Raw genomic sequence first — 138,461 nt, 5'->3', positions numbered from 1 at the left:
TGGCCCACGCCTGCGTGGTGCCCGGGTTGCAAATGGCAGGAGGAGCCGCAAGGCAGCATTTGGGTGTATTGGCAAAGCTGTGAAGGGAAACCTGGACAGCTTCATTCCTCTGCCAAACTCTTGCCAGTATCAATTTAATGCACGGACACTAAATTTACCCACCTTTTGTATGTACCTATTGGATCTAATTAATGGCCGAACACACTTGAGTCCACCGGTTTAAAAGGCATGACCAATGCATGTGTAACAGATAAACATACTGAGCAATCAAATGTCTGCACATCTTCAATAACGTAACAACGAAACACACGTACCATAGCGAAGTGTGCGTTACGTGCAAAGTCATTGGTTTATATAGTATCGAGCTGCAAGAGATAGTTCTTTCAGGCATTCGGGTACAGTCAGTAACGTAACGACGTGTGTGATTGGGGAAACACCGGGTATTTTCCACAAAGTCCAAGATAGCCAAATGGGCTGCCTGAAAATTTCCTTTTTAAAAAAGGCCTGTGCTCGGCTGAAGAAGAGTCTGGCGTCTATTTCCATGTTCGGCTAAAACATGGCTGTGGCACCCACTCCAGCGGTAAAACCACCAAAGCAATGCAACTTTTCGGAAGTCTTGAAAGAAGGTAACTTTTGCGCCCCTTGTCCTTGCTGATCCCACCGCGGGGGAGTAGGCGTTTGTAACGCGCTTCGTCTGGTCTGTAAAACCAGCTGGCTGACACCTCACCCGCCGGCGGTGTGACCTGGCCGTAAGCGTTGGGGTTCGCTCTCCGCAAAGGTGAACCCTCAAGAAAGTCGCTGGTTAGTATAAAACCGTTACGATTACAGAAACATGTTGCCATCCCGCTTGGTTTGGATGCGGGTCGCAGCAGCGAGTACCCCCGGCAGACCTCTGCAAGGAGTGTCCCTCCCTCCCCTGTGCGCGGAGAGGTCTCCGGCTTCCTAATAAAATGTAAAACACCACTTTGGGAATTAAATCCTTGTCCTGTTGAAGTCAGCGGCCAAACTCCAATGGCTTCAGCTAGTCCAGGGTACAGCCTTGAGCTTTTTTGCCCAAAAGGGTTAGAGCAAATGAGGTTTATTTTCAGTTGCGATTGCAAGAACATGTTAATCAAGAATCCAGACTCTTTTTTTTAACGCAAACTGCTGTTTTTGAGTTTCCAACTTGACAACTTGCGTGGCTTGGGTTTGCGTTCCTGTTCGTCGGAGGTGGCGAGTATTGACCACTTGCTTTGTGCGTAGCGTGACGTTAGTCAAGACTCCGCAGGTAACATAGTGCTGCAAAAGCTGAGTTGCAAATGTTGCGTAATAACTAAACCGAGACTTTCTCTTTTCATAAGACCTTTCTGTTTGGGTTCATAATTCTGCTTTAAGTGATGGCATCCTTTTAACAGTGCAGAAAGAGGGGGGGACCGTTGTCACCTTGTTAAACACGGTGTTGAAATTACAGAAATTTTAGTACCTTAATAAAGACTCATTTAAAGAAAAGCATTTTTCTTAAAGGTACTTTTAAAAAAGGCATTACAACCTTACAGCAAATGAGATGGGGAGGACGGTGCCTGTGGAAATGAAGGCGTCTTGTGTGTGCGCGCGAGGCCATAGGGAAGAGCAGCCCCTCGCTGCTCAACTTGGCTGTACGTGCTGGGTTCTCCATAGGTGACCGCATTTCTTTCCTGCGAGGTTCCGCATGCCCAGAGAGACGAGAGAACTGAATTTCAATCTAAGAGACAAATTTGATGTGATTTAATGATTGCGTGATTGAGTGGTGTCTTTGAAGGCAAACGCAGACCTTTTCCACGTGGATTTTAGCAGGAGCAATTGGAAATGAGAATGCCAGGTATCACGTGCTTCAAATCATATACAATTTGTATGAATTTCTGTATGTTGCCAAGACATGATCTTTTTGTTCTTATTGTATTTTTCTGTAAATATTCCTAGCGCTAAGTTGTAAAGTAAAGGCAAAATGTAAATATGAAGATGTGAACTATGTTCCCTTGTCTCTAGTACTTTATCTCTTATTTGTTTAGGGAAGGCACACAAAGGCTTGTTTGTATTTATGCCAATTCTTTGTCCAGGAGAAACACATCAAATATTGAATGTAACACAATTAGTCCAATAAATTTTAAAGATTCTTATCTAGTAACTTTGCCGTCGTCAATTTTTAATATTTTCCAATGCCTTTGTTTGAAATTATCAGCCACTAGAGATGTTTCCTAGGGAAAGAGCAGACGGATGTAGTAAAACTGCGCACCCTCTGCTACGCAGCAGCTATGGTAACAGTGCGCCAGCTTATATTTAAGGAAATCACATTGCATCTTGACGGTGTGGGGAATGAAAACATGGAAACACAGCTTTTTAAAGGGAGACCCAATCCTCCTGCAATGCAAATGTTCTCCGGTTGCTCAATGCGCTGTTTCCTATCGCAGGCGTGGGCCCCCCCCACTGTGCAGCGGCTCCCCCGATGCCCTGCGAGCGGGACTGGGGAAGCTGCTGCGATAAAGCCGCGCGGTTAAGATGCAACGTGGAGTCCTGCAAGCGTTAGAGACAGCTCTTGTTTCTGCGCAGATCGAGGATAAAGAATTTGACTTCTCAATTGCTTGGATTAGGAGAAGAGCTGGGCAGCAGTGCAGGAGAGTCCTGCATCCTGCGAAGGCGATGCACGGGTGAGCTCTGGGCAATTAGGAAAGCTTCAGGCGACCTGGGGCAGAGGGTTGGGTTTGTCGGTGCCCCTCCAGCATCAGACCAATGAGCCAAACCACCCCCTGACCACCTCCAAGCTCCTTGGGGAGGTGAGAAGCTCTCGCTGACTCTCGCTGTGGGTTCTCGGGGTCAGGGCTGTGGGGTTTGGTCTGGCAGGACCCTGTCTGTGTGTCTCGGTGCTTTACCGCTGAGGCACCAGCTGGTGGGTCCCCGGCAGTTACCCAGTTGGCCGTGGCACTTCACCTTCACAGCAGCTCTTAATATGAGAAGCCGCCTCGGGGACGTTAGCCTTTCGTGAGCCGTCCACGTGTCAACTTACCCGAGGGCTGGAACAAGGACACTGAACTGACCGTTCCCGAAGCCTCACCCGGTGAATGCTGGTTTTCCTGCCCGAGCTCCGCACCCCCTTCTTCCCAGGGGCGCTTAGGGCAGGTCCCACACTGATCTCTGAAGAATCACGGAAATGAGTGATGGATAGTTAATACCTTGCTCCGCAGTCCTAAAGCATAGGGCCGGTAGCAGAGGGCTTTCTGGGGTTGGTTCTGGAGACCTGATCCTTTCTCCTTCCCTACAAAGGATGCAACAGGCACGAGGCAGAGCGGTCCATCCCTCTCCCAGGGGGCTGGGAAACCTTGGCTGTCCTTGCCATCTGTCCTGCCCACTGCTGCGAGCTTCTCATTCACTACGGCCTTCTTCCCATTGCTTTCCCGGTGGCTTTTCCCCAATTTTCATTTTGCAGTTTCTGGCTGTTTCAGCCATGCAGGGAGCCGCTCTTCAGCCGATGTCTGCTCTTCCTTTGCTGCGGTTCTCATAACGCGGGTTTTCAGCCTGAAGTGGACAAGCTCTCTGTCCCTGAATAAATGAACTTGTGCTTGGCCGCGCTGAAGCGCCGGTGATCTGGTGGCAGGTCATCCCGCGGCCCCAATCCCTCCTGCCACGCGCTGCACCTGGGGTGCCACGGACTCATCCCGCCCCAGCGCTTGTCACCCCAAGCTACTGCCAGCTCCTTTTATCTGACAGCCTCGGGCCGGGCGTTAGACACGTCTCCCCACCCTGACCGGTGGGGATACCCGCGGCTTCGGAGCCTGACCCGGAGTTACGGCAGCCTCCCACCCCTCCCGCTGGGAGCTGCCTGCAGGTCTGCCAACGCGCCGACCCCGGCACTGCTGGCGGGAGTGGGCTGGCACCCCCGGCTCCTCAGCCCCATCCTGCACAGCAGCCCCGAGGGACGGCTCGGGGTGCCCAGGGGGAGCTCCCGGCAGGAACAGGGGCTGGTGGGGGGCTGAGGGCACCCTCCCAGCCCAGGGCCCTTGGGAGGAGCGGTGTCGGGGAGGGATCGGCCGCTGCTGAGCTCTTTTGGGAGGCTGGAAAGCTGACTTAAAGGCCTTGGGTTGAAAGTGCCTTTTCATGAGCAGAGCGTTCTGTGTGCGGGGGGGGCTGTGCGGGTGTGCGGTGGTGACCAGACTTCAGCTTCAAGCGAGCACCGGAGCTCAAAGGCAACTCAGGTGGCTCCTCCGCTGCCTGGCCCAGCCGGGAGCAGCACCGAGTAGCTCTTTAGGTGGCCACTTTTTTATTGAAGCTTCTCCCTTGCACGGAAGGTATCCGATGCTGAGGCAGTAAATAGAGTCATGAAACGGCTGTGGTGCACTGGGGCGTCACTTTGGAGGCATTACGCAGGTGATTGCCGTAAAAACAGGAGTAACAAATCCAGGGATGGAGGCAGGAGTGGCCGCAGCACGGAGCAGCCCAGGGACAGTCGGTCTCACGCTCTGCCACGGCCAGAAATTAGAATTAATTTCTAACTCGTCGTTAATTGAGGGGAGCTGCTCCGTGGGGCGTGCAGCGGTCGGCAGCACCCTGCAGCCGTCCCGCACCCCATGCGCTGCCCAGCCCGGGTGAGTGGAGGGGCCCGGGAGGTTTGCCACAGGGGATGCAGAAGAGACATCTTGTCCCAGCGCCCTCCGCCATCCTCTTCATCAGCTCAATTCCTACGAACTTGCCGAGCGGAAGCAGGAGAAGCACTGCGCGCTGACACCCAATACACCCGTTTTTCTCGCCACAGCATGGCTAATTCTGACCACAAATGGAGCCAAATTGCATTACAAATAATTTTCCAGGGTGAAATGTAATTTAGTTACTGCTTTAAGCCGAGAAAATATTATTTGGCTGCTGGCAGTGAACACGTGTCTGTTGGGGGGGTAAGAGGCTGAAGGTGGAGCTGGGCTGAGCCGTGGCTGTGGGTGTCCTCCAGCGCACTTGCTTTGGTGGTGGGTGCCGACAGGGCGTCCCCCAGGCAGCGCAGGTGCCGTGGGTGTCCCCGGGATGTGGGTGCTGATGGGGTGTCCCCAGGCCAGGCAGGTGCTGACGTGGTGTCCCTGGCCTGTGCCAGTGACACCGGGGTGTCACGTTGGCAGGGCACCCCAGGGCTGTGGGTTGGGTCATCGCCATGACAACGGGCCCCATCACAGCATCATGGAGGAGGGCAGCGTGTTGCCGTGGCAACCTGGAGCATCCCAGGGGGGGTCTCAGCGCTGGCTTTCGGCTGGGGCGATGGCGTGGCTTTGCACGCTGCTTTGGGGGAAACCCCTCATTCCCAGCACTGCTCCAGAAGCTGCGGGCAGCACCAGGGGCACGGCAGCGGCCGAGGGGAGCTGGGTGGAGGCTCACCTGGGCACATGCGAGGTTTAAACCTGGTTTCTGCTTCCTGCGAAAGCAGCGATCTTCTCTGCTGTATTATATGTGCTGTGTCAAAACCACCTGCCCCGCAGACGGGGGCCCAGCTCTGCCTTTAACCCAGATGGGGGGTGATGGGACGAGGCGACGCACCACGGCTCTGGGGCTCAAGCCAGGTTGTCTTACAGAGGTTTTACTGGGAAAGGCGGAGATGGGCCAATTCATGCCGGCAGCAGAGGGAAAGGCTCACTGGGCTGCCCCCAGAGCTGGTGCTGGTGGGAGAGGATGCATCGGCACCGCCGCCTTTGCCAGCTCCCGGGGGAACAGGCTGCTTTTGGGTGATAAAACCGCTCCCCCCTGCAGGGCAGAGCTCCAGCAGCAGCAGGGGTGTCCCAGAGGGGCCAGGGGTATGGGGCTGGCACATGGGTCTGACAGGCTTTGGCACAGGGGTCCTGTGCTCCCTCCCCATCTTGTCTTGGCCCTGACCCCATACCGGGCTTTGACCCCCCCAGCACCGGCCACCTGTGCCACCGTGCCCGCGTCCAGCACCCCCAGCAGCATCCCTGCCCGGAGCCGTTATCCATCAGCACACGCTCTTCCTCCCCCCTCGTGCTGGGGTGTCCCACAGCCCCACCGCCCCGGCCCCCCACCTGTGGGCTGGGGCGAGCCCTGGGGGTGCTCCGCCGTCAGCAAGGCAGAGAGGCCCAGGGCAGCCCCCCACGGCCAACCCGGCGGGAGGGTGGGCCACTGCGACACCCTGTCTGGCCACCCTCCCGCCCGGGCCCCGGAGCGCTGCAGGCAGGGGCTGGGGGGTGGCAGCCGGGGGGGCCGGGGGGCCCAGAGCAGCCCCTGGGCGGCACTCCAGCCCGAGCCGGCGCTGGGACACGCGTCCTTTCAGGCAGCGACAAGGGCCGAGTGCCCCCACGCTCCCCCAACAGCCCGTGATGGAGGCAACATTCGATGACATTATTAAATGATTCAGTGCATTTTCTGCCTCTTAAAGTACTTAATATATGTGCCCGTGTGATTCATTATTATTATTATCTAATAAAAGATTATCTGACTCACTTTCATGTTTCTTCCAATTACAAATTGAAATTGTTCCCACTATGACCTTGCAGCTGCTAGATTTTCTAAAATTAGCCATAATGATGTATTTTACTAAGATAATTAATTAGCCAAACTGAGAAAATTGAGTAGTAGAACTGCTTCACATGCTGCTAATTATCTTTTATTATGTCATCTTTACATGCAAATAAAGAAATATTGTGATTATTTTAAATACTGTTTTCATTAGCTAATATACTTGTTAGCATAGCGATGGCTCGATTCTTCCTCGGCAGCAAGAGCCCTTGGGGACTCTGCTGCTTATTGACTGCAGGACTCTTCCTTTCAGATTAAGAAAATACAGTTACGGTCCAAATTAGGTTTATTTTGTTGATCTATTTTAACGGTGGTGACAGCCAGCAGGCAGGAGGGTGTCGGAGACGGCAGGAGAGCCGGGAGCACCGAGGGCTCCTGCTGAAGGTCGGGGGGGTCCCAGGCCGGGGGAGAGGGTGGGGAAGGGGTGCTGCCCCCCAGATGCCTCTCCCCCAGGGACCCTCCTTGCTCAGGATGTGTGCCCCATGATCCCAAGCTCCGATCTGGCCATCCTGGAGCACCTGGAACAGCTCCTGGCACCTCCTGGGAGTCCGAGAGCGGTTGGGCGGGCACCATGCACAGTGCTGTGTGGAAACCCTTCCTATCGGACACCGTCCACATGGCCACGGGCTCTTCGGGGCAACAGCATCGGTGCGGCGGGGACCCTTGTGTCCCCCTGCTTCCATCCGAGGTTTCCTGCTCCAAGAACCAGCTGGTCGGCAGGAGCTGGCGCAAGATGCTGAGACCCTCCCGTCACTCCCCAGCACCCCTGTGCGGCCCCTGTTTTCTGCCCCTGGTTTTATTTTGCCCCATCCCCTCTGTCACCAGCATCCGGCCGGGGTCCCCTCCCCACGGGCCCGGGGCTGGGTCCTCTGGCCGACAGCTGGGAAAACGCCGTTTGCCTTTGAGAAGTGGCTTTCAGCCGAGCCACCGCTCACCCTGGGGCTGGCAGGGTCCCACCGGCGGTGCTGCCGGCTGCCGGCCGAGCCCCGGAGCAGGTCAGGCCACAGCACTGAAGGTCGCGCCACGCTGGGTGTTGGCAGTGGGCAGGAGCCGCTGCATTTGGGGAGCCTGGGACGGGCTCGCACGCCCACCGACGGCTCCTGGAGCTTGTTTCCAGCTCACCGCTGGCTCGCAGGCAGCAGCCCGTGGGGGGTTTGATGATCCCAGCCTCAGCTTTGGCACCCGGGTCTGTTCCCCAGCACGGGCAGCATGGGGCAGGGGATGCACTTTGCTCCCTCCAGCCTTTTGCCCGTAAATAACAGCTATAATTTACACCAGTGGGGAGTTTAGGGTGGGGGAAAGAGCTCTCTGGGTAGGCGGCTTTTCACGGCCCTGTAACAACCCAGAGGGATGGACAGGATTTGAGGACTGGTCATAGGGATGCTTCCGTCTGGCTTACTGGTCTGAATGGGGTCTGTGCTGGAGACGCGGTGAAGGCAGCACCACAGGGTGCCACGAATGTCACCGGGCAAAGGGGGCCGCAGTGCCCCGTCCCTCCGCCGCTGCAGGCACAGCCCACGCCGTTGGCAGCTCTAACGCGGCGCCTCGCCGGTGGGTCGTGCGCCAGCGCCGAGTCACAGCCAGCAGCGGGGCTACGCACGGGGAGAATAAACCCTGGTCACAAACCTGCCGGGGGCTGCAAGGTTTAAACGGCAACGGGACTGTTCGGAAGGAGGAGCTGGCGGCTGTGCCAGCGGCAAGATGGGGACAGGGCGAGCTCGGACGGGGCATTTGGGGCCCTGGGGGTGGCTGGAGGGAGGAGCAGGGCTGGGGCGCAGCGGGGCCAGCTGCCAGGCACGGCTCCAAAACGGTTTAGGTTGGAGCTCCCGGGGAGCGCGGGCGCAGCCCTGGGCTCGCCTGGCAGGGTGGGCTGGCGGGGTACGCCGGGGAGCAGCCCGGCCCCGGCACGGCTGCCCGCGCGGTGCACAGGAACCGTGGTTTTCTGCCTGGAGGTGCAGGCAGGCAGGACCTGCTGCCCGGGGGCCCTCTGCCAAGCCCAGCGAGCCCCGTGCTCCCAGGCAGAGCTACTCCGAACTTCTAGTCCGAACATTTGTCCCCTTGAGGACACTCCCGCAGTGGCACCGGCTCCATCCTGGGAGACGTGCAGCCTGCTCTGACCCCACGGGTGACCTTGCTTTGGGAAGGAGCTGGGACTAAGCATCTCCTGAGGCTCCATCCAGCCCGAAGGACCTCACCACCCCGTACGCCGGAGCCCCTGAGGCCCTCAGAGCCCCACGCCGTCACAGCATGGCACCTACCCAGGAGCTCTGCCATCTGCCTGGAGCCACCGCTGGTGCTGGTGCTGTGGTCGGAGTGACGGTGGGAGGCGCTGGCGGGGTCGGCAGTGCCCCTGGCAGCCGTTCAGCCCCCTGCCCGGGCATTCCTGGGGACGGATGCGCCCAAGCCAGCGGGAGCAGATGTTGGCTGTGCCAGCCACCAGCCCCCCCTGGGAAAGCCCTGCAGTGCGGCCGGCGAGTGCCGAGCCCGCTGGGCACAAGGACACTGCAGCCGCTGCTGCCACCGCCGCAGCCCCCGGCCTCTGCCATCACCCACCACTACCTTCATTTCTATGCACAGCTTGAAAAGTGTCTTGTTTGAAGCTCCCATGTGCTTCAGGAGCATCTTTCTGGGCAGAACCCCATGTGAGCATTATCACCCACCTCCCTCAGCGGGCAGAGCCCTGCTCCTGCTGCCTGTGTCGGGTGGCATTGCCTGGGACAGCCAAAACGATGTGCCTAGGTCCCTGTTCACCGTGGCCATGGTTAATAAACCCCAGATAGCTCCACACCAAGGAAAGCTCCTTATTTTCTGGTGGTAGCAGCTGGGCGGGGGAAGAAGGACGGTGGCTGGGACAGATGCTGGGTACTTCTCCAGCTCCTGGCCCACTCCAGACCCAGAGTTTCCATGCTGGGGCTGAGCACATCCAAGTGGGGTCAGCCCGGCCCCGCAGCCCCACACGCATCCCTCCAGCTTCGCAGGGTCCCCCCGACCGCTAGCTCGTCCACATGGAGATGGACCCTGCCTGGTCCCGCTGCCATGGGACACCTCCATGGGACAGAGAGCAAAAGGAATGTGCTTGGAATAGTGACAAGGGAGGTTTAACAACAAAAACCACAGGGGAAAGCTCAGCACCTTGTTGGGAGGGGGAAATCAGAGACACCGGGCAGAGTTTTCTCACCACGGTTTGAAAGGGGAGACCTCATCGCTCTCTACAATTACCTGAAAGGGGGTTGTGGTGAGGTGGGTGCTGGTCTCTTCTCCCAAGTGACAAGCGACAGGACAAGAGGAAATGGCCTCAGGTTGCGCCAGGGGAGGTTCAGGCTGGATATTAGGAAAAATTTCTTTACTGAGAGAGTGGTGAAGCATTGGAACAGGCTGCCCAGGGAGGTGGTGGAGTCACCATCACTGGAGGTATTCAAGGAACGTGTGGATGCGGCATTGTGGGATGTGGCTTGATGGGCATGGAGCTGTGTGGTGTTGGGTGGGTTGGTTTGGTGTGGGTGGTGGTGTGTTTTGTGGTTTGTGGGTGGTTTTGGTTTTTTTTTTTCTGGGGGGGTGTGTGGTGGTTTGGTTTTTTGTTTTTTTTTTATGGTTGGACTTGATGATCTTACAGGTCTTTTCCAACCTTAGTGATTCTGAGATTCTGTGAAAGTGGCCATCAGGAGCACAGGGCTGCAGGTCCCGGGCAGGATGGGCTGGGTTTCATCCCTTGGCTTCGCTCCCTACAAGGGACAGGGAGGACACAGCCCTCCCCGCACAGCCCCTGCTCCATCCCTACCTACTGAATCAAACCTATAGAATCATGAATGACAGAACGGTTTGGGCTGGAAGGGACCTTTAAAGGCCATCTAGCCCAACCCCCTGCGATGAGCGTGGACATCTTCCACCAGATCAGGTTTCTCAGAGCCCCGTCCAATCTGACCCTGAATGTTTCCAGGGATGGGGCATCTACCACCTCTCTGGGCAACCTGTTCCAGTGTTTCACCGCCCTCAGCGTAAAAAAATGTCTTCCTTATAGCTAGTCTGAATCTCCCCTCCTTTAGTTTAAAACCGTTACCCCTTTCTTACAACCGTCCCCATCTTTCTTATAAGCCCCCTTTAAGTACTGAAAGACCACATGAAGGTTTCCCCGGAGCCTCTTCTCCAGGCTGAACAACCCCAGCTCTCCCAGCCTGTCCTCACAGGAGAGGTTTTCCAGCTCTCTGACCATTTCTGTGGCCTCCTCTGGACTCGCTCCAACAGGTCCACGTCTTTCCTGCGCTGAGGACCCCAGAGCTGGACGCAGGACTCCAGGTGGGGTCTCATCAGAGCAGAATAGAGGGGGAGAATCACCTCCCTCGACCTGCAGGTCACACCGCCAGTGCTGGCACCCGGGATACGGTTGGCTTTCTGGGCTGCGAGCGCACATTGCCCACCAGCAGCCTTTTCCCCTTGGGAATACGAGAGCTTTTCTGCCTTAAATTTCACATCGACCACAGCGATAGCTGGTGCTGCTGTTTCTGAAACACCAATGATAATTACAGCCTGGTTTGCCCTGGGAATGGGAATAGTTATTTGGTCCAGAGCTATGACGCACATCTGCCCCTGCGTGCTCCTGGCAAGGCTGGGGACACTGGGGACACAGGGACACCCTGGCGCGGCCGTTTGCAAACCACAGCCCCGTCTTTATTCTGCAGAAACCTGCTGCAGCAAAACTGTGCTGAACTGCGTCCCGGTGCCGGCATACATCCTGGCGCGGCAGCAGCTCCCTTTCCCAGGGAGAATAATGTCACACTGTTAGGAATTCACGTCAGACCAAACCCACTATCACTCCGAAAATAAATTTCTTCGCAATTTTGTGTAATTAAGTAGTAACTCATTTCCTAAGCAGCTGCTTAGCTGTTCAGACGCTAAGCAATATTTATGGCTGTTGATTGCCGCGAGAGGGGAGGCCGGAGCGGAGCGCTGCCACGCTGCTGCTCTCCCGCGGCGGGGACAGCGGCGGGGGGCCAGAGGGGACGCGGAGGGGGTGGCTGGTGCAAGGCTGCCCCAGGACCCTGTGGATGACAACTGGTGGGTGCTGGGTCTCCCGGGGAGCTGCTCAGTGCTGACACCCTCCTCGCCCCACGGCGGGCAGGGATGCTCCGACCGCCTCTGCAGATGGGGTTTGATGAAGCTGCACGTCCCCAGCCCAGCTCTGCGACGGGCAGCCAGTGCCAAGGCCAAGGCCATGGGCAGCGTCAGCCTGCCCACGGCGGGGACAAGGGGACCCCCAGCCCCGCTGGCAGGCAGGCAGGGGAAGGCCTCGCCGGCTTTTTATTTGACTTTACCCGTGACCTTTCAGCCGGAGCAAAACCTCCCCTAGAAGTGCTGGGGGTCCGGCACGGGCGGGCAGCGGGGCGGGCAGCGGGGCAGGCAGCCCAGGCAGCTCAGCACCAGGAGCTGTGCCACACCGGGCACCGCCGGCAGCATCACGGTCCCGTCCTCCTCCTGCGCCAGCAGAACGCCTGGGGATGGAGGAGTGAAATGGGGAGGCAACACGAGAGGCCATGAGCTGCCTGCGCTGCCTGTGAGCCCACAGCACGGGACGGAGAGGAGCACCCTAATTACTGCCTCTAATTACAAGAGCGAGCAACTCTGCGAGGGCTGTGCAGCCACCTCTGCCCCGCGCCCCCCTCCCCGCCGGGTCAGCGAGGCCACAGGAGCGGGGACACCCCGGCACGGCCCCGTGCTGGGGGACACGCTGCTGCTGTCAGACACAGATTCGCTTTCACTGAAGCATTTTTAGGGTGTTTGGCTTCAAGATTTCCAGTTATGAACCCCAAACTGCGGTTTTAGGAATGCGGGGAGGCAGCATCGACCCGAGCGGTGTTTCACGGCAGTAAGAATGAGGGCACCGCGCTGCTGTCGCAGCAGAGGACATCTCAGAGGCGTTGGTCCAGGCTGAACCTTGGGTAGCCTGAAGGTCTCCCTGGGGCACAGGGTGCAACGAGAGGCGCAGAAAGTCACCCCAGCCTTAGCAAAGATCGACTCGCCACCCGATGCAGAAATCTCTGCTCCTGACTCGCGTCTGTCTCTATGAATATCTCCCCTCCAGGGAGACAGACGGAGATCACGGGTGGCGAGGAGACCATCGTGCTGATGGCCCAGCCCGTCCCTTTGTGTTACAAACCCATGGCTTCCCAGAGCCCGGGAGCAGGGGAGCAGAGGTGCTGCCAGCCCAGCCACGCAGCTCCTCCTGCACGGGGCTCCTTGTAGCAGCTCAGATGGCAATAAAACTGCCACGGCACGTGGCCACCTCTCAGCTGCCATCGGCCACGACCACACAAGGATGGTGCACGCAGGGGATGGTGCTGACAGGGATGGTGTATGCTGGGATGGTGCAAACGGGGATGGGGCTGACAGCGATGGTGCGGTGGCTGCAGACTGCTGAGATGCACCAGCACGACTGCTCTCATGTCAGCACGAGCCCCAACCCGCAGCCAGACGCTGGCTATAAAAGCCGTCAGTGTTTGGAGGAGGGGCGGCAGCTGACGAGCTAATTTTGGCTCACTGGGTGCCACACACCAGCCCTCTCCTGCAGAGCCACAGGAGCCAGGGTCACCCAGCATCGGGGGGACAGGGAACACGGGGTCACCTTTGGCGAGCGGTGGGGCAGGGTGATGGCTGGGGACACTGCGGAGACGCAAGGGAGCACGGGCACCTCCCTGCACGGTGTCTCACGGTGTTCTCCTGCGTGTGCTGCGACCCTGGGCTGAGGTTTGGGTCCTCCTTCAGGGTCCCTCGGCCTGAATGGGCACCAGGGGCTCCCCAAAGCAGACTCGCACCCCCAGAGCCCCCCTCCTGCTCCCCTGGAGTTTGCCCTTGCTGGAAACTTGCTGGAGGTGGCTGTTCCTCATGCCCCTATTCCTTCCCAGCTGCCTGACCGGTCCTGCCGGAAACCCGCACTTTTCCCCAAAAAATATGTGTCTGAAGTGTTTCTTGTTTGCTTTTGCCTTGCCCTGTCCCTGTTTTCCTCCTCCCCGCCCGCAACTTATCTGCTTTGGGCTGGAATAAATCCTGTCCTCCCACCCTCCCTCCTCCGGGACGGTGCTGCCAGTGATGGCACCGCATCACTGTCCCCCCGTGAGAAGTTGCCCCCGAAAGGGACAAAAAGGGGCAAGTGAGGCCCTTCCTTTGTGCGGCACCAGGCTCAGTAATGAAGCAGTGCTAACTGACGCCCTCCTGGCTCTGGGTTTTGTTCTCTTCAGCGGCTGCTGCTTAATGAGCCCTCGGCATGGCCGTGCCCTCAGCGTGACTGTGCCCATGTGCTCCCAGCACAGAGCATCGGGATGGGGATTGGGGGGGGCTCATTTTTCCAAGCTTCCCACTGCAGACCCCTGTCTGGCAGGGGACGGGAGATGCTGCCGCAGCCCCGGCCCCTCGACGGGTGCGTTGGGCAGGAGGTGATGGCCTGGCCACTCCCTGACTCAGTTTCCCCATCAGTAACACACAGCTGATGCCCTGGGGCCATGCCACGCACCTGCCGGGGCTGCACGGTGCTGGGGAGCCGTGGGGTGCCCGATGGGTCTTGGGATGCCGTTCCAGGGCGCTGCCTGCAGCGGGACCTGTGAGGTCCCACACCGGGCTGGGCATCGGTGACGGCAGGCGCCAAACCAGCCCCTCGCCCGGTGGTGGGCACAGGCAGCTGCTTGAAAGGCAGTATTTAGGCCGACGAGGGGCACACGGTGGGGGGTTTACAGCTCAACCCTCTGCCCACGTGGAGAACTGGAAATATTCAGTGCCATTAATTTCTGCTAAATAATTGTTAAATGATTTGGCAGGCTTTGTAACAAAACGATAAGGAATCAAATTGCTTGAATTCCCTAAGAATTGCTATGACGTCTCCAAAAGGAGTAAATTATTTCATTGTGTCAAGGAAAATGAAAATGAGTTTTGCTTTCAGAGAGGAAACTTCCCCATCCCATGGCATTTGGCTCCAGCACACCACTGCTGCCCTACAATATGAGACCTTAAAAAAAATCCTTTATTACTTTCTTCCCTGTTCATCTTCAGCAGAGACCCTGGCTCAGAGGATCGCGGGGTGACTCACGGGACCTCTGGAGGTCTCCAGCCCCAGTCTGAACCTCTCTTGTCCCAGCGTCCACAGGTTGTCCCTTGTCCCCTCTCTGCACAGTGAAGAGCCCAGCTCTGGCTCCTCTCAGAATCACAGAATCACAGAATCACAGAGATTGGAAAAGACCTGTAAGAACATCAAGTCCAACCATCAGCCAACCCCACCATGCCCATTAAACTATGTCCCGCAGGGCCACATCCACACATTCCTTGAACACCTCCAGTGATGGTGACTCCACCACTTCCCTGGGCAGCTTATTCCAGTGTCTCACCACTCTCTCAGGAAAGAAATTTTTCCTAATATCCAGCCTGAACCTCCCCGGCGCAACTTGAGGCTGTTTCCTCTTGTCCTATCACTTGTCCCTTGGGAGAAGAGACCAACACCCACCTCCCCACAACCCCCTTTCAGGCAGTTGTAGAGAGCGATGAGGTCTCCCCTCAGCCTCCTCTTCTCCAGACTGAACAACCCCAGCTCCCTCAGCCGCTCCTCATCAGACTTGTGCTCCAGACCCCTCACCAGCTCCGTCGCCCTTCTCTGGACACGCTCCAGCACCTCAATGTCCTTCTTGGAGTGAGGGGCCCTGCAGCCCTGGATGCTGTTGGTGCCCTGCGGCCAGCCCACCCCACTGGCTCACACCCGGCTCGTGTCTCCCAAGACCACGGGGAAGAAAAACTTGCTGGAAAGTTGTGGAAACAGCCTGGCCTGGGGTGCTGCTCAGGGCACCGGGCTCCTCTCCCAGAGGACCACCTCTGCAAGGTGCTGTGACAAAAGGGAGGTGTTGGCAGTGGGGGGGGTCCCTGCGGTGGGAAGGCGCTGCCCGTGCCAGGGGGGCTGGCAGGGCTGGTTAGCACATCCCACTCCTGCTGCTCAGCCCCGCTGCGCACACAGCTGAGCCCTGTCCTGAGCCCTGGGCTGCTCCAGCCCAGCGGCTCCCAAAAGCTGCTCTGCTCACCTGCCGCCAGCCCGGGGATGTCCAGTGGCCTCATGGGTGCCAGGCACACCGGGGAGCCCAGCAAACATGTCCCCTGCTGCAGCCTGCCCAGCAGCTGGGTTTGTCTCCGGCTGGATCCAGCAAACGATCATATGGGTGCAGTGGGAGGATATGAGTGCTCCTCGCATTTGCGTTGATGGCTGTTTAATGGCTAATTTTCCCTCAGACTGTTGATTTCCCTGGGCTCTGCTGCGAGACGGCTTGTCTCTGGGTAATGAAAGCTTGGCCGTTCTGAGCGGGGCCCTGCCTTAAATCCAGGGAGCATCCCACTGCTTGGGGCTGCTCTGGGCAGGGCTGGGGAGGGCTCGTTGTTTCAAGATGGTGTTGACGATGAAGCATGAAGCTCTGGGAGAGGGCTCATGCCCCGGGGAAGCATGTCCAGAGCTTGTATTCACACCAGATACTTAAAATGCCCAAGTATTGCCTTGCAGCTGGAATAACCCAAACCTGGCTTCTCCCGGCTCCGATGCTGTGCTGGGAGTCTGCTGCAGATGGAGATGGACGCTCCTGTCACGCACACATATACGCGCGCACACACACATGTACACACACGCGCGCACACACACAGCCGTTTCTTGCACCATTACTAACTCCACAGCCAACACACAGGGGCCCAGGGAGTCCCGTCCCTCCCGCCGGCCCCTTGCCGTGACGCCTGAGTGGGGACAGGCAGTCCCCAGGCAGCGTCACCCCTGTGCAACATCTGCCTCCACCAGCGCTGGGGGCTGCGTCACGGCGCCAGGTGATGTTCAGAGCCCAGCTTGGGTGCTCGCCGCTCACCCTCCTTCTGCTTTCCTCCCTGGCCACCCTCACTCCACCTCCTGGCACCAGCGATGGAAGGAGAAGGCGTGCCGGCCTCGCCAGCCCCAGCACTGCCCGTCTCCCCCAGGACCAGCCCGGCACCGGCTCTGGCACACGGACGGGTTTGCAGCCCCACGTCTGCAGCTCGAAGGAGCCGCAGGTGACCCCGGAGGTGGCATTTCCAGCACAGTCCTTGGGCACAGAGGAGGACAGGGGGTCGGCCCACCGCACGCCTGCCCCGTTGGGGTGCTCGGGAGGGATAAACAAAAGGAGCTGGAAGTCTCAATGCATGATCAAGATTATGATTTAATTGGCATAACAAAGGCTTGGTGGGCTCAGCCACATGACTGGAATATTAATATGAAAGGATGCGGCTTGTTCTGGGAAGACAGGCAGGGGATTAAGGAGGAATGTGTTGCTTTCTATATTAAGGCTGGATGCATTTGGTTTGCAATCCAGGGAGAACCTGGCTGCCATCCTGCCGCGGCGGCTGCACTGCACGCCGAGGGCCTTCTGGTGAGCGATTGTCAGGCTCACCCAAAGCCCGGGACATCGCGGGGATGGAGAATGTCCCCACCTGGGCATCCAGTGTGGAACGAGGACAGCAGGGACAGACTGTCCAGCAAACACTCCCAAGGCATTAAAAGTCATTTTTTTCAGGAAAAAGCGAGTAGAAGAGAAAGTCTCTGGCTTTGCTTCTAACCTCCAGGGTGTGGATGCAGAGGGTGTGGGGGGAAATAAGTGGGATGAATGCGGCCAAAACATGAAGGAGCTCTTTGTCTTGTGGAGGGAAAGAGCCAGAGCTTGGGACCGAGAAAAGGGACCTCCGGGGATGCCTGGTTCAACACGCTGCTCCAAGCAGGGCCAGTTAGACCAGAGTGCTCAGGGCAAGGAGGCTGCGGGAGACCATGCCAAAGGCTACGCCAAAGGCCGTGGCAAGATGGCGAGCACCCTGTGCTCCCTCCAAGCTGCGAGCCTTGGACCAGGTGTCTGGGGAGTGACCGGGAAGCAGGCAGGCAGGTTTGAATGTAAATGCATCAGCTTGGAATGCAAAATCAAGAAGGCCAAAGGGAAAAGAAAAAGGATTCAGCGAGCAAGGCAATGAGAGCACATGGGGAGGAAGGAGACAGGCAAAGCCAGGGCTGATGCTGCAGGGTGGGAAGGGGAAGCCCTTGACAGGGATACTGCGGTGCCAGGGTCATTCACTGCCTCAGTGCGTCAGCCTGGATCAGCTGGGGTGCGCCATTAGCACCGGTGAAAGGGCAACGGCTCTCCCGGGAACAAGGCTGGGGAGCTTGGAGAGACCGAGTGGTGCAGGTCTGGCAGCCCTCTCTGCAGATGTAGGCAGAGCTGGCAGCAGGAGAGCCCGAAGCAGGAGGGGTGTAGCCAAAATCGGGGGGCAGCAGAAGGGCAATGCTGCACGGCTCTTCAAAAAGGAGAGAAAACCACGGAGTGCTCAGCACAGCTTCAGTCCGCTGGGAAACACCAGGACAAGCAGCGAAGCAGCCCCAGGACCCCGTAGGACAGCACGTGGAGGAGCAGCCACCGACACCGACTTCTGATGGGCAAACCCAATCTGATTGTCTCCTTTGACAGAAGAATGGGAAACGCAGTGTGTGTATCTTGATGTTTGTAAGGCTTTTGGCACAGGTTCATAAAAGAAGCTCAGAAGCAAGTTGCAGATCATATTCAGTCTAACCCTGCTATAAAATGAGTGCTGGCCCCAGCTCCGATAACCGCCTCCGGGCTGCAGTTGCCAGCAGGTGAGATAACGGGATACAGGACTTGCAGACAGAATAAGAAGATAGGAAGAGTGGGAATTATGTTGGAAGGTGGATTCCTAACCCCAAACTCTCCTTCCACACCACACTCACTGACAAATTCAATAAAGATGCTTGGGGAGCAGGACACCGTGAGCACAGCCCAAAGCCAGCAGCATCCCAGCACAACCAGGCCATCGTACGAACAAGAAATGGGGAGCAAGAAGCAAGTGAGTAATTCTGGGGCGAAGGACCTGACATTCTAATAAATCACAGCAGAGCAGGGGGCTAACAGCAAAACAGGGGCAAACACGATGTCGGGATGGTGAGACACTGGAATAAGCTGCCCAGGGAGGTGGTGGAGTCACCATCACTGGAGGTATTCAAGGAACATGTGGATGAGGCATTGTGGGACATGGTTTAGTGGGCATGGTGGGGTTGGGTTGATGGTTGGACGTGATGATCTTACAGGTCTTTTCCAACCTTAGTGATTCTGTGATTCTGTGATGCGTAGCCAGGAGGGCTTCGGAGATGCAGGAGACGGCTCTGCCTTTCTCCACAGCACTGGGAAGTGGTGGCTGGAGAAGGCAGCTATGTCTGGACGTTGCCCTTTGGGCCAGTTGGAGAGCATCCAGGGAAGGATGTCAGAGACCTGGAAAACATGACCAGCAAGAAAAACTGGCAAGACATGGGACTGCTTAATTGGTAGGAAAGAGCAGAGGAGGCTGCGGCAGCAGGCTGCAGGAATGTAAGTGATTCCTGCAATGAGGAAAGGATTACTCTGCCCATGCCAGGTAACGCAAGGAGAAGCAAGCTTAAATTATCACAGGGAAATTCGAGGTAGGTACTGGGAAAAATATTGCCAGTCACAAGGCGGGAGGGGCTGGAGTCTCCATTGCCGAGGTTTCTGGGAGAGCTGGGTTCCGGGCAGTGTGGCATTAGCTGGCATTAGCATTAGCTGGTCCCAAAGGTTCCCTCGTCTCTAGGAATTTACCATTTCTGGGTAGAGGCATATGGAAAACCCTTAAAGTGTGGGCCTGGCTGGCTTCATGGTCTGTGAAGAAGGAAAGGTAGAACAACTGGACAAGCCCTGAGAATAACCCCTAGAGACCCAAAGGGATGAAAGGGTCTGTAGGGACCACGGGGGCAACACCAGCATCATCCCACAGAGCGACACAGGGAGGTGCCGGGGGTTGGATATCAAACCGGCTTCCCCCAGGAACTGACAGTGAAGCCAGGGCTGGAGAAGTCACAGGAATGAACTTTTGGAGTAAAGCAAAGCAGGTGAAGCTCATGTGGGCAGCAGACCCCATGTCATGCCGGGTGCTCAACAGGAGCCTGGGGAAGGAGGAGCCTAGCGAGGAAACCTGCCTGGAAGCAAAATCAACTGGAGTCAGCAAGAGGAATATGTGCCGGGAGAGAAACAGTGTTTAAAGAGCTGAGGGCTGTGTAATTTGAATTTGTGAAATTATTTCTATTGTTTCCATCCAGGGGCGGTCATGGCTGGTGGCTCTGCTTTAGTTGCACGCGCAGGATGAGCAGAGCTCATGCAGGAGGCGGGTGATGGATGTTCAAGGACCTGGCTAATGATAAGCAGCACGTTAAACACCTTTCAGTCTCTTTAATTGGAGGAGTGATTAGAAGCACCTGTGAGCTGACAGCTCTGAAGCAACAGGAGCCACAAAACTTGAGCAGAAAGTAAGTCCCGGGGACTTCACTGAGAGTACTGGGAAACTGCTGTTGGCAAATCTCTCCTCCCAGCTAAAGCTGCTGCCCACAGGGTGGCCCTGGGGTTAGGTTTGACCAGATGAAGACGACAGCTCCTGCCACCATTGCTTGTCACGGCGGTGCTGTGTGGGGTCCGCACGGCGAGGGTCACGGGTGCTGATGCAGGCGTAGGGCAGAAGGATGCAGCACATCACAGCTGCCTGCTCAGTCTTCTTCTTCCCAGCCCGGGACTTCAGCCGCAGAAGAGCGGCAGTAAAAGAAGATTAAGGCTAAAAGTTCTCAATAGACATGAAGTTTCGTGTGTAATTCGTGCCCCGTACATATCTGTGGGATAAGGTGGGCTGTGATGCTGTGTCCTGGGAACAGCCTCATGCCTCATGGGACAGCCTCCCTCAGGGTGCATGGAGGTCCTGTGGGGAAGGACGCTCCCAGGTCCTCACCGCGCGATCCATCACAAACTTACTCCCGCTCCATGAGCAGGGTGTAGTGTTGGACAGTCCCCAGGTTTACAGCAATGACAAAGCAGAGGGCTCACCACAGGGCCAGGGCGAGCGATGGCCCCGTGCACAGCAGTTCAGCACCAGGGAACTGCACTGGCGTGGGGGACTGGCCATGAAATTCCCAATTCCTGGGAGCACCCTGTCTCCTCTGCCATCAATCACCTGCAGCAGCAAAGCCCAGGAAACCACTTAATAATCCCAAATGAGCCCACAGGAAAATTTACGACAGCAATCATGTAATTTATCTGAATAGAAGCTCCTGAGGGCAGGGGAATTTCGTCAAATAACCACATCCAAGGAAGCCTCCATCCTTGAAGAGGGAGTTTCCAGACAAAGCCTGCCTTACAGACTCCCTAGACCAAGGCTGAGGAAACACCTGTCTATGGGATCCCTGGGGTCCCCTGCGTAGGCTGGAGGTCGACTGCTCCTGCTGCAGCCCGGCAGTGGGGAGGGCAGGCAGGGTAACTCTGCAGGCAACAAGCAAAGCCAGGGCCGAGAGGCATCTGGGCTGGGGTGGCTCCGATCCCACACACGGTTTGGCCACTGCTTCAGCTGCCCACGGAGGAGGCCGCCACCTCCTTGCTGTCGGCTCCAGCGAAGGGCACCTGACTTACGGGAGTTTCAACAAGGGTCAGCCCAGGGTGACTCCTGGAGTCGGGGGTCCTGTGGTGCCCACGGGCCTGAGCAGAGGCATGCAAGCATCTCAGCTGGGTTCAGAGCCGCTCTTCAGACCTTGCACTGGAAAGTCAGCCTCCTTTAACACGACCTGCCACGCTGGTCTTTAAGACACTGAATTCTGCCATGATGCTAACACTGGTTAATTACTCATGCATGCTTACAGGCTGCGCAGGGTCTTTAAAAGTCTGTTCCTTCCCCCTCCGGCTGCCTGCAGGCTCTGTATTTCACAGGGGCATAGGTGTGCTTCAACAGCCGGGAAGGGAAGGATGCATGCTGCTGCATCAGAGTAACTCCCTCTCCTTCTTGCTGCGCGGGATCTGGCTGGGACCTGACCATGGCTGCAGCCGGCGGAAAGGGGGGTCCCTGCCCCGCTTGCCGTGCATGAGCTGTCAGCTTGCTGGGGCAGCTCCAGCCCCTTTCTGGTTTGCTGCCTGTTGAGCTCTGCTTCTCACCCGCTTTGCAGCATGGCCGGGGCTGGGCTGACACTCCCATCCACAGAGGGACCTGGCGGCTGGACCTGCATGTCCTTTGCCCAGGTTGCTTGGGTGTCACTGCCCACCATCAAGTGCTCCCAAGCAAAACCCTCCCAGAAGATCTTTGTAAACGTAACTGATGTTTTTACTGCTGGTGTGCCTCTCCAGCCTCCATCTCCGCTTCCCAGCTCCTGTCTCTGACCTGGCCCCCGCTCCCCAGCTGCTGAAGAGGACCTCTGGCTGCAGCCGATGGACTTGTGCATGGGGAGGGCCACCAGCACAAGCAGTAAGTACGCATCTGCTCTGGGGATGTTACAGCATCGGCAACGAGGGCTGGTAAATATTCCCGTGGCTTGTCTGCAGAGCCTGGGTCAAGCCTTGCTGGGTGGAGGGTCCCAGGCAGTTGTCCCTGCGCCTTGCACTGAACCGTGGTCTCATGGATGTCACCCCCCATCTCTGGTGCCAGGGCACAACTTTGGAGCACCCTTCCCACAGCTCCAGCCTTCGGATGCTCAGCATTAGAGAATATCCCCTTCTAGGGCAGGAGATGGTTGATGCAGGCAGAGACAGATTTAGCCAAAGCGTTTCCCAAAGCAATTGATCTTTGCTTCAGGCAGCGCAAGTCTTTTCAAAATCAAAATCACTTTTGTGACATTCCTGAATCAACCTAAGAGGGTTTGTTCTAGCGGAGAGACAGGCACATTAAGTTTTGCTCTAAAAGATGTGTTTTTATATGACCTCTGGCAATTGCTCCTCAAACCCCGCTCTGAACCCCAGGCCAGAGACCAAGTGGGTCTCCAGCCCCCCGAGATGGTTCTGCACAGTATCTGGTTCACAGACGCAGGGCTTGTACCGGAGCATGTGTACAAACCCCATAGCTCGCATCAAGCCTTCTGTCAACATCTGAAGTATTGGAGGTAGAAGAAGAACAGAGGCTGAGTAGCCCAACAGCCCCGTCATACTCACACTCCGGTCTGAAGTGACAGATTGGCACCCTCCAGCCATGCTTATGGTGAGTATGGGGAGAGGATGCTTGAGGATGCTTGAGCTGTCCTGACTGCCAGGTGCAGCACGCCCGGGCTGGCCGCGACCCCTTGCTATGGCCAGAACACGGACCACTCACGCCGATGACTTCAGTGCAATAATCCCAGTGGTTTTGCCCAGGTTTGTATCAGCATGAGCAATCTATCTTGAAAGTTGCTTCTACAGAAAAAGGATGCAGTAAAACCAGAACTAGCTGCTGATGTGCATCTGACAGGGGTTTACGTATCTCAGAGTCTAAGGTCCAGTCTTGGAAACTGTCATGTGTGTCTACTATAAAACCTGCAGGATAGTTTCCGAACAGCTTCTAGACAAATGTACCCCTCTGCCTTGCTTTATAAATGGATGATCAAAGAGGGACGGGAGAACTGAGGCTCCTGTCCCCAGTTCCTGCTGACCTCCACCCAGAGAGCCTGGATGGAGGTCGGACAGAGCAACTTGGTGGCGATGAGAGCCGAGCTTCCCCTCCAGCCTGGACCTGGCACTGTGTGGCCAAGTCCTTGGCATGGGAGGATGCACGGTAGAAAGGAGCTGAGGGACCTTCACTCACCTTGTGCTGGGACGAACGTCCACAGCAGCCTGGGGAAGACTATCCTGTGTGTAAAAGCCCCAGCAAAGCCACTGGCTTGTAAGGAGGCCACAGATAACCATCAGAGACACACCAACCTCCCCAGAACCAGGCAAGTGAAGGACACCTCTGAGATGTGCAAATGTACAGATGGCCACAACAAGAAAAGGGCTGCTACATCAGCAATTGAGACTAATTTACTGAGATGGATGAAGCCCTGCATCCCTGTACCCAAAAAACCCCCATGGCTAACAGCAGCTAATTGCTTCTTTAATGACCTCTTCAGACTGCTGCCAAAACCTTTGGAGTGGCTGCCCTGTTCCTGCGTGAGGGCTGCCACCACAGAGAAAAGTCTTTATCTCCCTGGGCTTGGGCCGTGGGCTGGCACATCAGCTAGAGAGAAACCGCACACGCTCTGCCTGCCCCTGCCCGCGAGACGGGCAGAAACCCCAGCATCCCGGGCTCAGCAGCACCCAGGCAGGCACACTTCTTGCAGGCAGCACCACAGCATCCCTCTGCAAAAGGACAAGTTTAGCCTGGAAACATTTGGCATTCCTTCAGCCTCAAGGGACTTCTTCCTTCCCGCTGCTGAAGCTGTCCCCGCGGCAGCCAGTGCCTGTCCCTGCAGCGACAGCACGCCCAGCGCACTGCGTGTGACTGCCCAAGGGCTGCACAGACCTGCAGTGCACCGGCCTGGGCACACACACCCGCCCAGCTGAACGCGCTGCAGAACTGAGGTGTGCCTGGGTAATCTGTACTGCCACTGAATATTAAGCAGGTATTGGAAATCTCCAAGGCTCCTGACCAGGAGAAGCAGCGCGGTTGGTACTAGGCTGCAGGCACGGCACGGCACTGCGCTGCCGCTCAGCCCAGATGCTCCTGTGTGGGGAGGCTGCACCTTCTGCTGCAAAAATGTGTCTTGGATAAATCAGTGACATTTGCAAGAGCGGCATGCAACGTTGGAGGTCTCCGTCCCTGGTGGCAAGCTCAGACCTTGCTGCTCTCCGCACACCCAGGCGCAGAGCTGCATGCAGTGAGTGGCCTGAGCTTCCGTTACGAAATACATATAGTCTGTCTTTACCGTGTCCAATTTTGGGGCCCACAAAATTGAGAAGCCAGAGAGGCAACAGTGACGGATGACCAAGATGGGCGCAGGGCCCTTGAATACAGGCGGAGGAGCTGGGCCGGTTTCTTCTGGTGAAGAGGTACCTAGGAGCTGATCCAACAGCAGTCTACAGAGCTGCAGGCGGTCGTGTGGCTGTGGGTGTGCAGCAGCTGCTAGAGCAAAGTCACTGCCCCAGTCGCACAGCGAACGTGATTCAGGTCACAACCATGGGACACAGCCCAGGAGCCTGTGCCCAGCTCCCTGCAGGCCACATGAATCCTCAGGACCTCTCTGTAAGCAGGAGCACATCCTGGGTACCACCAGGCCTAAAATGATGCTTCTTCTCCCGCTTCAGGGACACTGGCCAGGAAAAAGGCACAGGCACCCAAAGAACCGATGTCCCAGCAAGAAAGTCGGCTACAGATCAGCCTCTGCCTTTCCCATTGCTGTTCTGTGAAAGCCAATGAAGCATATTATTGGTACATATTATACTTCTTATTGCTTGCTTTTGGTTTTCGCACTGTTGCGTAGTGGAGATGCTGTGAGTAACCACCTTCATTTGCATTTTGCTTTTCCTGATTCCAGTTAACATTGGTTTCAAGGTAAGTACATAACAGTAACACGTTTCTCCTTCGGGGTGGGGTGTATCTGTAAATCAGGGCCATGGTGGATGTTCATGCACAGTAGCCTCCACCTGGCACATCGCAGGTAACGATGCAGGTAACGATGGCCCCTCCATGCATCCCAGTGCAGAGCTGGGTGTGCTCCCCGGGAGGAGGCAGGTCCCCTGTGGGCAGTGAGGTATGGGGGTGTCCTGAGCCCAGAGGAGTTTGCCCAAGGAGACTTGTCACAACCCCTCTTTGTAGAGGCCAACTATTATTATTGTTGTTGTTGTTGGTATTATTTCAAATCAGATCAGAAGGCGGTGATCCCAAAGATTGTGCACAACGATGGCTGCTGGCAGCAAGGTTGCACTTGGGACTTAATCCTGCTTTCCAGAGAGGCTGAAGGGGGTTCCAGTACTGGCGTCAAAGGGTGCTGGTGCCACCCAACAACAGAGCTCACCCTGACCTTGTGAGGGGACCAGGTGGGAATAGTCCCAGTTTGGGTGTACCACTCAGTTCTGTTTAGGTGTTGCTAGCACAGTAAAATACCAACACTGGGACAGTTCTCTAAATCACCTTGTCCAAAACACAGCAATCCCACTCCATAAATAATAAAACAGACGTGGCCTGAATTAAGACTGGATTGGTAGATGAGCTTCCATTATAAAATCATACATTCTGTCTTTACTGTGTCCAATTTTGGGGCCCACAAAATTGAGAAGCCAGAGAGGCAACAGTGACGGACAACCAAGATGGGCGCAGGGCCCTAGAATACAGGCGGAGGAGCTGGGCCGGTTTCTTCTGGTGAAGAGGTACCTAGGAGCTGATCCAACAGCAGTCTACAAGTACTGGAAGGGCAGTTACAAGGGTGATAGAGTCAAATCCTTCTTGGCAGTACCTGGTGATACATTAAGGAGCAATAACCAGAAAGTGAGTCCTGAAAGGTTTCAGGTGGGATGACAGGAAAACACTTTCTTTGGGAGGGATGGTGCAGCCTTGACACAGGTCACCAGAATGGTGGGGGAATCTCTAGCCATGGAGGGTGTTAAGGCTCAGGTAGGCAGTGCCACGGCTGATCTCATCTTGTGTTGGTCTCCAATGTGATGTTGGGAAGGGACTTCTGGAAATGTCTAACACAACCTCCTGTGGTCCCTTCCCACCAACACTTCTGCAATTCTGTAACAAAGGTGTGAAAATATCTTCCCAAATGATATTTGCCAGATGAATTCTCATCTGGGAGGGGATTTGTCTGTGTCTTGCTTTACCATTTCCTGACAACTGGCCCACCTATTTCACATGTACAGCAATGATTCACCACTCTTAGGCGTTCTTTTGAGACCAACTGACCAAAAAGTGGTTAATCTAAAAATAAGCTGCTTTGGTTTTCTAGTCATAAAGTACCAATTAATTCCACCTTTACAGGCATTCTTCATACAGAGGCCAAGGTGCTGCTCTGGAGACAGAGGGAGGATATAGCAAAGGATGGTGTTGGTTGGCCAAGGCTGACCAGTGCAGGATGAAAATACAAAGATCAGGTACAGGCATGCCTGGTGGCTAGAGAAGGAGTAGGCAGGACTAGGCAATCAGGAAGGCGCTGGACAGGAATACTTCACACGTGATGACCTTCTCTAAGCAGAAAAAGAATCTGAACCTGGGGGACAGGAGAGACAAAACATACATATGAGATCTCAGCAGTGTCCACCAGTGCCATCCATGGGCAAGGCTGAGGGAAGAAAAACGGTGGTGGGTGAAGATGTGGGTTGGAGCAAGTGAGAAAGGATAAAAGGGAATGCTGCAGAGAAGTCAGTCCTGCCTCACTGGGAAGAGCACAATGGTATAATGGCCTGTGCAGGGGACCTGGAAGAGGCATGGAACAGGATGGGTGTAGCTCCGTGGTGGATCTGTGTCCCTTGGCTGTGTCCTCTGTGTTTGGTCTACACATGCAGTGACAGGTACTTCCAGAGCACACCAGCACTGTCCAGTGGTGCTGCCTGCTCTCTGCCCAGGAGCCCTCCAATACCAATGGAAGAGCTGCGTAGCCAAGAGGACAGCATCTGGGGAAAGCCAGGAGGTGTAAAGGGAACGTGCCAGCCAAGAGGACAGCATCTGGGGAAAAGCCAGGAGGTGTAAAGGGAACGTGCCAGCCAGACAGCACAGGACATCAGCGCCAGCTGAACAAGCCAGGACTTCAGAGGGTGCAGTGCAGGGCTGTGCCAGCATTCCCCTGGGGCCAGACAAGAGGGATGGCTGCATGAGGACTGCACTGCACTTGCTTAATCAGCCCTGAGTCTCAGCAGAGCTAATTAGCTCTAGCAGAGTTTCCTTTTGGTGCTGGAGCTAACTTGCTCAGAGCATCTCTGCATCAGCTGAAGGGATCGTGCGACTCCACACCGCCAGCCCCGCTCCTCTTCCCCAGCAGGCAAGCAGCTCACGCCTTTTCAGGCAGAGAAGGCAGGCACCAGTGCTGCCGGCCACCAAGGCAAGGGTGCTGCTGGCCTGGTGGCCGGGGTGCTGAGTCGGAGGAGGGACCGTGGCTGCTGCGCAAAGCCCCCAGGTGCTGTGGACCGGGAACAGGCACCCCGAGGAGGGCTGGTTGTGAGGCATTCCAACAGCAAACCCACCCCGGCAGGCCTGTCACATCCTTAGCTGGGCCGGGCCTCGCCGCCTGCCGAGGTTCTCCCGGGACAGGCGGCTGGCACAGCCCGGGCCCCGAGTCTGCCCCCCGCGGGTCTCCCGGAGCTCCACTCCGGGGAGCGGCACTCCTTCCTCTCAGGCCGGCGGCCTCCCGAAGCTGCCCCGCGCTCTCCCGGCCCTTCCTAAGCGGGGCCGCCCCGGGGCGCCTTCGCACCTCCCGAGGCCTCAGGCGAGCCTCGGCGCCAGCGCCTGAGGGGAGCGCGGCGCAGGGCCGCGGACACGCACAGCCCCTCCGGCAGGCCCCGCTCGGCCCCGCGGCAGGCGGCGGGGCGGGCGGTGTCCGCTACAGGCCCCAGCGGGGCCGCGGCTCGGGGCGGGGGCGGGCCCGGCGGGCCGGTTCACATCCGGGGAACGAGCGGCGGGCGCGGACGTGGAGGGCGCGGGCGGGGCGGGGGGGGCGGCGGCGGCGGCGGGGGGCGGCGCGCGGGGGCGGCGGCGCAGCCAATCCCCGCCGCGCTCTCATCGGTGCAAACAGGAGCACAATGGAGCGAGCGGCGGGCGCGCTGCAGCCAAGCTTGGCGCGGGCGCCGCGCGGCTGACGGGCCGGCCTGCCAATGGGCGGCGGCGCGCGGCGGCGCGCAGCCAATGGGCACGGGGCGGGGGCGTGCCCGGGCGAGGTTAGGGTGTCCTTGCAGGGTGCTGGGCTAAACTTCACCAAATAATAGCTGTTTGTATTTGGGCGGCCGAGGAGCCATTTTAGGTAAGTTCTGCCCCGAACTTTTGGGTTCGCCCGCCCGGCGCGGCCGGGGGCGGCGGCGGGGCGGCGGGCGGCGGCGGGGCCGCGCCGGGGCGGCGCTATGAATGAACTCGGCGGCGGCGGCGCGGGCCGCGGGGCGGGCGGGCGGGCGAGCGGCGGGGCCGGGGCGGCCGCCGGCCCTGTCATGGCTCCGGCCGCGGGGACGGGCCGGCCGCGGGGAGGGGCGGCGGCGCCCCCGCGGGTTCCTCCTCGCGGCCCTCCCCCGCCCCGCGGGGGCCGGCGGCAGCGCGGGGGGCCGCGGCCCCTCTCGCCGGCCCTGCCTGCCGCTCGGCCCCGGCCCGCCGGGCGCGGGCGAGGCCGGGCCTAGCCGGCGCCGGGCCGGCAGCTCGCGGCCCGGCGGCCCCGGGGCGTGCGGGGGGCCGGGGGCGGAGGCGGGGCGGGCTCCCCCCGGCGCTGCGCGGAGGCTCCTCCCGGCCGGGGAGGGGGGAGCGAGGCCCCCGGCCCCGCACCGAGTGGCGCGACCGCAGCGGCGGGTGGGACGCGGGGTGCCGGGAGCCGGCCCGCGGGGCGCAGCCTGCCGCCGTCATTCCGTCCGCAGTGCTCAAGAAAATCGATAATTAAGCCTTTAAACTTCGCGGGCGGGGGAGAAGCGGGTCCCTTCGCGGGCTGGAGGCCCCGGGGCACGGGTTTCCTGCCGAGCAAGGGCACCCGGGGCGAGGAGAAGGGGGGGATTCGGTTAAAGGGCCTTTCCCTCCGCTCCGGGCGACTGGCTCGGCCCTGTCATCGGCGGATCCGTCCCGCTTCGCCCGCTGTGCGCAGAGCGGACGTGGATCTGTTGTGACATTGCAGCCATGTCACAACAGAGAGGCATCACAGTCACGTTGGAGTCGCGTCTCCTTCGCGCTGCAGTCATCTCGCCGTAGTCGCCCCGCGCAGCCTTGCGTCCGTTGTGTTTTGGTGTCTGCGTTGTGGGATTCTCCCTCTCTTACCAGTGGCTTTTACTGGCGATTGAGGTGGATTTTAGTCTTGATCAGTGAGGTTTGTAGGGGAAGCGCTGTGAGAGAAACGCACGCAAACAGAATACGGAAAGATGAAGAGAAATCATCTGCTAGTATTCCTGCCTAGCGTGCACGCCCGTCTTGGAGCAGCTAACGTTTTCGCTGTTTATCGATTTGCCTTCCTGACAACTACACTAAACTCGCAGTAAAGTCGGGGACCGCGGAGGCCAGGCAGACTGCCTCGGCACACAGAGAGCTGGTTCTGCTTGGTCTGCCGCCAGCCTTTGATGTGGTAGAGCTTTTCAGTAATTTTTCAGTAAAAGTGCTTGGTTTGTTTCTTCGTTGGGTTGGGATGCTTTCGGCCGAAAGCTCAGGCTTTTTTGTTGTTTACCTCTTGCTTGGGAAATGCAGCAAATGCTTTTGAGGTTGGAGAATGAGGGGAGGGGGGGGAGGTGGTTCGCTGTGGTTGTGCGACGTGTTCTGTAGGTCTGTGCAGAAGTTTTTGGCACCCCTCGGCAGTCACTGGCCTCCCTGGCAGACAGAGGTGGTTCTGGCTGTTAGATGTTTATCCCTGACCCCTTCACTTGCAGGCCTATAGATATTTGGCAGCTGGTGCTGCCTATATCTTTTTAACTGGTGTGGGGTCAGTTGGATTAGGCTGTTGCCAGAGGAGAGGGACCCTGAGCTCTGCGAGTATTTTCCCCGCCGTGAAGCGTTGCTCTTGCTTTTGAGCCCCGCTCAGGTGATGGCGCAGGAATAGGTGCCGCCGTACCTCTCCTCGCCCTTTGTTTACCTCATTCATGCAGGAGCTCTGCTGTGCTGCTTTGCAGAGAAATTGTTGTTTTGGTCCAGCTGTTGGAGTATGAAGCAATAACAGCATATTTTTGCTCTGGGAGTAAATTCTTCCTGGAGTAAATAGGTTGTTTCTCGCAAGGCTTCTGGCCTCCGACTGGGTTGGTTTTGTTCAGGGCTGTCATTGGGTTCCTTTCCCACTTGTTTAGTGGAATACTGATTCCTCTTCCACTACAAAGCTTAACGTTGTGGTCTGTTTGCTTTTGGAAAGCTAATTCTGCCCATCGTCTCTGAATTGGTACAGCTGCCTAAACTTGCAGGTCCTCCAGGAGCGTTGGACTTACTGCTGAGTTTCCTTCGCTGCAAAGATGGGAAGTGCGCAGGAGTGGTGGGGTGAAGCTGATTGAATGTTGCCCCTCGAGTGCCTGAAGCTGTAAATCATGATAACTAAGAGAGTTGCATCTTATCAAAATGTCTGCGTGTACCTTGTGCAGCAGAACTGAAAGCATGTATTATTCTTCTTCAAATAAAAGCCAAAATCAATGAGAGGACTTGGAGAAAGACTAATCTTCATTCATTTTCACTTTCGTGAAGTTTGAAGCCCATCTCGCAGCTGTGGCTGTTTATTTCTGCCTGTTGTCTCATTCCTCCAAGCAGAAACATTGACTGCCCTGTTGCTGAGAAGGCAGTTGGAGCCCCTTGCTGCGGGCTAGTACAGGTGTGTTAAAAACTAGCCTGTGTGAATCTGTGAAACTAAGACAGCTCTTGTGCTGTTTCTCAATGCTTGCAGCATGAATAACGTGCATCTCTTGCAGAGGGTGCTGTCAGGGTCCCCCACGACTTTGTTCTGAGCGCTGCTGTCTGGTTTGGTAGCGTATGCCTTTCTAAGAGCTTGAGTTTACCCCTCCGTTGTCCTGCGTGTTGGCATTAGGGGAGAGTGGCTCTGAGCTGCTGGTCTTGGAGTGGCTGGCCCTGAATATGCCAGTGTTAGTTCCAGTGGTCAGTGCTGTGGGTGTTTTTGGGGTCTGTTGATTTCTAGTGGCTTGGTGGAGGAGTCTCTCAGAGGAATGTCTCGTTTTCCTGACTGCTTTTTACCATATTTCTTTAACAGGAAGCAAATCTCTGCCTTCCCCCCCTGCCTCTAGAAGTGTAATCTCAACAATTTTTAAGATTTAGTCTTCCTTGAGAGATCTTTAGTATTTTCTCAGGAGCTTCTCCAAAGACGTAAACTTTTACAGGTGGATAATATAAAGTGTTTCAATTTAATGGTTTCTGTTATTTCAAGAGGTGTTTGCACAAGCGAGTGAACTTTTTTTGCGAGGTGGCAAGGCTGAGAGCTTGGCCGCCAGAACAGACCTTTGTTTTTTGCATGAAGCCGTGGTGTCCTGGCCTGTCTCGGGTTTGCAAAGATAAGAGCTAGTATCGTGCACATCGGCGTGCAGGAGAAGCTTGCCCTTGCAAAGGAGGGGAGAGGGTTGATCAGCCTTGTGCTGTGAGTGAGCCCTTGGTGCAGGAATGTGGACTCAGTGTGTTGGGTCTAGAAGGCAGGCATGCGTAGGGAGGCTTCTCTGAAATTGTCTTAAAGAGATGCTGGTAAGCACGGTGGTTGGATGTCTTACTGGCCTTCAGGGGAGCCGAGAGGACTTGTTTTCGTTGCTCCTGTAAGTAGTAGCGAAAGCATTTCTCCTCTCTCATCCCGGTTTTCCTGGTTGGGACAGTGGAGTAAACCTCTGGTGTTGGTCACTTCACCCCGGGTTGTGAAAACAGAGGCAGAGCTGTTGTGGGGGTCCAACAAGCTGTGTAAAGGGGAAGAGGAGATGGTCAGGGTGAATGGTCTATATGTAGTCGAGTAGCAATGTTTGCTGCCGGCAGAGTGTTGCTGACAGCGCGCAGGGTTTGTATGGTGTGTTCTCGGCACCCTAAAAAGCCATAAAAACAGAGTTCCGCTTCACCCTGGGAATGGTGACAATGTCAGTGCCTGCAGTGCCAGCGTGGTGGTGGCGGGACCAAAATCCTCTAGGAAAGTGCAGGGCCCCTGCGTAGCAGCATGCTGCGAACGCTGCGCTGGGCAGTGCCTGTCCCAGCCAGCCTCCGGTGATCCTCAGGCACGAGCCCTGGGGCAGATAACAGAGCTGGGGAGAGCTGACCACCAAACTGTCAGCAAAAGGGGAGAAACGTGGTGCTGCGGGTGTCAGCTTGTGACACGAGGAGACTCTGATTTTGCTTTCTAATATCTCAGGCTGGTGCAATATGTTTTCCGTGTGATAGGACAATGCCTTCAACTTTCCCTTATATGGGAAAATCTGGTATGCAGCCTAGCAATCTGCCAATATGTGGCTATTAATTTTTAGCATTGTTACATTGGATGTGTCCAGTCAGCCTGAGAAGTAGGAAATACCTGGGACTCTGTGGCCGGGCTTTAATGTTTGAGGCAGGTTCCCCGACAGATGTCTGGGGAAAGGTTGTGGCTGTGCTCTGGGGAATGCCTGAGCGCGCTCGGCTCCTCGAGAAGTCAGCTAAAAGCAGGGAGAGTTTGGCAGGGTGTAGGGCTCCTGCCCTACACCGCCCTTGGGCCCAGTGCTCGGAGAGGAGCTAGGGGCCTTGGTCATGTTGGCACCGAGGAGGTCAGTGAAGCACTTGACCCATCCTTTGTGTAAGGGCCTTCCCCTGCGGAGGAAATGCTGCCTTGAGGTTAAGGGGTGCATGCTGTTTCCGTACTGCAGCCTGTTGCCTCTAGGGGATTCCCAGCCTGTAGTGAGTATAAATCCTGCTCTAATAGGAGCAAAACACTCTTTTCAGTCCAGAAAAGAAAGTGAGAAGTGTGGGAACCAAGTCCCAGTCCCTCTTTGTTTTTCATGTGGGCGCTGGAAATCTGCTTGCAGAGGTGCGTTGCATATGGATCAAGGAGTGCGGGTGTTATCGTGACGGTGAGATGTTGGCTTGGCCGTGGAGTGCACATCACATTTTCCAGCCCTGGTTTCCCTGTGAGGGATGTTGCTCAGTAGCAGTCTGACGGTGATATTATTAACATCTGTCCTAGGAGGTACAGCATGTCTTCTGCCGTCCTGCCTTCGCCCTAACTTTATGCAGACCTGATGTTGCACTAGTATAGGTAGTGTTATCTAGTTGATTGGTTTGGGGTATTTTTGTTTGTGTTTTTTTTTTTTTAATTGTGTTTTAACTGGTGAGATTAAGTCTAGATCTCTTCTGGTGAAGCTTTCTGACGCTTGCCGTTTGGCTCGGTTGTTACGGGAAGTCTGGATTGAAATGCAGGTAACTCATCGCTTCCTTTTGGGGTGACTGTGCCGAAAGCAGGGGAAAGTTATGCTTGTCAGTGACAATTTGCAGAGTATTTGTCTCCTACATTTTTCCATAAAAGTGTGGGATCTATGGAGCCCTGCTTTTTTTTTTGCATTAAAGGAGGCAATATCTGGGGTCAGGCTGGTGTTAACCCAGCCCTGTGGACTGCCTGCACGTCCCTACTAACGTGCGTGTTATTGCAAGGCAGTGGAGGGCAAGGTTGTTTTGTTCGGTATCTTATGTGGTCCTAAAACATGTGTTTAAATTGCAGCCTGGGAGCTCTTGCACAGGAGCATAGGTGGGAAGGGCATGAGCAGGCTCTGAGGAACCCCAGGCCAAAAGCCTGTGCCAACGCCGGGTGGGGGAAGCGCAGCCCAGTGTCCCTGTGGCTGGCCTGGTGACGGTGTGCCTGCAGCACTTACTGCCCTGAGGGTTGCTAGAACTCCCTAGGATGGTAGATCCCCACCCCTTCCCCCAGGAGGTGTCTCATTTGCATTTCTTTGAAGGCAGAAGTAGGACTTCAGGTAATTGAAGGACTTCAAGTACCAGGCCCTTCACCTTAGCAGCCGCTGCTGAGAATTTTGGTCTGTCCGTATTGCACTGGAAAGAGACATTCGTTATGTGGGCATAGTTGAGTTTCCTTCAAAAAACTTCCAGTTGTTAAACCTCTCTTCAGAAGTCATGAAGGTAAACTAAGTTGTTTAATGTGCTTTCTGGTCTTCATTTTGCTCTTTAACTTATGCTCAGTGGTTACCTTGGAAGGTGAATTCCAGCATTAGCAATGTGCTAATGTGCTACGGCAGGAACAAGGGTGATGCAAAGTTACGGGGGACTTTCACTTTTTTGTCCTATAGGTAGGTGAAGTATTGGTTCTTTAAGCAACATTAATGCCTTGTTACATATGTGCATCGAGGCAGAATTAAAGTTAGTCCTAGATACAAGAATAAACATTAATGCTTTGCTATAGACGTGCTGTGAAAGCTGCTATTTTTGTGTGAGCTGCTGCTTTGAGTTCCCTAGGTCTTGTGTGCAGAGCACCTTTAACCCTAAATATTTCATCCGCTTTGGTTGAACTTAAAACATACTTAAGATAAAATGAAGCTTAAGTGTTAGGTGTCTGTTAATTGAGGATCAGAGAAGAAGGAGCCATTCTCTCTTGATGACTTCTATATATGTGCATGGTGCATCCTTGCTGTTCCCTGTGCTCGCTTAGCCTGGGAAGGAGAGCAGTGGGGTGTGGGAATGCGCAGTGCATTGCTCTTATTTGTATGCTTCTCTGCTTGTTGCTTGAGGGCAAGCAAAGCCCTGTTTCCCAGTGATCTTTCTCAGTCCCCGTAGGGTGCCCCTCACCAGGGTATCTGAGCTTTTCCCGGCATGCACTTTTGTGCATACATAAAGGCAGGTTTCTCTCCTCCACCGCAGACAGCAGAGACTGTGCTCTGTTTGTTCGCTGTGCGGTGATGTTGTGGGGAGGCTGACTGAAGCAAGGCTTGCGCTTACTGTGAAGGTGCTGAGGTTTGTGGTTACCCTGATTTCTTCAGAGAAGTGGTTACAGATTTGTGGGACAGTCACAGTGACTGCTCCACCTCCTTGCTCCGGAGGGTGAGAATTTCTGTCTGAGAATAACATCGCTGTTTTGGAGTTGGGCCAGTCCCACATTGTGCTCTGAGAGTGAGGACCAGGGTCCTGAATCCGGAAGGCGAAGGAAGGAGTGGGTCACTATGGGCACAGGATCTTCTGAAGCTTTAGTAGTTGGCCATTATTGTTGAAATGCTTCTTCAGGAGCCCTGTAGCGAGGTGTGACTTTGCAGGCTTGCAGGCCATGTGTGTTTGAATAGGTACAGCTGTGCCCACATCTGACAGGGCATAGTGCACTGTGTGTGGAGATACGGTTATCTGCAGATGCTGCTCTCTGGTTTCTAGACAGGCTCTCCGCTGGCTGCTCTGCTGAGCAGAGCATGGCATAGGGCTGAGGAGTTCTGGATAGTGCTCCTAAACTCTTTCCTGGATCCAGCTCTACCTCCTGCTCTTTCTGCCACCCTGAGCTGGGAGAGGGAGATATCTGACATGGAGCAGAAGTGGATTTCTGGACCTTGTTGCATGCTAGTTCCTCCGGGGACATCTGCTGAAGGAAATGTCAGAAAACGAGTGGCTCATCCAGGAAACCATGTTGCCATGGACTTCTGACAGGTACGTGCAATAAGAGTGGGCTAGGACCTGGGTCTGTGGGACATGTGCTCTGCTGTTGTGTCCAGAGTTTGCTTCATGTTGCTACACATCAAAGGAGACTGATGTCTGTAGGCCTGCCAGGCAAGCAGGGACAAGATTCTCTTGGTAGTTTGGTGCAGCTGATCCCATGAAGATGGTGCTGGTTGGCCAGGAGGCTCCCGGACATGGTGGCTGTCTTCTGTGTCTGTGCCCTAAATGAATGCAGCTTGACTCCAGGAGAGACCCATAGCAGCTCTGCCTGTGCGTTGTTTGAAGGGGCTTGGTGTGCTCTGAGGACCCAGCTCTGCTTAGGAAAAGGGACTCTGCAAAGATGGTGTTCTGCAGTCAGCGTTAGTGATTGAAGCTTGGGCGTGCTCTGGCAGGAGGGGTGTGCTCACTGCCTGTGCAAGTGTGGACCTCCAGCCTGGCGAGGCTGGTGCTCTCTCCGCTGCTCCCTGAGCTGGCCTCTGACTTTAGGGCTTTATGAGCTGGGACAAGAAGGGGCTATCTCTGCATATGGGCTTTTGGTAGCATTTTGCTTGCAGCATGTCTGGGCAGGACTTTGGGTGGTTGCTGTTTAAAAAGGCTACCCAAGTGTATTAAAGAATTGCCTGTAGCTGAGGAGGGAACCAAACCTGGTGTTGCTGAATACCAAGCATTTGCACATGAGGGATCGATTAATTTCTTTTTGGTACTTCTCTCTCCCTCCCGCGCTGGAGTGTTTCTTGGGATGGTGTAAAAGATGCAAATGCAAAGAAGCATTGAGATGATTGAGAGGAGTGTCTCCTTACAGATGGCATCTGAACTCTGGAGACTGTGCTTCAAAGTAGCTTCAGCTGAGATTGTGGAGAACTTGTATCCCAGAGAGTTAAATTAAAAATAAACTGGAAGCCCTTGGAGGTAAACGTCAGGGAGTTACAGTCCTGGCAGGGCAGGGCAGTTGAAGTAGAGGTGAGTGTAAGCATGTGGACCTGAGGACTGTGGGGTAGCAGTGCCGCTTGTGAAGGGTGCTCTTGCTCTGTGTTGCATCAGGAGAGTTTGCTATGTTTTGCTTTCTCCCCCTGTTCTTTAGATGCTTGGGAAACAGGTCTAATGCTTCAGTGTGCAAGTTCTCAGGCCTGGAGAATAGCAGATTTCTGTCTGTTGCTATTTTGGGCTGAGGTTTGCTAGTTTCTCTTAGGATATACAGGCAGAACAGATGCCATGAGCCGTGGGACCTCACCACAGCATACAATAAACTCGCAGGCTGTGGTTGTTTGGGATGTTGCCTTCTTGGGTGCTGAGGAACAGCTTGGCTCCCCCAGTGCCTGGCACTGCCACAGGCAGGGCTCTTGCCAGCCAACCTTTCTGCCCTCTCCTGGGGTGGGGCGGCCTGGGTTTGCAGCGCTGCCAGGGCAGGCGCAGCCTTTGCGTGTGCAGGAGCTCCTCGCCAACAGGGCAGCATCAAGTAAGTGACCTCTGTAAGCTGGTGGTAGAGATGCCCTGTACTTGGGGAGTGAGCAGTGTAGTAAAATGTCCTTTTGCTCCTGGAGGTCCCTTCTACTTCCCCTCCAACCTTCGGTGTGTGTGAGAGAACACAGACTGAGCTGAGCTTGCTTTGTCACCTGGGTTTTGAGAGCCCTAGGACCAGGATGGCAGTGCTGCCTAGCCCAAAGGAGAGCTGCTTGCTCGTCACATGCCAAAATGTAGCTTGGGATCAGCCTTCAGTGCCTGTGGTGTGAGATGTGGCCATGCTGGGCAAAGCAAGGCTGGTCCTGAGCTCGCTTCATGCACTGTACGGCCCTCCCTGCTTTGCCACCCATACACAGACAAGGTATTTGGCAAAGCAGTTGTGTCCATCCTGCTTGCAAAGCCCTGGAAATGCTTAAAACGCTGACTGTGCTCTTGTGGCCCAGCTGCTGGTGGCTTGGCCATGTTTCATTCAGCTCCTGGCTTGGATGTGTTTCTTCAGGCACATTCCCATGGGCTATTCACTAGATGAAGCAGAGGCAAGTTGGCAGGAGGGCGCAAAGCCTGGTTCGCCCTTTTACTTTACCGTGGTTATAGCAAGAGGGCAATAGGGAGTAACTTAAAGCCGGCAGGTAACAGCAGCAAATGGGGGTGTGGGGACACCAGCTGGATGGCTGGCAGGGGTAAAGGCAATCCTCTGTGGAGGTCTACAGCAGGGAGTTTCAACTGGAGAGGATCAACAGAAATGCCTGAAGGGATGATTTTCAGCAGGACTGGACTCTGCAGTGGGGTTTCCATCCCCATTTGGAGCTGTGGTGGTGTTGCTGTGCCATCCCAGCAGGAAATCTGCTCTGGGTGTCAGATGTGCTCTTCATATGTGTCTACAGCCAAGTCTTGAGGTGCGTTGCAAGTGCTTGTTCATCCTCTCAGTAGCCCTGCTGTGAAGGCTGATTTTTATCCCCATTCTACAGTTGGAAAATAGAGGCACAAAGGGCTCCGATTGCCTTTGAGGAGCTGTCTGCAGTGTGGCAAAGCTGTTTTCTGACAGCTTAAGTTTGCTGTGCAGGATATTAACAACAGCAAGAGGGGAAGATCTCTGCTTTCAGGAATGCCATCTCATTTTTTGGCCGTCTGCCTTGGGATAGCTTGAGTTCGGTGCTCCTCGGTGTGTAGCGCTCAAGCAGTAACCTTATAAAAGGTTCTTTGAATTGGCCAGCTGTCAAGGTCTACCGGTTGAGCTGGCTTTTGTACACCTTTCATACTAATAAAGGTGCTGTGGGCTAAATTACGCGCCTGGTGGCATCTTTACAGGGCCAGTGACCTTGAGGAGGGACTTGGGCAGCTAAGTCAAGTTCCGAGTGCTTGTGCATGAGAAATAAAGGGCAGCAGGAAAATGTGCAGAGTGTGCAGGGCGCTGGTTTCTGCTGAAACCTCTATATGCCTCCTGATAGCTGGAGAGCAGCTGGGTGGTTTGCCCTGTTGCAAGAAGCCTCTGAAGCAGCTGTCAATAACCCCTGTCCTCCCATGGGCCCAGTAATTCAGAAGAGGCTTTTCTTACGCTACTTGGAAGTCTGGCTTCTCATAACCACTGGTCCAGGAAGCCAGTAGGAGCTGAGCCCATGATCCCATCTCTGCCCAGGGGTAACAGCCAGGCACTTCAGAAAAGAGAGCTTGCTTCTAGCACCGAGAGTGTGTCCTCAGAGCTACTTTGCCCGTTACCATCTAAATGTACCTAGGGTTGTGTTGTCCCTCTGACCCGAGGCTTTGCACGGTCTCCTTGTCAGCCTTAGTGCATACTCCCTTTGGCACGCGAGGCTCCCTGCCTTGTGGAGGAGCAGATCGGATGTACAGTCCCAGGCCAAGGAAACGGAGTTGCCCACCAGGCATCTTTTTGGTTGCCGGCAAGCTGCTCCTGCAGCTGTGTTGAACTGCCATTATGAGGAGTGTGCTTCTGGCTCCTGGCAGGCAAGGAGAGAGGCTGCGAGCTGTCTGCCTCCTGCCCACAGCGGGGTACCGGAGGGCTAGGAGAGCTGTGCAGGAAGCTGTGGAAGTGGCAGTCTGCCATAGGCTTTATTGGCCTGCACAACTCGGGATGCTCCTGCAGCACGTGGATGCAGATACTGCGTTTTCCCTTATTTTAAAGTAGGAAATTAAGTGCTGGGAGCGTGATGGGAGACGTGGGAGGGCTTTATGGCCACTGGCACAGTCTGTTCCCTGGATATCCCATTCGTGTCCTTCCTTGTTGGCTTGCTGGTCAACATGCCGGAGCTGGTGAATAAGTGGAAGGAAAATTTGGCACTGGTGATGGAGAAGTGGCTTGTTAAGGTTTGGCAGACAGGGCAGTTAATTTGGCCTGTGTGGTGGCCTGGGTTGAATGTCACACCGGAGCGTGTTTGTGTTTAACGGGGAGCAGAGGTCTGGAAAGTGCCACATCAGTGCAATGGGCTTTGCTGATGTGGCAGGAGCTTGAGCTGGTGATGCTCTTGACAGGGCATGCGAATTGTGCTGGTGGGGTGCCGCTCTGCAGGGAGCTTCTCCGGGCCCCCTGCATGCACAGGAGTGCTGCGTGTGTTCACGCACACACCAGCGCACCCTCACCCATGAAATCCTGGCCCTCCGTACCACGGACGGTGGTCATGGGCCTGCTGCCCAGCGGAGCCTAGCCTGCTGGGTGCCAGCTACGAGGCTGGGCAGGCTTGAGCTAGCTCCCTTCTCTCTTCCTTGCCTGCATAGGTACTGAGCTGTAGAGATGGGTTTTATTTTTCCTCTGGTTTTTGCCTTGCTGATGTTGAGGATTAAAATCTACTGCCTGGGGCTTATGAGCAACTGTTTGGTGCGAGACTCTTGGTCTGCTGATCAGAAGACAACAGACGTAGGCTTGAGAAACCTGTCTCGCTCCTGGCAGCTCCTGCACACCAGGGCAGCAGGGCGATGGTGTGGGAAAGGGGGTGCAGCTACCGCTGGGGTGCATCCCCATGGTGGGAAGGGGGGTGCAGCTAATGCTGGGTGTATCCCCACTCTGCAGACGGCCACCTCTCAACACCCAGCACTGCTTGGGAGCTGTGTCTCCCCTCATTTTGAACTGTCCACGAAGGTGATGAGAGAAATACATTTTAGGGTGAGCTCAGACCTGGTTTCCCTCTCTTTAGCAACAAGCTGGCGTGCTGTGTCTTCGTGCACACGCTGCCTGGCCAGGCATGGCTTTGCGTTTTGTGATGTGCCTTCCCTGAACAAAACTGAACATGTTTCCAGCTGTTCTGCGGCTTTCTCTCCCCTTGTGCTGTTGGTCCCTGCTTGCTGCTGTGCTCACTGGAGTCTCAGCGAGCTTTCGGTTCTCAGCCCTGTGGTACTGTACAGCTTTGAAATAATTGCTGAAGCTCATTGTGGTTACAGTCTTGGGTTAGGAGCTGCATTTGAAAACTCTCCAAAAAGGAGCTATTGCCATTTTTTGCCACATGAGCTTGTCATGAGATTCATGAAGCGCAGCTGACTGAAGCTGCATTACCGGGGGCTGCATCCAGCCTGCGTGTGCTCTCTTGCTTGTTGGGTGCCAACAGAGCATCCTCTGTGCACAGGCAGCGGCACTGTGCCAAATGTCTCCCCAGGGTCTTTGACGTGGCTGTCGCTTTAGGGCTGAGAGCTTGCCTGGGAGGGCTTGGGAACAGAAGTGTTGGTGCTGAGCAGGCATTTTGGAGGGGGAACGCTGTGCAGCATCGCTGTATTCCTTGTCCCATGGAGCAAGTGGCAAGGAGGTTATGGCTATTTCTTGCCTGCCTGTTAAAGTCTTGTTGCCTGTTCCACTGGGGGGTGGTGGAGCTGGGTGTCCTGGAGCTGGGTGTCCTGGGAAGGTGCTGCATGGCTTGGCTGCCGGGATTGCCATGGGCATTGGGTGTCCTTACCAGCAGATCTCTCCGTTCCTCTGGCCCCACAGAGAACACAGTTAAATCACCCTCTTTCTTTCTTTAAAGATTAAAATATTTTGAGAACAGAAAATTGCTTGGAGCACAGCTGTGACTCCCCTGGGGCTGGCCATTGGTGCGATGCTGTGCCCTGCCTGCCCTGGACATGTGCACCCACCTGAGGGGTGTTTGCTCCCTGACTTTGGATTATTCAGACCTCTTCGTATGCTCCTTTCTCCCCTCGCTTCGTTCATCCGACCGTGCGTCCTGCTCAGGGGAGAGGGGCCAGGGAGCAGTGAGGGAGCTTTAGGGCAGCTCCGAAACGAAGAGCATTCGGCTGCAGTTGGGATGCTGAAGGGGTCTTGCTTTCCGTAGCTGTGTGCGCAGAGCTGGGAGGCTGCCTCTCCGTAGCCTCTGCTTGGGAAGGAAAAAATGTATGCCGTAGCTGCCTCGCAGCAAGCTCACAGGCTCCCCAGCCCCCTGCCTCGCTACTGCTGCTTCTCTCTTACTAAACTACTGGGTTATTTTTAACTTGGAAAAATTACAACCCAAGATTTGCATTCTCTACCCCCAGCGGAGGGCTGGAGGCAGGATGTGGGGGAGGCACTGCGGAGGGCTGGGAATGCGGCTCACCGCTCTGGCAGGCCCTTTTCCAGGGGCTCGTGCCCCCCTGCAGCACTCTGCCTGCCGGGCTCCGCGTGCTCGCCGAGCTGCGAGGCTGCGCAGAGGGGAGGCGGGGAGGCCGCGTCTCTGCTCGACGCGGCTGGAGTTTCAGCCTGGATTCCCATGGTGAATGCGCGGAGCAGCTGCAGACACATAAACAAATCCTGCTGCAGCAGGCTGTGGGGAGAGAGCCGGGCTCGGGGCTGCCAGGCTGCTTGCGTGACAGCCTGCAGACGGGTGGCTTCTGACAGGGGCTGGATGCCTCCTTCAAAGAGTATCCCACAGAGAAGCTCTCGGGTGATTGAGCATGTTGTGGAGGAGCAGCCGGCTGGGTTGCTGTTTTGCCCAGCACAGGAGGCTTTGCTGGGCTACGCAGCCCTCCCTAATTCAGCTTGCTGAGAGCTGGTTGGGAGGAGCCAGGGAGAGAAGTGTCACTCTTGTGCTCTATTTATCTCTTCCCCCTCCCCTAGCTCTGCCCCTTCAGTGTTTTGCAGGCAGTTGTCTTGTCAGTGCTCGGTTCCCCTGCCTGGATCTCCCTGAGTGAGCAGGAGCATCTCTCTAAATCCAGTGGCAGGGCGATGTCTCTGCAGAGCCCCTTCTCCGTGCAGCCCCCAGGAATGTAGTTGCTTGAGTCCCTCTGGATTGCACCACAGATACTCAGGCTTCAAGCTCCGGTAGCTCTGCCGGCTGAGACGCGTCTGTGCAGCCCTGCCTGGTAACAGGAACTGATAAGGTAGCAAGAACCAAACAGCACCAGGGGACTGCAGATGTCTGTCTCTCTGCTGTTTGGTGCCTTGGAGAAGGGTGTTGGCTGAGCCAAGCGGATGAAGGACAACGCGGGCTTTGAGTTCTGCTCTCGGTCTGTCCCAGCCGGACCTGTGGGTCGTCTCCTGCCGCTCACATGCGGTGTGGATGCATCAGGTAGGGAGGGTGGCTGATACCTGGGCCATGCTTGGTTGTCCTCAGGTTTGCTGTTTGCCTTGCCAACAGCAAAGCTACTGAGGGTGGAGGGTGCTCTGGAGGCCCCTCTGACAGGCAGGTGCTGCCAGGCCCTGGGGACCTCTGCTCCAGCTTGCCTGGGAGAGCCGGCCAGAGCCCATCAGTCCTGGCCTGTCGTCTGCCACTCTGTAGTGCTTCTAGTGATTAGGGCAGGGATAGCAGGGCAATACAGGAAACCTCTTGGCAAGCAATGGCCAGTACTTACTTCTCCCAGTTGTCTTCAGGCAGATGCAGGCACCCTTGCTCTTTTGGGAATGATTTGTGTTTGCTTGGCAAGGGTGGTCCCTTACCCCCAGCACGCTGATCCAGCTTGGCCCGACACGCTTCTGGTCAGTGTGCTGATGCAAGAGGCTCTCTAGGCTGTGGGATGGGGCATGCCACGAGATGCTAATGCTGTTCCTGTGCCTCTGACCAGCACCAAGTACCAGGACTCTGGGAGTTCTGGGTGGAACAGCAGTATTAATGCCTCAGCTCTGCAAAAGGCCTGAAAGGTTTCACATGATGCCTGACCCTGATACAAAAATGATGTGGCTCAGTGTCATCACTGCATGGTAGGGAATGGCTACTGACTACTCTCCCCTTTCCTCAAGGCTGTCAGGTTTGTTGTCAGGCATGAGACACTGCTCCTCCGTGTTTGAGCCCAGGGCTGCTGCTGCGATGACAGCAGGCGATGGGGAGCAGAGCAGCTCTCAAGCTGCCAGGGCTGGAGCAGCACCTCTTGCCCCCAAAGAGCTGCTTCTGCAGCTTGTGAGGCAGTGGGGATGTCCCCGCTACCCCAAAATGGTGTGTACACACAAGAACAGCTGCTGACACTGGCATGGGGGTTGGTGGTGTGGCACAAAAGAAAGACCAGGACCCTTTACTTGTGAGACAGTCTTCTGAAAGCTCTTGGTTGTCCCATTGCCTGATGCCCTTTGTTGCTGCCTTGTGTTTGGAAGGGCTGAGCAGGGCCCTTGTGCTGTGGCTGTGGGAGCTGCCTACAGCTCTGTGCTGCTGGGAGCACTGGCTCCCGCTCTAAAGAGATCTGAATCTTCTCATCAGTCTGTACTTCGACCTCTGCCAGCCTTTCTCAGGGCAGGTTAGCACATCTTCTGGTACCCGAGCAGCAAGGGTGTGCTGAGCCTCCCCAGCTCTGCCTGGGTTAGTTGCAGTCCATGAGCCTGGCTTGCTGATGGCATGCAGTCCTGGGCAGCAGGTTTGGACCCAGCACTCCTGACTAATCTCTTCTCCTTCAAGCTGTGCCCAAACGCTGAGGAGATGCAGCACTTCCTGAGGCGCTTCAGCAGAGCACACCTGCTTGTCTGAAAATCAGTAATTTCATGGCATGGCTGTGCAGTTCTCTCTTCTTTATCTCCCTGCCTTCTGGCTTGTCCTTTGGGTCTGCATGCAAAGTGCTGTGCCTGGTTGGGATCTGTATTTTCAGGGGATACTTTCGGTAACCAAAACTGTAGGAGGGACGAGAGAGAAAGGCCACATGATGTTGAGGAGGTGTGCGAGGCTTGCACCCCTCATCTGGAAGGAAGCATCACCAGAAGTTTGCTGACAGATGGAGGTTGGATGCTTCTTGATGCTTCTATCTCAAAGGAGCTGCTTGCAGTGAGACCTTGTCCTTGGCACCTCCCCTGAGCCTGAGCCTGCTGTGCTGTGCCTGGTGCTGTTCCTGCGCCTGGGAAGGGGACCCTCGGGCTGCAGGGAGCACGGCTGGAGGACAGGGTCAGCCCGGGGAGGGTGCATCTCCAGTGGGGCCAGCGCCAGCTAGTTTGGGGGATGAGTGAGAATGTGTGGAGCCAGGTATACTGTTTTGGAGTCCTCCTCTGGTTTGTAATAAGCAGAGGGGCTTCCAGCCTGAAGTGTGGGGCTCTTACTCCACTTGAATATCTTTGAACCACAGAATGAGTTCACATTCCAGTCTGCCATTCCAGTAGGAAAAGCGTGTGGGAAAACTGCTAATCTCTAAATACTGGCTTTTAGCTCCTGGTGAGGGTGGGCAACTGAGGCATGGACCCCAACTCGTGTTTTCAGAGTGATTTAAGACTGTGTTGTGAGCCTGCAGTGTCACTGTGTGCTCCCGGTTGGCAGTGTGCCGTTACCTTGGACCGAAAGTAGTTGCTGGAGGGGCAACTCACCTCGGCCATGGTGCAAGGCAGACTGTGCTCTCGCCGGACCCAGCTTGCTTTGCTACAAGAGCAGGTGTCAGGGGCCCTCGCATCTGGCCTGGACCCGAGTATCCCAGAGACCTGCTGAGAAGCAAATGCAATCTCTTTGCTGGATTTTTATCACTTCATTGAGATGTGGCGTGCGTGAGCAGGGTGCTGAGTGGCTTGGTTGTGTCAGTGAACGTTTGCCACGGCTGTGGTCTGAAAATCAGAATTCAAATGTGTCATGTAGTGGCACACGTCAGCTTATAAGTGACTGTTCATGGTGCCTGTGGCTGCAACCCAAGGCTGCTGCCTGTTTCTGCTCTTTGCTGCGGCAGCTTTGGAGGGGCTTCAGTGCAGAATTCCTACTTAGAAAGTGAAAAGAAAGAGTGCAGGTTTTCTGAGTGTATTATCACCAGTGTTTCTGGCACATAGGTGGACGTGCCCACATGCACCTGTGGGTGCCCCTTGTCTTCAAGACGTGGCCTGTGAGCCCTGCTTGCTCTTTGCATCCCAGCTCCTGTTGTGCTTTGTTCTTTCCTTGGAGAAAGCCACATGCCCCTTTTGTTTATCCTTCTGAAGAGGATCAACAGTCTCTAAGGACCTGAGGGTTGGGTGTTGATTTTTGTTTTAACTGCACACATTGTTTCCTGGCTGCAGCTTATTTCTACAGATAAAATCTGTTCTTTTTCCCCTTTGAAGGAAGCCACCTGCCTCTCGCAGGCAGCTGAACATGGCACTGTACTGCAGGGATGTGCTCTAATAAAGTAAAAAAATGCTCATCCGTGCTGCCGTGCTGAATAAGGAGCTTTCTTGGGCAAATGCCATCAGTTTCTGCAGCTGCTGAGGCCTCTGCTTTGTCTGAGTTTGTGGCCCTTTTGACTGTTGGTGACAAGCCTGTGGACACGACCCGGGGGGAACAGTCGGGGCTGTGCTCACGCCTGTCCCGCGGCAGCTCCAGTGCCTCCGTGCTGCTCGCAGGCTGGGGCTGGGCTGGCCTGGGGGAAGCTGCTGAGCTGCAGCTGCGGCGGGTACAGCTGTGCGATGGGACGGGGGGCCGGCCTGGGTGCACCCGGGTGGTCAGAGAAGAGAGGGGAGGGCAGGGCTTGAAGATAGTAGCCAGGGGAACGGAGCTGGGAAGTGAAGGCAAAGCAAAAGCAGGACTGCGTTCAGAGCTGCTGACTCCCACCTTCCTCACCACGCTGCAGATGTGATTTCCCTGCAGGAAATGAAAGTTGCTCTTTGGATAAAGGCTATGAATAAAACTTTCTTTCTAAAGTGCCTTGGTGTGTCCATGACTGAGGGACTGTTGGAGCATCTGTTCCTATTGGGATGCAGAATGCTTGAAGGGATATCGGTAAAAGTCTGCAATGGGGGAATGCCAGCCTGCACTCGGAGATTGTACTTTGTATGTTTAAAGTCATCTGTGGGGCCCATCCTTGTTGGTGGGTGTGGGTATCTTGGGAGCACGTGCAGGAGTTTGCCTTGGCCCTTCCCTCTCCCAAGGCTGGATGTGTCCCTAAGGGAAACACAGGGGCAGCCCTTGACTGTGCCATGTGCCTTACTGGTTTTGGGGACTGTTCCCAGTTTTTGTGAACCATAGAATCATATTAGGTTGGAAAAGATGCTTAAGATCATTGAGTCCAACCATAAACCTAAAACTGCCAAGTCCACCACTAAACCATGTCCCTAAGCACCATGTCTACATGTCTTTTAAATACCTCCAGGAACGGCGACTCAACTGCTTCCCTGGGCAGCCTGTTTCAATGCTTGACAACCCTTTTGGTGAAGAAATTTTTCCTAATATCCAATCTAAACCTCCCCTGGCGCAACTTGAGGCAATTTCCTCTTATCCTATCGCTTTTTACTTGAGAAAAGAGACCAACACCCACTTCGCTATAACCCCCTTTCAGGGAGTTGTAGAGAGCGATGAGGTCTCCCCTCAGCCTCCTCTTCTCCAGACTGAACAACCCCAGCTCCCTCAGCCGCTCCTCAAAGGACTTGTTCTCTAGACCTTTCACCAGCTTCATTGCTTTTCTTTGGATGCATTCCAGCACCTCAATGTCTTTCTTGTAGCGAGGGTCCCAAAACTGAACTAAAGCTTCATTGCCTTGCACCATTCCACCAAAGTGCTTGTTCTGTTGGGATGCTGAGAACTGGCCCTGTTTGGCTGATCCTCAACTGTGTATGTGTTATATTGCATGGAGGACACCTTTTTGCTGGGTATCTTGGTGATCATCAGCTTATATTAGCCCAGCCATTTTTGGGGGATGCACTGCAAAATCAACTGGAGTTTTAGATGTGAGAGCCCACCGGCAGAGTCTCCTAAAAGGCAGGTAGGATGTCAACTGAGAACAACTTGGATGGTGCAGACTCATCCCGTTGCTTGCTCTTGGAATATGTAACCTGTGGGCACAGTCCTCTTCTGCTTGTTAACACATGCTACGTTTTCAGCTCGTTGGCTGTGGAGACTGTCAGACTTGTGGGCCAGTCTAATTACAGATTGTTCCTGCAAGGTATGTTTTAATGTAATTCAATCTTAGGTGGTGTTGGTGCTCTCTGTGATGAAGCTCCTCTGCACAGTCGGAATAATCCTTGTCTAGCTCTCACTGTTTTGCAGTGCAAATCTTTGCAGTGCCTCAGGCTGGCTTTTTTGTAAGGTTTCCACAAGAATGGATGTTGTTTTCGAGGAAGAGGTTACAGAAAAAGGCAAAATTTGGTTTTTTACCTGTCCTTGTAAAAATTCAGCTAGCCTCAGCAAAGCACCAGCCTCTGAAAACAAACATTTGATTTTTAAAAATGCTGTTGTCACTGTGCTCTATTCCCTTTGCACCTGAATGAAGGAGGGCAGAAGCCTGTTACCGTGGCTGTCTTTATGTTACCTTAAATGGAGGAGTCGTCTTTCTCTCAAACCTAGTCCTTGTTCTCCTGCTGAGCCGTAGACGAGGACCCTGAGGCATTGCACAGGTAAAAATTTCTCCCATTCCAAGTGTCTTGGCAGCTGCCTTACAGTCCCACTCCAATGGCAGCTCTCATCCTTCAGCCCTGTCCCTAGCCTTCATGTTCTTGGGAATGGGTAGACATGGCCCCGAAGCCGTGATTGCAGACCAGAGACTTCTGCTAGCGCAGGTCTCCTGACCGTTTCCTTTTGGCAGCCCCTTTCCAGTCCCACTCTGTCTGCAGCTCCAAGCTTTCTCTCAGCCCTAACTCTCCCTTTTCGGCGGAAGTTGTAGAGAAGGCTACTGAGCCATTTTCCAGACCAAAGGTTTCTCTAAGCCCCAGTCTCTTTGCAGGCCCCCACTTTGCTTTGGCAGCCCATTTCCATCCTGCTCCAATTGCATCTCTAGACTTCCCATCACTGTTACCCTAACCCTAATTTTGTAGCTGAACCTTTTGACAAGACCTGCTGTACACAAGATGATTCCCAGCCAAGGTCTCTTGGCAACCTAACATAATCTTTGGCACCCCATTTCTAACCCTGGTCCAACTGAAACCCTAGGCTTTCGCTTTCTGTCAGCCTTAACCCTAGTTCTCGCTTTCCATCTGAGCCTTAGACGTGGAAACCCAGAGGAAAGAGTTCTCCCAGCCCAGGTCTCTTGGCAGCCCCTACTTGGCTTTGGCAGCCCCTTTCCAGCCACGGTCCAACTGCAGCTCTAGGCTTTCTCTCTCTCTCTCAGCCCTAACCCTAACCCTGGCTTTAGCTCTCATTTTCCTGCAGGACAATAGAAAAGGCCCCACAGCCATTGCCCAGATGAAAATTTTGACCCAGCCCAGCTCTCTTGGTAACCCCTGCTTGGTTGTTGAAGCCCCAGCCCAGGCTCAGCTGTAGGTTCTCTCTTTCACTCAACCCTAGCTCTTATTTTTTGTGAAGAACTGTAGGGAAGACCCCTAACCCATTGCTCACACCAGAGCTTTCTCTCAGCCCCGGACTCCTGACAGCCCTCGCTTACCTTTGACAGCACCTTTCCAGCTTCACTCCAGCAATAACACCATGCTTTCTGCTTCTCCACCCGAACCCTCATTTCTCTGCTGGGCCGTAAGGAAGGGCCCCCCAACCATTTCCCAGCAAAGGTGTCTCCCACCCCAGGTGTCTTGGCAGCCCCTTTCCAGCCCCACCCCAGCTGCAAGTGTAACCTTTCCGTTCGGTCTGGACCCTAACCCTGGGAGCTATTTTTCAGCTGAGCTGTAGGGAAGGCCTGTGAGTCATTTCCCAGCCCAGCCCTCTTGGCAGCCCCTCTTCCTTTTGGCAGTCCCTTTCCAGCCCCACGTGAGCTCTAGACTTTCTCTTTCTCTGGACCCTAACCCTAGTTTTCCAGGCCCCCCAGCCGTTTCCCCGACAAAGGCTTTCTCCCAGGTGAGGCCTCCTGCAGTCCCCGCTTTGCTCGGGTGAGCCCGCTCTCACCCCGCTGTGCTGCACCTCTGCGTTTTCTTTTTCTTAGCCATAACCCTGATTTCTCTTGGGAAGCTGTAGCGAAGTCTCCTTTTGATTACTTGGAGCAGTGATTTCTTCCAGCCCAGGTCTCTTGGTAGCTGCCAGGTACTTTTGCAGCCCCCTTCCAGCCCACTCCGGCTGCAGCTCTGGACGTCGTCTCAGCATTATCCCAACACTAATCTTCTGGCTCAACACTGACAAGGTCGTCCTTGTGGAAGGTTTCTGCAAGCCCAGATCTTTTAGCAGCCCCCACCTTCTTCTAGTGAGCCCCTCTCGAACTGCAGCTTTTGTCTTTCTCTCAACCCTAACCTTAATTTTACATCTGAACTCCAGGCAGGGGCTGCCAGATGAGTCTTCTCCCAGGCCAGGTGTTTCGGCAGCTCCCACTTCGCTTCGGCAGTGCTCTTACAGCCCCACTCCCCTGGCTGGCCTGTGCACCTGGAGGTCCCGTTCCCCAGGCTTGCCAGGAATGCAGAGTAGGGTTGAGGTTAGCTGGGGTTCCTTTCCTGGTACCTTAAAATTTTATGTGCAAATTTCTGGATTTTTTTTTTTTTTTAAGTCAAAAACCTGCTATTTCAAAGTCCGGCAGTCGGACAGCGATTGTGCAATGCCCACATGCTTGCCTTTTCCCCCTCCTTCGGATTCGCTCTCAGGGGATGGCACAGCAGCCGTGCCTTCTCCCATCTGCAGGGCTGGTGGAGGATGTGGATGCTAGCACAGGCAGGCTGCTCCTTCCCAGTTTTGGATCCAAGCTTTGGATTTGGATTCTGGCATTGCTGCTAGCATGCAGCATTGGCGGGCAAGGCTTTTCCCGTGGAACACCTGCCTACAGAAGCTCGATTAATAGTACTTGTGCAACCTTCATTGTAGCATTTTCAGGCTTTTGAGTGCTTCCATCAGTGTCCTTTAAATATCTTCTTGAGATGTGAGGTGCTGTGGTTGAAATGCAGCCAAGGCTTGTGAGCGCCCCGGGCTCCTGGAGAGACGGGGAGAGGTGCTGGTCTGTGGGGTGGGGAGTAGATGCTCCTGCTGCTGCCCAGGCGTGGAAGCAGTAGTGCGCCGGAGCTGGCGTTGCACACCGCCGTAAAGAATGTCTTTATGGACACAACTAATTTTGCAGCCTGTGAAGTAGTTTTAGGGCTCTCATGTGGCTTTTAAAGGTGACCTGCAATGATTTCACAGAAAAGGAGCCAACAGTAGGTTGCTGAGTGCCTGTGATGAGGGGTATGAGCACTGACCCAGCTCTAACCCAGGCTGCCCCCTCGGAGCGTGGTCAGCAGTGCTGTGTGGCCCTTGCGCCGGGGCTGGCGTGCAGCGGCCTGGGGAGGAGCCGCTCTCTGCTGCTCTGGGAGGGAGGCTGGGAGATGTCAGGATGGTGTCTCTGATGAAAAATCTGCATATTTTATATTTTCCTGGTGCAAAACTGCAGCCTCTGGGTCTGGAAAATTGTTTCAAAAAAGCAAGTCTGAGGTTTAAACCCTCTTTGAAACTCTTTCCTTTTGTTGGGAAAAACAAAACCTTGAAAGAGTGTATCACGCTGCAAGCTCTTCCTCCCGCGGGGCTGGGTGGCTAGCACTCTGCCTCCCCCATGGTTGCTCTCCCCTAGCCCAGCAATGCTCCCAGAAGACTGAAAATAGTTGGTGCTTCCCATCCCTGGGGCAATTATTTGATCCTCTGCAGCTGATCTGAGCTATTCTCGGAGCTAACAGCTGGCCCAGGCAGGGTCCTGGGCTGGGAGCTGTGCACCCCCGGAACCCGGGCTGGGTTGTGGAAGGAGCACACGGTAGCCTGGACTGTGAGCTGTCACCTAGTGAGCCGCCTGCTCCAGCGATGCCCCGTTAGCAGCCCTCGGTGCCAGGCTTCCTGTGGTGGGGCCCGCTCCTGCAGCGCACATTCCCCCGTGCACGGGCTCGTCCATGCTGCCTGAAGACCTGCAGTTCCCAAAATGAGCTGGATGTATGAGCGAACTTCACGCAGAGCTCGCCGTCACACAAGGTGATGAGATGAGTATTAGGAATTATTTATTTTTCTGCGGTAATATTAAACACCATCAGTTTTAGAAGCAAGGTTATGGGGGCTGACACATGGTTAGTATCTGTCTGGGAGCTTTGTGCACCCCTAGCCGCTGCATCAGGATTTCCCTCCTGGTTGCTCTTAGCCTGAAGGCTAGGACGTGTGTGTTGCAGCAAGTGTCTTCCCAGACAGACTGAAGCAGCAGAATAATGCTGCTTGCTGTGGTTACAGACCGCTAGCTATGCAGTATGTAAATGAAATTAATATTAGAGAACATTGTTTGAGACTTTGTTGTCTTTAAAGTTTCAAAACCTGGCCAAAAATATGCTTATCCCATTAAATTGGAGGACTTCTTTGGGTCATGACTTTGAGACTGCTATGGGATACGTCTGAGGTTATCCGAGATCTGTTTGGTGGGTAGAGCGGGACCCTGAAGAGCTGCCTGTTTTAACACTGTTTACCAGTTGCAGGCAAGCTAGCATTATAACTGCTTTTGCAAACCACGTTGTAGGAGTTCTTTGGCATCCTGTGGTAGTTTGTCTTCTAGATTTCCTGCTTCCAGCACTGTGACTTGCAACATTTCTTATAGCCTGGCGGTTGCAGCGGTGTTGCAGGGTTTCTCTACAGGCCTCGCATGCCATCGCAATGGCCGTGCGGGAGACGCTGCCGGCAGATGCCCGTGGGGACACTGGGGCACGCTTGGAGGGTTCTGCCACAGATGCCTGTCACCCAGCCCTGCCGTTGGCCGAGGACTTCTCAGATTGGATGGTAACAGTGCTATTTAGGACATGTTCAGCTCTTTGGACAGATGTGGGCCCGAGAACAAAGACTGCCAGGTCAGCCTGACCTTGCCGTAGCTCCTCCGGGTAGGTCAGACTCACAGAGGGGCTGTGAAATGTTCTCCTGGGCTGGCCCCTGCGCTGGGCAGGCAGCATGGCCAGGATGTGCTTCTGGAGGCTTAGTAAAGGAGCCGGGGATACTTTCTCACTGGGGATGGCTCAGCGCGACTGGAGAAAAAAGGCTGGAAGCTGTTCTTGGTGGGGCTGGCTGCTGGGGACTGGCTGGGGACCTCCTCTGGGCAATGTGCTCTGAAGAGCACCCAGCAAGGTGTGGTGGCATGCGGGGCAGGGTCCCTGTGTCCCCTGTGCTGGACAGACAGATCTGGAGAGGAGCTCTTCTTTGCTGACTGCCTGGCACAGACTGCTCCGAGCCTTCCCCAGCCTCCTGAATTTGCCCCATTTGCTCTCAGTCATGCCAGCTCTTGCAAGCATCGGATGTGCCGTGAAATTGCTCATCACCCCAAGCAGAGTTTTGTCTTGGATTTTCCTGGGGGTTGAGTGCATAAAGGGCAAGTGCCATATTATTTTCAGCTTCAGTCCTCTCTGATTTCGGGCCGGCCTCCCTCAAAGCACAGCCTCCAGCATGCAGAGCAGCGGCAGAGAGCGGCATTCCTCCTAGTTTTGCAGTGTGGGGCCCCCAACACAGGATATAAATATAATATAAAATAATAGGAAGAGAGAAGCAAGATAGGTGCAGAAAGCCAAGCTTCCTGTTCCAGCGCTGGCCCTCACACGAGCTCGGGGGAGAGCTGCGAGAGGAGGCTCTCTGAAGCACAGAGGAGCAGGGACATGCTGTGCGACATATGGACAGCCCTGACAGGAGCTTTGATGTTGAACGGTGCTGTAGCTTGGCTGTTGGAAGATGTCTGGGGAGAGGGACCGTGCACCCAGGCTGGAGCGTCAGCTGGGCAGCGAATTTCAAGGGAACATGGTGGTTTAAAACAATGGAGGAAGGTGCGAGGAGAACTGCAGCCCATGTGAACTTGCCTCTCTGAGGTGTTTGATCCTGTCAAGGTGTTGCCTGAGCACCTACCGCTTCATTTCCATGCTTCAGAGCTTTTCACGAGCCAGGAAGGATGTGTTGCCTGTGTAGCTGTAAAATCCTTGCCTGGCATGTGGGAGACTGTGCAGAGGGTGCCCTGAACACCCTCAGCTCACCATTGTTTGCAGAAGTACGCTGTACCATGGGGTGCTGGGAGGGACCTATGGGGAGCCCAGAACAGTGGTGGGAAGGTACCGCAGGCAGCTGGGCAGAGTGGGACCCTGAGGAGCTGGCTCTCTTGAGCAAGCTAGTCCTACCAGCCGTGAGTCCTGCTTGCCAGGATCCTGCGCTTGGGATCTGCATTAGTACCTTTTCTGCTGTGCTCAGGGATGAATCTAGCTACTCCTTGGGTGCTCTACACTTGACACCTGCTCCCACCACCTACAGAAGGGTGTACCTGCTGCTCCAGAACACCTCCTGGCTCTGCTTCGTCCAGGTGCTTCTCATTCTCCTCAGTGGCTCTCTGCAGGCTGGGTGCAGGAGCGTGTTTCCTAGTCTAATGGTGGTGTAGCAGCTGTGTGTACAAATGGAGTCCTCAGTGCTCTGCTTATGTTGCCCAGCTCCTGCATCAGTCACAGATTGCACTTGAGGGTGAGTGCACAAGTGTGCATTTTGTTTGCTCAGAGCTAGATTTTCAGCAGATGGTGTTGGGCAAGCAAGAAACGGATGCTCTGGTGTGGAGACGAGTTTTATGGTGGAAAGTTTGGAAAGGTGCTTTGGCTTTTGTGCCAGGACCCTCCTCTCCTTCTGACATGCAACAGGACGTAGGCAACAGCAGTCTGTCTTTCCATCAGGTACAATCTTGAAAAGCATCCTCGGTGGCGGCCCATCTGTGATGGCTTTGTCCTAGGCTGCTTGGGGCTGTCCGTGATACTGCTGAAAGGCAGTCCTAGCACACAGCCTCTCCCAGGTGCTGCAGTCTCAAAATGTTGTTTTCCTTTGTCCCTGCTAACATGAATGAGTTAACATGCTACACGGGTACTGCGCGGCACACCACGGCCAAGGCTCTGCACTTCATAGGTTCCAGCTCGGGTGCCCTGCAACTGCTGTGGCTAATCCAGGCCAAGATGGACTAGCTCACACATGCCTTTGGGTATATCCCTGTTACCGCTGTAGAGCCTTATTCCTTTTCCTTCCTACGTTGGCCTCCTCCCCCAAACTTGGCTAGTGTGTTCCTGAAACGAGTGTTAAAAGTTCTCCTCTAGCGCTGGAGAAGATCTGTATCTTTACAGGTTGACTAGTCAGGGTCACCGCATCTTCTCCTTGCGTTTGCTCTCAGCTCATTTTCAATACCCCTTTTCCTCCTCCACCTGAAGATCATGTTGAGAAGATCTTTTCCCATTTCTGAGGGAAAACAGAGGCGAACTGCTCCGCGGGGATGTGTGGTGATGGAGCTGTGTACAAATGAGATAGGTGATCGCTCCCCGCAATGAGCTGTTGGTGCTTTCATAGAGCGCTTGTATGTATTTGTGCTCGCAGGACTGGCGTTCGGGGCTGCGTGGCGGGAGCGCTGTGCGTGTCCGCAGGATTCTGGGAGTAGATGAGCCACGTGTTAGCGAGCCTCAGCCTCTGAACTGGGAAAATCAATCCTCCAGCTGCAGAGGAGAGCTTGGCCACTCTTGTGGGAAGGCTGGTAGAAGGGGAAGAGCACATGGTCACTGTTTGGTCTTGGGTTGGTGTTGGCTCAGATGTGGAATTTCTGATAATGTTTTTGGCTTGTGCACAGATGCTGCAACTCCTGGAAGAGCCCAGGCAGGAGCGACAGGAAATACTGGCGTGACGTGGACTCGGTCTGGTGTAGGGATGTCTTGTGCTTTCAGAACAATAAAAATAAATCCAAAGGAGGAGGATAGTAACCTGATGTGCCCCAAATTGTGTAACTGAAAACGTCATTGCTAGCAGCAGATGCTTTGTAGAGGCCATGCCACAGCGAGTCGGTCTGCTCATGTAGAGGGACAAAACACAGCTTTCAGCACTGCTTTGCTTGTCTCTTGAAATGCAACAAGACAGCTCCCGAGTGCGTGGTCAGCCTGCCAGCACGGTGTGCCACGTTGGTGTGCTCGCTGCTTGTGTGCAGTGGCTGGTGCTGGAGGGTTTCAGAGGAGGTAGTACCACGACCTCATGAAGGAGGATTTGCCTTTGGCTGTGGCAGCCGAAAGCGCTGGGGACTGCCTGGCGCTGGGGGTGTTGCAGGCTGGCAGCGCTGGTGTGGGACGTGCATCAGTTATCTTGGGTTAAAAAGGCATAAAGACTTGACCGTGGAGAATAAAAACTCCCCACTTGTGACAGTGGCAATAAACTGAATCTAGCTGCCTGGAGCACTGGCATGATGAGAACACTTGCTAGTGAGAACATGTTGATCTCCATATGAAAACCATAAGCTCGTTTAGAAAATTGCGCTGTCTCATTTGAGATTAGAGTTTCCCTTTAATCTGCAAATACTTAATTAGCATGGAAATGGCGAGTTAAGTGGAGTTTTCAATGTATATATATCCACATGCCAGTGTGGTGGTGCTCCCTAGCAGGTGGCGTGTTTCCCTTCAGGATGCTGGACAAGTTCCTGGCTCTGAGGCCAGGCGAGATGCTCTGGATGCAGCAGGCAAAAGCAGACCACAGTACTGTGCAGGCATGAACATGTCCCTTTCCTCCTCTCCAGCTTGTCCCTTCAGAGGTGATGGCAGGACATGCTTGCTCCACAGGATTATGAACAATATGGTGTGTTACATGCCCCAGGTTCCCTGGTGTCTGGATTCACAACTGGCTGCAGTGACTCTGGTCCATGGCCAGTGCAGAGTTCACCACAGTCTTCCACAAATCAGGATGGCGTGTCATCCCAGGAGCTGGAGCAGGGCCCCGCGAGGACCTGGGGTGCTGGCATCCTCTCGGGGCGGCCTCTCACTGTGGCTAGCTCTGTGTGTGGACAGGACACCAAGCGCTCCCCCCTGACACCTGCAGCGACTTTGCTAGGCCTCTCCTTGCACTCGAACGACTTTGCACATGGTCAGAGTAGGTATCTCTGCTAAACTGTCTCCTCTGGGTCTAACTGGTATCCCAGCCTTGTTTTATCAAGACAGATGCACACACTGGCTTCAGTGCTATGGAAATGCACGGGTGTATGGCGGGGGTGGTACTGTTGTGTGCCTGTTGCCAGCTGGAACAAGAGGATGAAGCGTAGAAAAGACCTGTCTGCTCGTGGTTTGGGACCACTGCTGAGCATGGGACTGCCCTGCCTTGGGGCTGGCGTGGCCCTGGCACTGCTCGCTGTGCCAAGCAGCTGGGCTCTGCCAGCAATGGGACATGAACAGAGCGGGTGATGACTGTGGCACGTTCAAGCTGCTGTATGTGGGGACAGACAGAAGAAGGAAGGCCTGTAGATGTTTCCTCCTGGCTCTTTGGGAGAGAGCTGGGTGAGAGGAGGATCTGTCCACTCCGTTCCTGCCTGTCCCTTGCCGGCTCTGGCCTGTGCTGAGTGCTTTTGGGGCACAGTCTGTCCTGGGCTGTGGCCTGCGGTGAGGACTCCTGGGCACTTTCCCTGCCAAGAGCCAGAGCGGCTCTGTTTGCGGCTGTGGGCAGCCTTTGCTGCCTAGAGGAGGGGGGACGTAGCGTATTAGCTGCCTCTTGCTGGTAACAGAGCGGGTGCTGTGCAAGACACCTCCTCCAGTTCAGCTGTGGTCTCCACAGTTCACCTTTGGGTGTGAATCTGAGTAGAAACAAAGGTATGTGCCAAGAAGTGACCGCTCTGCTTCGGTCATGGAGAAAACTCCTCCCATGATCTGCTCTCCCATGTCCTTTCTTGAACCTGTGCCCTTGTCCTTTCTCGTCCTGGTGCTGCTTCAGAGCATGCCGGAGGGCTGGCCAAGAGCTCCTTCTCCATTGCTGTGTGCCAGTGCTGCCAGCCATGACTTGGCTAGCCCAGCGGCTGGGCTTCTGCCATGCCTGTTGCAAACCCCTAAAGCCAGGGGTGGTCTGTAGCTTGCTGCACTCAGGGAACTGCAAAAGTCCTTCCCTGATACTAACTTTAACCTGTTAAAAGTTGTTCGTGAGCAATGCGTGTGCAGGTGAGTCCTGTGCACTCCCTGGGAAAAACGGATATTAGGAATGGGTGGCCTACCTCACCCCAGCCTGGTCCAAAGGTGCCCCAGAAAGGAGACTGTCAGGCTTCAGACAGAGGGCTGCTTTGGCAGCAGGATCCCGGCTCTCCTTTCTGCTGGGGAGCCCAGGAACATCCCTGCTCTGTACAGCCACTCCTGGGAGCACCGGACCTGCGGCATACACCAGCTGCCTGCTCGCTGTCCCGGTGCAGAGCCTGTGTCTGGCTTCGTGCTGCTAGAGACGAGGTTTGTGAAGCAAGGCATGGCTGGTCTAAAGCTCATTCCCTTGTGCAGCTTGCTCGTAGCACTGGCTGCCCTTCCCTGCCTGCAGGCATCGTCCTGCTGGCCCAGTGTCGCGTGCTCTGAATCCTACCCTAGCCCAAGCATTCGGTGCCTGCGAAATAACAGACCGGGTGGTGCCAAACAGCAGCTGATGGGAGCAGAGGCCAGGGCTGTGGGACTGAGCCACCACGGCTGATGGCAGCGGGGTCCAGCAGCCCTTGCCGGGGCTCTGGAGAGGCAGCAGGGTTGGGCCGCTTGCTCACTGCAGCCCCAAGCTTCCAGGCATCCGTCGGCCCTCTTGTTCGGCTGCTGGCACCTGCCTGTGTTACCACCATACAGAAGGTGGTGAGCATGCTGGGACCTAGGCTACTAACCGTGTGTGATCCACAATGTATTATGTTTGTTTTGTTTTAACAAAAAAAAGCCCTGAAAACCCAGAGCTGAGTGATAGGAGCAAGCTCTTGTAGGCCACACGATAAGAGACTTCCAGCCTGGGCTAGCCCGGTGCTGAGGAACTTGTAGCAAGGTATTTATCTTGGCTTTTGCTTCCCAGAAGTGGTGCTGAACTGCTGTCTTGCAGACAACGTCCGAGCCTTTCTCCTTCCCTGACATCTCTTGGGTCTCACTGAAACCACCTGCGTGCTCCACTGTGGGGCCCTGGCTCTGCTGGGGTGGGGGCAGAGGGCTACAGACACCCCCCTTAGTCTCTCTCTGGGCTGGCTTTGGGCCTGCCCTGGCTTTTGGGGGTGGCCAGAGCCGTGCTGGTGAGATGCAGTTGCTCCTGGAGGAGTGCAGATGAAAGTTGCCGATGTCCTGCTCTCCTGCCGTGGGAGAAGACGGTGCTGCTGGATCCCGCCCTGGTGCTGTCCCCGCGGCTGTGTCGGCAGGAGGCTGCTGGAGACGCACACATGCACCTTGGTGCCGTGATGCCGGGGGCCAGGGCTCAGCCTGCAGGCCCGGAAATTGTTTGTGTTGTGTGAGCTCTGTTCTGGGGCTAGCCTGCAAAAACCCTCCGTATCTGCCAAGTGACAAGCAGGACACTTAGTTAAGTGTCAGGGAGTGAGTCCTTGGGGCGAGGAGGTGACGAGGAGAGCTCCCTGAGCACAGAGGGGACCCCATGGCTTGCCAGCGCTCTGGGGAAGGGGCAGCTGGAGTGGAGGGCGCTCACATCCTTTTGATGATGGAAGGAAAACAAAGCAGGAAGAGAGTGCTAGGGCCCGCAAGGACTGGAGGGCCCAGGATCCGTCTTCTGCGTTACTCCAGAAGAAAATCTGTGAGTGAAATGCTGGGAAGCAGACCCAGGGTAAGAGCATCTCCTGCCCTGGGAGCCGAGAGGGACTGGGTGGGCCCTGGCAGGACCTGCTGGGCACAGGCTGGGGCTGGCGGGTGAAGGCCAGCGCACTTGGTGCTCCTGGTGAGGAGGGGTAAGCTGAGCACCTTGGTGTTTCCGGCACCCCGGGGCCTCTGCGAAAGCTGAACTGAACCCAGATCTCCCAGACTTCTGGTTCCGAGCAAACCCTTGGGATGGGGCTCCTGTCTGCCGGAGCCCGGCAGGATTGTTCTGAGCTGCAGCAGCCACTCGGTCTGAAATGTCTGCCTGGTCCTTCCTGGAGAGCACCACTGCTGCAGCTGCATGCATCTTCCAGCATGGTTTAGCCCCTTGTCCTCCGTGCCTTTCTGGGGCATGTTTGGAGGAGTACAGGAGGGGCTGGCAGGCTTAGTCTTGAGAAAGAAGTTCTGTGTCATCCTGTCCCACAGATGCCATCAAACTCTTCCCCACTCAGCTGGTGGCACTGGGTGCCTTGGCTTACCGCCACCGAGCTTGACTTATGTGAGACATGCTGGCCTGGCCCGTGCCATGTAGCTGGCATCAGAGTTAGAAGCCTTTGCCTCTTCTCCTTGGTGTGGTGGGCGTGAGCCATGGACCAGCATCAGCGTGCAGAATTGGTCCCCTCTTGCACTGGCCTGAGCGCTGCCCACCTGTAGGACCGGTCGGGCTCTCCCCTTTGGGAAGAGAGGCGCTGGGTCAGGGGAGAAATGGCTGTGGGTTTCGGTAAGGTCTGGGTGTAGCAGGGTGCTCCTGCCTGGGAGGGGAGACATGATGGGGGGGTGCTGGGGGGTTGTTGGGCCTCGCCTGCAGACTGGCGGCAGTGCGAGCCGCATCCTTGTGCCAAGCAAGTCTGACGGCTGCAGTGGCAAGGGAGGCTCTCATGTCGCTGTGGCTCATGGAGTGGGGTTTGCATGGTACAGGAGGGAAAGGAGAGGCAGGTGTTTGTGGGATTTGTGTCTAAAACACTTGTCAAATACTTCTGGGCTCTTTGGCGCCTGTTGCTGGCACTGTGGGAGCAGACAACTGCTGGGGGTCCGCTCCCCAGAAAGCACCTACTGCCCAGAGCAGGGGGCTCTGGGCAAACCCCAACAGCTCTGTCGAGTGTACCATGGCTGGGGCTGCTGTGGGGAGGGTACGGGACTGTACCCTCACCGTGTCCCCTTGACTGTCACAGCTGGTGGGCGTGTTCCTCCTGAGGAGCTGTAGCAATGCCCCATCCACCCAGGATCGGTGCCGTTTCCGATGCCAACCCTGCGTGTGACGGGGCTGCTCCTGGCCTTTCTGCTGACACAGCACCAGCAGGAGGGAAGCAATGAGCCCGGCTTTCTCCTGCATCTGCCAGTGTCCAACCTACGCCCAATCCCCAGAGAAATCGGGCCTGGGCAGGTGCGTGTCTGGTTGCCAGTGGGCCCTGTCCTGAGGGTGCGTGGCAGCCCGTGGAGGCTATGCTGGTTGTTGTGTCTCTGCTTTTGGGTGCAGCTGCTCAGGCAGCGCCTGCGGGGAGCTGTGGCCATCAGGGAGAGACCACTGGCCGAGCCAGACCACAGCCACCGGGTGCAGAGCGCTGAGCCGTGGTGCAGGGAGCCTGGGAGAACAGTTTTTTGCCCCAGAGAGCTGTCAGGGTGCCGCATCGCCACAGATCCCTCATCGGTCCCCTCCTCCGTTGGGGGACAGTGTGGGGACCTGGTCGCACAGGCAGTTCTGCCTCTGGCACTAAAGTGCTGCTAAGAGCTGGACTTGCAACTGCAGCCCTCTGGCCAGGCCTGGTGTGGGAGGGTTGCTTGGGAATCACCTCTGCCTGCAGCCTCCCCTCCTCCTGTGGGCTGCGAGGTGGGTGCCGCTCACGCAGCATCCTCCTGCGCAGTGCGGGCACAGGCCTGGGGAGACAGCTGACCCCCTGGCCCTGCCCCAGCGCTGCTCCGAGGGCTGCTGCAGCTCGCTGGGGAGATGGTGTTTGCCAGCATGGCTCTTCCCGCTCCTTGCTTGCCCCATCCTTGTCCCTCTAGCAGCTCTTCCCTGGTAGCAGGGCTCGCAGCCTGCCTCAAGCTCCCGCATCCTCTCCACGTCTCTTACTGCTGTCATCGCTGCTTGGCAGAGGCTGGTTTGTTTACTGCTTCCCTCTGCTGCTGCAGGGTTGGCAGCATCCGACACATCTCTCAGGGGTGCCTGGGGTGGGTCTGGGGTTCTGGGGAGGTGGAGTGCGTCTCCGCTAGCCCTGGGTGCGCCACTTCATGCTGGAACTGCGACTGCGAGGTTGGTCTTGCCCGGCGGGGTTCAGGTAGCACGAAGCTGCGGGGAGATGTGTGGTCAGGCTCCTTGCCATGGCTCAGCAGAGCAGATGTCCCCAAGCTTGTCCCTGAGAGCATTTCTCTCCTGCAGCTTTGTTGCTCTGAGCAGCGCTGGGGTTTACTCAGCCTCTTGGAGGGGTGATGTGGAAGGATGGAGTACCTCAAGTTCACCAGTCTCTTTATCGTGAATTTTTTTTTGTGTTGTGTCTTGCAGAAATAACATTCATCCCAGATTTGATGATAATGAAAATACAGAAAAAAGAAAAGCAGGTTTGTGACTCTCTCTCCTTCTCCCAACTCAGCTGGCAAGGCCTGGGGACCATGTCCTGTGTGTGAATTGTTGCAGTTGATGTGTGGTGGGAAGGGGGCTGGGGGGGAGCCTTGCATTTCCAGACAGCTCAGCACGTCAAAATTTGACCTGAGCTGCAGCCTAGAGCAGATGAGTCTGATGTGGGCAATTGAACGAGGTGGGGTTTATTTTCAGTAATGGAAATGCTCTTGATTTGGTTCTGTTCCCTGTGGAGGAGCAACCCTTCTTTTCCCTCAAAGCCCCTAGTATTGGTTCTTGCTTGAACCTCATCACATACGTATTACAAAACCGCATGTTTGCTGTGATTACTGCGAATAACATGATGCTCCAGGACTAACACCAGTGGGGAGGTTGGGGAAGATCACGTCTGTGGGGCTGTGAGAGCTTGGCCAGGGAATCTTCCTTTGCTCAGAAATAATCCCATCCCACCAAGCTGCCACTTCTGAATTGCCGCATCGGATCATAACTACCTGCTGCTCCCGGAGGAGATTTATGAGCCAGTGGTCTTTGTATTAACCGTGTGCAGAGGAAGAACCTGACCATTGGCGCTCTGATAAGGGGAAAGGACCTGTTACATGCACGGAGACTCGCTTTGCCTGCTGAGGTGAAATATAGCTGAAGGTATAAAACAAATCGGTCCACCCTGAGCTGATTCGTGTCTGTGCTACTTTTAATGGGAAGCCATTAAACTGAACACTGAGCTAAGGGATAAATCCATTGGAGAGCACGAGCTGGTGCCATTTCTAGCCAGCTCTGAAGCAGCGTCTTCGTGCTGCTCAGGGCAGCTGCAGATCGTGCCGTCATGGCAGGTTAATGGGGAGGAGGAAGGGAGGGAAGGATTGGGAAAAGGCGAGTGTGCTGTTACGAGCTTGCAGCAAGCCAAATGCTGCGGATGTAGGAAGGTGTGTGTACAGGCCACCGATACTGTAGGAAGCAGTGGGTTTATCAGTGTGTCCTAAAGAAGCTGTGAAGAAGCAGAGCCAGCCTCAAGGTGAGGAGGAGGGGAGCATGGCAGGTCTTGTGTACCAGCACTGCTAGATCACTCCTGCCAGGGCAGGGGGAAGGCACGGAGGAGAGCAGGGAGCTTTGGGGCATGGGTGAGTGATGTCTCTCCTCTGGTAGCAAAGCCCAGGTAAGAAATTCCCAACACTCCATTGGACTAATATAGCAGGTCTGGCTGCTCTGGAAATGGGGTTGCTGAAATGACGTGGGTTTTAAGCGCAGCAAAACTGTCCTCCCCCAGCATTTGGAGATTTTAGAGGGCTCAGCTGCCAAAGTGTTTTGTGTAACTGCCCCTGCAGATAAAGTCTGGGAGGGAGATAAAGGCATGCCAGTGTGAGCAAGGAGGGGTAGGGGTCGAGCGGCTCATCTCCTGAGCTCTCTGAACCGGCAGCAGTGTAGGACGATCCTTGCAGCGTGTCACGGAGTGGGCTGCAGCGTTCCTGGGGTCATCAGCTCTGCAAGGGCTGTGCTGGGGTGTCCCCAGAAGGGTCTGGGCAGCAGTCAGAAATGCTGCTGTGAGTTCAGTGTTTGGAAGAAAGCCTGGCCAAGCAGGGGTCCTGGGGGTACTCTGGGTTCCTGATTGATGTAGTGAAGGGGGTGGCCGCTCCCCGAGGTGGGTGGCTCCCTGCCATGCTCTGCAGAGCCCACTGAGCGGCGTTGGAAGCAAAACTAGCAAGAGGTGCCATTCCGTGTTGCCCTGGACACTTGAGCCTAGGAGCTCCCATACCTGTAAACAGACTCTTCATGGCACCAGGGAGGGCTGTTGCCTTCAAAAGTCCCTTGAGCAGTCTCCCTGGAGAGGATGAGATACTTGTGTGGTTCCCAGCGCTCTCAAGGGCCACGCGTTTCCGTATGTGTCTCCCTGCCAGCCTCTCACCTGCAGAAGCTCCATCTTGGTTGTCATGTAGGTGTCAGTTCAGGCCTATGGGTACAAAGGCTGGCAAAATGCTGGCACCCTTCATATTGGTGAGGGATGGCAGGAGAGCTGTCAGCTTCCTTTGGGAATGGGTTATGGCTGTGCTCTCTCCTTTCCCAAGTCCATGGCTGTCCTGAGCAAGTGCCTTGTCCTGCCCATGTCCACCGCCAGTGGATTACGAAGCCTGGGCTGGAGAGCTGGGGTCTCGCAGCAGGCTGTCCTGGGAGGAGCTCCTCTCTGCCCCCTTGGTGCCCCCGCAGCAGTGCCACCCTTCCTGCATGGATTGGGATGGCTTGGCGTGCAGGGCACTGCCAACTGGTGCACCAGATGAAGGGCTGTTGTTAGCGCAGGCAGGATCTGTGTTTGCACGACTCTTCTTCCTTAGTGATGCATGAAAATCTGCTGGATTTGTCACCAAGCTGTGACTAACTCGTGAAACCTGTCACTTCCCTCGTGACTTACAAGGCTTCATGCCAGGGTGCCTTGTCTGCTGGCGGAGGTGGGACAGGGGTGCCTGGCTACCCCAGGGAGCAATGACAAGCGGTGGATTTTCTTTGAGGGCTTCAGCAGCACCATCGTTCCCTGGGCTGCCTCTCCCGTCTGTGTCCTGCTCCTCCCTGGGCACTGAAGGGTCTTCTACTCCTGCTTATTTCTGCCAAGCTTTGACTTGTTGAATAACCTGAGAAATATTGAACTAAATAAATGCAGTTATCCCACAGTGCCTGTAAATCTCCTTATTCTACAGCCATGGAAATGCTCCCACACAGAGCAGAGCAGCATTGCTTGCTTCTTGGAGAGGGAGGGGATGGGAAACCCTGTGACCCCTTAACTCCTGCCTCCTCCTGGAGGGCTGACTTTTCAGCCTGGGCTTGGAGGTGGTGGGAATGGCCCGATCCCCAGTGGTGCGCATGGCCGGCGGCGTGGGGAGGCAGCGGGGAACAGCCCGGGGCTGTGGGCACTGCATGGCTGCTGTGCAGCCCTCGCAGCGGGGATGCATCAGGGCATGCAGGCCCCAGCGGTGTCTGTGGGAGCTCTGCTTGCCTTTGCTTCAAGCACTCACTGCATAAATGAAGGTTTTTCCTGAATTTTATGGGTCTGTTTAAGTGAAACGTGAGCTTTGATGTCTCGAACTGCGAACGCTGCCGAGGGCTGTTACTAGAGCTCCCCGGGGCTGGAGCAGAGTCCTGACAGCAGTGGGAGCCCGTGCGGGGGAACGGGGGCTCCCCAGCCTGAGGGCATTTGTGGCTCTGTCCCAGGCTGTGTCCGTGGGCTGCTGGCCCATCTTGGCCTTTTTTTGTCGTGAGAAGGCTGTCAGGTACAATGACCCTTGGTGCTGGGTGCATGGAGGAGTTCTGCTCTGCCGAGCAGTGTGTGGGCACCCACTGTGGTAAGCATGAAGGGCAGGGGGAGCAGTGAGCTGCCGGGGTGCCCAGCTCCTGCACCCACAGCAGGGAGCACTGCTCCTGGTCCTTCCCCATGGTCCCGAGGGCTCCTTGCCCAGCTGCTGCTCATGGCAGCACGCTGCTGCACAGGCCCTCCTCTTTCCATGCTCTCCCTGGCTTCCTTCCCACCCTGCCAGAAAGGACTAAGCGGGGAGGACAGCCTGGCCAGCCCAGGGCAGCAGTGTTGCCCTCTGCCCCCGCCGTGCCCTGCGCCAGGGCGGTGGGGGCATGTGTGCCCGCTGCCAGGGCTGGCTCGGTCACGGGACAGAGCTTTCCGGTGTAGTTGTTGAGGGCTGCGTCTCGGTGGAGTGTCTCGGGAACAGAGCCAGGCCCCACCTCCGTCACGCACATCCCATGGCGACTGCAGAGCCTGCTCGGAGACATGACGGGGGGTGGCAGTTGTGTATTTTTAGCTTCTGCTGCATTGCATTAAGAGCTGGAAATGAGGGGTGTGGACACCCAGCGACAAGAATACAACAGCCCATGCTGTGCATGCCACCGGTGGGGATTGCAGCTGCTGGAACGGGTGGCTCAACAGCCTGCTCAAATGCTCTGTATGGAAGAAGCTGCCTTTTCCGCTCCCGTCGTGGGGCTCTGCAACAAGCTGTGCAGATAGATTGGGCCGGTGGCTGCCAGCGTGACCATCTCAGGGGGACAGAGCCATGTGATGGTGCCCATCCCAGGCTGCTGGCACAGCAGCAACCTGGCTGGCGGCTTTGGTCAGTGCCGTGGGGGGAAGCCAGGCAGCTGGGGTGCTGGGCAGCCCCCCAGTGTTGGCCTCAAGAGCATGGAAACCTTTGATGACCCCTGCAGTCAGGGTCCCCATGGACACTCCACATATAGGGCAGATCTCTGCGAGGTTTGAGCCGTGCCCTAGACCCAAATGCAGGGCTTCTGTGGAGGCGTCCTGCTTCTCCTGAGGGGCTGCAGGAAGGCCTGGCCCAGCCTGCAGCGAGCAGGGGTTGAATGGTGCTGGCACTTGTGTGCAAGATGGCATGTGGCATGGCCACTGCTGCTGGCTCTGGTCACACTGCCTGGCAAGAGTGTTTTGTGTGGATGTCGTCTGAGCCTTGTAGCCAGGGGAGCTGGCTTTGCTCTTGGCGATGACCATGTGAAGGGCTCAGCGGTGGTCTCCTCGCAGGAGGTAGCTGCCGTTCAGACCCCGAGGCTGTGGCAGAGCTTTGCCCAGCTGGGAACGCTCAGGGCAGGGCCCTGAGGCACAGGATGGGCAGCGGGGTGGACATCAGGCTGTTGCTCCTTTCCCCTTCCCACCCCCAAACTTGTGTGGTACTGCAGGGTTTGGGTACGGATCAGGAGTGATGCTGGCTGGCGAGGAGGCTCCGGCGCACCCAGCAGTGCCAATGCAATGTCCACTTCATCCCCATCGCACCTCCCAGCAGTGCTGGCCTGTGACTTCTGCCACTTGGGTCCAGGACCACCAGCTCCCACCTTTCTGGGTATCGCATGGCAAGTGTGTAAGCTGTATAATCGGTGCCACCTTTATGGGGCAGAAGATGATGCTGGGCTGCCCAGCCATGTGTTGGGAGCCCAGGAGCGCCAGAGGCAGGGAAGGTGATGTGGTCTCACAGGCCATGGAGGGAGCGGGACTCTGGCTGTGTAATGGTTCCCTCCTGGCTGGGCACAAGCTGCAGGATCTTCTGCCCCATCCAGCCAAGCCTGACCCCTTCTGCTGTACCTCTCCCAGGTGCTTGGGCCCAGTTTTCTCTTGTCTTCACCCAAAGCTGCCTGCTGTTCTCCATTCTCACTTGCTCCTTAGGACTCTCATCCCATAGCATCCTAGTGTCATCCTGGCCCCCTGTCTTAGCTGCCCTTTCCCTGCCCATAGTCCCCTCCCTCTTCCCCTTCCCGCCTTCTCTTTGCAGTTACTGTTCTCCCTCGTTCCTCTTCTCCGCTGTTCCCTTTGCAGGTACCGGGTGCAGGCAGGGTGGGGGCGAGGGTTTCGGACCCAGCTCAGACCACAGGCAGTCCCGCTGGCCCCGGGCTGGTGCGTGCCCTGGGCAGTCGTGGGGAAAATGCTGCTGAACTTCACTGCTCCTAAGCATGCGTGCCAAGTGGCGTTTTTTTGGTTGCTGTGAACCCTGCTCTGCTCTTTGCTGGAGGGCTTGGAGAGGGTCAGGGGTGCTGCAAGACCCTTGTGGGCTGGGGCGGCGGGTGCATCTCGCAGGCTCAGCAGTCTGGGAGAGGGGAGGGAGCCCTTCAAGGACCAGGGGCAGGAGCCGCTTTGCCTCCCGTCTCCTTGTGGTGTTTTCCCCTACGTCCTGAATAAAAACTGTAAAGTCAAGTCAAATTGGGACTATAAATGAAATGAAACCATTTTAAGTTAAGGAAACGCACTATTAAGGCCCACCCTAACCTTGGCTTTGCCCTCGAGTGGGGTCATGCAATTATAAGTGCTCTCTGTTAGCCTTCACGGCTCTCTGGGGAGGTTTTAAATGTTTTTTCTTCCCCTGACCTTCCCTTTGACAGTAGTTAGACACATGGGACAAGACTTCATGCTTCAGCTGCTGCTGAGGGACTTGCTTTCCTGTATGAAATGTAATTTATAGAAGATTCCTCTGGGAATAAAAGAATGTACAAACGTTACGTAAAAATATATTCTGAAAATGTAAAATCATTACAATTGTCACCAAAAAAATGCCAGTTGAGAGACAGCGCAAAGGCACAGCTTTAAGGATAAAAAGCTTACTGGAGGCTGCTTGGGTACCAGAGGTTCAGAGATGGGCATCGCTTACCAAATCTGGAAGTCGTCATCTTTACTTCCCCCCTGCCTCCAAAATGCCCCAGAAACAACAAACCTGCGTGGTTAGACAGGCATGTAAGAAGACATGTAGAAGAGGCTGTTCAATGTAAAATTATGTTTTTCTTTAGTTAAAAATGTTGTAATAAGAAAAAGGACACGTATTCTGGGAATTTAAAAGTAAACCTGTAACAAGGCAGGACTAAAAAGATTTTAGGACCCACTTGCTAAAGACCCAGAGTCTAATAATAATTTTTTTTCTAAATACCTCAGGACTAAAAAGCCTTTAAGAGGAATCACAGGGTAAATAAGCAACTGAGGTGTCAAGTGAGTGCTCGTGGAAACGGGGCATTGGCAGAGCAGCTCGGTCAGGAAGGCTCCCAACCCAGAGCCATCCCCATTCCCAGATGCATCGGAGAGTTGCCCTTAAATTAAAGGCTTTGATAAAGACCTTTTTGAGCAAAGTAACACAAGCCACCAGGCTTTGATAGTATTTACTCTAGAATTGTAAAGGAGCCTGATGAGATGTTGGGAATCGCTAATAAATAGTGTTAGGGGCCGTTGCCCATCAGGGTCATGCCGACGAAGAGGAGGTGTAGCAAATGTGAAATTAAAGGCCAGTAGGTTTACTTGGGTATTGGGTAAATCTTTAGGAACTATAATAAACACTTTATCTGTGAAAATACTACACTGGTGAATAGTCAGCATGGCTTTTGTAAGGCAAAGTTAGTCCTTGCAATCTGCCGGGGATTTTAAAGATAGCCAGATTGTGGGGGTGAGATTGGTCTGGGCTGGTACAGTGCTCATAGGCTCCCAAACAACTGCTGAGAAAGTTGCTCACCGAATGCTTTTCAAGAAGTTAAGCATTGTCCTGGTAAGAGGTCTTTCTGCGAATTAGTGACTGGTTAAACAATAGGAAGCAAAGTACAGGAAAAATATCTCTGCTTTCACGGCGGAGCAGGGGAGAAGGCGCCAGCTGGTTCCTGCAATCATCTGAGATACTGAAATGGAAACGGAGTCTGAGAAGTTGAAGAAAAGTCTTAAGATGTGCCAAGTAATGAATAGGGGGGAACCAGCCATGCGTGTATCTTCACTCAGGGCTGTCCCTGCTCCTGGAGGAGACTGTAAAACGCTGGCAGAGAGTTTGGCATCTGCCTGCGGGTTGTCCCAGAGGCGCGTTCAGCCGTTCGGAAGGGGAGAAGGAACACAGCAGAAACTCCCCTGCTGCTGTGTGGTACCTCTCTGATACTGCGTGCTTTCCTACTGCCACCCCAAAGCTGATGGGCTTAGGAGGGGTGCAGAGAAGGGTAAGGCAGATGGTCTGAGAGCTGGCCCAGCCCTCCTGCAAGGAGAGGGTAACTCATCACCTGTACCTTAGCTGGGCCAGGAGAGCTCTGCAGGGGAAGGACGTGATGGAGAATGGCGAAACAATGAATGGGACAAAGCAAGTGACAAGGAAATCCTCCTTCGTACTCTCACACCTTGAGAACTAGAAGCCACTTAGGAGGGCAGCATGATTTAAACAAAATTAGTGGTTTTTTCCCACACCTTATCAGTTTGTAGTACTGAATGCCCCCAGGTGCTTTGGTGGCCATGGTTGCAGGTGGGTTCACGCAGCCGTGAGCTACCATGGTCTGGATGCAGTCCTGCCGCTGGAGCTCCTGAGCCGCAGTCAGCCTGGGCAGACGGGGAGGCAGAGCACGCTGCCTGCCCTGCCCCACTCCTGCCCGCCTCGCCCCACTCCTGCCCGCCTCGGGCTCAGAGCACCGGCGTGGAGCGGCCCTTGGCTGGTCCAGAGCAGCCAAGGGGAGCCCGCCTTGCCCGCCTGCTGCAGCAAGCATCCTGGGGCGTCGATTTGCCAGGTTTAGGCTGCTGAAGGTGGATGTGTTTCTCCCCTGTGAAGGGAGTCTGAATGTGGTAGCTTGTCACTGCTGGCTGTCGGTGCAGACGCAGTGGCCGGTAGCCTGGGCAAAGCCGTGGGCAGGCTGATGGCTCGTGGAGATGTGTGTCTCGGGTCACTCAGCCTGGAGGTTGCTGCTGCAGCAGAGCTCCCTGCGGTGCTGTGTCCCCATCGGTGTGACACAGGCCCTTCATCTCCTCACCGTTTGGAAGCGGAGGTGGTGGTTCCCTGCAGCACAGGGGCAGCAGCTGATGCTCTGGCACCGGCCGCACAGGGACAGCGTGCTCCCGCCTGCTGCAAAGGCCTGGCCGGGCTGCCACAGGCAAGCTGCGAGCATGCTTTGAAGCCACGCAGGAGTACGGGTAACACTGCGACTGCTTTCTCAGGCTTTTCCTGTTGATGAGAAACCAGGATAAACTGAACCTCATCAAGGGGAAGTAGGAAAAGCCCATTCCCTGGTTCGCAGCAGCGCACCGAACTCTGACTGCAGGTTTGTACTCAGCAGCACAGTCCTATGCGGATGGTAGGAGCTTGCCGTGGGCTTGTAGGAGCATGACATGGAGCCTTTTCCCCTCGAGACAAACCAAGCAGCCTTGGGTGCAGAAGGGTTTCTGGGGCTGGCAGTACCTTGCCCGCAGTCGGTGTGGAGCAGCCTGGTTTCCCTGCCCCTCTGTGCTTCTGCTGCCTGTGCAAGCCCTGGCCGTGAGCTGCTCGGTCCCACAGGCTGGTGTTTGATGGCCCTTTCATGGCAGGGCCTGCGCCAGAAGCTTCTGGCTGCCCCAGCTGGAGGCAAGCGGTGCTGACTGGTACCAACACTGCTTCCCAGACACAGCAGGCTGTGACGGCTGATGCCCACAGGGCATCCTATGGCAAAGTTCTGGCACTGCTGGATCTGGGGGTCTGCAGCGCTGCCTGGGAGGTGTGCCCATCCACCGTGATGGGCTTGCCTAGAGGCTGCAGGGGCTGTTGGCAGCCAAGAGGTGATGCAGGAGGAGCAGAAGGATTGCTTGCATTTTCACAAACCTTCTGACAGATCATGGTTGTTTCAATAAAGCATTCAACTTTCTGTTGCAGCAGGGCTTGTGGCAGGCTAGGATGTCTTCATCAGCAATCACCGAAATGTCCTTTCCGATTTGCCTAAGCAGCACAATGCAAGCACGAGGCAGACCCCACAAAGTAGGTCACAGTTTGAGGTCTGCTCTCCTGACAGCTTTATCAGCCTGTCTCATGCAGGGGGACCCGAGGCTCCTGCCGGGCAGTGGTTGTGCCAGTGGCGAGTGGGACCTGCCTGGGCTCCATAGCCTGGGTTGGAGCAGACGGATGCAGACAGCAGATGAGGTAGGGGGGAGCTTTGGACCACTTGGCTGGTGTGCAGCGGTGGAAATCATTAGCCAGTTTTGGCACTCCCTACTCCATGCTGGTTTGCTGGGAATTGCTGATGCACGCAACGAGAGGGACCCATGTCCCAATGCCTGGCCATCGTGGCTCAGCTCCCCCAGGCACAGGCTGCCGGGGATGGAGCTGCTCCAGGTGGTCAGCACCACTCCCAGCCCACTGCTGGTCCAGTCCTGCAGGTGAGCTGGGGAACCCCTCTCCGGCAGGGCAGGTGACACCGCCTGCTCTTGGACCGCACCGGAATTGCAGTATCCAGACCTGTTGCTCGTTGGGTGGTCTGCCTGGAAGCGGGCAGCCCCTTGCCAGACTCAGGGCTACAAGCCGTGGCTGGGAAGGAGTAGTTCACCCTCCTGCTGTGCAAGGATGCTGAAGATTTGCTTTCCGTCTGGTATCTGCACTTGGCTGCTGTTCAGCGCAGAAGCAGAAGGAGATCCAGGCTCTGGGGGGTCTGTGAGCTTTGTAGCTAATCCACTAAATTGTTCCAGCTGATCCCCAGCTTGCAAGATCTGAGGAATGGAAAGGCTGGGACTGATCCTGTTGCTCAGCCTGTTGGCTCAGAGGCAGCATTTATAATGCTGATTTTCTTCCAGCCCAGAACAGGTTCCCCTTAATTGCTTGGGTGCACTTTGATGGTTTGCCTGTGTGACAGGATGGCTGCTCTCCCCCGTCCCAGGTCACTGGAGCAGACTGGCAGCAGGGGCCAGGGCAGAGCGCTGGAGGTGGCCGCGTGCGGGCAGAGATGCTGGTGCAGCCTGCCCAGCTGATGCCAGACGTGCCAGCAGCCCCACTCATGGGTGGCTGCAGGGGCAGCGGGGGTCTTTTCCCCTTTGCAGCCTGTTTCATTTAATGCTTCCATCTAATCCAAATCAGAAATCCGAGCATTCAGAGTGCCCTGTGCCTAGACCACCCCGAACGGGCTCCAGTCCTCAGCCCGTAGGATGTAAATATTTACATTCTCTCCCGCAGCTCTGGGGTATCTGAAGAGCTGGCTGGCGCTGGGGGTCTGCAGGGCCAGGGCACGGCTGCCAGAGGCAGCTCAGCACCAGGGAAGCGGCTTGTGAAGGAACCAGCGCCCCTGGCCCGGCCCGGGATAGCTGTGGGTGCAGGGTGCCGGGGCGAGCACTGCCACCATCCCCGCAGGCGTGCCACTGCCCGGTGCCTCCCAGGCCACTCACCAGCCGCCCCACAGCTTCCCTCCGAGGACGTGCCACCTCCAGGCTGGCGGGATGGACCTGGCAGGCGCTCAGCCCCACGCCTTGTCTCATGGGACAGCCACCAAACACCTCTCTGCAGGACCAGCTTTCCAGCCCCGGTTGCACTGCTGGGCTTGTTCTGGTGCTGAGCTGCCAGCCCCACGGCGGTGAGCCAGGCTGGGGATGGCCGCAGCTTCCCTCTGCTCGTGGCCAAGCCGTGCGTTAAAAGGAGGAATTAATCAGGTGGTTGTGAGTGAAAAGTTTGCCATCTCCTTCAAAGGCTGTGGGGTTTGCTTTCCCGCAGTGGGGCAGGAGGAGCAGCTCAGACTGCCCGTGCTGCCGGGGCAGTGGACAGAGACCTGCCTGGGCGCCCAGCACCAGTGGGCTCTCAGCAGTACCGTGAGGGATCGGTGCTGGCTGTGGCCCCAGCCACTCTCCGGTGGCCCCCTGATCACAGGCAGAGAGGAGAGGGTGCAGTGGGCTAGCTGAGTGTGCTGGCAGGGCCAGGCGCTGCCTGTGCCAGGGCGCTGGGGATGGGAACTAACTGGCAGAGCAGCTGAAGCAGAGCCTGACATGTTACTTTCCCCGTCCTTGCTGCACATAGCTACGCTTCTGCCCGGCCCTTCGTGCGTGCTTTGCTCTCTGCCCCTCTGGCAGCTGCTGTGGGGGATGTTTCTGGTCCCTATTAAGAGTCATCACCCCCAGCTCCCTTCCTCGGGCTATCCCCTGCCAGCCCCGCCGGACTGGGCTGCTCTCGAGGAGCTGGGGTTGCTGCTCTCAAGCCTGGGCTCCTTATCGCAGATGCTGCTGCTGCTGCTCGAGCAGAGCTGGGCCTTTTCATGCTGTTTTCTGGTTGGGCCTGCCGTGGTGGAGCATGTCGGGGAGGCAGCTGAATTCCTTTCAGTGTTCAGTGCTGAAAGTTCACAGGAAGTGAAGGAAGAGCCGGAGCAGGAAGAGCAGCTCCGCTTTTCTGGGCTGGAGGGAGCCCCAGTGCCCAGCAGCTCCCCGGAAAGGTGCCGGTCTCACCCCCTCTTCTGCCCCGAGCTCTGCCCCGAACGGACCTGGGGGCCTGCTTCTCGTTGCTGGAGGCTGCAAGGCATCCTTAATTCCCTCTCCCTGCCCTGCCGGGACAATCCCTGGCTCTGGGCAATGGGCAGGAGGTGGCATGGGCACGTGGGTGACTCTGGGTCTCAGCAGAGTGGCATGTGGAGTGTGCGATCAAAGGCAGGACTGTGCTTGGGGGCACAGCAGAGGGGCCAGCCGCCGCTGCTCGGGACCTACGTGGGCTGGTGGGGCACCAAAAGGCCTCTCTAATCTGTCAGCCTCCATTGGGCAGGGAAGGGGGGTCCTCCCGTTTGAGCTGTGTCTGTGTGTGGTGGCCATTAGCCGTATGTTGCTCACGCTGCACCTGGGTGATAAGAACTTCACCGGGGCTGCAGTCCCCCCTAGAGTGCCTGCTGTTTCTGTACGTGGCGTTAGCTTCACACGCTGTCTTTCTCTTCTCTCCGCAGCCGCCAAGCTTAAAAGCGCTGAGCCGCTCCCAAATGTCGGATGCTTGGGAGTGCAAGGCGCAGGACCCCTTTGCCAGCAGCGAGGAGCAGGACGAGGTGCCCCACCAGGTGACGGTGACGGCCACGGCCACGGGTGGGCAGTGCCAGTGCCCAGAGGAGGAGCCTGACGGGGCTCCCCAGAAGCGGACGAGCACCCAGAACGGGATGCAGGACAGTGGGGGCGGGGGCACAGGGGTGAAGAAGAAACGGAAGAAAAAGGACCTGGCAGAGCAGGAAGGGGGAGAAAAAGCAGCTGTGGAGGTGAAACCAAAGAGGAGGAGAGAGCCTAAAGAACCAAAAGAGCCTAAAAAGGCTAAGGAGCCCAAGAAGCCGAAGGAGCCCAAACAGAGGGAGGTGGCCAAGAAGCCCCGGAAACCTCGGGAACCCAAAGCCCCTAAGGAGCCTAAAGACAAGAAGAGCGGCTCTGAGCCTGCCCCCAGAGCAAGACCCAGGAAGAGCAGGTGGGTGGCGGTGTGACCTTGTCTCTGTGCCTGGTGTGGACAGGGCTGTGGGCTCGCAGGAGCTTTGGCTGAGAGAGCCGTGCTGGGCCACCACGTTGCAGGGTGCGCGGGCTCCTGGTGCTGAAGGCTGGACGTGCTGGTCGGGAGGCCAGGATGAGCTCTCCAGCCACGCAGAGACCGGACATGTGGGTCCCCTTTTGGGGATGAGACCCCGTGAGACTCCAGAACAGGACTGAAGAGTCTCTCCTTGCCTTGGCCTTTGTGCCGAGTGTCCTGGGGGACAGAGGGACCTTAGGGAGGTGTCTCACCAGGACAGCGAAGTGCTGTGTGGCAGAGGGCCTATCACACTTGTTTTGGGGCTTGGGCGGAGGGTGTGTGAGTGTGACAAACCTGACCCTGGGCTGTCTGTCCAAGCAAAGGGTCCCCACATGCCCCGGGGCTGGCAGCGTGCCTTCCCTCAGCTCCGCTTTGGGAGGCTGGTGGAGCACATGCCGTCTCCTCTCCCCGTCCTGGGTGGCAGGACCTGTCCCTCCCTTGCAGATGTGGAGCTGTGCTGGCAGCCAAGGCCGGCAGCGGGGGGGAGGCCTGAGGACTCCCTTGTACTGCACAGCCCAACATCACCGCCTCCAGTAATTCCTCATCCTTTTAATTAGGCAGATTGGCCAGAAGCTCTGATTCCTTAGCTCTGTTTTATTTTCAATTGGGAATGCATGCATATAGCAGAGCAGGTCTCAACAGCACCAGTGTCATTTGGTTTACTGTTGTGGACTGGCAAGAGTAAGTGTTTTTGGAGAGTCCTGTACAAAGCAGGCCTATTGATTGGAGCTGGGCCCTCCTCATGTACTGTAAATAATCCATAGGATTAATATTTTTCTACTGTAAATGGGATTAGTACGGGAGCCAGCTGGGAATTTTTCAGCAAAACATTTCTTTGTTAGAAAACACCAGTTTGGTAGAGCTTCTTGAGGGCACTTTCCCAGAAATGGTCACCTGAATGGGCGTCTTAGGGTCTGTGGGATCTGCCCACCTCCCTCCCGCCGTGGCTGCCCGCAGGACACGTGCAGGCAAGGACCGAGCCCTGTGTCTTCCACAGCCCTGCTCCTGCGGAGCTCACTGGCAGCCGGAGCCCGGAGAGGCCAGGGCTGTGGAGCCAGCACCAGGGAAGCCGTTAGTGCCACTGGCATGGGCTGGTGGTGAACAGAAGAAGGTGTGGGGCAGCAAAGCTCCCACACCAGGCTGGCGGGGAGCTCAGCAGGGCGAGAGCTGGGTGCCATGTCCCCAGCGGGTCCCTGAGCTGTGCAGTGCTGTCACTTCTGGTTCTTCCTCGAGGGAGCATGGGGCTCTGCACAGGAGGAAGCCAAGCCCCTGTGTTGTTGTGGGCTGGTGAGCCGGAGCAGATGGGGATGGACAGATCAAGGAGACAGTGCCGGGAGGGTGAGGGAAGGGCTCCTCAAGGCCCCAAGGAGGGCTGCAGTGGAGGGGCTGGAGGTGGAGAGGGAAGGAGAGGGGCTGCAGGCAAGGAAGGGAAGGATGAAGCCCATGTAAAGGCAGCATTGGGCACTGAGGAGGATCCTGGGATGAGGGATGCAGCTAGCAGCTTTTCCTATTGACGCCGCTGCTCCACCGGTAAGAAACTGCCATATGGGCAGTTCACAGAGGTCCACCCCTGCGGTGGGACCTTTGGGACCAGACCGAAGCAGGGGAAACCTGGGGAAGAGCAGACCGTGGAGGCCTGGGCTCCTGGAGGCACTCATGGCTCTTGTCCAGGAGCTTGTTGCCACCCTGGCAGGTCCCTTGGCTGCCAACAGTGCCTTCACAGGGTGCTAAAAGCAGCCGATGACAGTGCGACCTGCCATGGGTAGCTGGTGGGCAGGTCACTCTGCTAGACTTGGGGATTGTGGCAGGGTAACCCCAGCGGGAGACCCTGGTCCCTCCTGCAAAGGCACGGCAGGGTCTGGGGGTACCAGGAGCAGGGCTGAAGGGGGATCCGCTTGCTGTGCTGGGGGCCAGCATGCGGAGCCCTGGTGAAGGTCAATTCCTGCAAAAAAGACCAATTAATATAATCGTATTATTATGATTGCAATATAATAATGATATTATTATGCAATAATAAAATCATGCAGCCAGGAGAAACAATATATGGGAGTCTGGGAGTGCCACAAAGCTCTGTGCTTTCCTGGTGCCCTGTCCCAGAGTTGCCTGAGCCCATGGTGCTTCCTCCCGCCCACCTGCACCTTCCAGGAGGACCTAGGTCCACCCCCACTGGTTGGAAAGTCCAGTCCGTGGGTGCTCCTTGCAGCTTCCCCCGCTCCGCAGCCCCTCTTCGAGCCTCTTCTCGGACTGTTGCCTTGGCCTCTGGGTCAGCCACCAGCAAACCCACCCACGGGAGGAACGGCGGCTGGGTGGAGGCACCCAAGGGTGTCAAGGTGGAAGGTCTGCAGGGAACAGGGCTGTGTGTGTCCCTGTGTCCGCTGCCTGGGACGGAGAGAGGGAGGTGGGCTGGGGGGAGGGAGAGGCGAGCGGCAGACAGGGTAAGCACTCCGTGCGGGTGACATGATTGCTGGGAGTCCTCTAAGTGGCAGATAATGGTGGCATAATTTCTTCTAAATTATTTCTAATCATAGCCAACTACTGGTTCATGAATGAAGCAGTTGTTAATTGTGACTTACAAATCAATATCTTGGGAGTTATTGCTCGGGTGGAAGCAGTGCTCGTGGTGCATTTTCAGGGCCTCTAATTGAAGTGCGGGTGCACGGCCAGGGCATTTCTGGCCTGAACAGCAGTTTTTTAACTGCGTGGTTTTTGCTGGTCCCAGGCAAGCAGTGATTTTTCTCATGAAATGGGGGTAAAACCTCGACACAGCTTTGAAACTAACTGTTCCTCTGCCACTGTGCGGGTCTGGGATGTAGAGGGGACGGCTGGTGGGGCTGTGAGTGAGGAAGGGGATGTTGCTCAGTCCAGGGACAGGCACCAGCTCTTTAAAATATTTCCCTTAACAGTGTTCCTTGCAGAGGGTAAGGGTGAATGGGCACGTTGGGAGCAGTTGTTTCTTAGCCTGGTGCTTCCTGGGCACGTTCCCTTGCGCAGGCAGGTTGTGGTGGGTGCTGGGTGCCACGGGGGGCTGGCTGGCCCTGACCCCAAGAACATGCCACAGGGCTGGGCTGTGTCTTCGCACGTTTTACGTTTGCTGGAAGGTGGTGGGATTCACTGGAAGCAGGGCCCAAATCCCCTCTGCAACTTGAGCACAGAGGACAGTTGCCTGGTGGGGCAGAGCCTCCCAGCCGGCCCTTGGAGGCGGTGGTGACTGCTGTGCTGGGCCATTGCACCGGTGGGAGTCTGGGATCTGCCTCCTCCCCATGTTCCTGGTGGTCACGGGGCTTAACTCCCTCCGGCTGAAGGCAGAGGCCAGTGTCTGCTCACCTGCCGTCTCAGCAGGGGACTCGGTGCGTGGCTCAGGGAAGACAAACCTGAGCTGGAGCAGCTTCTGCCTCAGCGCTGGTGTAAAGGTTTACTGGGGTCTGGCAGGGCTCTGCAGCACACGCGGGAGGTGGCTGGTGCTTCTCAGACTGGGCTAAGAGGTTTGTCTCCAGGGTGCCAGGACACAGGTTGCTTCTGGAGCTGCTGAACTGTATTCCCGACTTTCATCGGCACAGGACGTGTTGGTGAGTGCTCTGCTCGGAGCAGGCACCTCGCTGCCCTGGCCTGCTGTGGGTGGGGAGATCCTCCTTGCGCCTGTGCTGGACGTAGGTCCCTGTCGGTCTCCCAGCTGGCGCAGAGGCTCTCTGCACCGTGCTCTGGTGCAGGACCTGCCTTCACTGTTGAGACTTCATGGTCCAAGGAAGGGGTCACCCTGCCTGGAGGGGAGAGGCTGGCCTGGTTCCTCCCAGCTCATCGCCACGCCTGAGCCACTATCCAGAGCGTCCTGACCTCATGCATCCGAGCTCCCCGTGCTGAAGGAGCGGTGAGGGCTGGCCATGAGCTGAACCCCGTCTCCTACAGCCCCTGCGGGGCTGTTCCCCTGGTTGGTGGGAGCCCCCAGCCCCTTTCTGCCCCACACCAGGCCGGGGCAGGTGGACCCTTTCATCCCAGTGTACTGGAATTGGATGGAGAAATAGTTTTGATGGTGATTAATGAGCATCACCGACCGGGGATCCCCAATGGTGGGGGAGGCCCCAGGAGCCTTGAGCTGCCTCTGGGTGATCCAGTGGGACCAGAGCCATGTGTGGGTGCCTGCTGGCTCTCCCCTGGGATCCCTAGGACAAGATCTAACTGTCAGTCTGTCTTGGCAGCAAGGACACCCCTGTGGAGAAGAAAAAGAAAGGGAAGAGGAAAAACGAGATACCAGTGGACAGTTTGGATTTGGATCAGGATCTCCTGAGTCCATCTGTGCAGAGCCCAGAGGAGTCTGCAGAGTCGGCTGACAGCCAGGTATGTCCGAAGCCCTCGTCCGGCTGCCTGTGGGAGAAATCCCAGCTGCCTCTGAGTAGGAGAAGAGCTGGGCCTTGGGGCACAGCGATCAGAGAGCACTTTCAGCAGTGTGGCTAGTAGACCCTGGCCCCGGAGGGGAGCTACTGGCCAGCCTCCGGGGCTAGGGTCTGCCAGCCACACTGCTTAAAGTCAGCTGGTGGTCCTGGGTTGGGTGCACGCTGCTGCCTTGGGCACTGCACCTCCCTCAGCCTTAGGTTTCCCTCTCCTCCACGGCTCCTGGCAGCTCCCCTTTCCTGGCACAGCGCGGGGAGGCAGGTCGGCCCTGCAGGGCTGGGGAGCTGCCCATGTCTCCGCAGGGCTCCTCTGCTTCAGGTCTCGGGGGCTGATGGGGCTGTGTGGGTCAGGCATTGATGGAGACCTCGGCACCATGGTGATGGGTTTACCTCCCAAGGGCTGCCTGTTCTTCCCATCACCTCCATCCCACTGGGGCAGGGGATGGGCTGGAGATCAGGCAGCCCTGGGGCTTTCTGTCCTCCACTCAAGCAAGGAGGAGGTGCTTGGTCTGCCCATCTCCCCCATGACTGCCTGTTTTATCACACACACAGAAACGCCGCTCAGGACGGCAAGTGAAGAGGAGGAAGTACAACGAGGACCTGGATTTCAAGGTGGTGGATGATGACGGCGAGACAATAGCTGTGCTGGGAGCTGGGCGAACCTCTGCGCTCTCCGCTTCTACTCTGGCGTGGCAGGCAGAGGTAGGGCTGGATGCGGGACTGGGGTGACAGGGCCTCCTGCCTCCTGCAGGGTGTCCAAGGGTGTCGGTGCCGAGGTTCGAGGAAGTGGGGGATCCCAGCACGAGGATGGGGTGAGAGTGTGCCTGTCTGGGAGGGTGCAGGCTGGCTTTGCAGGGACTGTGAGTGCACAAAGGGATGGGCAAGAGGTGTGCAGGTCCAACTGTCCCCCTCCTGCTTGGAGACTAAGGCCTCTGGAACATGTCATGTAGCTGGACCGTGTCCCTGAAGGCATGACCCATCCATTGCCCATGCCCACCTTTGGCTCCTGTCTGTGTAGCTCCTGTCCATGAGGTTAGTCTGTTATTTTGGCTCTGCCACCTGAGGGCTTTGTAGGTGCCAGGTTATCATTTTCTGCCCACATTGCTGCTCTCCATCAGGTCCTCAGAGTGTAGAGATGCCTAGCCTGACACCTGCCAGCCAAGATGATCTGCTGGGCAGCATGGTAGGGATCTGGGCAGCGTGGCAGGGACCAGCCGGTGTCACTGGCGTTTGGGCCTCGCTGCCCTGCCTCCTCTGCCCACTGGTTCAGCGCTGGCTCCTGGTGGGTGCTGGCAGCTCCTTTCTGCTGGTCTGTGTGTTGGATCCTGCAGCTCCTTCCCTCTCTCTGGTCTCTAACAAAGCTGGCAGATACTAATAATGGTCACTAATTGTTTTCATAGCGTTCCAATGTCCCTCTCTAGTCCCCTCTTCACAAGGCTTTGGTGTGGGTATTAGTCAGCTCTGTTGTTAGGCCAGTAAATAAGACCTGGCCTGGTGCTTCCTGCCTTGCCCGGAGAGCTGCCACACACCCACAGGAGGTGCTGCCGGTGCTGCTTCAGCGGCTGCCCGGGGCTGTGTCCCAGCTGGGCTCCTGGCAGTGATCTCTGCAAGTGAGATTTTCAAAACAGCAGGTGGGAATGGGTTGCCTTTGGCACGTGTCCGTGCTGCCACCCTGCTCTCCTCTTAGTCCTGGACTTCCACCTCAATTTGTCCTGCTCCAGATGAATTATTAAGGCTGGTGTCTGATGGCAGCAAGGGTCTCTGCTGAGTGGCTGCTCTGGGCTCCTGCCAACAGGCTTGGCCGGGCCTGGCCATGGCTGCTCCCCGGGTTGGGACTGACCCGGCAGTGCAAGATGGGAGTGCTGAGGGCTCAGGGCTGCTCTCCCCATGGCCTGGACTTGCAGCTTTCCCCCCTGGATTCTGGCCATGTACCTCAGCAGCTCTCTGGGGCAGCGCAGGGCTCCTCCAGCAGCCTGCAGGCTGCCAGCGATGAGCCATGGACCTGTGTAAGCCGGCTGGGATGCAGGTCAATGTGGGAGCTCCCAGCCACGGGGCTCTGGAGGCGGCTGCGATGGCAGCACTGTGCCCCTGGCCATGTTCACACAAACCCTGTGTGGCCAGGGTCAAGCTGGAGCCCAGCAGCACCAGGGTGGACGCCCGGGCATGGGGAAAAGGGCACTGCACAGTGGCTGCAGTGGGAGCATCTCCGCATGCTCCCCTTAGCTGTGTTACCCTGGTGTGGGGCAGAGCTCCCCAAATAGGGCAGAAATCCTGCTCTGGGCCGTAGGACTGCAGCTGAGGGGCCCAGACAGAGCTGCTGTTACCCTCCTCGCTCTGTTGCGGTGCTGGATCCGGCATCCTGCCCCACACTGCAGGGCGGGTGCCGAGGCAGCAGGTCAGCTGAGGGCTGGGGCATGGAGGGGTTGCTGCAGCCCTGGGCACTCCCTTGGCTTCCCCAGACCCTTTTGGGTGAGTGGTGTGGGATACCCCGGCTGTCTGTCCCTCCCCAGCCTGCCCCATGACTTTCTTGGAGTGGTCTTTCTAGTCTGCAAAGGGACATCTCAGGGCTGCTTTGCCTTGGTCCAGACTCTGCCTCTGTCTGAAGGAGATGAACAGAGTCCTCCTCCTTTCTGCTCTGCACTTTGCTCTTCCTCCTGCTGCTGTACCATCTCACAGACAGGGCAGAACGGGTATTTCTAATGCTCAATCAAGCTCCACATTTTTGCTCTCTGTCCTCTCCCCTTAATCTTTCCGTGCCTCTCCTGCTACAGCGTAGACAGGCACAAGCCCAGCTCTCTTGTCCCTTGGAATTCGGTGGTGCTGGTCCTGCCACAGCACGCAGCCAGGAGAGCCTGGACCTCCCCTCTTGCCCTGTGCCTGCTGCCTTGGAGATGGAAGCAGGACAGTGTTAGGCCACCTCCAGCACAGCTGGTGTGCTCAGCGTGAGGGAGTGGGGTGGGAGCCCATGGGTGGCCAGCAGGTCTCTGCAGCCCCGTGAGATGATTTCCCCCTGGCAGAGTCAAAGCCTGCGGAGGGCAGGAGGCAGCAGTTTGAGCCTGCTGCAAGAGCCGCGTGGACAGCGGTGGGGCTGAAGAGCTGTTGCCCGTGTCCTCTGGCCGTGGGCAAGCGGCAGCAACAGAGGATGCCTGTGGCAGAGCCTGACAGCCCTGCTCCCTGCTCTGCTGGGACCCTTGGGGCCATCCAGCCCTATAGGGTTGTATAAATGCCAAGGCAAGTCAGAGATCTGGCAGGGAGAGTGGCTGGGAGCAAGAGATGTGCATGTTTTGGCCTGTTTCCTTCCTTGAGTCTCAGGGCAGAAGCACCCAACTCCCTCCTCTTTTCTGGGAGACTTGCCACCCTCTGGCTGCCCTGGTCTAGCTGGAAGGACCCGCACAGCTAAACACGACAGTGCTGTGGCCTTGCTGGCTGAGGGAGCACAGGCAGAGGCTGAGTGTAGCTGATCTGGCAGCATCTGCACCCTCACAGCTAGCAAGGGTTCCCCAAGCACAGCTCTCCCAGCTCCCGCTGTGCCGGCTCTGCCTGCCCGGCTGGTGGGCTGCGAGAGGAGCAAGCAGCTGTTCTCTGCTGGGAAGGTGCCAGCGGCTAAGCCACGCGATGAGCCAGGAAAACAGCGCTCTGCTTTCCTGTCCCCAGGAGCCTCCCGAGGATGATGCCAATATCATTGAGAAGATCCTTGCCTCCAGGATGGTGCAGAAGGAGGTGAGTGGCAAAGATGTCAGTGGGGCCGGGGGTCCCTGGGCAGAGGAGAGACAGGACCTGGCTGCCTTGTGCAGCAGGGACATGAGACGTAGCAGCAGTCGGTGCTGCTGTGCCATTCCTTGCACTCAATCTTTGCAGGGTGCTGCTGGGGTATGCCTGGACTGGCACCTTTCTGGGTTGGGGATCAATGTGGTGCCTCTCCTCCCCTGGGCACCAGAAAGCCTCTGGAGAAGAGTCAGGCCTGGGCTGATGCCCAGGAGGTGTTTGAGTCCCCCGTGCTCAAGGGTGGTCTCACGCTCACATCGCGTTCCCCAGGGCCACGGAGCCTCTGGAGCAGGCAGCACACCAAGTGCCTGGCCATCCTTGCCATCCATGGGGCTCAGCTTGCCTGGAGCCTGTGGCCGGGCAGGGGACGCCTGTCTGCACCCAGGCCACAGAGGATGCCACCCAGTTCTGCACAGGCTCTGACTAACTCTCCTTCCCTTGGTTTCAGGCTCATCCCGGAGGCCTGGCGTTTGAGATGGAGGAGTTCTATGTCAAGTATAGGAACTTGTACGTGTGGCATTGTTGTGCTCTGTGCCGTGGCAGTGGGTCCTGTGCATGCAGGAGTGAGGGCTGTGCGCTCCCACCTCCGTCCCAGCCCCAGCATCCCTGTCTCGCTGCCCCTGTCCTCCTGAGCCAGCCCCGGTGGTGGGAAGCAGGAAAGCCGCTGCAACCAGTGCTCAGTCTTGGCCTGGACCTGGGCCATGGCTTCCTCCGGTTTGGGGTTTCACATGGCGAGGCATAGGCTGGGTGTTCTCTGGGTTGCTGGGAGATCCCTGCTGGTCTACGTGGCGGGTGGGATCAGGCCCAAAGGTCTCTTTGGTCACGTTTTGTTGATTTTTTTTTTCCTCTGCAGCTCCTACCTCCACTGTAAGTGGGCAACTCTGGAGGAGCTGGAGAAGGACCCCAGGATCTCCCAGAAGATAAAGCGCTTCCGGAACAAGCAGGCTCAGATGAAGCATATTTTTACAGAGGTGAGAGCTGAGTGCGGCAAGCAGCTGTGTCGGACGCCAGCACACCTGGGCCCGGTGCGGTGGCTGAGCAGGCCAAGAGCTGAGCGCTGCCTCTGGCACCTCCCTGCCCAGGCGAGACCAGCTCCAGGGCCAAAAGTCAGGGCTAGGAGTGGGCAGGCAGGGCTCACTGTGCGGCTGTGCCTGCCCTGCCTGAGCTCTGCTGTAGCTCAGCGATCCCGGGGTGCTGCCCAGCGCCCTGCCTGCGTCCCCTTGCTGACACCGTGGCAGTGCCCAGGCAGCAGCATGACACCTCGAGCTTCCCGGCTGGTTTGAACCAGGGCACAGCACAAGAGGGTGAGCGGGTGGGGATGCTGGAGCCCAGGGGCCATGACAGTGCCCTGAACACCTGTGGTGTTACGGGCAGAGGTATGGGCAAGGTGGCAAGTGTCACTTGCCAGGCACTGCCAACCCTGGAAGCGTTGCTCAGTGGGAGGGAGGACAGCGTGCAGTGCTGGAGGTGCTTTCATGGTGGAGCAGAGATGCTATGGGAGAGAGGGAGCTATAAATACTTGGGCTTAGGGCAGCTCCTGCCTGCTCTGCTCTGTAAGCAGATTAATCTCGTTTAATGTGAAAGGTGTTCTATAATTCATCTTGCTGCTCCAGAGATAGTTGTTGGATCTCCTCAAACTGCCCCTTAGAAGTGTAAATCAGGCCAGTAGGCTATGAAAATTTCTCCATGGATATAGTTTGAAAGCTGGGGGGGTGTGTCAAATTTCTCACCCCCAAGTCTGTTTGGGGTCTTTCCCAGGATGCAAAGAAAAACCATGTGTTGGAACACACTGTACCACTAACAATTTAGCAAGGAGCAAACGCTCTTTCCTGTGACTGACTGGGGCTTGGGGAACTGTGAACATAGAAGCCTGGTTTTTCTCCTTCCCAAGCCCTAGACAGTGTGCCTCTCTGAGGACCACTGCTAGTCTAAAGCCCACTCCTCCCCAGGTGTTCCTGGCAGGAGGATGAGCTCTTGCCTCATGAGCGGTTGCTGCTGGTGACTGCTGAGCTGAAGGTGGGGAGAGAGAGAGGCAGAGACAGAGAACAAGGTGTCATCCCTTGCAGAGGAGTGGAGTTCATCGGGTGCTATCTGTAGCTCTGTGCTATGACAGTCACAGCTCTGGATGCTGCACGTAAGCTGGAACATACAGCTCAGGGCTTTGTACCTTGGGACCAGATGGGCTGGAGAGGATGTTCCTGCCTCCCAGCAAGGGCAGCGTGGAGCCCGCGGCCGCTCCAAAGCAAGAGCTTTGCCTTCTGCAGGGCTCCTGCGTCCTCCCTGCCCAGAGACAGATGTCGCGTACCTGCATCCAGGGCACTTGGTGAGCTGCGCACAGCTAGCAGCGTCCTGGGGACAGATGTCCCGCAGCTGTTTACTCATGCCCGCCATCTGTTTAACCCTGGAATCACCTTGAACTTACCCCTTTTTTCACTCTTTGCTGTCACAGCCTGATGAGGATTTGTTCAATCCAGACTATGTGGAGGTAGATCGAATTCTGGAGGTGGCTCACACAAAGGACCCTGACACCGGGGAGGTGAGTGGCTGCATCGCTTGCTTGTGCCGCGGAGGGAGGGAGGGAGGCTTGGCAGGAGGCCCAGACCCACGATGTGCACCGCATTTCATCTCTGAGCACCCTGAGGCCTTCCCAGCCTTGCACAGCCTGAGCCCTGTCCCCAGGAACCCCTTGGCACAGGGGTAAATGGAGGGCCGCTGACCGTCCCTGTGACTCCCTCTCAGTGGCAGTCTGCGCCCACACGCTGGGGCTGGGCGGCCCTGAGCCCTGCGCTGTCTCTGAGCCTGTCTCTCTGCGCTGCAGGAGGTGACTCACTACCTGGTGAAGTGGTGCTCGCTGCCATACGAGGAGAGCACCTGGGAGCTGGAGGAGGATGTTGACCCAGGGAAGATTAAAGAGTTTGAAGCCCTCCAAATCCCTCCAGAAATCAAGCACATGGTAACGTACCCAGAGGTAACGTACCCGGCTGGCAGCTCACTGCCCTGGGCAGGCAGGGACTGTCTGTGTCTTGCCAAGGTCCAGCAGTGCTGACCTTCTTGTCCCTGCTGCTGCAGTGCAAGCCCCATATCCTCCCCACCGGATGGGTTAGTTAGCAGAATCCGAGGGTGGGATCCGGAGGCCAAGACCTTGCTGTGAATCAGCTGTCAATGACTGTTCTGAAGTGTTGTCCTGATGTGCAGCCCCAGAAGCGGGGTCTGGCCTCGCTGAGCGTTAGCCCTTTCCTCTTCATGGACCTTGCTCCTGCTCTGTCCTCCTAGGAGCGCCCGGCATCTGAGTCCTGGCAGAAACTGGAGAAGTCCCGGGAGTATAAGAACAGCAACCAGCTGCGGGAGTATCAGCTGGAGGGAATGAACTGGCTTCTCTTTAACTGGTATAACAGGTGAGGAGGGGCTGGAGCCCTGTGCCCCCACGAGGAGTCCTGCTGGCTGTAGGGTCCCGGTGTGTGCAGTCAGGGGAGCAGCAGAGCTGGGGGATCAGAGCTGACAAACAGGGGTCTGACAGGGCAGCCACTGAGACCTTCCAGTGCTGGCGCTGGCAGGCAGCTGCCAGAAAAATTGTGTTTTAGCTTTGCAACTGAGTCTTTAGGAATGTTTCTCCCTGGAAAATGCTGATGCGTCTTGGAGATAGTAGGGCTTAGCTATGGGTCAAAGAGACACCTGGATTTTGGTATTGGCCAGGCTACTGGTGACCCATTCCTGCGGCAGGAGTGCAGGTATGTGCATGTTCTGAGCTGCAGCAGGCCGTCAGATGCATCTTTCACTGGCTAGTGTGCACCCAAAGGACAGCATCTTTTACACTAACTTTGAGTCCATCATCTTACAAGAAGTTGGGTGGTCTGGCTTACCCAGACCAGTTTGGGCCGCTGTACCAATGTCCCCCCACTCTCCATGCTGCAGGGTCAGAGAGGTGTGGGTGGAGGTGATGTGCCTGACATCCCATGGAGGAGTTGGTGACAGGGTGGTTCCTGCCCCTGAGAGCCACGTTCACCTGCCTTTGTCCATATCTGCAGGAAGAACTGCATCCTGGCTGATGAGATGGGGCTGGGGAAGACAATCCAGTCAATCACCTTCCTCTCAGAAATATTCCTGATGGGCATCCATGGCCCCTTCCTCATCATCGCACCTCTCTCCACCATCACCAACTGGGAGAGGGAGTTCCGCACCTGGACGGAGATGAATGCCATCGTGTACCACGGCAGCCAGATCAGCCGGCAGATGATCCAGCAGTACGAGATGGTGTACAGGGACACACAGGTGATTGATGCACACAACACTCCCAGGATGCGTCCCCCAGCCCTGGCTTCCTTTATTTGGGAAGCACTGAGCTGCATGTGGATCTTGTGGTTCATTTGGAGAGGGAAGGGTGATCTTTTAAGACCCCTTTCCTGGCATGGGCTCAGGGTGCACTGTGTATGAGTGAAGAACAGGCCCAACTCATGCAGAAAGGGGAAAATGCAGCAGAGCCTCAGCCGCAGTTCTTGTCCAGGCCTGTTTGTCTGCCCTGAATCAGTGTCTGGTTTGGAGAGATGCAACCTGCAGCCAGCAAGGAGGCTTTGCAGGAACCAGCCCGCTGCTTGAGAGAGATGAATCTGGGGAAATCCCAGTCCCAGCTAGGAGCCAGATGCTAACACTGATATGTTGACAGGATGTCTGACGGTATCCTGCTGCCCTGCAGGAAGAAGGAACTGCATATGGTTTATGTCTCCCTAGGGTAACCCTCTCCCTGGGATCTTCAAGTTCCAGGTGGTTATCACCACCTTTGAGATGATCCTTGCCGACTGCCCGGAGCTGAAGAAGATCCAGTGGCGCTGCGTGGTCATTGACGAGGCACATCGCCTGAAGAACAGGAACTGCAAACTCCTGGAGGGGCTGAAGCTCATGGCCCTGGTGAGCATGTCCTGCCCAGGTTCACGTGAGAGCAGGGTGGGCCAGAGATGGCCATGCCTAGCAGTCAAAAGCCACTGGCAGCTGCTCAGGCCCAGTGCCAGGGCTGAGAGCTCCCTGTCAGAGGGAAAACCATCCAGGACCCATCAGGTTGCTGAAGTAGTGCCAGTGACAGGGGCCCTTTGATGGATGGGGCACTGGTGCCCTGCAGCCATCACAGACTCCTTTTTGCTGAAGTGGAATATTAACCCACAGCAGGGCAGGCCCCCCCATGCCTTCCCTTCTGCGTGCAGTCCCTGGAAGAGCACTGCCTGGCCTTGCAGCACAGCTTAGGCTTCTGCAGCACGTGGAGGTAGTTCTGACCAGCCGTGCACAGCATCCTCTGGCCGTGGTGTCCCTTGTACCTTGTGGTGAGCAGGGCTGCAGTATTCCAGCTGTTTTCTTCCTGCTCTGCAAACATGGGACCAGTCCGTGCCAGGGATGGGGGTACAGGACTGTGCGTGGTGAAAAAGGGATTAATGAGCTGCTCTGAGAAATTAATTTGGATGTCCAGCTCCTTTCCAGCCCTGGGAAAGGCAGCGCTGCTGTTTGCTGGACCAAGGGCCGTCAGGCCTGTTGGATCTCCCAGCCCTACCCAGGTTCCATCACACTCGCCTGTAGCTGGGCCAGGCCTCCGAAAATTGTTAGTCTTATGTCTCCAGTTCCCAAAGACCGTGCTGTTTTTCCCATGACCTTGTGTCTTGTGCAGATCCCTGCTGGGTCGTGAGCAGTGTGGGGTAAAGCAGTATTGCTGCTGGCCCCCCTTCGTAACCATCACCTTCCTTTGTGCAAGTGCTGTGGGAGCCTCCCACGTTACAATTGCCCTTCTTTCATAGCTGGTGACTCTTGGGGACGTTACCTGCATTAGGTTGGGCAGGAGGATTGGCCTGAGCAGTGAGCGAGCGCCCAAGCCTCCGGCACTGCTGGGACAGAGCGGTTGGTGTGCCCCGGGAGGCAGCACCCGGTGGTGCCTGAAGCCAGAGCCCGCAGTGTCAGCGCGTGGAAGGGAGTGCATTCTTCTTGAAGGGTCATCCGCTCCTCACCCCCCCAGGTCTTGGGGGGTTGTCTGGACACCTGTCTCCTTTTATTGCACATGTACCTACATGATGAACCTCTAGCAAAAGCTCCTCCTTGTTCCCAGCGCGCCCTTGACACAGTCATTTGTGCCCCTGCTGATTTTGGAGCACCCTGTTCACGCTGGCTGTAGCAGCAGGTCCCTGATGCCTCTCGGTATCACATGGCTCTGGGCCACGTTCTTGTTCTACCTGAGCCCAGAAGAGGGACATCCTGCCCTTAGGTACACAGGGGTTTGGGCTCTGTCAGTGTCCCTGTCTGGTGCCAGCACAGCCCTGCCTGAGGGTCTTGTGCCAGGTCAGGGCTGAAGCCTGGGGGCAGTGTGGGATTCTCGGTTTTGTCTGTTGTTGCTGCACAGAGCTGGAGTGGGACACGTCCAGGGGAGCGTCCTGGGAGCCGCAAGACAGTGTTGCGTGGCAGTGGCTGGGTCAGGGCTGGCACCGTGGGCAGGCGAGCCTTTCAGGGAGTGTGTGTGCCCCCAGGCCACCCAGAGTGCTCCTGAGGCTGGAAGACAAGGAGCATTGCGCTCTTGGGAACCCTTGGACCCAGCCAGTGAGTCTGAGCCCTCAACCTGTTTTCTGTGTATACCCAGGAGCACAAGGTGCTGCTGACAGGGACCCCCCTGCAGAACTCGGTGGAGGAGCTCTTCAGCCTCCTGAACTTCCTGGAGCCACAGCAGTTCCCCTCAGAGACAGCCTTCCTGGAGGAGTTTGGAGACCTGAAGACAGAGGAGCAGGTACCTAGAAGAGATGCTGGTGACTGTTAGCACAGGCCACTGGGACACATGGTCACCAAGCCAGGCATGCACTGAGACATGTGCTTCATGGAATTGAATAGGACTCCTCATGCCGGGAAAAGCAAAGTTGTGACAGAGCCCCCAGTGCTGCTTTGGAGAGAGGAGACCAGCCTGTGCCAAGGCAGTGGTCTGCTCCCCACCTAGCTCCCTACTGCCCCTGGGCAGCACAGCTCACCCACATTTCCCACCTGGTCTGTCCCTGAGACCTACAGGAGTGTACGGGGAGTGAGGAGATCAGTAAGTCCATGTGTCAGTGGCCCTCCTCAGGTTCCACTGGGGAGCCGTCCTCCAAAGTTCCCCTTGAGCGTGGGTCATGGAAAGCAGCTCAGTCCCCTGCGCTTTCTTGCTGCCATTTGAATGTCTGGCTTAAGTGGAGATTGCACAAAGATCATCATTCTGAGGGAGCAGGCATGGGCACATGGAGCAACCATCATCTCAGCTGCTGTCAAAGCTCTCAGCTCTCCTCCTGCAGCAGACACGTTTACCCAAGGCTGCTGGCAGCAGAAGCGTGTGGAGTTCATGGCCCAGGGTTGGTCGCTCACATGCGTGCCCCAAGGAAGCCAGACCCTGAAGCTGTCCTAGCGGTCAACAGAGCAGCTGCTTCGGGGTCATTTGTAGTGGGTTTCCAGCCTGGGGAGGCTCTAGCGTTGCAGGCCCCTCTGCTGTTGTCACCGTGTGCTTGCCATGCAGGGAGGGCAGTGAATCTCTGCGCTTGCTCTGGCAGGTGAAGAAGCTGCAGTCCATCCTGAAGCCCATGATGCTGCGACGGCTGAAGGATGATGTAGAGAAGAATCTGGCACCCAAGCAGGAGACCATCATTGAGGTGGAGCTGACCAATATCCAGAAGAAATACTACCGGGCCATCCTGGAGAAGAACTTCTCCTTCCTCTCCAAGGGTGCCAACCAGCACAATATGCCCAACCTCATCAACACCATGATGGAGCTGCGGAAGTGCTGCAATCACCCGTATCTCATCAACGGTGAGGGCTGTGCACAGGAGGTGTGGGGGGGACCAGATATCACGGCAACATTTACTGGTCACTACCTGCAGAGCTCACCCAACCAACTGCTGCCGGTGTGGTCGTGCATCCAGGCCCAGCACAGGATGCAGTGATCTGCCTTGTTGCCCTCACGGGCAGCCCAGCTCCCCACAGGTGCTGCTTGCTGGTGGGCATCTCAGGGTCTTGCGAGGCTCGCTATGTTTGGGGATGTTCTGGCACGGTACGCTCTCCAGCATCCCAGCCTGGCTTGTTCTGCCAAAAGCTGGTGCAAGCCCTGAAGAAGGAGTAGAGTCACAGGACTGGAGGGGCTTCTGGAGGTCTCTAGCCAACCTCCGTAGATCTGATCGACTGCATGGGTTCTGTTCCTTGCATGGTGGATTGCCGTTGCCCTGGACGGGAGGGAGGCTGGGGGCAGCTGCACTGCCAGCCTCGCCAATAGCTCACATCCCTTCTCACCTGGCAGGGGCAGAGGAGAAGATCCTGGAAGACTTCCGTAAAACACACAGCCCAGAGGCGCCAGACTTCCAGCTGCAGGCGATGATCCAGGCAGCTGGGAAGCTGGTGCTCATTGATAAGCTGCTTCCCAAGCTGATTGCCGGTGGGCACAAGGTGCTCATCTTCTCCCAGATGGTGCGCTGCCTCGACATCCTGGAAGACTATCTCATTCAGAGGCGGTTAGTACAGGCTTCATCATTCACTACAGCTCTTCCACATCACCTCCATCCTGCACTGTAGATGTAGAGTGGAAACAGGCCAGGGTGGGTATTTGGCTATTCTGTGGCCACGTAGCAAAGGGTCCGGGCTACAGGCTACTGCTGGTGGGTGCAGAGACCCCAAAGCTGGGCAGCTGTGGCCTGTCCATTCTGCATTGCCCAGGGCTAGTCCTAGGAGTGACCAAATGGAAATAGTTCCTTCCCTTGGTCCTGGTTCCCCTGAGCCCCATATCCATGCACCATGTGTGGCGTTGTGATGATTTTGCCATCATAAGAGGAACGACTTTCGGGAACAACCACAGTGCACACAGGCTGCTGGGGCCTGAGCCCCCACCTGTGCACAGGTCCTGCCAGTAAGTCCCAGCTGCCTGTGTGACCACACACAGCCCGGGGAAAGGAGCAACAAGGGGTTTGTAAGCCGCAGCCAGTTCAGGCCCTGCTGTGACCCTGCTCTTGCCTCTTCCCTTCTTGGAGCAGGTACACCTATGAACGCATTGACGGGCGGGTGCGCGGGAACCTGCGCCAAGCTGCCATCGACCGCTTCTGCAAGCCTGACTCGGATCGCTTCGTCTTTCTCCTGTGCACGCGGGCAGGTGGGCTGGGCATCAACCTGACCGCTGCCGACACCTGCATCATCTTTGATTCGGACTGGAACCCACAAAACGACCTCCAGGTAACGGGCCGGGCCAGGACAGACTGCCAGGAGGTCCTGCAGCATGGCTGCCATCACTCATGCAAGGCGGGGAGGGAAGGGTAGCAGCACCCAGCTGTACTGGGCATGGGGTGCCATGCTGGGAGAGCTGGCAGGAGTGCAGGCAGAGGGGACGCGTCATGGAGGACATCACGGTGTGGCTCTAAAAGAACGGATAGACCACAGACCAGGCAATACTTTGTCCATACCTGGTGTTGGGGGGGGGTGAAGTGTTGGGTGTCCCCCATCTGTAGAGAGGCAAGGCTCCAGCCTGAGCCCCGTGTCCTTGCCCAGGGGTGCAGGGGTCTCCGATTCCTGCTCCACAGCCGTGCAGGCCTGGTGCTAACCAGGACCCACTGGCAGAGCCCTGCCACGTCAGCCACAGGCAGTAGATGAGGGGGCTCTGGTGGGTGGGACCTGACTGTGGCTCAGGTGGGTGAGTGGTGGGTGCTGGTGCAGGGTGCCACAAGCCGCACGGTCCCCATCCTGCTGGGCTCACTCTGCTTGATGCTGTGCCCTCTGCACTCCCAGGCTCAAGCTCGCTGCCACCGGATCGGGCAGAGCAAGGCGGTGAAAGTCTATCGCCTCATCACCAGGAATTCCTACGAGCGGGAGATGTTCGACAAGGCCAGCCTGAAGCTGGGCCTGGATAAAGCTGTGCTGCAGGACATCAACCGCAAAGGCAGCACCAACGGGGTAGGTTGGCTGTCAGTGGGGCTAGGCGGGAGGTGCTGTGGGAGAGCTCTCCTTCCCCTGCAAGTCACTGCCAGGTTGGAGCAGAGACCTGAGCAGGCTCCTGGGGAGGGCGAGCCTGGTCCCACACACTCACATTGCTGCTGTTTGGCCTGGCAGGCTGTCCCTGCACTGCCACAGGGTTGGGGGACACATATTGCTGTGTCTGGGTGACATGGACTGAAATTCCTGACGGTCCCTCAGGCAGCATTTTGAAGTGATCTCTTTGCTGTAGCAGTCTGGGTTGGCTTGGGGCATCTCTGTCCTCCCTCCTGGGGCAGAGGGAAGAGCCTTCTCCTGCTGTGCAGTGCCCAGGGCAGCTGGCCAGGTTGGTGATGCCCCCATGTTTTGGGCAGGTTCAGCAGCTCTCAAAGATGGAGGTAGAGGACCTGCTGCGGAAGGGTGCCTATGGCGCTCTCATGGACGAGGAGGATGAAGGATCGAAGTTCTGCGAGGAAGACATCGATCAGATCCTCCAGCGCAGGACACAGACCATCACGATCCAGTCTGAGGGGAAGGGCTCCACCTTTGCCAAGGTGTGCTGTGCTCCATCGGGAGGGAAGGGGGACTCCCCCCGAGGTGGTGGGGGATATGCTGGGAGCGCGCAGGACAGTAGTGGTGGGCTCACCTCTTGCCTGTGTGTAGAGACATGTCTGCACGGAGGCCAAGCTCTCCTGCCTGTCCCGCTGCGCCCAGAAGTGAAAGCTTGCTGGGGCACGGCAGCAGCGTGGTCTCCTGTCTCACTGGTGGTCAGCAGAGCATTGAAGATGGGGCCACCAGCCTGAGCGGGTGATGTGAGGCTGCCTGGGAGGGGTCAGCGTGCCAGCTTCCACTTTGCCTTTGAAGCTGGCTCAGGCTGGTGAGAAGGCAGAGCAGGGGCTGTCCTCCAGGTGCTGGGCAGTGCCAGGGTGTGCTCTGTCACTGGGCCGGCGGTGTGGATGGATGCAGAGCTGCTCTTGTGTCCCAGCTGGGGCACTGCAGGGTGGAGGGCTCGCTCTTCTGATGGGCTGAGGACTCCTTGCCGTGGCAGCAGGCCATGCCCAGAGCTAGAACCCCTGCCCAGGCTGTTGTGGGCACCATCAGGCCTCTCCTTGGAGAGGATGGATGAGTTCAAAGCCTGGGTGAGAAGCAGTCCTGAGCTGGGCTGATCTACTCATGGGCTGAGCTTATTTGGTCCAGAGTCTGTCACCTCCCCTGCCCTTCCGGACACCGGAGCTGCCTCAGTGTGGTGCTTCGCCAAGCAGAAATGCAGGTGGAGACCTGGGCTGCTGGTGGTGTGGGAAGGAGTTGTGGTACCTTCAGCACAGCCCTCCTGCAGTGCAGCCCACCTCTGTCTCCAGCCTCACTCTTCTGCTGCCGTGGGACCTGGCTCTGCAGGGAGACCCCCAGGGTGGTGGTGGGACCCGGCTGCTGGCCTGCATGACACCCGAAGCTGGGTGCTGCTCTGCCATGGGAAGCTGCGTGCCGTGGGGCCCTGACATCCCCGCAGGAGGGAGCCCAAGGAGCCAGCTCTGTGCCACGCTGGTGGCTGGTGTCTACTGGGGGCACCAAGGGCCATCTGTCCCTCCTCCTCTTGCGGGTGGCACAGCCCAGGCTCCATTTCCAACAGATCAGGCGGGACTGCAGAAGAGAGGGCTTCGGCTCCCTTAAGCAAACAAAGAGCCCTCTGGCGTGTGTCAACATGGGGTGTAACACCCCGTGACAGCGAGGCTGCGCGCTGCAGACAAATGTGTTGGCGATCTCTATATGGGGGACAGCACATCTGGATGGTGGGTTGCACCCTGTTCACTCCTCTTCTTTCACTCCCAGGCCAGCTTCGTAGCATCAGGAAACAGAACTGACATTTCCCTAGATGACCCCAACTTCTGGCAAAAGTGGGCCAAGATAGCAGAGCTTGATACAGACGCCAAGAATGAAAAGGTAGGATCCAGCTCGTGGCCTGTGTGCCCCACAACTGATCTGACACTGCGCGGCGTGGTCTCCAGGCAGGAGCTGCGTGCTTCCACTGGGCTTGTGAAGGGATATGTGTTAGGCATCAGGAATTAGGTTTACGGGTTAGGTTTATGGTTGGACTTAATGATCTTAAAGGTCTTTTCCAACCTAAATGATTCTATGATTCCTGCAAGGGAGGGCTGACCCATGAGTGCTGGCTAAAGCCGCGATTACTTTAGCTGCATGTTGGGCTGTGTCTACCTGGTATTTCAGGGGGCTCAGTCTGTGCACCCAGCTACTCCCAAGCCTGGTTAAGGGGCAACAGTTGGAGCTGGCAGCGTGTGAGGGGAGGAGAGGATGAAACAGCCAGCGCAACGGCATGCCTGTGAACCCAGCAGCCTGGCGTGACTGCCTGTGCGTGAGCTGGAGCTGTGCCGGAGTTCCCCAAAGCACAGCAGGCACGAGTGCCTCCCGCTGCCAGCCAGGCTGGGTGCTGGCAGCCTGGGCAGCTGGGGCTGGGGCTCTGGCGTGGAGCAATACCAGGACGGTCCCGTGCTGCCCTCCAGGTGCCAGCTCTGATCTCCCGGCTCCCTGGCTGTCTCACCAAGCCCAGAGACCTTTGTTAGCTCGAGGCACGCCAGGGCCAAGCTGCCGTGTGCCCTGGCAGGGCACAAAGGGGCCCAAGTGCCAGCTCTTGTTGTGGCTGGGGATTGGTGGGGTGAGCAAGGCTCTTCCCACGCTGAGGGGAAGCTGCGTAACCATTCCTCAGCCCAAACCCAAGTCCACGTGAGCTCTGGCACCCTGGGCAGAAGGGAGCATTTGGCCTGGCAGCTCTGGAGGAGGCCTGGTGAGCTGACACGAGTTTGCGTACTCCAGTCCTTCGAGCCCTGGAGCTCACAATGCAGGACACATGCATTTCACCACAACCCCCCAGCTCCCGCCACCCCAGGTCTCGATGGCTAAGGGGGTGGTGTTTGTCGTGGTGAAGCTCGGCAGGGCGCCCCAGCTCTCCCGCGTGGGCCCAGAGGAAGCCATGCTGCATGCAACTGCACCCACTATCCCAGGCTCCCTCTCCTCTTCCCGGGTGTCCCTCCAGGCCCTTTGCAGGGCCGCAGCACCCGTGGGCCTGTTCAGGGAGCCTTCAACCCAGCAGCAAGTCCACCCATTTAGTGACCTAGAAGCAAAGTGGACTTGCAATTAGCTGAGGCTGGTGGGGAGCAGGTAACATCAGAGCAGCCAGGACCCTGGAATCGGTCGTGTGGCACATGGTCCGGTTTAATGACAAGGTAATAACTGTAATAACCACGCTTCTCTGTTGTGATTTATTTATAATGTTTAATGGGTGGGTTCCAGCAGCAGCACAGGAGGATTTTGAGGAGCTGCAGTGGCATGGCGGTGCTGAGACACTGCTGGTCAAGAGGCTTGTGTCAGGCAGACTGGCACCCTCAGGTCCCACCCTCTCACCAGCTTGGTGGATATGAGGGCACCCCTGGAACTGGGGGACCTCGCTGAGCAAGCGCTGGGCTGCGGTGCTGTAGTGGGAGCAATGTACTGGCTGGGCTGGAGCAGATGGTGGGTGCTGGCTGGACGGCAGCACCACTTTGCAGAAGAAATGTCTCTTTCTGGTGAACACACCAATACTGTGAGGGCTGTGAGGTGCCGTGCTGCTTCCCCACTTCGTTTGCGCTCACAAACGAAGGCAGGTTGCAGGGAGATTGAATATCGTGGCTGTGGCACTGGGTTTGTCAGAGTATCTCTGTGTGTGGATGCTTGGTCTGGTTTGGGTGTCAGAGCTCGGTCCTAGCTTAGAGCAGGCTGGGGAAGTGGCTCAGTACCTCAGGGGATGGACACAGCCCAGCATGGTGTCTGCAAATGCTCCTTCTTGCTCAACTTCTCATCTGCTCTGAGCAGGAGGGTGCAAGCGAGGTCATCTGGGCCAGCTGGGTTTGGCCCTGACAACACAAGGTGTGTCATGAGAGGAGCTCCGGCTTGGGCAACTCCTCCGGTACTTCCCCCTGCTCTTACAGTCTCAAATGCTCCCTCGTGCTGCCTGTTGGATATTTCCCATATCCAGATGAATACTAGCCACATTCACCCGAGCTAGGGGGTTGTTGGAAGACCTTGTGGGTCAGGCTCAGTATCCAGGCATTGCTTTAGAAACAGATCTTTCTAAAAGATGAACGTGAACAGGGATGAAGGGAGATGCCCAGGGCTTCTCCTGGCCTGATGGAGCAAGTGGGGACAGGTTTGGATTGTGCCACTCCTTCCTCCATCAATGTTTGCAGCCCTGCTGTCCTGCCTTCAGGAACGGGAACAAGGAGTAAAGCCCAGTGGATCTGGCAGGCCCATCACCATGTCCAGGTCAGGGGTTTGCAGACTGTAAATGGATGCTCCCAGAGTCTCGCCTCTTGCCCTCACTGGCAGATTGGCTCCTTCCCAGCAGTGGCCATGGGCAAACAGCAGCTGGAGCTCCGGTGAGCGGGTGCTTGTCTTCTCCTGGCCTGGCAGCAGAGCTGCTGGATGTTCCCCACGTGCCTCTGGGGAGCATCTCCCAGGGGCAGGACAGAATCACAGAATCACAGAATCAGTACGGTTGGAAAAGACCTGTAAGATCATCGAGTCCAACCTGGGGAAAAAAAAAAAAAAAAAAAAACAAAAAAAACAAACAAAAAAAAAAAAAACAAAAAAAAACCCACACAAAACCCACGCCACACAACAACAATAACAAGCCACAACCCACCCAACACCACACAGCACCATGTCCATCAAGCTACATCCCACAATGCCACATCCACACGCTCCTTGAATACCTCCAGGGAGGGTGACTCTACCACCTCCCTGGGCAGCCTATTCCAGTGTTTCACCACTCTCTCAGTGAAGAACTTTTTCCTAATATCCAGCCTGAACCTCCCCTGTCGCAACTTGAGGCCATTTCCTCTAGTCCTGTCACTAGTCACTTGGGAGAAGAGACCAACACCCACCTCTCTGCAACCCCCTTTCAGGCAGTTGTAGAGAGCGATGAGGTCTCCCCTCAGCCTCCTCTTCTCCAGACTGAACAACCCCAGCTCCCTCAGCCGCTCCTCATAAGACTTGTGTTCCAGACCCCTCACCAGCTTCGTCGCCCTTCTCTGGACACACTCCAGCACCTCAATGTCCTTCTTGTAGTGAGGGGCCCAAAACTGAACACAGTATTCGAGGTGCGGCCTCACCAGAGCCGAGTACAGAGGCATGATCCCCTCCCTACTCCCGCTGGCCACACCATTTCTGATACAAGCCAGGATGCCGTTGGCCTTCTTGGCCACCTGGGCACACTGCTGGCTCATATTCAGCCGGCTGTCGACCCACACCCCCAGGTCCTTTTCTGCGGGGGAACTTTCCAGCCACTCATCCCCAAGCCTGTAGCATTGCCTGGGGTTGTTGTGGCCGAAGTGTAGAACCCGGCACTTGGCCTTATTGAACTTCATCCGGTTGGCCTCAGCCCATCGATCCAGCCTGTCCAGATCCCTCTGCAGAGCCTTCCTACCCTCAAGCAGATCAACACTCCCTCCCAACTTGGTGTCATCTGCAAACTTGCTGAGGGAGCACTCTATCCCCTCATCCAGATCATCAATGAAGACATTAAACAAGACCGGTCCCAAAACCGAGCCCTGGGGGACTCCGCTTGTGACCGGCCGCCAGCTGGATTTCACCCCATTCACCACAACCCTCTGGGCTCGGCCATCCAGCCAGTTTTTTACCCAGCGAAGAGTGTACCTGTCTAAACCACAGGCCGCCAGCTTCTCTAGGAGAATACTGTGGGGAACAGTGTCAAAGGCTTTGCTGAAGTCCAGGTAGACAACATCAACAGCCTTCCCCTCATCCACTAGGCAGGACCCTTGTTCTTGGCCCTTGCCTGCTCTGCCCATGAAAGGAGCTCTCTAGCTGAGCGCTGAGATGGAGCTGGGAGGGTTGGTGACTCTGCCTGTCGGGAGGCAGGAGTGGACAGATGGGGTCCCATCTCTCTGCTGGCCCTGCTGAGCTCGTGGGCTCGGCAGCAACCCGGGCCTCTCCTCCCGGCTCCTCCGTCAAGCACAGGGCGCTGCAGCCGGCTTCAGTGCGGCTCCGGGGCCTGCCGAAATACCAGCTAAGGCAGCAACGCTGTAGAGATGGTTAGACAGCAGCAAGGGGGAGGCCCCGCAGCTCTGCAGAGCTCACCACTCTAGCAGGGAGAATGGGTGTGGGGGGGTGTGTCCCACATGCTTGAAATCCAGGCAGATTTAGATGACATGGATTCATTCGAAAGGTTGGGGGGAAAGAGAGGAGGCAGGTACATGCCATTTTATTTCATATTGCTCCCTCCTGCACCTTCTTGGAAGCTGCCTTTCCTGTTCCAGCCCACCTATCCCCTCCAACACAGAAATTACACCGCCTCCAGCACAGCGCTCGGCACAGGCAGCGCTGGGAGGGCCAGGAGTATGATTCAGAGCTGAATCAGCTGCTGGTTGTCAGCAGTTTGAACCCAGAGGGCCTGATTTTCAGCCTGCCATTGTTCAGGCTGAATTTTGTGCTGGCCAGGAATTGTCTCGTGTGTGCAGGCAGAGCCGCACGCAGGTAATTTGGAGCAGGTATCCCACTGGGAAGGTGATGGCTAGCCACAGGGCTGGGGAGCTGGGAACCAGAGATGTGAGCAGAGCAGGGTGGCAGTGTGGAAAAGAGGATGTTCTGTGCCCTGATTGAAGGCAGGTGTTTCTGCCCATTCCTGAGCGCATTCTCCTCTCTGTCCCTCCTAGGAGAGCCTGGTCATCGACAGGCCCCGGGTGCGGAAGCAAACCAAACACTACAACTCCTTTGAAGAGGATGAGCTGATGGAGTTCTCCGAGCTGGACAGTGACTCGGACGAGCGACCCACACGCTCACGGCGCTTCAACGAGAAGACACGGCGGTACCTGCGGGCTGAGTGTTTCCGTGTGGAGAAGAACCTGCTCATATTCGGGTGAGTCTCGCCCCCTCCCAGAGAGCATGGTCACAGCCTCCAGCTGCCCCAGCGTGCACATGGGCCTCTGGCTGCCCCAACCACTTTATGTCCATCCTGCTTTCAGTGTCCCCTCCTTCCAGCAATGACCTCCCTGGTGGGACCTGGGCTCTAAGCGAATGTTTGGGATGGAAGGAGAGTTAGGGGGACAAAGCACGAGCTGGCAGTCGGTGCTTCCAGACTGTACTCCAGCCTCTGCCCTGTTCAGTCCTGGGCAAACCTCTCCCTCTCTCTGCTCCCCTAAGGTGGGGGCAGGACACCCCTATCCAGGGGAGCTGGCAGGGCTGTGCCCCTGAGCAAGCTCCTGGAGAGAGGTGCCAGCGAGGTCTCTAATTGCACAGGAGTGTTTACTCTGTCTGTGTTCCTGCTGTTCCAGCTGGGGACGCTGGAAAGATATCCTGACCCACGGGCGCTTCAAGTGGCACCTGAATGAGAAGGACATGGAGATGATTTGTCGGGCCTTGCTGGTCTATTGCGTCAAACACTACAAGGGGGATGAGAAGATTAAGAGTTTTATCTGGGATCTCATCACGCCAACAAAGGACGGCCAGAACCAGGCTCTGCAGAATCACTCAGGTATTGCGTGTTCTCTCTGCCATTGCACCTGTACCCGTCGCTGCTGTGCCAACCTATGGGACTGAGGCTGCAGAAGTCAAAGCAGAGCTGATTGAAACAGCCAGCAAACAGTTGTGCTTGAGCACTGCGACTCTCTCTGAACAGGGACAGTGGCTGCCGTGGGACTGACCCTCAGAGCCAGCGGCAGGGGCTGGCTGGGTGGGGGAGGCTGTTTCCTGGCTCCCAGTGCCACGGCTGGTGCAGAGAGAGCCTTGTGGTGGGAGCAGAGATGCCATCCTACTCTCAAGTGAGTGCCGCTAAGTTTGTCTGGCCTGTGAACGCTGTCAAGGTTCCCCCACGCAGGGAGACACCAGGCAGGGAGCTCGTGGGGCGCTGCTGACCGTATGAACACATTGGCTGTGATAGGATTATTCCACTCAGAGCATAGACGTGCCTGGCCTTTCCTCAGGGCATCGCAGGATGCGGCATGGATCGTCGTGCAGGGACCGTACCTGTGCCTCTTGGCAGCCCCAGCCCTAAGGCCCTAAGCTGAGACCGCCAGGCGCGGCACTCGCGGCTGCACCGGGGAAGCTGGTGGTGCAGTCTGTGCAGCAGCCATCTCACCCCAGGTCACCAGCTTGTGTCTCCTCTCATCGCGGTTCTTGTTCCAGACATAGTGGTCTGCAGTGCCTGCCCTGATGGGTGGAGGTGCAGCGCTGGTTTGTCCCGACAACTCTGCAATGCAGAATCTAACCCAGGTGATGCTGCTCTCTCTCACTCCATCTAGCAGGACCCTTTCTCCCAGGTTTGGCTGTACCCTCCCTGTTCAGAGGACTCGTACGCTTGTTTTCCAGTGTGTGTGAGGTCCGCATACCACACCACATGTCCAATTTGTAATTGCATCTGCATTCTGTTGGGTGGAGGTTTCCAGTGTATCCTCAGCTTCAGACAGGGGCCACCCAGAGCCTTCTCCAGCCCTGCTCTCGTGCTGTTTGTGACTGCCTGGGCAGTGGGACACTGCAGATTCGCCCCCCACCCTGCCTGCAGTGCAGCATCTGCTCTCTGTAGGCATCCCTCGGGGCTGGAGCAGCACAGCGAATAGAGCCCACCACGCAAACAGCATCATGCAGCTGCAATGGCTTTTGTCTTTAATGATATGAAGACAGAGCCGGTGCTGGCTCCTTGGATCAGCTGGAGGGTTGTGGCCTGGGACACGTGGTCACTGTCTGTTCTGTGGCGGAGGGCTCTGCGCTGACCTAGCAGCACAGTGCCTGTGTCCTGCGGCTTTTAGCACAGGTGAGTTGGGCTGGGAGGGCTGGCTGGGGGAGGCCACGGGGCTCCCTCGGGGTGGCCAGAGCCCCACGGCTGTATGCTGCTTGTTGTACACTAGTGATCTGTGGCACAAGGTGAGTAGTGAGGAGGCTGGGAATCTCCAGCCTGCTTTTGACATCAGGGATCCGGGCTGAAACCTGGGGCTCCTGTTTCGAGGTGGTGGAGCACAGGGAAGGCTGTTCTGGAGTGGTGCTGTTGCTGAGCCCTGAGAGCACACTGTGTGGTACTTGGTGCTTAAAACCCAACGTCATCATTTCCTTCTGTCTGGAAACGTCCGACTGGCTTTACATGGTGAGGTCCGAGCACGTGGCCTTCAGTGGCTTCCTTAAGTTACTCCAATCACCTCCTACAACGTGAGGCACTCTGGCAGTGCTGCCTCCTGCCCTTGCCACCCAGCCCTGCCCAGAGCAGTGCTGGGACTGGACTTGAGAGTCCTCTGGGGAGCAGAGCAAGAGTAAGAAACAAATTGACTGATATGAATGGGCTTGATTTAGATAATGCCAGGTAACAAACAAGCCGTGGTTTCAGTGGAGGGTCAGGAATGCTTTAGTGCAAGAGCAGCACTAAAATGGGATGTTTAGCAGAGGAAAGCAACCAGGAGCTTCTCCATCAGCTCTTCAGAGTGACTTTTCCCACCTGTGAGACCTCCATGTGGTCTTGGCCAGAGGAACAACAAAACCATCTAGCCTAACCTCAGGAGCTGGAGGAGAGCAGAACCCTTCAGTGTGGAGCAGCCACGCGGTGGGCGCTGCTGTGGCTCGCCAAGGAGCAGAGGTACAACTTATGTTTGCAGAGAGCTGACCAGGTGAGGCATGTTCTGGGCCTCCCTGATGTCCAGAAAGCAACAGCAACCTCCAGCCCTTGCTAGTGCATCCTGGGGCTGTTCCTTCTCAATCCCGTATCCGCGTGACTACGACGGGTGAGCACAGCACACAGGCAGCCCAGCTCAGAGCTTGGGTTTGAACCAGCCCTGTCTTGCCTTCCATCCTGGAAGAGGCCAAGCTGCTGAGGAAGCAGCATTTGCCCAGAGTTCATCAGGCCAATTCGGTACTGGGGACAGGAGCCCACTGCACGCCTCCAGCAGCCACCTGGGCTGGAGCGCTTGTCTTGGCATGGAGCTGCAAACTTTATGCAGGTGTTGAGGACATGGCAACGCTCTCCCTTCTTCCCTGGTGTCGCAAGACCAGACGGGTGGGACGGGACTGCTGAGGCGCTTCTTTCCGCTTCGCACACACTGGCAGGAGAGGACGTCTGCAGGACGCTGCCTCAGAAGCGACTGCCCAGGGAGGCAGCTCATCCCTCTCGGAAGACTCCAAACAATAGTGACCCCACCAGGAGTTGTTTTCACGTTCTGCTGCGAACTCGCATCTTATTTCAAGGTTGAAAATGTGTTTAATTTTCAGCTCCAGCCGCTGCATCTCATTTTATCTTTGTCAGCCAGATGGGACTGCGTTCCTTTTCCTGTCGGTATCTTTGCCAAGTGTAAATGCCCCCTGCAGTGATCTGGTTCCCATGTGATCTGGTTCTCCTCCTGATGCACAGAATAGGAAACAACCCTTACAGATCACATCACCAGGATTGTCTTCTGGTCTTTGATCATTTGGGAGCCTCTTGTTTGAACTCTTGTCCCAAATCACTGTGTTGTCCCCGTAGGGTGAACTTCAGAGCTGGCTGTAGTATCTAGGTAAGGCTCTAAGAGCCGTGCCCAGGATCAAGGTCCCTTCCGTGCTTCTATGTGATATTTTTGTACATCAAGGGGCCGTGTTATCCTTTGGGCTCAGCACTGCACTGAGAACTCCCAGCAATTCAGTTTCTGTGGTGATCCCCAAGTTTTTCTTGGAGACGGAGCCTCCCATGCTCTGCGTTTACCCCGTGCGCTTCCCCCAGTCTGGCTCGCCAACCCGCAGCCAGGAGCTTTGCACGGCCTCCTCCAGCTCCCCGGCTCTGCTGCCCTGCCTGGGCACCGCAGCGCCAGAGGTGCCTCGCGGCGGTGCCCGGCCTGCCCACGGTGCTCACTGGCTGCCACTTGCTGTTACAGGCTTGTCAGCACCGGTGCCCAGAGGCAGGAAGGGGAAGAAGACGAAGAATCAGATGCTGCTTCCCGAGATAAAGAACGCAGACTGGCTCGCCACCTGCAACCCTGAGGTCGTCCTGCATGATGACAGCTACAAGAAGCACCTCAAACAGCACTGCAACAAGTGAGTGCGGGAGCCCACCCGGCCCGTGGAGACTGTGGGCTGAGGGCCTTTAGCGTGGGAAGAGTGGGAGGGAGCTGTGAAGGACTCGCAGCCCACGCAGGATCGCCATGCTCCAGCTGCGGGACTGCTCTCGGATGCTCCTCCAGCAAACGGGAGCCGTGTCCTGAGCAGCAAACCTGCGGCCGCGGGGCCCCAGCAGATCGCAGGGCTGGGCACTGTGGCCTGACACCACATGGCCGGGGCCCATCCTGCTTTGAGAAAGTGGGTCCTCCAACGTGTGGAAACACGGCGTCAAGGAGGTTTCCCTGGCCTTGCTGACCCTCGTAGGGTCCCCCTGCAAACGCTGTGGTGAGGGCCGTTGGGCCAGGCCCTAGGCTGGCATCTGAGCACCTGCATGCTAGCATGCATTCCTCTCTGCTGCCCCGGGACAGGGTTCTGCTGCGGGTGCGAATGCTCTACTACCTGAAGGCTGAAGTGCTGGGGGAGGCCGCGGACAAAGCCTTCGAGGGAACCCCCGCCAGGTAGGGACCTGACGGTGAACCCCTGCGATGCTTCTCGGGGAGGTGGTGGCGGCACTCGAGCACTGCCACAGCCATCCAGCCCAACCACATCTGGGCTCACCGCGGCTCCGGGCGAGTCAGACCCTGTGGTCAAATCCCCAGGTCTGGCTCAGGCAAACCTTCATCCTTGGGCAGCAGCTCTGCCTGAGCAGGGACCGCGGCCGTGGCAGCCCCGTTGAGGCAGCTCTCAGGCTCCAACGCCCGCCTGGGGGTTGGTGAGGACACTTGGGACACGCTGCAGGAAAATGTCTCCACGTGCTGTCTGACAAATTGGCTTTTAATCCAAAGTGGGAGCCCACAGAGACTGTGCCCGGTTCCCAGGGCCAGGCCTCAGAGCAGAGCATGCCCCATCGCTGTGGCCTGCAGTCCCTTCCCAGCAGTGCGGACAAGGGGGCCGACAGGCTCTGTTAATGCCACTGAGCCTGCAGCCTGCCAGCTCCTGATCTTCCTGCAAAGACTCAGCTCTCGGTGCTTCAGAGAGAAGTGTGATACGCTGAGCTTAATTTCCTAGAGCGGAGGCTGCTGCTCTTCCCAGCGCAGTTCCATCAGCACAAGTCTGTGGAAAGGGGACGTTGCAGCCCACCCCACCAGACGTGCTGTTCTTTTGGGGCTGTTCAGATCAGATAGGATCTCCAGTCCTCTGGTGGTGTTTGGGTGGGAGGGGAGAGGGGCTGTGCAGCCTCCCCAGCTCTGGAGAAAGGATGGGGAAGGCAGGGGGTTGCTCTCTGACCCCAGGGAGACATGCATGCCAGGCCGTGGCGGGGCCCCGGGCCAGCCTTGCGTTCATCAGCTGTCCCCAAGCCAACGAGGGATGGCTCCTGTCTCCCCCTGCCCCTGCCCAGCACTGCCCAATGCGCTCCAGTGCCTGGTGAGGCTGGAAGAGGGGCATTCATACTTTGTCTGCCACAGGGAGCTGGACGTGCTGCTGCCGGACATTGACTACGTGGAGATCCCAGTGGACTGGTGGAACGCTGAAGCCGATAAATCCCTGCTCATCGGCGTCTTCAAGCACGGTGTGTACCCAGCTTGTCTGGTGGGTGCAGGTGCGTGAGAGGGACCCAAGTGGAGCACCTGGCCAGAGCTCCGGTACCTGGAAGGGATACCATGTCAGTGCGAGGGGCCAGAGCCACAGCCGCGCACCACACGAGGCCAAGGCAGCTCTCCCCAGGTGCCCGCCGCTGCGGCATTGCCGGCTCGTTTGGGTGGTGGGGCAGGCGCATTGCAGTGCTCAGGGTGGCTGTGCCCAGTCCCGTGGCAGACTCCTCTGGTTTGCCACGAGCAGCGTTGAGGGCGAGGAGGAAGGCACAGAGCCTCTCCTGGTGTCCCCAGCCTTGTCATGAAGTCCCGCTGTGGCTTCCAGGAGTCACGGGGCTGTTTGCTCCCAGCTGCAACCTGCTGCGGGTGCCGTGCGCAGCTCTCTGGGCACTGCTCTGCCTACCGGGAAGGGCCACCTTTCTCTTTGCCTGCTGCCAAGGGGCTGCAGAGCAATTAGCAGCTTTTGGGAAAGTGTTCTGAATTTCCAGGGGTGAGAATTGCTCTCACAGCAGCACAGACAGAAAGTGAGAGCCGGCTGGGGAGCTGTGTCCCATAGAGCAGGAGTTTTGCCTGAATCAGTCTCAGGCCTGGCTTTGTGCCGTCTTTCTCCTTTTTGATGGCCCGTGGCGGTTGGCAGGTTATGAGAGGTACAACGCCATGCGGGCGGACCCAGCGCTGTGCTTTCTGGAGAAGGTGGGCATGCCGGACGAGAAGCTGCTCTCCGCGGAGCAGGGCGTCAGCGACGGGGCCCAGGACACTGCCGAAAGGTGGGCAGGGGATGGAGCCAAGCTCTCAGGGCTGTCTGGCTCACTCCTGGGGGCCATGTTAGCAGTGGGGCAGTGCTGTGGGGTGGGCTGTCTGCAGGGAGGAGGTAGGAAGCAGACTGTGTGTCTGAGCACAGCGGGCAAGGGGGGAAGGCAGGGGGGAGCTGGCACCTCCGTACGAGGCAGAGGGATGGCATGAGCACCAATTCTCCGCTCCCTCCTGCTGACGACTGGCACAGCCAAGGGGGCTGTGCTGCCGCTACCAGGGACTAATTCACTCTCTTACCCAGGGGCAGCATGGAGAAGGAAGAGAGCAGTGGAGAAAAGCTGGATGGGCTGCCAAAGCAGGAGGTGAGTGGGATTCATGGTGATTGATTGATGAATGTCTGGTGCTGCCAGGCCTGCCCTCCCGCCCTGCGCTGCAGGCTTGGCTCCGTCAGTCCTGCTGCGGGGCACCAGGGAACCAGTGACCCTGTTCTGTACCGGCTTTGCCGTGCTGTGCGTGGGCTCTGCCCCATGCTGTCTGCGTCGCCTCTGCTCGCTGGAGCACAGCTTCTGCTGTTGCCTCCGTGTGTTTCCTGCGGACCTGGGCAGCATCTGCCTTGTGGGGAGCTGAGGGGGATTGAGGGCTGGGGACAGCCAAGGGTGCTGGCTCTCGCGCTCGGCTTTAGGAGCCACATGGGGTCCTGGCAAAGGAGTCGAGGGCATCCCAAAAGCAATGGCCCTGTGAGAGAGGAAGAGCAGTCAACGAGGCAGCACGGGAGGGTGCAGGGTGCATTTGAGCAGCGGAGGCTGTCACACTGCTGCTGTCCTGGGCAGTGGCACTACAGCCTCTGTCACTGTGGTCAACATCCCCTCAGGCCCAAAAAATGGACAGCACTGCCCCTCCGAGCTGTCACCTTCCCCGTCTGTGCTGCTCTGATCCAGTGCGCTGAGGGCAGCCAGCGACTGCAGCCCCAGGGAACAGGACACGTGGCCCTGCCGATAGTGCCACCCCATACCCTGCCAGGGCCGGGTGGGCTGTGAGCACGGGGGGTTCTGTGCGGGGCTGGAGAGCCCTCTCTGATGGTTTTCTTCTGCAGGACATCGTGGCTGCTGGGGTGGGCGAAGCCAGTGAGAAGCGGGACGAGCCAGTGGCAGGTGAGGCCGTATCTCCCGCAGTGCGGCATGTGGCTTCCCAGGGGCTGGCACGGCACAGCCGGAGCCAGAGCGCTGAGGCAGGCGCTGCTGGGTGGGAGGGACACACTGCTGGGTTGGGGGGATGCGCTGCTCTGTGTTAGTGGGTGAGGTAGCTTAACCTGGGCAGGCTCCTGTCCTCCTGGGCTGACTCACGTGTGACCCAGGGATGGTCCCTGTGGCAGGGCAGCCAGGGTCCTGAAAAAGAGTGTTTCCAGCTAAAGCCAGCCGGGGGGGACTAGAAGCCATTAGCCTGCCCCTGTCCATGCAGTTTCCTGCATGAGATGAGCGTGCAGGGTCTCTGCAGTGGGCAGTGCTGGCGGATACCATGAGCTGGCTGGCCCCGCTGCTGAGCAGGGAGCTGCAGTCTTCTCCCATGCATGGCCTGGCCCGGAGCTGTCATTCCTACTCCGGTCTCTGCATCTGGGCTCTCTCTGAAGGAAGCTCAGACATGGTGAGGCTGTAAGCCAGCAGCTTGGGTGGGCGGAAGCCCAGGGATGGTCACCACAGCCCCCCACTCATGACTGTGATCCCTGGTGTCCCCTGTGGGAGTGGGAAGGCGGCAGGGAGCTCTCAGAGCCGGCCAGAGGGATGTGGGAACCTGTGGCTTTGAGTGTGCATTAAATACTAATGTCCTTGCTGATGTTTGAAGCCCAGGATGGCTCCGACTCAGACAGATCCTGCTGGCCTGTCTCATCTGCCCTCACAGCCAGACTGCGGAGGCTCGTCACCGTCTACCAGCGCTGCAACCGCAAAGAGCTGCCTCCCCGTGCTGAGATGCTGGTGCCCGGTAACCATGGATACTGGCTGCAGGATGAGATGTTCAGGAGAGCCTCTGAGATGGACTCAGTGAACAAAGAAATGCAGAAAAGGTAATGTAGCAGAGGGTCCTTTCCAAAGCTGATTTAGGCCAGTGAAAATTCTTGCCCCCCTGGATTTACCCAGGTAAAGGTCACCACGGCTGTCTGTGCAGCCCGCTGCCCGCGTGACGGAGGCGCATGGGTCTTTGCTGGGCAGGGAACGCTGCTCCCAGCCATGAGGGAGCCTTGTGGCTCCAGCAGCCAGGCCAGGGAGCAGCCTCCACTGTAGTTTGCAGGTAGCAGCTGGTGACACGGTGAAAGGAAGCAAGGGGACAGCTCTTCAGGGTCAAATCCAGCGTCTGCTGGGCCAGGGATCACCCCCCAGCCCCAGCAGAGCAGGTGCCGCTGGGCAGTGTTGTGCACTTGGGACACACCATGGATAAGGGGTGACGGATGAGTGCCGTCACAGCCCACGTGCGTAGCCTTTCTGACCCTCGTGGCTCTCACACCACTGCATTAGCCTCCTGCTCGTGGCCTCGGGAGCCCAATGCTGGCATATCCTGGTTGCAGTGTGCTCCCATTTCGTTTGCATCCCAGTAAGTGGAAGGATGGTGGGACCAGCCTGGCACCCTGAATGGCTCTCTGCAGAAACCAGGGAGGGTGTGTGGCAGGGTGATGCTGCCTCCATCGCTGCCAGTCCCCGTTGCGCAGCCCTGGGACTTCCTGAGCTGCAGGGGCTCTCTGTGGTCAACTGTCCTCGATGGCTTTGTCTCCTCTGATCCTGTCCCCGTTGCAGGAACCCACGTAGCCGCTCAGTATCTGTGCTGCCCTGTGCTCTCTATTCACAGCCTCCTTGTATGGAAGCTGCTCCAGCCCACTGAACTTCCCTCTCCCCTTCCTCTGGGCCTCTTCCAGTTGTACCGTCCTCTCTTCAAGGTGGGGGCATCAGTGGTTGTGCTGCGGACACCACAGCAGCCTGGTATTTCCTGCTCTTTAGTTATGTGGGCTGGTTTTTTTGGGGTCTCCTTACAGGAGTGTCCTAGGCAGTTTTGAGGCCTTTCAACAAACTCCCTGGTGGGCTCCTTGATTTGGATCATTGATATTTTAATTAACTTTCTTATTATTATTCTCCTTTTTGGAATGAAATATCACTGCAGAGGGCTCACAGCCCCTGGGAGCAGGGGTGGAAATGCTGGTCTGAGAGTATTTTGGTCAGTTGGAGAGTGCTGTGGGTGCTGTCACCCTGTCTGCTCTCCCTTGACAGGTCCCAGCTGCTTGCTGGTGCTGGCTCAGAGCTGCAATTCAGAGGAGCTGAGATTTGGCTTTAAGCGTTCTTCAGCCCACAGCACTCAACCTTTCTCTGCCGTGACCTGCTCCTCTGCTTGCCCTGCAGCTTGCACCCTGGTCTGTTCTCTGTGGCCTGTTTCTCTGCGTTCTCTTTGCCCGGGGCTGCATTTGCCCAGGATGCTTTTCACCATCTGTCCTGGATCATTCCTTTGAGTGATCCCCACGAGGTGAAAGCTCAGAGGGTCCAAGCCAGAGTGAAAGTTGTGCTCTAACAGTGCTGTAACTGAAACCCCCCCCATCAGCACGGCTGCTTTCCTTCAGTGGGGAGGGGGTGACCCCCACCCCCGGCTCCCAGGAGTCCACAGGAGTCAGCGGGGTGGATGGTGTTTGTTACTGGGACCCTTACGGCAACGAACCGCAGTCCCAGTTTCCCCCTGGAAGAGGCCGGATGAGAGCTGTGTCTGCAAGACCTTCCTTTCTAATTCCTGGTACAGAGAGTTGGCCTTTATGAGACAACTCGATGTGGCAGGAAGCGAGTAGGTGAGATAGGTTTGTGCCTCCACCGAAGCTGCTGGAGCCTGCACCCCGTCGGCAGCACGGCCAGGAGCTGCACTTAGTGTTTTTTCAAACAGCCGAGAGTGTTTTTTCAACAGCGAGCCAAGAGCCAGAGGGCCCGTGGCCTTCGCTCCTCCTCACTATGCGCCATAAGACAGATGATCTCAGATGGTGGTGATCTCCCCCGTGTGCTCCTTCCGGCAGCTCCCCCAGAACTGGTGGGCAGTAACTAGATAGTCCTCTCTCAGCCTCTCTGCCTGGTGCCTTGCCCATGCTGGGACCAAACGTGTCTCAGTGGTGTTCGTGTCTCCTCCCTGCCCCACAGGTGGACCAGGAGGGAGCAGGCAGATTTCTACCGCACTGTCTCCTCCTTTGGGGTTATCTATGACCAGGAGAAAAAGATCTTTGACTGGGCCCAGTTCCGAGCCATCTCTCGACTGGAGAAGAAGACAGATGAGAGCCTGGAGAAGTACTTCTACAGCTTTGTGGCCATGTGCAAGAATGTCTGTGGTCTGCCACTGTGGAAAGAGGATGGTGAGTGGAAATTGCATGGCCTGGGCGGGGGGTAACGGTAGGTCCATGTAGCCATCGGTCAGAAATGGTCCCACTGCTCTCATGGAGCAGGAGAGCAAGGGAGGAGTTTCAGGGACAGCTGGAGGCAGCGGGACACCAGGCAGGCTGTGGGCTTGCCGAAGCCACGTGCATTTCTGGCTGCCTTGTCACCACCATGTACCACCTCCCCAGTGCAATGGGAAGGTAGGGCAGCCCTGTGGGCACCAGCCCCTGCTCTCACAGGTCTCATGAAGCTCTCCATGAAATCACAACCAATTTTATCCAAGACAGCAACCTCTAGATGTGAGGGAGGAGAAGCAGAGAAGCGGCAGATCACATCTCCTCCACACTGGAGCTGGGGGTTGTTTGGGTGATCTGTATTGCTGCTTTTTTTCCAAGCATCTCTCTGCTGGCACTGGACAGAGTCCGCACAGTGCCTGTGCTGTGGCGCAGCTGACTAGAGAGCTCTGCTACAGGGTAAAGGGAGTCTGAACCCACCTCAGGAGGCTTGGGAAGCCTGGGCAACACACAGGGCATCTGTTTTCTCAGAGTGCCCTGCAGACCCCCGGTGCATTGGCACCGTGCAGGACATGGCAGATGAAAAGCTGCTTGGGGGCTATTTGAGCACAAAGTGATTTGCTTCTAACAGCAGCAGAAAGGATTTCGTCTGACCTGTCAGGAGGTCGGGTCTCAGGCGCAGTTCCTTGGATGTGTGTGTTAATGCCTTAGGTGGGTGTTCCTCATCAAAAGAGCTGCACGAGTTGAGGGACTCCCTTCCCTGAGAACCTGGTGAAGGGCTACCAGAGGCTCAGACCCCAGGGAGCCGCTCTGCCGACACGTCCAGGCAGCTCCAGCACTGCTGGTGCTGATGCAGCAGAGCTCAGACAAGACTCTGAAATCCTCTGCAGCTGAGTGCCGCTCTTGGTCCATCTGCTAAAGTCAAGGGAGTTTACTCCTGTGTGTCCATTTGGTGGCAAATGAATGGAAGGTGGTGAGACTGGGAAAAGAAGCCCCAACAGTGGCTGCAAGCACTCCCCCCACCTCACCTGCAGTCTGGGCGAGAGTTAAAAGTCACTTTGCTCATCACTGCCTCTGAGCAACTCTCCTCTCTGTGTATAATGGGGCCTTGGCTTTTCTATCGCTGCTGTAGGTCACCCAGATCCTGACATCTACGTGGAACCCATCACGGAGGAACGTGCTGCCAGAACCCTCTACCGTATCGAGCTTCTGCGAAAGGTGCGCGAGCAAGTGCTCAAGTGTCCGCAGCTCCATGAGCGGCTCAAGCTGTGCCGGCCAAGCCTCTACCTGCCGGTGTGGTGGGAGTGTGGCAAACACGATCGGGACCTGCTGATCGGCACCGCCAAGCATGGCCTGAATCGCACTGACTACTACATCATGAATGACCCCCAGCTGTCTTTTTTAGATGCATACAGGAACTATGCCCAGCATAAAAGAACGGGGCTCCCAGGCCCAGAAACCTTGTGCTGCCTTTACCAGACTAACTCCAAACTCTACAGTTCCCCTCTGTACAGCCAGGTGGACCGGACTTGTGAATCCCTGGAGAATGAAGCTGAGAGTCAGATCAAGCTAGAAACCGTAGACAACACTATGTCCCAGGCTGGGGGCAGTCCGCCGGATGCAAACTGTGAAACATTCATGTCTAAAGTCCGGGACATCATTTCCAGTAACTATGATGAGAGCTCTCTGCCGGACTCGTTAGTGTGCATGATGTACGATGAGAAGGCCTGTAACAGCGAGCAAAGCTCCCTTGCCCGAGACAGCCCAAGTTGCACAGATGTTGGAAGCAGCGTTGCTAAACTCTCTGAGGGCAAGCTAGAGGGGGACGAGGATCCGTCCAGCTGCGATGCAGATGCCATGAGAGAGACTCCCTTCCTAGAGGGGTTGCAGGTGGGCTGTGACCGAATGGACAGTCAGAACGAGGAAGCTGAGCCTTCACCTTCTACCCCCGAAAGCGACCCTTCGCGGAGCATCCCAGCAGAGCTCTGCGAAGCCTTGCAGCAGAAGGGAGACCTCACCAGCCCTGCGCCAGGGCTGCCTCAGCACGGGGCCATGGAAGGGGTCATAAGCGTGGGGCTCTACAATCCCAGTCTTCATAACTATGAAATAAAGGTTCCTCCTGACCAGAGGTTCATCAGTCTGCTGCAGGAGAAAGGAATGGAGGCAAAGTCAGGGCCAAGTCAGAGCCACAGTGAGGAGGATGAGGAGGAAGAAGAGGATGATGATAACTCTGAGGCAGCAGCAGATGTTGTGGAAGCCTTGAGTGGTCCCAGGACCAGGGCCGGTTGTGACCCCGAGGCTAATGAACTGGGGGGTGAGGAGCAGAGCTCTGGCCTCCCCACACCCGAGGACACTTGCCCAGAAGATGTGAATGGCGAGAGAGAGTCCCTGGGGCTGGGGACACCCGAAGGGCTGGGGGAGCCCGGGCCAGAGGGCAGGGAGGACCGTGGCCTGGATGAGGAGAGCACCCTGCAGCACTCACTGGGCCAGGCTCAAAGCCAGGCTTTCAGCCTGCCTGCACCTCTGCTGGGAGCCCCAGGGGCAGAGCCCCCCCGTGCCGGGGGGGAGGCCTGGGGCCAAGGGGCTGAGGGGCAGGCAGGCTGCAGAGAGGCCCTGCACCCTGAGCCCCAGGGTGTGAAGCAAGAAGAGTGTGAGAACAGAGATGAGGGGGAGAAAGCCAGCAGCAGCCAGAGTCAAGGTATGGTCCTGAAAGCTCCCTCTGGTTGACAGTCACCTCTGGCTGGGGTGGGAGGGACCTGCTGTCCTCCCTGCAGAGCCAAAGCCTTGGGGCTGCCGACCCCCCAGAGCGGCCTCCCCTCTGCAGGAGTTGGGGTCCCTCTAGCTGATGGGGTTGGGGAACAAAGGGTTGGGGGCTGCGTTTGCCGGCAGGGCTGGCGAGACCCCCCCCACCCTGAGCTCCAGCAGCCCTTCTGCCATGAGCACCCGATGGAATGCAGGACACCCTTCCCTTCCTGGCCCAGGGCACTGCCTGACGAACAGCTCCTTCTGGAAAGGCATGTGCCCTCCTCCTCGCCCTCCCAGGGTATGGGGATGGTCAGGGATGGGAGCCACTGCAATACAAGCCCCCCAGACTCAGCCCAGGGGAGTGCTGGCCCTTCCTGAGCCTTCCTCACCTCACCCTTCCTCGAGAGGGTGAGAGAGGCAGGGCGGTGACGGACTCTGTTCTCTGTCGCTTTCTCAGATGGTCCAGAGAAGTACTTGGAGGAAGAAAGCAAGAGTTCTGCTTCTGTCCTGCCCGGAGAGATTGATGACCTTCAGGATGCCCGGGCACCGACCATAGCCCAGCTGCTGCAGGAGAAGACGCTGTACTCCTTCTCTGAGTGGCCTAAGGTGAATTTAAAATTAACACTGTTTGTATTGCATGTTACTGCGTCGTTCTGACCAGCAGTGGCTCACACAGCCCCAGCTCTGCCTCCTGGTCCTCCGCACACGACTCTCCACAGATGCTCTAACTGGGGTGCTCTTCCCACCAGTGCCGTGGTGGACACGCCTGCCCCAAAGCAGTTCCCTGCTGAGCTGAGGTCACCAGGGCTGGGTTTGTCTTTAATCCTGAAATGACGGACATGAGTCAGTCATTCGAGTCCTCGCCTGCCACTGTCCAATTCTGTTTGCAGGACCGTGTGATCATCAACCGCATTGACAACATCTGCCATGCCATCCTGAAGGGCAAGTGGCCTTCCTCCAGCCAGCAGTTTGAGACCCAAAGCCTGCTGACGGCTCCAGCGGTAGCCAGCAATGCTGGCAGCAGGAACAGCTTTGCCGAGTCAGAAGCCCCCAATCCCAGCTTCAATAACGGGGTGTTAATCTCACAGGTACCAAAGCTGAGGGGGGCCCTCGGGCAGGAACAGGATTGGGACTTTGGGGTGAAGCATTGCCCAGAAGTGCTCAGGAGTTTCCCAAGCAGGGCCTGGGTTTTCACTGCATCTTGGTGCCACTTGTGGTATATAACACATGGCTTAAGCCACTTGGTCCCCTCCACTGAGGGCTCCCGGTGAGCTCCCCGTGCTCCCAGGCCCCCACCAGCCCTGCTCCCCTCCTGGGAAAGCAGCTGTTCCGCGGCAGCTCCGCAGCTCCTGTGCCCGTAGAGGTGCTTCCAGAGTCAGCGCTGGAGCACCTGGTGTGGTCAGGGGGAAAAGGGGACACTGTCCTGGTGTCCCAAAGGGTGCAGGAGAGGGCACTGCCCCGTCAGTCACCAGCTCCCTCTCATCTCCTCTCGCTGTTGGACACAGCGCAGAGACAGAAGCTGCTGGCCTGGGACCCCAGCCCAGCAGCTGGTGGAGCACCTGGGGTTATAGCACCTTGGGAGATCGAAGTGTGTGTGAGGGCACACACAGGGAAAGAGAGGTGTGATGTGCCCAGAGAAAGGGCATCATCCTTCAGGGCTCCTCTGGAGAAGCAGAAGAGCCTGACCATTAGCTCAGTGTTGGTTTGAAGAGCTGTGGTCCCTGGGCAGTGCACAAACAGCCGTAACCCTCTCCATGGCTTGGATACACACAGGAAGGTTTCCTGACCCCTGCGTTTGCAAAGGACGAGCGGAAGCACAGGAGGCCCTATGAATTCGAGATGGAGAGAGACGCGAAACAGAGGAGCTTGGAGCAGCTAGCAGCAACCCATGTTCATCCACCCATTGTGCTGAACGGCTGGCGCGACACAGCAGTGGACTTGTCCAGAGCCTCTGATGGGTCCCCGGGGAACTCCTCTCCTTTCCCCCTGAACACAAACATGCCCAAACTGGGGACCGTGAACACCCTCCAGGGCTCCCTGGGCATGGACTTGTCTGGCATCCTCCAGGCAGGGTTAATCCATCCTGTCACGGGACAAATTGTAAACGGCAGCCTCCGAAGAGACGACGCTGCCATGAGGAGGAGACGGGGCAGGAGAAAAAATGTAGAAGGGATGGACCTCATCTTCTTGAAGGAGAGGCCTCTTCCAACCAGGCTGCAGGTGGGTTCCCCCTTTCACATGGCCCCGATGGAGTCAATACAATTTGTCTCATAGTCCAGCTCTCCCCTACAAGCTCTGCTGCCCATTGCAATGCGGGACCTCCTCCAGGACAGCTTGGCTTGTGCTGGAGCAGGCAGGAGTGGATACTACTCCAGGGAGGAAGGGAGGCTTTCCCTCTGGCTTGCAGCCCTCTGCCTGGAGTGTTTGAGTCCTGCTAAGCATTATCAAAAGCAGTTGTCCCACCTCAGGGGGTGTCTGAGGTTAGAGAACATGAGGAAAGGTCCTTGACTGCATTGGAGCTGCGGCCGAGAGCCTGTTGCACCCTTTCTCCTTCTACCCTGGGTTGCACTCAAAGGAGAATGGGGCTCTGGGGGCAAGACCAGTCCCTCTAAACCAGTTTTAGGAGTGATCTGGGGGGAAGTCGGTTCTCCTGGTGATTAGGGTGTTTCCAGGTGAGTTCAGAAGCATCTCCTAGCCCTCTTTGCCCTCCATGCCACCAGTGCTGGGGACTGAGTGGAAGTGTAATGCGCTGGTGGGTGGTGATTTAAGGAACAGGCACTGGGAATATGTGGATTAATCTGTGCGATGGGAGCAGATGACCTGCTTTGGGAGCTCTGCTTATCTGGGTGCGCATGCATCACCACGTGTTGCTCATGGGCTCTCCCTGCTCCTCCCTCCACGTCAGGATGTTCAGGAAGACCAGCCGCAGCCCCCTCAGAACAGTCCCCTCCCCGATGGGCCGGTTGCTGCTACCTCAACTCCACAGCCAGTCCCAGCTGCAGGCAGCCAAGCAGAGAAGGCTGTCCCGAACAAGAGTCTCCTCGACTGGCTCCGTCAGCAGTCTGACTACACACTCGACGTTCCCGGCTTTGGCACAGTAAGGGTGGCCTTCAGTGGCACGTTGCATCTGTGTGTCTGCCTTGTGTGTTGCCCTTTGTGTTAGGTTTTCTGCGGTTGCTCTTGAGTTCAGGGCTTCCACAAAGTGTCTCAAAATGCAGCCTTCTTCCCTGTGCCGTGGCTTGCGGTGTTCATCAGGGCTGTTTGGGAGGTTCATCACACGTTCGGCAGGCGGGCACGGTTCCCTCTACAGCAGTGAAAGGCATTTGCTGAGCTACATCCTCCTGCCCCAAGGTCCATTCTCCAGCTCCAGTGCATCTGTCTGCCCAATGCACAATTAGTCCAATGTCTTCCAGAAGCACCAGAGATGGGGAGAGAAATGGGAAAAGGGATTTGGGATGCTCTGGGTTGCTCCCTTTCACCTGGGGTCATTTTAGGCAGTGCTGTTGTATTAAATAAGGTTCCCAGACAAGAGGAAAGCTCCTTGATTTAAAAACTGGACCAAAGCGGCTGCGTTGCAGGCTGCAAAGGCTGCGGTTGCGTGGCCGCAGGCATCATCAGAAAGCATAGTGGCAGAGAGTGGAGCGCAAAGGCTTTCTGATTCTTCTTGCCATCTCATAAGCATCCACCTCTTGGTTTTACAGGTTGGTTCGCTCCAGGTTTCAGCTTATTTAGCCTATTAGACTATGTGGTAGGCAGAGCACAGGCTGTAAAACAGAATAGGAAGAAATGTGGTGGTAATACATGAAAGACTGTGCATCTTGGTCCTGGAGAACTGTGTGCCTGAGGCAGGGATTCCCTAGAGCTTGGAGTGCAGGCAAGCTGATAGTGTTTCGGAGCTCGTTAGAGATGAGAGATGAGGAGCTCAGCGTTTGCTCGGGCGAGATGGCCCTTGCTTTTCCAAGTCCAGAGATACATGCAGCTCTGTGCCCAAGGCCAGACTCCCAGGAGCACTGTAAGAAGCAGTCAGATGGTGGAGCAGGCGTGGAGGTGCCTTCCCACTCCTTTCCATCGCCGTTGCCTTCCGTGGAGGCTTACTGGAGCACGCCCAGTCTGGCCATGCCACTGGTGAACCTCTTGCTCCCAGCAAGCCCCCCGTGCCCTGGGCCAGCCCCGCAGGAACTCCCCTGTCAGGGCGGGTGTCCTCTCCAGGTAGGATGGATTGAAAGCTATTTTGGGGTGCTGCAGCAGCTCAAGCTTGTTGAACGACAGACCAAGCTCAGGGTCTTTTCTTTGACTCGCAGGAGTCAGAGCCTGCAGTAGTTCATTATAATGTTACATCCCAGCAGACACATTGACACCGGGACTCGGTGCACGCAGTGGGTGTGCAACAACTCAGCTGTAACTCTGTAGGTTGCAGTCCCGAAGGGCTCTGATCCCAAAGAAACACGGTGCAGCAGCTCTGCAGTGGGAACAGCTGAAATAGGAGCAAAACAAAGCACAGATGAGCTGGCGAGAAGCAGGTAGCTCTATCAGACTGACACGAGATGGCACACACAGACCTGTTCTCTTTCTTTCCTAGTTGTAGTTAGCGCCCCATTTACAGATGCACGTATATGATTTGGCAGCAGGTTACAGTTTTAAGATTGAAGGGGCATTAGAAAGGGCTGGAGCAGCCTAAGTGGGGTACGCTGAAAACCTCTTTATACCTACAAAAATCAATTGTGCTCATTTGAGAGCCAGCCCTGTGGCAGAGACCAGCTTGTGCTGCTCGCGCTGCTCCCACCCAATTCTGCAGGGACCCTCTGTCCCTCAGGAGCTCATCTGTGCCGCTCTCCTGCGGGGCTTGTAGCCGTCCAGGCTCATTAAGCTGTCTAGTCTCATTAATGTTGTCTTGTTTGCACTCCAGAATTTTTCAGACAAGCCCAAGCAGAGGAGGCAACGCTGCAAGGACCCCAGCAAATTGGACATTAACTCACTCACGGGAGAGGAGCGGGTGCCTGTGGTACATAAGGGTACCGGACGGCGGGTAAGCGAAGGCCTGTTCTGTGCTCTGCCCTTGGTGTCTTGAAATGCTTAGCAGACCCCGAGCTGAGCTGGGGGGTGATTTAATCCAGAGAAGCCTACGAATGGGACAAAAGTCTGGAACACGTCACTGAGCTACACTGTCCTGTGACATGTGTGTGCCCAAGGGGACACAGACCTGCGAAATAAGTGACTTGCTGTGTGAAGTAAGAAAGGTCTGAGTGTTCACCCTTGCCAGGGTACACAGACCCCCACAATGGCAAAGGGATTCAGCCTTTGGCTTTAAAGCCACCGTCAGCACAGCCCTGGCTGATGCTTCCCGTTCCGGATTTGATTGTTCCCCTTGAATTCACTGCAATTGTAATATTGCCATGCAGGTATCTTTGCTTTGTTCCTCCTTACGAGGTGCGGGCAGAGCATACCAGTACCCATCCAAGTGCTGGGCATCCGGGAAGTGGAGGGTTTGAAGGGCTCTTTCTTGCTTACTGAGCAAAGAGCATGGATTTACTTGTCTGCGGTTTAATCTTCAGTGCACTGATGTTCAGCTCTCTGAATGAGCAGGGACGTTCAGGGGTACTTTCCACCCAAATTCAGTTCTTAAACACAGCCAGGACTACACTAGGTCAGAAGATGATGTGACATTAATCACATCTAAAACCAAAACTAAAGAGTGAGGCAGAAAGAGGCTGTTTCAGCCACATCTGTGTTTCCCTCTGTTACGCCCACGATGGCCATTGGAGACCTGGGTAAATAGGTGGGTTTGCCCGCTTCTGAGCATGGCTTTTATAGAAGCTCTATCCCCATCGCTTGTTCATGGGGAGGGCGATGGGACGGGCCACAGAGGCTGAACTTGCCTTTTCTCCCTGAACTGTGTGTCTGGAGGCAGCAGGCGCATACCAAGTCCTGCAAAGACGTGTAGCAAGGGAAGAGTCTCTGCCCCAGCCAAATTGCAGCCCAAAGCAAGGAGCTAGGGGAAGTGTAATCGTATTTCTTGTCTTATTTTACATAACTCTTTCTGCAATAGAGGTCATCCTTCTGCTGTGTTTTATAGTTAGGGGGAGCCACGGCACCAGCATTGAAGGAATTGCCAAGGTGGCTTGATGCAAACTTGGAGTATGCTGTTGCAGCTGACTGGGCTGACATTGTTAAGCTTTCAGTAAGTTAGAGCTTTTGGAGAAATCTGTATCATGTCATCTTTTCTTTCCCCTCCCCATCCCCACAACCTTTCTCCAGCGAGGATCCGGGAGCTGCGAGGCAGGACCTCAGCTGCGCACGCGGGAGGGGATAGCTGCAGGGCCAGCAGCGCCGGGACCACTCGTGTGGCAGAGAGGGAGGTTGGGCGCGTGCCACAGCTCAGCGGCGCGGCCAGAGGAAGGAGAGAAGGGGGTCAGCGCCCTGGGAACGGGGCTCAGCAGCTCAGGGTGACTGTCCAGAAAGCCTCGGGATGCTTAGAAATGGCAGGGGCAAGAGAAACGCCCTAGGAGCAGTAATCCACCTTGGGTGCTGGACAGCAGGGAGTGGACAAAACACATTCTCACGGGTCAAATTTTCAAAAATACCTTCAGCCGAGGCTTTTCATCAGCTCCTGCAAACTCTGCCTGTGCAGCCCGCTAAAGGCCCTGCAGGTCACCAGCCCTGAAGTCTCAGACACTGGCAGGGAGAGGGGCGGGACAGAGCCGAGCCTCACCGCCTTCATTCACCCTGTTCGTCATGCCAGTCCCTGCCCCAGTGTGTGGCAGAGCCTGCGGAAGACGAGCGCTCTCTCCTCTGGCACACGGGCCCTGCCAGATCACCTTTCCCCACCCCGCGGGCTGGCCTTATCCAGGCTGCTCCCTACGGTCCCTCTCGCCTGGTCCTTGTTTTTGTGGCTGCAGTGGTTTGTGTGGCGCCCTTGCAGGGCGCTGGAGGAGGAATCAATTGGCTTAGAGGTTTGTACTGCTCTCAAATTTGCTTTTAATTAGCACTGGAGATTTGGCACGGTCTGTTCCACTCCCCAGGAATCGGCTCCACGTCCGGGCTGGCGTCAGCGCCCCGTCTGGGTGGCCAGCACCCGCGTGAGCCGGCAGCTCTTCCTTGCCTTCGTTTGCAGGGGACGGTCTCTTTGCCGGTAGGAATAGCTGTGTGCCTGGCCACCGCCCCGGGCATCCGCTCACGCGCCCTCGTTCAGCGGCTGCATGCCCGTTAGCACTCGCACCCCCAAGCCCCATCAGCACTTTGCTTTTGGCAAGGGCGCATCCGTCCTGGCACGTGCATGCGGAGGGACGTCTGGCTGCTCCGGGCGCTTGGGCGAGCGGGAGCGTGGGGTCGGCTGCCCCGCAGAGCCCAGGCGCCGTCATGGTCCCGTGCAGGTTTTCCCACATGCCAGTGGGAGCAGAGCAGAAGATTCTCCCTCTTTGGGCAGTAGCTGAGCTGTGCAGAGTGCCAGGGTCATTTGATTCAAGTTTCTGCACTGCAGGTTTCAATGAGAAATACTTTTCCTCCCTGAATCTATTATTGGAAACGGTTCAAAGAGTGGCGATATTGAAACTCAAGGGAGCCACAAAGGGAAATGTTTAAATGTCTGTGATGAGGATGCTGAAAAATGGAGTTTTTAAACTGCGCTATGGATCCCCCCGCACTGCTCTGTGTAACCGGACAGTCTCGCCCAGTTGTGGCCGTTGGGTTTTGGTCCCGTATCTGAATGCTCAGAAGAACCTTCCTGGCGTCTCAGCGAGGCTCTAACCGGGAGCTCCTCAGGCAGCATGTCCACTCTCTGTGTGTCATCCCATGCAGCTTTGCTGTCCTGCAGAGCATTGAAAATTTGGCCCTTCACATCTAAAAGACATGATTTTTCACCCGTTGCTGAAGCCACGATTAAAGCTGGGAAGGGAGCTAAGTTGGCGTCTGACACAGAGCTGCCCCGGTGCTTCTCGTGTTGTGAACAGCCGATGCTGAGGGCTCAGGTGAAAATGCAGGGTAAAAATGTGCTTCCTCCTTTCCTCCCTGTGCGCTTTGACGGTGCAGTATCATGCCAGGGCAGAGCGAGGGTGTTTTGCATTTGGCAGCATCCCTTGGGGAAAAGTTGTGCGTACCTCTCAAATTCCATATCATGTAGGCAAATATTTCTGTGCTGACACCATCTGGGAGGCAGATGCGAGCACAGAAAAGCCAGATTTCCTTTGATGCAGTAATAACTGTCAGGTGTTTTCTGTTGTGTGTGTTTTGTTTGCAGGGCTACTTACCGGAAAGCAAATTCAATCGCATCCTAACCGAGCCTGTGCTCCGAGACGCGGGGCCCCGCCGGAGGGGGAGAAGGCCCCGAAGCGAACTCATTAAAGGCCCCGGCATTGTAGCAGATTCTTCTTCTGGAATGGGACCATTGTTCATGAACGGACTGATTGCTGGGATGGATCTAGTAGGACTTCAGAACATGAGAAACATGCAAGGGATCCCTCTGACCGGGCTGGTTGGGTTTCCTGCTGGCTTTGCAGCAGTGCCCGCCGGCGAGGATGTGAAAAGCACCCTGAGTATGTTGCCCATGATGCTGCCGGGCATGGCTACTGTACCACAGATGTTTGGCGTCGGAGGACTTCTCAACCCCCCCATGACAACTACTTGTACTGCGACTGCTCCGACTTCGTTAACAAGCACAACGAAAAGTGGTACAGCCAACGCAGAGAAAGCTACTGAGGATAAACAGAGTAGCCAGGATGTGAAAAAAGAAACTCTCTCGGAAGATAAGCCTGGTCCTAGTTCGTTTTCTAATCAGACAGAATCCGCAATAACTACCAGTAGTCCTGTAGCTTTTAACCCGTTTCTTATCCCAGGGATGTCTCCTGGACTGATCTATCCCTCGATGTTTCTTTCCCCTGGCATCGGCATGGCGCTGCCCGGCATACAGCAAACCAGACACTCGGACGCAGCGAACCTGGAAAGCCAGAAGCGGAAGAGAAAGAAAGCGAAAGGGGAATCGGCAAACCCAGAGCCAGAAACTGTCTCGCTGCCGGAGAAAGAAGCTGCAAACAGTCAAAACTGTACAGAGCAAACACCGCCTTTGTCGGCAGAGAAAGAGCGGGACGGACCAGCAGAGGAGGAGCGCGAAGCGGCTCGCGATACCAATTAGAACTTTTGTTTCATTGAAAAAAAAACACAAAAAGATTGTGGCTTGTGAGTTTCTTATCCCATAAACTCTTTGTTACTTACCCTCCCGCCCCGCTCCGCCGTCATAAACCTGTGTTTCCATGAGTAATATTATCTACCTAATCCCCTGTCAGAAAAAAACTCTGGTGACATACTACATGTTAATAGTTGCAGGGTCTTGCCACTTTATTAGATGAACAGTGTTGTCTAGCTAGTATGGGAGGCACCGAATTCTCGTTCTGTTTTTCCAGTCGTTCATCCCAGCCGACGATAGCAAATCCAGTACTCGGTCACCCCCCCCAAATTGCTCACTCCTTTGAGAAGAAAAAGCAGCAAAAAAAACAAGAGCAAAAGAAAAGTCTTTACCTCTTGGTCTACACGCAGACCAAGGGTGTTTCTGTCTACAGCGACACTGAACGAAAAAGCCTGTATTTGGGGGTAAAAAGCACAGCTATAGTAAGTGCTAATGTGTATTTTTGATTTAAAGTATTTCCCTATTTTATCATGGTTACTAGAATAGTAGTATAGACAGAAGTATATAACTAAGGATTGAAAATGCATATATTCATTTCTTTGAAAGGAAAAAGCATAACCGGTAGTGATATAATTTCTTTATCACCCCCACCTCAAAGGTTTGGCGACAAACTGCAGCGAGTGAAAATATGACGTAGACATTCTTTTGTATTTTTTAAAACCAAAGTTTGGTTTTATGTTAAGTGGAGTTTAGTTGCCCTTTCCTCGGTAGTTACAAGAACTTTCCAGCTTGAGCTGGAAAGGTTTTGCACATCTTGCATGACTTTTTTGGGATTACTGTACCTGTAGCTACCAGTTTCTTCATCATTCTGCTAGTCTTCAGTTCTCCTCTATGGCGTTAGTTCTCATCTATGGCATTAGAAGTGCTGTAAAGGTATTTTTTTCCAGCCGTGAACAGGCCACACTGATTTTATTGCTCTTACATGAACACTGAGGCTTTTTGAGTTTTTGTGTTTTCCACTCCTTACCCCAGAAGCAACGTCCTTTCAGCAAACAAGGAAAAGGCTGTAGGCCAGCTTTCCTCTTTGGGGAGCCCGCTGAGAAGGACCGTTGAGACTTTCAAAGCTTGAGTTTCTTCTTTTCTAGCGTTAGACTGTGAAGAGATGACCTTGGCTTCTTCTTTCCATTCCGTTTGCTGTTGAACAGTATTTCCGAGTCCCACCCCCATTGGCAAATGATTTCGACGTCTGCGTTTTAAATGGACGGGTCTTCACGCCGTCAGCCCCCCGCAGCTCTGGGTACTGAGACACCTCCACAGGCAACTCTTCTCGTTTCTCCTTCCCCTCACTCCTTGTTTAATTTTTCTTTCACTTGGGCTTGTTCTTATTTGCAGCTCATGGTTTGAGACTTGAAATAAACCCGCAGTGGTGCAGCAGTGAGATAACAGGCAGGCTGGTGAGGGAGTTGGGAGCGTGCTAGTAATCGGTTTCACATTTGGTTGTCACAATTTACTGTATTTTTTACTTATTTTCTGTTACAGTTTTGCTAATTTATCAGATGGTCCAAATGTTTTGACATAACTATTTCAGTTTGCATTATTTATTTATGATGCTTTTTGTCATTGTCTTTTATACATTTGGGATTATAAATTATGTACATGTTAAAATTAGCATCTCAAAGAAGTCTGTTACCCATGGTCTAAAAAGCATTTGGTTTCTATTTTCACGGAATTTATTCCCAGTTTACTGGATTGGATGATTTTTTTTTTTTTTTTGAAGTATGTAACCAATTATAATGCAACCCCCCCCGATAATTAAATGTGTTCTATTTAATAACATCCTTGTAGCATAGATACTGTATCACTATCGACAGATTTCTTAGAAATGCTGCTATCTCTATTTAACTAACATTTTGTTCAGTTTTGCCTCCAGTGGAAGCAGAAAGGGTTTTTTCAGCTGTTAAATCCAAAATCAATATAATTTATTTATGTAAAAAAAAAAAAAATCACGATTGATATATTTTTGAACCTTTTAAGTACTAACTTTCTTTTTATTCAGTAGAAAAACATGTACTTGCCCTAAATCCTTAAAATACAAATGCTATAAAACTTCATATATCTTCAAAGCCTTACTGTGAACGGATACCGAAATCTCTTCAGAGTCCATTTCTTGTTACGGGATGGTTTTTCCAGGGTTACACGCTTAAGGAACAGGGTTTAAAGTGAAATTTATTTAATTAGCCAGCATGCTCTATACCTTGTTCTTCCTTATCGGACATGTATGCTACGTCTCTGGGTGTTTAAGCTTCTCTTTGACTGCTACTTTGTGACCCTTTTGCAACCCGATATACTCTGTGGATTATTTAGACTGTAAGGCATAAGTGGCTTCTTCTTCTTTTCCATCATATCCAAAACAAATGCCAAATTTTCACCGGTTTTCATGGCTACTCACACAAACATACATTCTTCACCAAATGTGCTGACAAAATAAACTGTCTGTGCTCTTGAACATGGATAAAAAGAAAAAGATTTAAAAGTCAGATTTTTATTTTTTTAATTTAGTGACTAGATGATGCTTATCTTTCAAACTTGGCAGAGCCTTGCTACAGATGTATATAATTTTTTTCAGCAAATATATGTGAATGTTTAATTCACCTGACTCAGTGATAAACGTTACTTGCCTTTTTCTCAGCACGAATCCGTTGAGAAGCTGTCAAACCCAGCCAACTTCTCCCTTCCGTAGGGTCGCTCTTCGTGCACCGTGAGATGTGTGTTACCCCGGGGAAGGGCTGCTCGCAGCTGGCTCTCCGGTTTTCCTGCCGCAGGAGGAGGTTACCGGGCTAAACCCCCCCCCGCCGCTGCGGCCAGCAGCTCTTTCACCCAGCGCCCTGTGGGTTAACTCGCCGTGCCGCGTGGGTTAACTTGCCAGATCACTGGAGCAGCCCAAGCTCTACGGCCAGTTTAAGCAGGCGACGGTGCGCGGGGGCTCTCTGCCGACCCGCTTCATCCGGAGGACATGTAGAAGCGCCGAGACCAGTCATGAGATGCCCCCGTACCAGTTACAGTCCTTCGCACTTACGCGACAGCTCCCAGCAGAAGAGGTGTTCGGTTCCTCTTGCTGAGCTATTAAGCGCCTCCATCTCAGCCTTGTAAAACGCTCATAGGTGCCGAATAAATGCTTGTCCTGAATCTCCATGTAAGAAAAGTAGGTTTTAATTCAGTTTTTCAGATGAATAAACAGATAGAACCATAGAATTGTTTAGGTTGGAAAAGACCTTTAAGATCATCAAGCCCAGCCGATGCACAGGAAAACCTGAACAATTTCTTTAAGGTCCAGGAAAAAAGGCACAGAGTAAACCAAGAGTTTTGCTTGCTCCCCCTGCCCTTGCTTAAACACCTTGGCCTGGCATTTTGTTGCTGCGTTGATTTGGGGGGAGAAACAGGAAAGCACCGGGCAGAAGAGACATCGGATACCGCTCGGACAGGGGCAGAGGAGGCAAAACGATGGTGTGAACTCTGAATTTCCAGTTCCCGAGTCTCCCTTTAAAATTCTGGCTCTGCACGCTGCAGCCTCCCACCCCGGCAGCGTTAATGCGGAATATTTGCTCCAAGACCTGCGGCAACCGAGCAGCCCCTTGGTATAGGGAGAAGCGTTCGTGCTGGCATTTACGCTGTAAAGTCGGCGACGGCCGCGGTGTACTCTGTCTCGTGAGATGAGGTTTATTCGTTTCTGGTAAGAAGCGAGTGGACGTGGTTGTGGAGGACGGGGCACGGGCGGGCACAGCTCTCTTTGGGTTTTGTCCTGCAGGATACAGTTGCCCTTTTCCCAGAGCGTGAGGGAGCAGAACACCCCGCAGCTGCTCATCTCGGCGCTCCTGTCCCTGCCGGGTGTTCATCCGATAGGACGCAGAATAGAAAAGCATCGTCACGCATTTAGACGGGATCTTTCATTCTCTGTATGGTCACAAACAGGTTGTTAAGGATTCCCCTCCGCTCCGCTCCGCGGCTTCATGAGCGTTACCTGCCCTAAGGGCAGACGGCACAGCTCTGGTGTCCCAACAAATTTACAAGCAAGGATTTCGGGTCCGAAATCTCCGCTGGCCGTGAGCAGAGGGCAATTCCTCTAATGACATTTGGTTTGTATCGAATAAAACTTGAGCTTTTCAGTGCTTTTGTATTTTCCACCTCTTCAGGAGCCGCTTCAGCTGCAGGGCTGGGGCGCACGGGCCGAGTCACGCGAGGCCACGAATTCTCATCACTTTTTACAACTTTAAAGCAAGAGCGAGCGCTTTACCGAACAGGTCATAGCACTGTTGGTGGACCCCGAGTGCTCTGCGCCGTGAGTGCCGGCGCGCAGCAGCCCACGGTCGCCGGCCGGCCGGGACGGCAGGGTGCTCGGCCGCGGGCGCCGGGCAGACGGGCAGCGCTGCCAGGCAAGGAGCTGGCGCAGCGGCTGGCAGAGCAGCAGCTCTGGAGAACTAGCGGTAAGAGAAATCCAGCTTTTCTCTCGTTTCCCTTCCCTGCGTAAGGTGTGGGTGGCCGGGGAGCACCATCCTCAGCCTCCTGCCGTGGCCTGTGGGGCGTTCGGGGCTTGCCGGTGCACCCAGGGGTGGCTCGAGGCCATGGGTGCGGTGCTGATGCCGCACTAATTTCTGGAGAATCCAGATTTCACCTCAAAAGGCGTAAAACAAGGCGAGATCTCCAGCCCAGTAGAAACTCAGTCCCACTCCCCTGTCTCACCCCGTCAGTGTGATTTTAACTAGAGGCACGGCTCCGTTTGGCACTCTTACCTGGTGCCGGTTTGCCGGTGGTCCGGACGGGGACGTGACTGGTTTAGCCTGGAATTCAATCCCGGTCTCGCTGACAGCACGGCTTCGTGCAAGGCCAGCACCAGCCCTCGGGGGAGCTTCAAGGAACAGCAGCGAGGGACGAGCACGCCAGGGGAGCCGGCCTCGCAGCGGATGCTCTGCAGCGCGTCTGCTCATCTCCCTTGGCTCCCGCCGAGCATTTGGCTGTTCCATTTTTCAGCTGGGTATGTCGTAGCCAGAGGAGACATTTCACAGGAATAGCCTGTACCTTTTAGAAAGACAAATTTTTAAAGGAAAACCCCACAGTGACTTCCCCCCCCGCCCCGAAAAAGGGCAGAGATTTCTGATAGAGGAACAGATGCACAAAAGGCAAAGCTCGGGTCCCTCCAAGGAAGGCACCTCTTTGTTCCCGAAGGAATAAATGGACTGTAGGACTCTGACTGCGCAGCAATTAAAAGCATTTCCCGGCTTTTCACAGCAGTGAGTTTTCCTTGGTCTTACAGCGAATCTACAAACGCGTGCAGGTGTTGGATTAAAGCTGGTTTTAGGGGAAGTAACGTTTTGGAAAGCACTGAGCTGAGCCGATTCTCGGGGAGGGACTGGCTCCGCCAGCCCCTGACTTCCCGCTAAATGAGCCCTGGGCTTTGGAAAAGAACGTTTAGAAGGAAATTAAACCCAGCAGGTGTAGGACCGTAACTTAGGGCAGGTCAGAAGCTGCTGCGAGAGCGGGGGACAGCGGGGCTGCGTTCCTACAGCTGCTCCGGAGCTCACCGCTGAGTATCGCGGTGCTCAAGGTACTGAGGAGCGGGGTGCGGGTTTCATCCCCCGGCTGGAAAGCTGGGCTCGCTCCCGGCTCGCTCCGGGCTCGCTCCGGGCTCGCTCTGGCCTTGCTCCACATTTCCTCTGTCCCACAACCTGCCAGCAGCTCAGACAAGGCCGGACGCCGGCAGCAGCAGTGGCCGACTCAAAATGAGCCACGAGATGGTGGTTGAAGTATCCTCCAGTGTCACAGGGCCCCACGTCCCCCGTCTCCGTACCCACGCTGCAGGCTGGGGGTCACACAAGCCCCTTCCAGGGGCTACGGGAGCCACCGCTGCCCATGGGGGTGGCGGGTGCCCGCGCGGCGCTGGCGGCAAACGCTGGGCACTCCCAGAAGCGCTCTGTTGGCGCCGCGTTAGCGCCAGCGGGCCGTGCCCAGTGCCGTGAAATCGGCCGTCCCGTGCCGCCTCGGAGCACCCACCGCAAACCGCCTCGGAGCACCCACCGCCAACAGTGGTGGGCCTGCGCCACGAGTGAGGGGTAAGCGCGACCCCCGCCCTCGGCACCCACCCAGCCCGCCGACGCTCGGCCTCCGCCACGGCACCGTCCCGCCGAGACGACGACTGTGAAAGCCTTTGCGCTCCCCGCGGGGTGGGGGAGAAGGGGGGGCCCACGTGCAACCGACCCACGGCCAGCGGCGGCCGAGGAGGTGCGCCCCTCCACGCGTGTTCACGGGGCTGCGGACGGCGGCTGAGGAAAAGCCGCTCCCGCCGCGGACCTGACTCGCCGGGGACGCGCGTGGGGAGGCGGCCGCTGCCCCCGAGAGGCCCCGCGATCCCGCGCGCCGCCGACAGACGCGAGTGCCGGCGCGTGCCCGCGCGCGGCCGCCCCACGCGTGCGGCTGTGGGGGTGCAAACCCCCAGGGGGCGCGCGCGCGCGCAGGCTGCCACACCCGGCGCCTTCACGGCACCCACCCCCTGCGCGCAGCGCCGAGCGCGCGCCCCGCGCGCGTCACCCCGCGCCCACGCGGGGAGGCACCGCGTGGCACGGCCCGCCCCCAGGCCCCGCCCCTCCTGGCGGCCACGCCCCTCCTGGCGGCCCCGCCCCCGGCCGCGCGCGGCGGAAGGTGCCGCTCCCTTCCGGCTGAGGCGTTTTGGCGCGCGGAGCGGCAGGGCCGCGCCCGCCATGTCCCGCCCGGAGCCGCCGCCCGCCGAGCCCGGCGCCGCCATCGAGCGGCTCTGCCAGGAGCTCAACCTGGACGCGGCCAGCGCGGCCGAGGCGCTGCGCGACTTCACGGCGCTGCGGGGCACCTACAGCCTGGAGGTGAGGGGCGCCGGGCGGGGCGGCGGCCGCTCGGCCCCGTCAGGGGCGGTGGGGCCGGGCCCTGTCCGGGGCGGGGCGAGCTCCCGCCGGGGGGGGTGGGGGGGCCGGGGCGAGGGTCCGCCCGCGGCTGTCGCTGACCCCGGTGTGCGTGCGGGTACGCCGAGGCGCGCGCTCGCGTAAGGCGCGCGGGGGGGCGGCCGCCGGGCCCCCGCCGCCCCCCGCAGCTCCCGGCTCCCCGTGCCCCGGCAGGGCGAGGCGCTGCACTGGCTGGCCTGCGCCCTCTACGTCGCCTGCCGCAAGAGCCTGGTGCCCACCGTGGGGAGCGGCCTGATGGAGGGGAACGGCGTGTCGCTGACCAGGATCCTGCGCTCCGCCCGCCTCAGGTGAGCTCTCCCGGGCGGCCGGTGGCCGGGGGGACCGGTGGCCGGGGGGACCGGTGGCCGGGGGGACCGGTGGCCGGGGGGACCGGTGGCCGGGACCGGTGGCCGGGGGGGCCGGTAGCCGGGGACCGGTGGCCGGGACCGGTGGCCGGGACCGGTAGCCGGGACCGGTGGCCGGGGGGGCCGGTGGCCGGGACCGGTGGCCGGGACCGGTGGCCGGGGGGGCCGGTGGCCGGGGCCGGTGGCCGGGGGGGCCGGTGGCCGGGGCCGGTGGCCGGGGGGGCCGGTGGCCGGGGCCGGTGGCCGGGGGGGCCGGTGGCCGGGGCCGGTGGCCAGGACCGGTGGCCGGGGCCGGTGGCCAGGACCGGTAGCCGGGGCCGGTGGCCAGGACCGGTGGCCGGGGCCGGTGGCCGGAACCGGTAGCCAGGACCAGTAGCCGGGGCTGGCTGCCGGCCGCCGCGGCACAGCACCTGCGAGTTCAGTGCTCCGCTAACGCTGCTAATTCAGGCACCCGCTCCCTTTCCCACGGCTCCCAGCGCTGCAGAATGCATGTCCCGAGGTGACGGCATGAAAGCAATAAATCTGCTTTTGTTAACGATGGAAATAAGATGCAAATACGTAATTCTCAACTTCAAGCCTTTGAAAAACCACCCGCGTCGGACCAACAATTGTTCCACCCACGACGGTTACTTCTTTTTCTTTTTGTAGTTAATCGAAACACAAACAAGACCTCGGAATGTCCTGTTAGCCATCCGGATAAGACTCGTGTCTGTCTCGGGATGTAGGCCAAATCGCTTGGTGTAGGTTGACGCTTGTGTTGGTTGACGGCGGTGTTGCTCAGCGTTCTGGGAGCACAGGACTGTGCCGTCACATACATCTTTCCCTGCCGCGGGGGCTCTCTGGCAGGCAGCTCCACTTGCCGCTGTAGCCCTGACCCGACATGACAGAACTCGGGGTGTTCTCATTCCGCTTAAAGCCCTGTTCTCGGCTGAACGCCGGAGGGGGGTTTGCCGGTGTAATTACACCTGCAGTTAACGAGGTTTTGTGTAGGTAACTTTGATAGGCGTAGACTCTTGTTTGTGGTTTTGTTCCTTCTCCTGCCTCCCCCTCGACGCGTGCAGAGCTGTGCGCGCTCTTTCCTTTCTACCCCGCCTCTAGCTGACACAGCCATGCTGGCAGCCCTTAAATAAAAGCAGTGTTTCCGTGCCTGTGCCTTAAAGAGAATCAAGGAGAAAAACCAAAGCGATAAAAGGCAAAAAGCTTGCAATATATACAGTTTGGGGGTCTATCGTAACAAACGGTAAACCTACATATTAATCAAATCAGTTGTTAAGGAGTAAATATGTTGCTTTTTGCCTTTTTAAAAAACTCAGAATAAAGGAATAAAGCTCAAAATAAAGCAGACTTTTCTTTTTCCTTTTAAGTTTAATTCAGTTTTTTAGCAAAATGAAGAAGTGGATGGACATGTCAAATCTACCACAGGAATTCCGAGAGCGAGTGGAGAGGCTGGAGAGAAATTTTGAAGTGTCAACTGTGATTTTCAAGAAGTTTGAACCAATATTTTTGGATATATTTCAAAACCCTTACGAAGAAACTTCTAAGCCACAGCGAAGCAGGAAACAGAGGTATTTTTGAGATTTAATGTGACTTTCCCCTGGAAAGGGCTATACCTAATATAGATTTACGAAAGTTAAGATCATTATTTGTGCTTTAAAATGTTATGTGACGTTCCAAAGTGATAGGGCCTCTTTGTGGCCTTGATTCTGAAATGCAGTGAATACAGAAACATCCCTGATCTTGATGGGGTGCGGCCTGTATCAGCAGAGCTTTGTGTCCGGTGGCTGTTCACGCAGTTCACTGTAACACGCAGAAACTGGCCCGTAGTGAGAACGTCTGTGTGTGGTGGGGAGAGGTACAGTGAGATGGATTAACTTGAGATACAGCGAGACCGACGCTTAAAACGTTCAGCAGAAATAACTTCAGGAGCACAGCGATATTTTGTCTTGGCAAAGTACTGGCTGAGGTGGTTGGTGCCATGACATAATTCCTCTGTACAAAGCAGCGTTGCATCCGCAGCGACTGCCGCGTTACTGGGTTTTTAATGTGATTGCCAGATGAGCGGTAACACACAAATGGACAGAAGTTACAGCTGATGCGCTCGTTTTTATGACAAGCTTAGTAACTGGTGGTGTCATCTTCCAGACGCACACAGAACTTCTGCCTTAATTAAAGGAGCTTGTCTGCACTGACTGCGCGGCCGTCTCTGCCGTAGCTGTGTAGTGAGAGTGTAACCGTAACGAGGGAGACAAGCCGGGGCTGTGCGAGGTACTTTTGCCGGCTCACGCGTGTCCCCTGGATTTGAGGGGGCATAATTGTTCTGGGAAGATGCTCCACGTCTACAGGTAGAAAGGATGCTTCTGCTGTTGCAGCTCTTTGCGTATGGCAGGCAGCTTTGTGGGCACCCCTGGGTATTGGGAGAAGTTTTGTTGGTGTGCTCTGTTAATGTTCCTTCATTGGAGCAGCGTTCATTAGCGTAGCCGCAGCTTTAGCTCCTCTGTGAGCTGTCTTGAATAATGTCTTCCCTGGTCTTCTGGCTCCGTGGTTTTGGATAATCTCTACTCCAAACACGATTCGGGAGATGAGCTGTAATACAAGGTGGTGTTGCGTATTTTGAAGGGGTGACTGATGCTTTAGTAAAACATATAGGAAAAACCGCCACTGAAATTTATATAGCCCTTGGCATCTCACCGCCTGCAGCTGCTGGAGGATTCTGGTAGAGATGTGACACCAGCAAAACAGTGTGGCCAGGTTCCCAGCCGTTAGCTCAAAAAAGGGTCAGAAGGTTGGGGATGCTATGCAAAACACGCCGTGGAGCGAGGTAGGAGACTGTCAGTTAGTGAAAGCTGAAATAAGGACATGTAGCTTAGATTGTGCCTTAGTGTGAAATTAAGATAGACGCAGCTCCGGCTGTTACTTTGAGCAAGGAAATGGAATGAAATTCTTACTGTAAAACAACCTTCAGCTTCCTGGAACTGAAGACTGACTTCTCCCCCTTTTCCTCGTTGATAGGCGGGTGCCGTGCGGTGTTAAAGATCTCTTCAACTTCTGCTGGACTCTCTTTGTGTACACTAAGGGTAGGCTTGCTTTTTTTTTTAGCTGCATGGTTTGTATACGTTCTGAGTTATGAACTTTTGTGTTGCTTGATGTGCTGTGCTGTCTCTTAAAGGTAATTTCCGTATGATTGGAGATGACTTAGTAAATTCCTATCATTTGCTTCTGTGCTGCTTGGACCTGATTTTTGCAAATGCCCTTTTGTGTCCAAATAGAAGGGATTTGCTAAATCCATCGTTTAAAGGTATGGTGGGGACAGATTATTTAAAATCAAACATGCTTTGTCCTCTCGTTTCTTTTTAAATGAAGTTGAAGGTTGGTTGTCTTTTTTCTCCCCCTCCCACCCCTTGTTCTCAGGCTTACCAGCGGACTTCCACGCGACAGAGATCAAAGCCTCTGAAGATCCTCCTTGCATCATTGCCACACTCTGTGAGCTGCATGACGGGCTTTTAGTCGAAGCAAAAGGAATAAAGGAACACTACTTTAAACCATACATTTCAAAACTATTTGACAGGAAGGTACATCTTACTGGTTTTAAGAATACATGGTAGTGCTCGGATGAATGATCTCGGAGACCATTTAAATCCTGCAGGTTCTGCAGGGAAGTGTACCAACAGGCAAATGAGCGTGGGCTGGGCCAGGTGTTCTTTGTACGTATTTCAGCAGGAGCAGTATTTACTCTCACTTTTAATGACGTGCAGCGTAAGGCCCCCTGTGTTTTAGCTTTTTCTGTCAGTGGAGAATCTTTGCTTTCCTTTCCTTTCCTGGCAGTGTGAAACTGAATCGTGGATGACGATAATGTTTTCTTCAGGCAAAAAAGTAATCTCATTGTGAAGTAATTTTATGGGATAACTGTCATGATAGCGTGGGTCCTGCTGCTTGTTCTGGAGTGGAGCAAAATGCTTTGGAAGGAAGGGGTTGAGGTTGCACTTGTACAAATTGTTCTGTCTGGTTTTGATCCTGGAAATTTTTTTCCAAGCTCTGTGGAAGTTTCTGTGTGGTTGTTCATCAGGTCAGTCCCTAACCTGCCGGTGGAACAGATGCTAAATAGCAGCCCTGGTTCGGAAGAGTGAGTTTATCTAGAGCTTGGCTAGAATTGGGCTTTGTCCTCACCTGTTTGTCTTGCTCACAGCGTTGTAGTCCTTTGGTCTGGGCAAAAAAAAGTCCAGTTACGCTCCTAAATGTCATTTCCTTCTTGGCTAAAACCATCACGCCTTCACACTGTCAGAGTTGGAACAGTTTTGATTTTATTATGTAAGATATTTCTGCTTTTTATTCTTAGATCTTAAAAGGAGAATGTCTGTTGGATCTTTGCAATTTTACAGAAAATAAGTAAGTTACAGCTTATGTTCTTAATCATGGGGTTTGGTTTAATTTCTAAAATACAGGTCTTGGAATGCTAAATCTCAGGTTTTCCTGTTCCTTTATCTTACCTTAACTGATGGTTTTTAATTATTTGACAATCAAAGCTGCAATCTGGCTGAAATGCTTTCTGGATCTGAGACGTGTCAAATGTCAGGGGGTGAGCTGCAGAGTTTCTTCCTTAAGGTCAGGTTTTAGGGTGCTCACCCTTATTTTCTGGCTGCTGTAACCTTTGAGTAACCTAATGCAAATCAAGACCTTGACTCTGAAGTTCACGGATGTGGTTCTATACACACCTCAAATATTACACCCAAGTAGGGAAGTCTTTAGATTCCTTTACCAGTCTCCAGTTGAGCGTATAAATCTGTGAATACAGAAGTAGTACTCAAAAGAAAAAGAAGCAGCAATTGCAAAACCACAAAAAAGAGGTGGAGCGTGTCTGTGGGAGACGAGTATAGTTGTTTCAGAAACTTCTTCAATTCACTTCTGAAAGGTAATTTAAATGCAAAATACGAACAGCAGCTACTTTGTTCCGGATCCCTTAAAGGGTTTCTTTGCCCTTTCCAAAAATACCTAATAATTTGGTTTTGCAAGCTGAGTTTTTTAACTTGTTGGTTTTCTTTGAGGATTTTGAGCAAAGACTCAATTGTTTTAACAATGTAGATAACACTCAAATTTAGATATAAACCGGTGTTGCTGTGATCCGTTTGAAGCAGTGAACTTCTCTTAGTATTTCTACTTAATAGTATTACTTTAATAGTACTGTCACGTGGAATGATACAGTCGTCTGTGGTCTTTCTTAAGTAGCTTGACATCTAAAGGAAACATGGAAGCCTCTCTGTTTCTTTGTCCAAACTTTTCGTAGACCTTTACTTTTTCTGCAAGACACGGGGAAGGTGAACCTGTGATACAGTCACGTCTCCTGTGGGATCGCAGAATCCCTCGCGTCATGAATACATTGTTGTGTGCCGTTAATATACATGCTTAAGTGGTAGCTTGAATTGCGAAGACGCTTTGCAGGCAAAAGAGATTTCATACAGCATTCCTGTATCCTGAAAAACCTGCAGGCAGGATTTACTGCTGCGAGCTGTTTCTGATTCTTGCCCAAAAGTTTCATTCTGCTTCCCAAGTATAAGTTTCAAGCTTTGCAACCTTCGTCAGATTAAACGTTCCTGTTTTACAGTTGGGTTAGCTGGAATAAAGAAAATGAAAGATTTGTTTGGGATCATATATCAGCGGTGATTTTAGAAATCGAATCCAGGCGGCTAGCTCTTAAATTTCCCTTCCTCTGTACCGTTATGAAAATCACGGGCTACGAAGTGGCAAAAGTAGAAATCAAATGTAGCCAGTTTAATGCAACTACCGTTAATGCACTCCGTGTATACAAAGATTTAACCTCTGGTCAGTTGAGTGCTTCTAAACTGTTTCATTCGCAACTGGGATGGAAGCAAAGGTGATTTTTCCTCTTCTTCCTGAGAGCCAAACGGTGGTGGTGACTCAGGAGGAAGAGTGGCCACTGCCGGGGGTCATCGAGGGAACAGGGGAGGTTTTCAGTACGAAGGAAGGCAGGGCCGACCGCAGGCAGATTGCTCGGGGTAGTGAAGTTTTGTTTACAAGCGGCACTGCTGCTGGAGGCATTGAACGCTTCGAACGCGTGTTGGTTTCGGTTCTGTGCTCTGGCTCGCTGGCACCTTTTTTGTTTCTTCAGCAGTTTAACCTTTGATATAAAACTGGGCTTCTCTTTCAGCAAAGCGCTGAATAAAGAGTACGAAGAGTACGTTCTGACAGTGGGCGACTTCGATGAGAGAGTTTTCCTAGGAGCTGATGCCGAGGAAGAAATCGGCACTCCTCGGAAATTTCCTGCAGACGTTCCAGTAGGGAAAACAGCAGCAAGAGCTCATGTGGAGTGCCATCTTCAGCAGCATTTTGAAAAGGTAGATTGGTTTAACATGTTGCTCTCACTGGCAGTACTCCTGCAAGTGTTTCCGTCCTTGTACGCTATCCGAATCACTGAGGTGACTTTGAATTTCTTGAACTTCTTCCGGAGAGGAAGATGATGAATGCCATTTGCAGGCTTCAGTGGGCGCTGGCTTGCTAAGGAGAAACAGTGATGTCTTCTTTCTTGTGGAATTTAGTAAATAACTATTCCTTTAACAGGATGACAGCGCTTTCATGGGTGTAGCCTGGTTGTGTCCAAGAAAAATCAGTAAGTAGTTAAGACCTAAATCTATAGGTCTTATGGTTTTGTTCAGACTTCGTTTACTCCCCGTAAGAATACCGTGAAACCTTTACGCTGGATTAATGTATTTGTTTTCACAACATTTCTTTTTTTAGGACAGGAAAAGTCAACTTACGTACTATTCTATGGAAAATAACATTCAAGACATAAAACCCACCGAAGTCTTAACTCCTCCTTACAAAAAGTAGCCTATAAACAGAGTTAATGTTCACTACATTTAAAAATGTAAAATGTATTTAATGAAGTGGGCGTGTGGGAAAACACACGATTGATTACTTTTTAAACTTGGATAAGGGGAAAAAATGGTGCTGGCTGTGTGAAAGAACCACATGCTGTTTGATACACGTGTCAATTAAAAAATAAGAATACTTATTACAAGGTGCTAGTGCTGGTCTAAATGAATCATACGGCTTAGCTTTTTCTCCCAAATGTAAGTGTATTTCATATTCAGGCAAATTAAAGACAGGGGTTTGGAACGAGTTTATCAATTTTAAACTTCAGTTTCTGTAGTCTAGTAACGACCTCGTTGCTATTTACGCGTACTGACTGCAGGCTTAACCTTTCCTCATTATTTGCCTTGTATCTTCAAAACATAGTCTGTTCCGATAACGCGAAACCAAATACTTTATTGCATCGCTTCCGGAAAGCAGGGTACAAATAGGTTAAGTGCAGTCGACACAGCTTCATCTGCTTAGTGCTACATCCTTCTTGGGATAAGGGGAGGCTCTAGGTCCACCAGGACAGTGTCTCCCAAAGAACGTCTTCGTGTGAGCCTCTCCTAGGCAGCTGTGCCACGTACTCCTTGTGTCACCCAAGTGACGGAGTCAGGGACTGTGAATGGAAGCATATGCTTTCTCTTTCTTGCCCTGTATTTTTCAACATTCAAGTGAGCTTAAAAATTTACAGGCTTTAAGATTTAAAGTCTCATTTTTCCTATATTTTATTTTAAAAAAAAAAACCCCTTTGAGTTAATTGTAGTCTGCCTGAGGATTTGTTTTCTCTTGTATTTATGGAGTCCTGGGAAAACTTTTAACTGATTTTTAGTCAGTTCTGAGGTCACAGGTTTGATGGCAGCCCTCAGGTAGTGTACTAGTGGTGTCATTTTAATCTTTGGAGTGATTTTGCAGGAGATGCTCATTCAAAAGGGTTTTGAAACAGTTCTGTTGACTGCTTTTATTATTTTTCTCTGACAGAAAAGGTCATTTGCACCTTCAACTCCACTGACTGGAAGAAGGTACCTACGAGAAAAGGAAGCTGTCATCACTCCAGTTGCTTCAGCAACACAAAGTGTGAGCCGGTTGCAGAACGTTGTGGCTGGATTGAAAAATGCACCGAGTGAACAACTCATAAGTATTTTTGAGTAAGTACGTCCCCTGCAGCTGCTCCCGTACAAATGGAGACTCATCTTTTCATGCTTGTGGCTGCTTTCTTGCTCAAACTTGGCTTTTTTTTCTTTGGTGCAGAGTATTTTTATCTGTGTTTCTGTATTATTTCTATTGAAAGATCATCTGTTTTCTAGAAGATCACATCTTCTGGAGGATAGCTGAACACACACCCCACCCCCCCCAAACTTGTCACCACTGTTGTATTAATGTAGCTTCAGTTTTTGCTGGTGTTAATTTGGCCGTTTGTCTGCTTGCAAGCCAAATACTTCTTTTTTTGATTTGTTTTAAATTCTAATAAAGTATGGCTCAATTAAAATGTAGGGTAACTATGTTGGCAGAGGTTTTGGGGGAGGACAGAAATGTTAGAGTCACCAAGCTATAATCTTTGCCTTCAAGATTTGGTAAGAGAAGACTAAAAGCAACCTAAAGGTTCCCCATTTCTCCTTCATACTACTTCAGGATATCTTAATCTAGCTTGATAGCATATATATAAGCCTAGCAGTGACCCCAATTATTGTCGATGCTGATCTCTTGGATAGCAGCAGCCGTGTTTTCCACTCCTCTCGTTCTTCTGGTGGCCGTTCCCTGAGCATACTTCAGCTTAACGCTTTCCTCCCAGAGCCGTGATGTCTCTCCCAGGGCAGGCGTTCCAGCGGGAGTTAGAGCATTCCTAGTCAAGAGCCTCTCGCTCAGCCCTTGTAGCTGCTGTATGATACTGGGAAATCATAATAAGTGACTACTGAACACAACCCCAGTCTTTCATGATCACCATTTCTAGAACAGAGTCCCAGTTATATAAATCAACCCCTATTTTTCGCTCCTGGACACATGACTGCGTGCTGTAGTGAAATGCGTGTGAAAATGTTAGTGCATAAGCAGATGAGTATAAGCAAAATAGTTTATCAGTAAAAGGTAGATCAGTTTTGCTTCATAGCTGATAAAAAGCAACAATTTAGTAGTAAGTACCTGTAAGGCTGTTGGGTGTTTGCCTAACAACCATGCGAATTAAGGCCTTGCTGTATTACGGTGTAAGGTCTCCGGATATTTTTTTTATTAGTCAGAATGGACATTTAGTATTAGCACTTAATATTTGAAGTGCAAAAGTAGTGGGTTTTTAAAGCAACCTTCATAAATAGGTAAAAAATATTACTTTTAGTTCTTATCTTTGGTGTTACGTGTATTTTGGAAGTTTTCCTAGCACTTGTTCTTAAACATTTACAAATGCTCAGCAGGATGCATTTCTATTTTGAGTGGTTTTTTGATTTTTTTTTTTAAGGACTGTTTGATATTATTTATATTACACAATTAAAACATTAATATGTCTGCAAC

General features: G+C 55.7%; 2 protein-coding genes across 2 annotated transcripts in view; both read left to right on the top strand.

Moving 5' to 3' along the window:
• The first annotated feature begins 25,896 nt into the window (after window positions 1-25,896).
• Window positions 25,897-124,300, top strand: CHD6 (chromodomain helicase DNA binding protein 6). Its single transcript, XM_059827432.1, is given in 41 exon segments — window positions 25,897-25,917; window positions 28,851-29,039; window positions 29,041-29,127; window positions 29,162-29,290; window positions 73,443-73,942; window positions 78,232-78,370; window positions 78,976-79,125; window positions 82,078-82,143; window positions 82,637-82,695; window positions 83,042-83,159; window positions 84,638-84,724; window positions 85,007-85,156; window positions 85,462-85,583; window positions 86,214-86,457; window positions 86,914-87,090; window positions 88,793-88,936; window positions 89,721-89,976; window positions 90,461-90,671; window positions 91,188-91,383; window positions 91,933-92,097; window positions 92,490-92,669; window positions 93,943-94,053; window positions 98,835-99,037; window positions 99,453-99,652; window positions 103,002-103,161; window positions 103,593-103,682; window positions 104,631-104,734; window positions 105,394-105,523; window positions 105,811-105,871; window positions 106,603-106,660; window positions 107,349-107,568; window positions 109,664-109,872; window positions 111,041-112,606; window positions 113,111-113,259; window positions 113,544-113,759; window positions 114,427-114,873; window positions 115,559-115,750; window positions 117,064-117,162; window positions 117,560-117,679; window positions 118,727-118,831; window positions 120,887-124,300. Coding segments are annotated over 41 exon segments (8,721 nt in total). The 3' UTR covers window positions 121,778-124,300.
• Window positions 124,301-128,517: 4,217 nt separating this feature from the next.
• RBL1 (RB transcriptional corepressor like 1) overlaps window positions 128,518-138,461 on the top strand; it is a 26,694-nt gene continuing 16,750 nt past the window's right edge. The window contains exons 1-9 of the mRNA XM_059827061.1: window positions 128,518-128,655; window positions 128,905-129,038; window positions 130,460-130,660; window positions 132,105-132,169; window positions 132,262-132,390; window positions 132,504-132,664; window positions 133,429-133,478; window positions 135,256-135,442; window positions 136,941-137,107. Of these exons, the coding sequence (XP_059683044.1) occupies window positions 128,518-128,655; window positions 128,905-129,038; window positions 130,460-130,660; window positions 132,105-132,169; window positions 132,262-132,390; window positions 132,504-132,664; window positions 133,429-133,478; window positions 135,256-135,442; window positions 136,941-137,107 (1,232 nt within the window). The remainder of the gene's footprint in view (window positions 128,656-128,904; window positions 129,039-130,459; window positions 130,661-132,104; window positions 132,170-132,261; window positions 132,391-132,503; window positions 132,665-133,428; window positions 133,479-135,255; window positions 135,443-136,940; window positions 137,108-138,461) is intronic.

This window comes from Gavia stellata, chromosome 20 (assembly GCF_030936135.1).
Source record: "Gavia stellata isolate bGavSte3 chromosome 20, bGavSte3.hap2, whole genome shotgun sequence".
Taxonomy (NCBI): domain Eukaryota; kingdom Metazoa; phylum Chordata; class Aves; order Gaviiformes; family Gaviidae; genus Gavia; species Gavia stellata.
Note: the sequence above shows the minus strand (reverse complement) of the source record. Positions and strands in the feature narration are given on the sequence as shown.